Source organism: Channa argus, chromosome 19 (assembly GCF_033026475.1).
Source record: "Channa argus isolate prfri chromosome 19, Channa argus male v1.0, whole genome shotgun sequence".
Taxonomy (NCBI): Eukaryota; Metazoa; Chordata; class Actinopteri; order Anabantiformes; family Channidae; genus Channa; species Channa argus.
Genome location: NC_090215.1, coordinates 5198133 through 5328201, shown reverse-complemented (window position 1 = coordinate 5328201; position 130069 = coordinate 5198133). Strand labels below are relative to the sequence as shown.

At 41.2% G+C, this 130069-nt stretch overlaps 2 protein-coding genes across 17 annotated transcripts; one reads left to right on the top strand and one right to left on the bottom strand.

Moving 5' to 3' along the window:
* Positions 1-23450: 23450 nt before the first annotated feature.
* Positions 23451-79714, bottom strand: znf438 (zinc finger protein 438). Of its 13 annotated transcripts, XM_067487056.1 has the most exons (6): positions 68292-68418; positions 44968-45082; positions 39479-39571; positions 31793-31931; positions 26669-28440; positions 23451-26586 (listed from the first exon to the last, which is right to left on the bottom strand). In XM_067487056.1, the coding sequence occupies exons 4-6, from the start codon at positions 31913-31915 to the stop codon at positions 25998-26000; spliced, it is 2484 nt and encodes an 827-aa protein (XP_067343157.1). In that variant the 5' UTR covers positions 31916-31931; positions 39479-39571; positions 44968-45082; positions 68292-68418; the 3' UTR covers positions 23451-25997. The 13 variants fall into 13 exon arrangements, with proteins under 13 accessions (XP_067343157.1, XP_067343159.1, XP_067343158.1 ...); XM_067487058.1 differs by lacking the exons at positions 44968-45082; positions 68292-68418 and adding an exon at positions 79696-79713; XM_067487057.1 differs by lacking the exons at positions 44968-45082; positions 68292-68418 and adding an exon at positions 78935-78952.
* Positions 79715-79879: 165 nt separating this feature from the next.
* Positions 79880-129309, top strand: zeb1b (zinc finger E-box binding homeobox 1b). Of its 4 annotated transcripts, none has more exons than XM_067487051.1 (8): positions 79880-80013; positions 111766-111921; positions 120098-120259; positions 121324-121520; positions 122086-122191; positions 122647-124337; positions 125432-125612; positions 126338-129309. In XM_067487051.1, exons 1-8 carry the CDS (start codon positions 79956-79958, stop codon positions 127027-127029), a joined length of 3243 nt encoding a protein of 1080 aa, XP_067343152.1. In that variant the 5' UTR covers positions 79880-79955; the 3' UTR covers positions 127030-129309. The 4 variants fall into 4 exon arrangements, with proteins under 4 accessions (XP_067343152.1, XP_067343154.1, XP_067343150.1 ...); XM_067487053.1 differs by lacking the exon at positions 79880-80013 and adding an exon at positions 81302-81680; XM_067487049.1 differs by lacking the exon at positions 79880-80013 and adding an exon at positions 88509-88758.
* The last annotated feature ends 760 nt before the right edge of the window (positions 129310-130069 follow it).

Genomic DNA, 130069 nt, shown 5'->3' with positions numbered 1-130069 from the left:
TAGGTCAGAATTGGGGAAAAAAGTGAATATGTCCTTTACTGTTACAGAGTAATTCACATTAGAATTGAGCTTCAGGCTCCTGTGGGAATGTCATCTGCCTTAGGACCCATCAATCTACCCTATTGGTTGTTACTATTGGTCCCTGCAGCTGACACTGAACTTGATGAGTTGTCATCTAACAGAATAGGTCAACTAGTAAAGACCTCGAAGATTTTCAAGAAACAGGTGGATAACACAAACTGGAATAAATAAAAACATTAAAAAGAAGAAATAACCTTCTGTTAATTGTTATTGAACAGATTATTGCTATCATGCTAAAATTAGCCTTAAAAACAAAGGACACTCTGATGATGACGACGATGAGAATGTTATTTAGTGAACCAAAGTAACAGAATTAATGTAAGTCACAACCAGAGAAAAAGTCTTAACTGCAAAAATATGTTGATTTTAACCTCTGGTGACCAATGAATAAATGTAATTGAATGAAAATCAGTCCAGCAGCTGTTGTTTTAACTCTGAACCAAAGTGGTGGGCAAGAGTGAACACTTTTCAAACATGTTCATTAAAGCAGATTCCTTTACATTTCTGAAATAAAATAATATCCAAGCAACATTACATACATTAATTATCTGTAATGGTTTATCCTGTTCACAGTTGCAGGGGGCTGCTATAGGACGAGAGGCAGGCTACACCCTGAACAGGTCACGACAGAGTCACTACAAGCAGAACATGCAAACTAGACAGAAAAGCCACAGCCAGCCAGGATTCAAACTGGAGCTCTTCTAGCTGTGAGGCAGCAGCACTAACCACTCCACCACTGGGCTACTCTGCAACACTACATTGCCTACATGTTGTGTGTGCTAATATAACCTAACTGTATGGGTTTGAGGTCATGTGCAGGCCCACATCCCATCAGACATGAAGACTGCAAGTGTCTCTTTATGCCAGAAGAAAATAATGGCTGTAGCTTCAGCCTTGACAGCATGCCCACTGATATATAATTCATCGACTTGTTTGGAAAAGTTACATACTGGAGCTGTAACAAAGAGGCATTGCTTTCATCACCCTTTTTGGACATTCAGCCTCACCCTGGAGCCCGAACAAAACAGCGTTGCTGTTTCCCCTCTTGCTGCAGCACACTCAGAACCGGCTGACTGGGTAAGACTGGAGACCAGGTTCTTGTCTAAACGTCTGAGAGGCATAGCATGAGTGTTTGTCGTTCTGCCACAGTCTCCCTGTAGTTTGTATTGTGGGTTCAGCATGTGTTGTGGTTGCGATACAGAGACAGAACATGTTGGCATTCCCCCCCACACAGAGAAAGCCAATCGTGTGAGATCTGAGTGTTTGTCTATGTGTGAATGCTTTCTTGTGTTTACATGTGTGTGAATGCTGTAAGCTGATGTTTGCTGCTAAATGTCAGCAGCTGGCAGATCATAGATGTGAGTAAAAGGCAGTGAGCACCTCCTGGATTCAAGACCATTTTCTTGGCAGAGATACAGTTGGCGGCCAGTGACACAACCATCTGACTTCTGGAGTGTTTAGATGAGGATGAAAAACTGAAAATTTCACTATATTGTCCAGATTTTGAATGTAGCTATAAATATGTCTAGCAATAAATTCAGGAGGATTGAAGCAAGGGCAGAGGTTTGAGCTCAACACAACAAAGATGTTCTTCGTCAGCCTGCATGACCTCTCTAACCTGATATTGCATTTTTTGCAAATCAAATAATCCATAAATTAGGACATTTTCATGGGGTTTCATGGGAAATTATATAATTTCTAATCCACTCATGTTATGTTTACTCCTGTTGGCAATGAGACTGTTTGACTACAGATTACAGCAGTGATTTTACGTAGTCAGCAGGTTTTTATTTTACATCAATGTGGCTACTGAAGTTCGCTATCCGTTCTATATAATCTAAATGATAAAAAAACTTAGAAAATATAGGTTTAGCATGGGCTATATTGCTTTATGTGTGCTGTAGAGTGCAGGCACTATAGGATTTAAGGGAAGTCATCTGATAATAAATCCTCCACCATTAACACCTATACAGGTTGTTTCTCCTTATCCTCTCATACGAAACATAGAATCCATAAAATTGGAGGAAGGCAGGCGTCTGTTGAAATTGCTCCCCTTTTTGGATCAGGCAATGGATTACAATGGTGCCAAAATGGGTTTAGGCACCAAATAAATATGGTTATAGTTAGTAAAGTTATGGTTTCATTATGTGAGTCACACGACTGCAACAACAATAGCAGCAGTTTCACAGTGGACTCCTTTCCTGTGGAAAACTGTGCTTCCTGTGTTTTTTGACCCATCTGACCATCCCAACTCTCTCATGACAAGCATTTTAGGCTCTAAATACTATGTGACAGTCATAAGTTCATGACGGCCATTAGATGTCACAAAATGATGATACGTATATGTTGGTCATTGTATTTTACAGGAAAGGCTTGAAATAGGGGCTGGCAGCCCTAACTTACTGTTGTCAGCACAATCACCACCAGGTATCACCCCCTTTGTGTCTTGGAGTAAGCACATTATTTGCACATAATTTGAGCCTTCAACATATGCAGTGAAATGCTGCCACACCCAAATTGGTCGTCTTGTAGATGGAGCCTCAGGGAGGGAACACTCTGATAATCTAATGTGACTTCACTCCAAAGGTTTGCTCAAAAATTTAAAGGGATACTTTTGTCCTTTCAAAATATTCGAAGGGACACACATCTTAGCCCTTGAGATGTTTGGGTTCACAGGCAAAATAAATCATGTTCACTTACTGCAGATATGATGCATTCTGTTGTCATGTTTCCTGTTTCCTTACACAGCTTTTCAAACCTAGTATGCACAAACACACACACTCTCACAGAATTTGACCTCTCCTTTTCTCATCAGTGGGATCAGCCTGTTTATCATATGGTTCAATCTGAGTCATACTTGTTTGCACTGCTGGTCATGTTGGCCCGACTCAACACAGCTCCAGTCTGTTCAGTCAGTTCTCGAGCCAGGAGGTGAAAAAAATGTGTCCAGGTCAACAGTTTTTGCTCTAAAGCTTCAAACTGTTGCATTTTATTTTTCACAAAGACAAAGGTGAGAGCACAACAGCCTCGACATAATATGTTCTTTTAATAAAGTTACAAGAGGTTAAAACAATGCATTTAAAAATGAACTAAAAAATAACCTGTCATGTATATTGGTTATAAAAAGCAAAGTTTCTATTTGAAAATTGACTTGCATATCTATCTGACAGTTACTTATATCTCTCTGTACAATAATGAACCACTAAAGTTGTACTGATTCCACACAACTCAAGGCAGACACATTCCCTTTCATGGACATCACAGGCTGAACTGAATGCAGGAAAAGCGAAGACGTTCTTTTATTTTGCTTTGATTTTTATGCCACATCTTAGCAATCTAATTTTATTCATTAATTTCTCTCCAGATAAATCTGTTTCTACATTCACAGTAACTTCCTCACTGGTTGACAGTGGCTACAGAGTTCTGCTCTCAGAAGCCTTCTGTGTATTTCACACAGCCACACTGAAGGCAGCGAAATCACCAGAGGAGGAGAGCTAAAACCTGTGCGATAAAAACGTCCTCTTAATCTTAACTTGAAAGCCACGACAGAGGGGAGCCTCCCCTCGGAAAGAAAAACAGGCGGATTATTTCCATTTGAAAGAACATGCCAAATTACACAAACGTGTTTTCAGCCGCTCTTTTTTTTAAAGTGGCAACAGATGGAGGCTGGTCAGTGTTGTGAGCAGGTTGGAGTTGAAGCTCTGCTGCCGCTGTGTTTCCTGTGTCTGCTGCTGTTTATCAGCACACACAGGTAGCCCAAGAATCCATTATACAGAGCACAGATCTTATTCAAGCGTACACAAAGAGAAAATCCTGCCCAGGTGTGTGCTGTCTTTCACAGATGTTCTTTTTTTCATTTCCTGTTTTGAATACAGGCTATAGACTTAAAAGGTAGCAGCTGCTGCATAACTTATCTCTACAGGAGTTTGGAACAATGCGCAGAGAGTGATTAGACAAGCGAGGAAGGAAGTTGGACAGGTGAGTGTTTGTGTAGATAAATGAAAGCTTGAGGTTTATTTCAGCCGCTCTCCAGAGCCAATATATATATCTGTCAGAACAGATATATATATGTTTTTATTGTCTTGGTTTAGCTAATTCCGGTCCAAAGGCATATACACTAATATACTTTACATGTCCTGGCATCGTTCAACAATCACCAGGGAGGAAATAAAACCCACAATGAATTGCTGCTCCTCATGTTTAGTGTCAGACCCTCAGTCTGTAACCTGCATTAACTTGTTCACCTGTGCAGTAGGCCTCCGTTATTTTCCAAAACAAAAAAAAGATCAAAAACACATCAGTCAGTCTGGTGACATTTCTTTATTACAAAATGCTTGGTTGAGACTTTAGGAAACGATGGCCCAAGTGCTCTGAATCGCTACAATCACACCAGAGCTCAAACACGTGTGGACTTTGTGTTATTCCTGTACTTGAAATGGTTTTTCTACTACAATTCAGAGACGTGCAGTTAGGTTCAAGCTACATTTTGCAACCTTTACAAGCACTCAGGTGGGAGTGTGTCTGCCACGCCCTCTCTCTTCCTGCCCTGTAAAAGTTTTACTTTATTTTTACACTCCACTATTCTCTGCGCAGCCCTTCAGAAAGTTGAAGATATTAAATAACAGTAAATAATTAGCTACCAAACTTACTACTCAAGTGGAAATCATTGCTCTTCTGTGATTGGTCAGCCTCACTCAAACAAAATTTAGAAGTGAATATTTCTGCACTAAATGTACAGCAGCTGACGTACAAGGTACTCATCTGACCCACCGGGAGCTACTTGGGGCTTGGTGTCTTGCCCAAGAACACTTCAACACATAGCCAGGAAGAAGTGAGAGTCAAACCTATGACCCTGGAATGGCTGCCTTTTCAACTAAGCCACAGCCACCCCTCTTTATCACTACATCACTGCCAGTGTGTCACATGAGTCTGTGTCACATTTCCACATAAATATAAGTGTTATCTTTATGTGCATATTTCTATTTTAACAAATATCTGAACAATTTTAACTGGTGGCTCTAAATTGCTAGCAGGTGTGAATGTGAGTGTGAATGGTTGTCTGTCTCTCTGTGTCAGCACTGTGATGGACTAATGACCTGGGGCAGCTTCCTAGTAAGGAATGGCATCCAGTGTAAAACCTGTACTAAATTAACATGCAGGCTAAATTCTGATCTAGTGTGTCCCAACTGGATTAGCCAAAGAAAAGAACAAAAATGGGTTATTTTAGAATTTTGTCTTACAGTCAAAGCTACATCCTGGTAAAGATACAGCACGTTATTCATAAAACATTTTAGCCCTTAAGACAGCTCCTAAGATGAAAACTGTTAAGTTTTTTTAAGTTGTGAAGAAATGACAGATGCACATCCAACAATGCAGCAGTGATGGCCCAGAAAGATCCCACAAATTAGTACAGTGCTTTCACAGTCGTATATTGTGGTGCAATACATTTTATTTCCAAATTCCATTTTGCACTTTACAGGCTCACAAACGTGTTTGGACTAAGTGGGTTTCCTGGTGTTTTTGCACATCTGCATCATCACATCAGAAAATGAGGACATTTAACGTCAGCGAATGAGAAGCAGTAAAGATGATGAAATAGGATGGTTTTTAAAAATGCTTTTTTATGGGTAGGTTATAGTTTTGAGTGCTGTTGACCTTTATTCATTATAAAGAGTGTTGTTCGTAATATTTAATTTACTTTTATTGATACAAATTGAGTGGACAGTATTTAAAACACCTCAGTATAGCACAATATAATTCAACACAACTAACTGTGCCAAAAAGACTAGAAAATTAAATCAACAAATCTCCAAATAATTAGAAAAATGGGACACAATAACCTTCATGAAGGTAAAGTTTATTTCATGGATGTGGTTTTATTCACCATTAGTTTCAGATATAACACTCTGGTTTTCCTATCATTCACAAAGAACGAGTATTAGCAACAGACACCTCTTTCACCTCATTCACCTTCTGGTTTTAATTATTACACACACGCACACACACACACACGGGTCCCTCTTCTTTGCCCTCCATCGGTTCTCTTCACCAGCTCAGATCAAGAGTAGTAATCAAGAGCTGGAGGCAGACAAGAGGCCATTTACTCAGGTGAGGAGTAGAGAGATTGGGGGCCACTTCATTGGATGCAAAGCGTAGCCCAAGGGTGCCACTCAATCATCTCCAATCAGGAACCCCACCAGAGGTCTCAGAGCAACATAACACATCCATCCTTTGTTTTCTTTTTTTTTTTTTTGTTTTTTAGAAAAGTAGCATTTGCCAAGAGAGGTGGGGGAAAAAAGAAGAAGGGGAAAAAGAGGGAAGATGAGGATTGAAGTTGATCCCTTTGTGAATAAACCAGCCTCTGAATCTAATTTTGGTGAAAAGAGAGAGTCAGCACGAGGGTGGTGCTGTAAAAAGCCAGGTTCAGGCAGATGAATCAGGAACAGGAGAAGCCTTGGGTTGGTGAGATCAAAGATGGAAAGGGAAGAAGGAGAAACTGTTGAATTATTTTGGAGGTGTTTGAGGGGTATTTTCCATCTAGTGTAACATGTCTAACCTCACCGGGGCATATTCTGCCAGGTCTACAGTGCGTGTGAGCCACACTCATGTAAACGAAGAAAGATCAAACACCAAAAGGCCTTAACCTCTGATTCTCATTTGCATTTTTCTGCTGGGAGACTTTACCTTTCTCTGTGCAGTAAGTCCAATTTCCTGGATGGCAAGAAGGAAGCCTTTTTGAGACTTTTGAGCTCTCTTCTAACATGCACACTTCTAGGCTGATGTCACTGACTGTTACAATGATTACTCAAATCAAATCAGAGAAGGCTGGACACTGACATGGCATTGGCAGCATGGTGGGCTGTGTATGGTTAAATCCTGTTAAATGCGTCTCTGAACCCTGAGTGGAGGTGGTGACCCAGAACCACCATATGGCTCCGCAGCACCTATTGCCCTGGAGAGGAGCCACCCAGCCATCATGACTTCCTGTGTCTGTCTGTCTGTCTGTATGTGTGTGTGTGTGTGCATGTGAGGACAGACTGGCTGGAACAGCTGTCTCCTGAAAATTTCTCTGGGGAATGTCTGACCCAATGCCTCTCAGGTGATCTTGATTATTTTTTTTTCTTGTTCCAAAATCTGCAGGATAGAGGATTTTTTTATGTCACCTTTGAGATTGACTACTTTTTTGGTCAGTTGTATTAATGATACAACAGATTTCCAGGGCTTGGTATCAACACCCATCAAACCACTAAATATGGTTGGATTTTAGCAGTAGAAGATAACACAGCCATTCCCACTTTGGCAGATTGAATTTTCAAATTCCCTTTGATGCCACAAAATCTTTTCCCATCCTTAACACAGGCTCTCTTATGATAAGTAGGAATATTGATTGAATCTCAGCAATTGGACTAGTGGATGTAATTTGAAGGTTAGTGTTAGTGAAGTTATAGTTGTGCTGTTCATCTAAAGCAGGGCGAGTCAGCTGCTCCACACACAGAGCGGAGCTGCAGATGTCACAGCCCAGGGGAGGAGAGGAGATAGAGCCCAGCTCAGGTGAGACACTCACGTTAACAATGTCTGTTTGTTACTGTATCATTACGCACAGTTTAAACTCACTAAGTAAAAAAACAATAAAAGTTGTTTCACTAGTCAAACCGTAACAGTAATGTCAGCTCTGCTCATGGTCTATCCGCTGTCTGTACTAAGGTATGTGTTGAGTTATGGGGTTGTTAGGAAACAGTTTAGCCTTATATGTCACTTAACTTAACAACAGAGTAGTTGAACTACATCAGAGAGAGAGAAAAAAATGATCAGTGATAGTGACTGATTTCTATTTTCTTTGTTCTTCTTTATCCAGTGATTAATGTCAAGACTATTTTATATTGAGTCTATGTGACCTTGCTGTTTTCACACAGTTGCCAGTTTATTAGGAGTTTATCAGTACCATGTGTCCAGTCCTGTGTCCTGTGTTGGGTAGAAGATTAAAATGTGAAAAATGTTCCTTTACAGTAAAATAAAATGTAACTTCACAACAACAAAATTATGGCCACTGAAAATGGTGAGTGACTAGTAACTTTGGAAAACCGCTAGCCACAGTCAATGCTGAGCGAAAAAAGTTAATGTTAAGCTCTGCAGATTTCCCAGGGCCATAGGTGGTGCAAACCAGAACATCATGTTTGTGGAGGCCAAATGATTTTTAAAATCTTTTTTTAAACATGAAAACCATTGAGTAAAGACATTTCTGTTGGTTTAAAAAAAATTTAAAAAAATTTCATGGTAATTAACATTAAATCCCTGAAGTGAAAAGTGGCTAATATTGCTTTGTTTGTTTGTTCTTACATTTTTAATTCAGCATTCTAATACTAAGTGATATAAAGTCCCACTGCAAAAAAACTACACACAAAATAAAAAACATGTTGAAAAGAAACGGTGTGATGAATCGAAGGGGCCATGTGTATTTCTGTAATCCAAATGATGATCTGTGTTGTGCCTGTATTGTTCTATTAGCAGCTGTAAAATGTTTGCTGTTCCTTCTGTAATGTTGTAATGTTGTTTGAAATTTGCCACCACATGGTGTCTCTGTGGCCCGGAAAGGCAAAAAAACCCGTCCAGATTCAAACGAAACCTCCAGGCTCCTTCATCACTTTTCACAGAGCACAAGGGGTTAAACTGGATGAAAACTGTATGTACTTGTCTTCAGCTGTGACAAAATAAAAGGCAGGGGGATAGTGGGGCTTTGTTTTTGACTCTCAAGTGTGATTGGGGAATGGGATCCACTTTCCCAGCCTGTCAGACAACAGGTGCTCCTGCCAGTTGTTCTTTTGTCCCATTCCGCTTCTTGCGAACTGAATGTGGAGCCAGCACCTGTTAACATTCCTCAGCGGTTGTGAAAGAAACAGAAATGCAGCAGAAAGAAATGCTGAGCTGAAATACAGATTTCTCACACAGAAAGAAAACAACTGATATTCCACTGATTTTAAAGACAGTTCCAATGTTTCCCTCTGTACATAGACAAAATCACACTTATCAACTGCAATCGGTGGGTATTATGTTAAAATGGACGGGGGTTTTAAAGTAAAAAAAATCATGATAGCAATTTCAAGTTACCAAACCAATTGAGTTGTGCATAGCTTGACTCAATAAATCATTACTATCCCTTCAGTTAGGACAGTTTTGAAGTCAACATTTACCTGAGCTGCACTAGCACATGAAATAACTGTCCCAGCTGACCAAGAATCCCTGTTGCTCGAGTTGTTGTTCGGGGCATATTAAAAGTAGGGTGGACCCTGGGTGTTGCTCGGCTCAGCTCTGGCCACAGCTGTGTGCGGCTGTGGAAAGGCTCTGATGTCATGTATAATGGGAGTCCTCAGGGATGTGGGAATGGAGAGATGAGGGTTGAGGGATGAGTAAGGGGCTGAAACCAGATCCCTGCCCTGCGCTATGGTTTGCTTTGCCGCTCAAACTGTTAATGTGGTTAATGAAGGTTAATGTGGAGCCACCTGCTGCATGAATAGTGCACATCTGATACTGTTGCACGAACAACAAAAAGAAAACAGAAAATGAATCACAATCATCAGGTTCTTAAAACTTCTTTACATTTTACATAAAGTGAATGTTACATAGGTTGATATAAATCACGTGCGTGCTTTTGTATTAAGTATATTGCATGTGTGAGAGCAGGAAGAAGCATGAGGAAGGAAGGAAGGAGGCTGACAGTTACTGTGACTTAATACCACTTGATATTTCATGGCTGGGGGAATGTGACGCCACTCCCTGCTTTATGGAGCTGGCCTGGGTTATTTAGCTGGATGGAGTCCTGCCCAGAGGAACAGCTGAATGATGTCATGCAGCACACACACACACACATACACACACATGCATATACACATAACCATTTTCTTTATCTCTATTCAATCAAATTGTAGACTCGGACTGGAAGTGTTGTTTTAGCTTGGTGTGCAGTTTTTGGATTGTTTGTACAGAGTGGGATGTTGAGTAATTGAAAGGTGAGCATAAACAGGGGGGAGGGGTTTACAAATAAGATCCTGGAGGGGGGCTCAGGGGAGCAGATGTGTGTTTGGGGTGCAAGATGACAGACTAAGGTGGGTGTTTTCAAGGGTCCCTCTGTGTGCTGGCAAACTGACCTCACAGGGCATATGGCTGTGCAGATGCGGGTGTGTGTGAGATCGTATGGATGGTTTGTGCATGCATGATTCGTCCGCACAAATCAATGTCAGGCTTCAGTGTTAATGGATAGAATCAGGTTCTCCTCTTCTCCCTGCTGCTCCCTTTGAGAGGAGCGTCAGTTAGCATATGAGGGCCTCACTTCACTCCTCCATAAAAGAACCTAAATATGGAAACAGTGATTGGAAATTGTTTAGACAACCTGAAATAGTTTATCCTCGGGCTGCACACAGCTCACAGATCAAAGCAGAGGAAACATGAATCATAGCGATTTTCTGTAGGGAAACAAACCCTTCGCCTCTCTTCCTTTTTGACATTCACACTGGCACAAATAAGATTGTTAATGAAAACAGAGAAAAAGGCAAAGACATGAGAGAGGAAGCTTTCTCTCTTGCCTTCATTGCTAGTGACTGCTTTGTTTGATCACACTCTAGTTGACATCATGTTACCTGTGACTTCACTCCCACCAGTAAATTGTCTCCTATTAATAAAGACTGTACTGTCACCCAGAGTCAGCGAGGAAAAGTCTCCTGAGAAAGAAGCTCCTCTGAGTTCACTCTGCTTTCTCTTCTCACTCTTTCCTCCCTTTCGTTCACCCTTTTCCTTCCCTCCTCTCCATAAACACCAACTCCACAGCTCTCCTGGGACACTGCATCTATCACACATTCTGCCTCCTCTGCTCAGCGATAACTGATCCACTGTCTAAAGAGCATCACTCTCCTCCAGCCATCTCAGCTTACTCTCTCCTGGGACGGGCCAGGAGAAATAGTGCACAGTGCAGATTGAAAACTGCAGAATGACAGTTTAGTGCCCCCAGAGATGATCCTCACTGGCCGAAACATTTCATGTTCTGTCTAACAAATTACCTTAAAGCTTACTTTGTCTTTCTGCTTTCCCATTTAAGTGATTTGATTAGGATTTTGAAGTAGGCATAGCCATCTTTGAATTCTCTGTTACATAGTTCCCTTCCTAAAACCATGTAGAAATTGCAAAAAAGATGCATTAGACTTAACACTTCTGGATATTATTTGTAGAAAAAAAGAAAAAGTTTATGCAAAATTTTCAATGGCAACATTTTCATCCTCATCATTTCTATACTGCTTTTTATTTCCTCTCCATCTGTCAGCAAACAGACCAGAGCGGCTGACTCACTCAGTTTGAGGGAAGTGAAGCAGCGTTGATGTCATCTTGATGGACAGTAAACACAGCAGGCATGGCATCAGTCCTCAGACGCATCACTCTCAGTTGACAAAGGTGCAAGGTGATGTCAGCGTATGATAAAATCATTATGCAGGCACATCTTCCAGTGTGTGATGTCAGCACGCTCCTGGCATGACTGAGGACAGTGAAACTAGTTTCCCATTACCTAAAATGTGGCGAAGGTTGGAAATACATGATGTAAATATGTTGCTCATGTTTTTATCCATTACACAAGAGGAATTCTTACTGTCTTGGAAACACCTTGGAGAAACTGAAGGGCAAGAAAAACTTTTTTTTTTAGTCCTTTGACCTTTTATTAATATTAAACTAGGATAATAACAGTGTTTTTCTGTGTATTTTTCATTACCACAATTGTTCCTAAACATAAGACTGTTCTATTTATAAATTGTCTGACAGAAAACCTTTTGTTCAGAGTTTTGGGCCCATTGTACCAGCATCAAACGTACAGACAAAAGTTACAGCTAAATGACTTGGAAGTGGCCTAAAATGTCATTTATGCAGCAATTGTTCATCAATGCAATTGTTCTGACACTGGGCAAGGCCGAGCCCGAAACATTTGTGACAATGCACTTCGCTGAAAGAATTGGGAACACTTGAGCGTTCCTATTCTTCCCAATAAAATGTTTTTCACCACATTTTCAGCAACTGTTACTTTAGATGGGGATCACACCCTAGACTAACAAGTTCCTCTACGTGGAAGTTCTTTTTACTATAAAACACGATACTGTGTAAAGGTTTTTGGCATCTTAGTTGTTTAGATTAAGCAACACTAAGTATTACTAAGACTACACCTTAGTTCAAATTAGAAACAGATGCTCACACACTGATACCAAGACCCATTTCTCCCATTTATTAAAGGAATAGTTCGGGCCTTTTCTAAAATATTCATATTTTTAACAATCCCCATACAGACACTAAAACCAATAATGAATGGCCTCTACCCATATTTAGTGTCATATGTAGTGCATTCTAGGTTAGCTTGTTGGTCTCTGACAAAGATTTGCTTAGCAAAAAATATGAATAAGCCAGACACACTGCTCCACTGCGTGACATGTTTTGTTTTTTGGATGTAATGTGGATGTAATCCACTAAACTGTGCATGTGAAAGATCTCAGGTGGAATTATGGGTAATCAGATCATTTGACAACATTTTTTTTAAAAACTGGTCTAAGAATTTTGCCCTGAAGAAACATGTTATTCAGTTGAGCGTTGTACCTGCATGTGGGTTAAACAGTTTGGACAAAAAAGGACGTTTGTGGAGATGAATAAGCAATTTCAGGTTGCAGACTGACAAATGTTGAAGTTATTTTTGAAGAATCAACTAACACACTCACATTTCAAATCACAGTTAACTTATTGATGCCAACTTATTAATTAACTCAATAATGTTAGTTGGGAAATTATGATCTATTCAAGAGAGATTCTAGTTTGTATTTAGTTCCAAAAATTGGAAATACACAAGATGAAAGAATACCAATTTACAACTCACACAATCCTTACTATAGTATTTGCACAGCAAAGGCACAGCTGCATCTTCCAAGAGAGGTCAAATAAACCAAATATGGTTTCTATGTGAACAAGTAAGTGAATAAACAGTAAGCTCTGTCTTTGTATTTACTCACAAAGGGTACACCCCATAGATATGCCCTCTCTGTGATTGGCACCTCAGACCATATTGTGTGCCACTTCAAATATACCTCTACGGATGGTCCATTTCATGGTCACTTCAAAATACAAAGCATGTAGGATTTAGCATCACTTTCTGTGTCGCTCAAGTAAAAGCAGGCTGCGCTCTAACAAGCTTAATGTGGGGAAGAATTACTCTTTTGTGTCCTCACAGACAGGCTGAGCTTCACGGACACTTGGTCCTGACCCTGGGCAGGTGTGCAGACTGCCCCTCCCCCACTCCTGGGGCTCACACAGTTATTCACTTACCTACTCAAAAAAATAATCGACATTCTCATAGAGCGTCTCGTGTTCCAGTGAAACAAGAGACTGGCAACAGATCTATCAACAAAAACTCATGAGGTAATGACATACTTAACTCCCTGGTGTGTGTGCATATGTGTTCACATATGTGTGTGTTGGCACATTTACATGTGCACTCACCCATTCGCATGTGCACAAAATACAGTATGTCTCCCTAGCCACTCTGCAACTTTTCCCTCGCCTCATTTGCTTCATGGTGAAGGGACTGATTAAATATTTAAAGTATGGAGTACTTTCCCTTGGCATCAGGTGTAAGTCACCCCTGTAATCTCAGATAGCCTAGTGCATGGCACAGTAATTATAGTCAAGTTAACTGCGAAGCAGATCTACGACAGGCTCTGTTCTTTATATCTGCTTACATGCTTCTTGCCCTGTTGCCACCTTCATATACTCCTGTATAAATGTAGCCTTTTTGCATCCATTCATGCAAGACTCATGACAGCGTTTTGTTTTGAAGATAGAAGGCAGCAAAATGGTTGTGTAAACATTCCTAAAAATTGGATTTAGATAATAAGGGAAATAAATTCCTGCTGCTTTTTACATTTGCTATATTGGTACAATAAAAGAAGGTGCCTCAAGTTAAGTAGTGTCACAAAAAAAATATTTGCCTTTTTGTTATTTGTTAATTGGACAATCGTGACTCGTAAACTATCTGCAAAGTACTGAGAGAACCCAATGATGGAAATATTGAACTTAATTTTTTCATCTTCATTTTTATGTAACAGTGAGTCCCTTATTACATATTTACAGATTTGTTGGTTTTTAATAAGCCTAATAAGGCAAATGAAACAATAGAGGAGGATGAACTATGCTGTTATACTCTAGCTAATGATCCAAATAAACATAAATATAATAAATTAAATACCATTAATAAACTATTTACTGATGCCTCACCCATTAGTAACAATTTATAAACCCTTAATTATAAAGTGTTGGAGAACGATTACTTCTTACTGCATGAGACCCTTGTTAAACCATTAGACAATGAAAAAAGTTGTTGATGAGTGATGCTGATTAACTTACTTGTAACGTGACAAATAACTATTAAAATTCTACAACCCAATGCAAAAAATAGGAAAAACAACAAAGTCTACGGTTATGAAAAAGTTATTTTATAAAATGTATATCCTGTGCTGTGGAGCCCTTTGAACACCTCTTTTAATCTTTGAAAACAATACACTTCCACTTTGAAGCACAACCTAAGAGAAGAGGAACAATAGATGGCAGTGTTAGGCACCTCCACACGTCTAAGCTCTGCTGAACAGACAATTCAGAAGCTGTAAGAAAGTCACAGTGGGCGGGTGGTTGAACATCAAAGCATACAGTCACAAAGGTACAGTGAAGAGGATATATGCCTAAATGTCTGTTTTGTGCAAGGACTGAATTGTGACTTTAATCCATTTAGGTGCGTACCTCCTCCAAAAAAGATCCCTTGAATGTAAGATGAGTAATAAAGCAAAAGAAGCCACATCCATGCTTTACCTTAATCCCACACACTCTCATTTCTGTCACTAATCTGACAGATTTATACCCTTTTATTACCTAAATATGCCGCCCTCAACATGTTTCACCTCATGGAGAATCCTATTTGAAAATGTTTAAGTTGCAGGACCATTTCTTCATGCTTTCTGAGAAAATGTTATCTCACACACAACAGTTCAATAGACTTTGCTGGAAAAGGTGAAATACTACCTCAAGTAAGTGCAAAAGCCTTTTAAACTTCCATCCAATTGTTGAGCTGCAATCCTAAAAGTTTCTTGGATACAATTATTTTTCCAACATGACTTGAAATGCAGTATAAGCCAACAGTATTATCCTTCAGAGGGGCTAATATTGTAATTTTAGGAAAGATGACAGTAATAACCTGCTAATGCATCTGCCTTACTGGCTTTTTATACCCATGTGGAACAGAATAAGGGAGTGGGACAAGTTGCGGTTACTCATGTTTTGTTCATAAACCACTTTGTGCAGGCCTTTACGTTTAAATATTGCTTTATTTCCATTACAAAATGTGCCGGGTTACTCTTTTGGTCTTTGCTGTTCTTGGTCCGTGACCTGCTGTGTTAATTTGTACCATTTCCAAGGACATTTATAAAGTTTTTGGCTAGTGATGCTTTCAAATAAACAAACTCCCTTGCTGTTTCCACAGCAGGGATAGTGCAGCTCCATTATGTACTGTAATGATCAATGAGGGTTTCAATATCTGACTAAAAGCAGGGCCGTGTCATGTTGGGCTGAGCTGCGAGGCCACTATGACAAACAGCTCGTGTGGTCACATTTAAAAAAAACCTCTCTAATTTCTTATATGTGTCTGTGTGGGTGTGAGGACTGTTGCTGCAGCTGTTATCAAGAAGACTGAAGAGCAATTAATTTTAAAGAAATGAACCTGTCCAGCTTAGACACTTCGGCGATAAGCGAGTACGTTTTTGACTCCGGTTCTCCCCAGCGGGAACAATGACAAAGCTCCCCTTCTCCACTGTAGTTTCACCCTCACTCTGTGCATTGCCTCAAATACACTCTGAGGTGCTTTATCACATGTACTTCGAAAGATGATAGCAAATCTCTCAGGTTGTATTGAGTGGGCGGAGGTGAGTTTTCGTGAAACGGCTGTGTGAGAGGTGCTTGTTTTCCCACAAGTCTTCAGGGGATTCCCCTCTACTCTCTCTCTGCTGTAAACCAGCATCACCGCACTGCTGATGGACATCTCTGTTTGGCAGGTGCTCATATACTTGGCGCCTACTGTTGCCCACAGCAATGAGGCTGTCAGGGCAGAATGCCTTCCAAGAGTGCAAGGGAACATTATATTTCACATTATCTCAGAACAATAGGTCATTTCCTGCTCGCTGCAGGCCAGAGAGGCTGATCAGGGGCTGCCAAGCTCCAGGAAGGGAGCAGAGACTGCAGGAGAGGTTGGCGTCTAAAGGGGGAGGAATTGTTTGAAATTGATGAATTGTTAGGTAGGTGGTTCCAGGGTGGGTGCGAGCTGAACTAGCGTGTCTGTTGGTGTGAGCATGAGCAGCCGCAGAGAGTATTTCAGGTATTATTTAAATGTATCAATGTATCCATTTTATAGCCACCAATAGCTCAACTAATATTTAATAAATTATCATTATATTAGGTACAGAATTTCGTGGTATGCAGAAGTTGCACACTGAATTGTGTGTAAATCTCCTCTGGCACCACCATGAGCTAGATGCTTATGTTATAATGAAATAAAGTTGAACTGTAATCATTTGGGTGATGCTTCCTCCATTATCATCATCAGGTCAAAGCTCCATAACCTTATGTGAAGACCAATGCCTCTCGTGACTCATAGAACCGAACTTGCACCGCTTTGAAAATATGCCTTTCTCTAAGTTTTGTAATGAGGTTCATTCTAACCCTAACCCACTCAGAAAAGTTACATCTATTGCTGACAGAGTCACAGAACCACTGGCTTCACTGTAGACCTTTAGCTTTGTTTTACCCTGAATTGGATGGCGAGTGTTGAGTAACTTTAATCATTTGTGGAGCAGCTGAGCAGGTTTTAACACACTGTGGTTACATAAAAAACAACTGGGAGGTCAGTCAGGGTCACTGGCTCACCCTATACCCCACCCTGATCCATCCAACTATCTGGAGCAGGCGCCAAATGCTTCGCAACCTCTGGAAATACCTTTTCACTGAGTGCTCCTTCTCTCTCTCACCCCTTTCTTTAGGTTGCGTAACTGCTCTTGTGTTGTATTATTGAAACGTTTGGCTATGATTAGTGCAGCAGATGAAACGGCTAAATGCTAATGTGTGATTTCCCACGGGGCCGCCCAGCTTCATGGGCTGCAGGTGTTTGCAGGGGAGGAGGAGGGCTTTTAAAGCACATCACTGCCAATTACGCCCAGCATTGTTTGTATTTTCTCTTACTCATCGGGGCAGGTAAACACTCCTGGTTTGATTCTAAAGCATTTTCAAAGTGCCTGCGGTTGTCCAGTACTGTTGCTATTGAACCCCTCCCCCCTCCCATGCTCGTCAGGGCTGTGAGCTGTTAGAATCAGTCAGGCGTTAAATATGAGAAATGTTGGGAGCACCACAACCTCTTTTTGGCTCTGCTCTAGCAGATAACATGGTATTGATTATCTTGACGGACACAAACCTTCCCACGTATCAGCCCTAGGTCACAGATTTAATGTTTTCTCTTCTACGGACTCTGTAATACTGTACCTGAGCATCTCTTTCAGCTGCTGAGCATCACACAGGTCTAAATTGATTCTGCTCTGCATTTATTTAGAGAGATGTTTTTATAGCTCCGGCTCAAGAGGAGCACTGAAAGCTTCCAGCTGTGAGCAACCTCAGCTGCCTTCAGGATCCTACATCCAGGGCCCAAGGTGAATAACTCTCTTTTACTGTCCCATTTCACTCTGCTCATCCTCTTGTCTATCCCGCCAACTCTCCATCCTTCTTGGACTTATTGTCCTTTTTTTTCCTGCTGTGCTGAGCAGGCAGGGCTGAGTCTCTTGTCTCCCCTTCTCTTTGCCTTCACTTTAAGTTTTTTCAGCAGTACATCACCAAAGATTTATTACTTCATGCCGTTAACTCCTGAAAGCATCGGAAAAGAGGGGGAATTGTTAACGGTGGCTGACGGAGAGGCCCTCAGGGTGGCAAAGAATGAGGAGAGGGAAAGATGCATTTTGAAGTAAGGAGGAAAGAAAAGAAAGATCTGAAATAATGTGAATAATGTAAATGGGAGAAAAAAGAGAGGGATGAGTGTAATTGATTCTGACGACCCAAGTTGGATGACGGACTTCCCCAGGGGGGAGACAGTGAGCAGATCCCAGCCAAAGTCACTGTTGTAGGGGGAAGGGGACGAGACGGCAGTGGAGGTGTGGAGAATTTTTCTCTCTCTCTCTCTCTCTCGCTGTCTCTCACTCGTAATCCGACACATCCTCTTCCCGCCATGCTTTGGACAAAATGACTGATCAGATCCGGCTTTAATCTACTCAGTCTTTAGTTAACATCGTTACATATGCATGAGCTAATTAACCTATCAAATCAGTGATGGGAATTTCCCCACTTGTCTCTTTCTTGTCTTAATTGCAGGTGGGAGAGAAAAGAAAAGGTGATGGGCTCTTAAATCAAAATCTTTATTCTCTCACACACACACACACACACACAGACATGCTTGCGCACAAGTCAACCTGTATCCATTTATTAGTCCAACCCTATGGCTCCTTGGAGCTAGACTAAATAAATAAATTACCCATTTAGATGCCTGCTTACTTGCTAACCTTGTTAGCTTTTGTGCTACAGCAAACAGAATGCTCTTTGTGTGTATGTGTGTGTGTTTACGTGTATCAGGAATGATTGTAGTAATGTGTGTGTTTGCTTAGAAGGGTCCATTTGTTCACCAGCAGGCCTGATTCATTAACCTTATGTGTAAGACATATTAGTAAATGTAGGTTACTGCTCAGGCAGACGTAACTCCCCATAGGCAAAGAGTGGCATTAGCATCCAGTTATCTTGCCACATTCCCTGCAGCTAAAATGACTCCAGAAAGATGCTCTCTGTCTCGTTTGAATTCTTACAGACACCCACCCACACACACACCCACACACACACACACACACACACACATACAGGTAACAGAAATAGAAACTGATGTGAGAGTAAAGGAATGAGGACAGGACAGGAGTAAAATTGGCCCATCATGTCAGAATGAAGACAGCTTTTTTTTTGCTTTTTCCAAGCTCTTAGAGGTTCGGTCCATACTCAACAGAAGCCACACTTGATTTTTTTTACTGTAGCTCGAGATTGATTTGAATCAAATCTTTATCCAACTGATCCAAAGCCTTTACACTGAGTATATCAACGCTTGGACACTTGGAGTTATATGAGAAGAGAGGAGAGCAGTGAAACAGATGGTAGGACTCCCCCTGGGCGAACAGCGCCCACCCCGCTGAACACAGGAGATCTTGACCATCTGGACCAGAAGGCAATGAGCAGCATCCCCATAGTGGATTCCCCATCATAGGGGCACGGAAAAAGAGAGGCAGGCTCACTCGAAGCAATGTTCAGCTCCACGTGAGAATAATGTGTCCCACATAAAGGCTGTAGGGTTGAGTGGTCAGATCTGTTGCTCAGCTTGTGCAGGGATGAATAAGAGTACATGCTTGGTTGGCGGCTGACATAAAATGCATTTCTCCACCCTTTCCACCTTTTCACTGCTGACTATTTCTGACATGTCAGACACTAAATTGTCTACAAATTGCACTTTTCATAGTTGCAGGGAGATAAAAGATTTGAGCTCTCCATAGTACCATGTAAGCACTTGCTGGAATGTATGAAGTTGAAGCTAGTGGTTAAACTCACTCTTCTGGCAGAATGATTGTATCTCCCACAAATCAAAAGCAAGGTTTTGATTTGGCTCGATTAGCTGTGCAGTCATCTTTCATACTGCAGAGCATGGAACAGTTGAAATCAGAGTGGAAACGGAAGAGAGCAATATTTATTTATTTAGGTTTTGATGTGAACTAGTTGTCAAACTCTCAGCACTTAAAATCTAATCTTTAACTAAATATTTTAGTCTTAAGAGGGCTCATTTTATCATTTACCAACAAGGCAAGTGAGGACATTTATGTGAAATGAAAACGTTGATGCACTGTCACAACAAATGTGCAGTTATATCAATAGCAGAATGGAACCACAAAATAAATGGTGGAAACTTTAGCCTGATGAAAATATTGCAACTGCAGTAGTTTATGTCATGATCCCAACATAAATGATGTACTGATCTCCTAGAGTTAGTGAAGTTTATTTAGATTTATGCTAAACAAAATTTGAAAATATTTTGGAATCAGTTTGTGACAATTTAGCCTGTTTTCACCTGAGCGGATACACAATTTAAAGTCAGTGAAATGCTGTCTTTACATTATCTATTACTGAGAACTCAATATATTGGTGGTATACTAGAGTACTTTAATTCAAACGAATAGTTCACATGGTTTAACAAATACAGTACAAATTGTAGATATTGAGCTGTCACGAGTGATGCAGGGAAGACAGGAAGAGAGTTGCCTCCACCCACACCAATGAGATCAGGAGAATAAAGGAAAACATTATATTGGACCTCAAGCAACATCCATCCAATATCTAAACTGCTCATTCTGTTGAGGGGTCTTGCAATATGCTGAAGCCAATTCCAGCTGTCGTTTGGTCAGAGGCTACACCCGTCACCAGGCCTAACACCGGGGCACTTATAGAGACAGGCAACCACGGCACTTAAATTTTAAATGTAAACTTACGCAATGTAGAGTCACCAGTTATCCTACATTAACAGCATGGTTTTGGACTGTATGATGAAATTGAAAGTACAGGAATAACATCTAAAAAGATCAATGGCTTTTTGCAGGTTAGACTGGTCGCCACAGTCTAAACTGCTGTGACCCTTCCGTTTTTTTCAGGCTCGGGAGCAGCATAAACCTGGCCGTTGATGGCTGGTTGGGGCCACAGCTGGTGGGGTGCAATTTAAACCCACGACCTACTGCATCCCATCCCAATGCTCTATCACTGATCAACAGGCCCCTGTCAGGAAGAACATGTAAATTCAAACCACGTGCGAACCTGTTAAAAACATCTCAACAGGCTAGAGACCCTCTGTAGATCCCCACTGTACACTAACACTAAGCACAACAACAAGTTTGTTGATATTTCTACACCGTTTCTTTACATATGGCTTTGTGAGTCTACCTTTGCCTCCAACATGGTCTTGTCAGTCACAACACCCCTACACCAAGCCCTTAACAAAAGCAGTTCTTGGTTCTAGACCACCAAAGAGTTGGTGCTACTCTGGAACCAGTTTCCTGACCCAGAGCCAGTTCTCTGGCTTTCAAAAACCAAAGGAGGCAGTGGCTCTGAACTGGCCCTGGAACTGATTCATATATGAATGCAATCGTGACAAGACTAATGAAACCCTTCCACTGCATTTTTATTTCCATGCACTGTTATTTCTACAAACATATTCTAAGGATAAATCAGACAACACCAGACTGTATCCTATAAGAAAAAACGAAAAATATGGGAAAACTTTTGGAAAAGTCTACATCCACCCACGGGTGCCTCCTGATCATTTTCACATTCATGAAACTGACACAAGCACTTGAATATTATTGCCAATCAGTCCAGAGTATGCAGTGATGTACCTGTGCCTGCTTATCGTCCTGAGGTGTCTCATTCCCTGCTCCATTTAGAACCACAGCCCGGCTTGGATCAATGGCTTTCTCCAGCCGCCCCTCATCAATTATTCACCTGATCAGCCCTGCTGCTCATTAGATGACTAATCTGGGAGGGTGAGGAGAGACAGGACGCTTTGAAACCTGAGACCAGGCAGCAGCAGGGATGGGAGGGGCAGATCATCTCTCCAGATCCAGAGAAAGAGAGAGAGAGAAAGATAGATGGAGGGAGAGTTCATAGAATTGGAATTACCGATTTGTACATCTAAGTCCTGACATCCAGGAGGGTTGATAAATCTTTGATGAAACCATAGAATCGCTTTGAGGAATGACACCAAGATATTGCACGTGCTGACAGAAACTTCATGGATGTTAGTTTATTAAGACAGAGTGGCAACAGAGCAGTGAGAAGTGAGGAAGTAGGCGTGGAGCTCGCTTTAGTCAACAGACTGCATGTAGCACTCACATTACACACCACTAAGTTGTTCTCGAGAACATCTCCGGTCAGTGTGGGTCACATTTTTACTGTCCTATAAATCTTCCCCCAGCATTCTCCGAGTAACACCCGTGGGTTTTTCAAGTCCTGTTGCATGTTGCTTAGCAGCCTTGTCTCCACCCTGCAAACTCTCAAACAAGTGTCAAATGACAAAAGAGCAGCACGTAAAAAAATAAAAAAATACAGCTAAGCACATTTCTTATTTCTTCAAAATATCCAGTATTTTTCTTGAAAATGTCTTGAAGACCAGTGCCTCTGTTTGTCCCTCATCCTCCTCACTGAATTGAAACTTAGGTGGTGATGGTGGTGTTGAACAGGGTGCAGCTCAAAGACCTAAAGAAAGAAAGAATGAGGAGAAAGAGAACAGCCCCCAATTCCCCTTTCTTGTCGAACATGTACTGGTGGCAGGTTGGGGGGGTGGCTTTGATCCCCCCTGTACCCCCTGAGAGTCAGAGTTAGGTGGGAGTGCAGTGTGACGGTTGTGGTACATGTTAGCTATGATTAAAGGGAAATATGCATCACTGCATAGTGTTCTCCTTTTTATCTGTGCCTGCGATGTGGCGCAATGGCGACGCTAGATTGGGCCCCAATATGTACTGATGTTACAGCTGAATGTTTTCCACAGGAGCTGAAAGCAAACCTCAACTTGAGTGTCTTTCTTAGTCCTCAGACTGAAGTTTAGAAGTTGGTGTGAACCTCAGTTGTTCTGTGTCAGGGAGTTGAGGCTGTTGCTTGTTTGATTAGCAGCAGAAATCACAGTAGATTTGCCCTTTGACCTTCAATGCAGGTTGACAGCCTTCAAATCATTTATGTGGAATGCCATATGTGTTTACATCTTTGGTTTAATTATGTAATTATGTGCTGAAAAGTAATTTATCAAAAAAATACAAAAAGTTCAATTCCCATTTTTGAGAATGTCTCTTTTGTTAATTGTGATTAAATAAAATAAGAAAGTGTCCTAATAGCCTCAACCCTTCTTTGTGATTTGTGCTAATTAGTAAAAGTTTGCATTTTGTCATGCAAAACAACAATAGTAAACATAGTAAAACGTTGCCATTTAGTCCCAAATGTTGCTGAATCTGGTCCTATAGCAACAAGGCAGGGAAAAGAAATGCAGGTTAGGTTAACTGGTGACTCTCAAAGTCTCATGTGTCAGCATGAATCTTAACCCTGTGATAGACTGGTGACCTAGTCGAGGGTGCAACACACTGCTGCTGACACTAAACATTTGCTAAGCAATCTTCTTAACCTCTATCCTAATAAAACACACACGTCACAATGTCCCCAACATAGCGTGTCTTTATTCTCATAAACATTAGGTTCTTCAGGTACATAGTCACGAGCACAAACACTTTCAGTCATTTTTATTTTGGACACACAGTAGACATCAAAAGTGAGCCAAACATATTGTGTAATGTTGGATTTTTCACTTCCTGACTTGTGGTGACAGTCATGTTCATTTCTCATCTAACTGAGGAAAGAAGAGTCTGACCCTTATTTCTGTCACTTCCTGGTTTGTGTTGAAGGCTTGAAAACAAAGGACACTTCACTGATGAACACTCACACATAGCATTCAGTGAACAGTTGTACAGTATACTGCAGTTTACCCACACATCAGTGCTTGCCCTTCATTCACAGTCCTACGTTTTGTGTCAGACACATAAGGACAGCTCTGCATGGCTTCTGCTGCCAGTTCTGGCAATGATATATTCCTCTCTCATCTCCTTCCTCCACTATGACAGAACAAAGCAGCTGATTCACTAGTTGTAAATATATATACGTTTTCTCAATATATCCATATATTCTATCTATAGAATAACTTTATATAGCATATACTTTTGGTAGGGTTTTTTAAAACATTGAGGTACATTCACTTGACCCTGTAATTTTCTTTTTCTTCAAACGAAAAATAAACACAATGTTAAGAGAGCTACTTGCCATGTTGTAATGACCTCCCAACAACGACAATAACAAAAAAAAAACCAAACAAACAAACAAAAAAAACACACAAGACAAAGAGCATCCCCCAGATTAGAAGAAGCCAACAGAACAAACATCTCAGTGCTGGCTCTTTAAGGACCGAGCATAAGCATAACTATACTAAAAGACATCTGTATTAATCTAGAGTATAAAATAGCATATCTTTCTGGACTTGACAACAGTTTCGAACATCTCTTATTAAAGAGTCTGGGTGCACACAATTCCACAGGTGCGGACATGAGCTGGCAACAACAGGTAGGCAACTCGATGGTCTCCATTACGTATTCACTAAATCGACAAACAGTATTCTGTCAGTGGTTAAAAAGCATAAATGCAACACTCACTTCTACAATCACTAGAGTGAATAGACCCTTGGCATATCACAGAATACACATATAAGCATTAATCAACAAGTCAATGAGATAAAACTTGGCCTACAGAGGACCATACTGATGATAAGCCACATTACGCATGAACAGCATTATTATCATTGTCTTTTTTTTTTTTTTCTTTTTTCCAGAAGGCCACAAGGATGTAACTCGGGTGCTGGTTAGGGAACTGTTCCTTCAAGGGTCCAGATTGACAAAGGATCCTAATGCTGCCCTTATTCAGTCTGTGAAAGTTCAAGTCATAACTAATAATATAGGTGTTTCATTACAGGAGCAATATGACATAATAAAATTGTAAGGTTGTATGTTTGATTTCTTTTAACCTGTAATAATCCGAGGCCAATAGAGAAAATTTCAGCCAGTGTGACAGTAGACAGTGTGCCCTTATTATAAGATTTACATTTCTCAGTATTTTAAAGGGTCAGTCCACCCAAATGAAAAGAACATATTCTCACACTTTCTCATAGTGGTATTCAGCCTTGCAGATAAAGCTGGTTGTTTCAGGTGATGTCAAAAAGTGTCAGCTATGAGATTTCTGAATGAAATTTTGTTTGTGGAGGTCACAGCATTTAAAATGACATTTTATAAACTAAACCGTCACTGAGAGAAAAGGCTAAGGAGTCCGGCTTAAAACTAGACCTATGCTTTATCTCTCTCATTCGTCATCTCCCACACACTCTCTTACACACACACACACACACACACACACACACACACACATTTTGTTTTTCCATTTTTGATATATCCCCATTGAAATTGGAAATTGTTGTGGACAGGCTGCTACATTTAGGGTGCTCTGGGTTCAGGGGATCAGTGTCTTAACACAGACGTTGCCCGGAGGAAACGTATGGCTGCTTAACCAACTGAGCTATGGCTATTGCAATGTGTAAAAGGCAAACAAAATATAATAAGAATAGTGTTGAACATCTAAAATGTAAATTTTCATTATGTTGGAGGAAGATATTTCAGGGCACATCTTTAAAAAATAAAGCACATTAAAGCAAATTATCTGCATGGCTAGATACCACAACAGGAATTGTTTGGGTGAAATCATTTATCTGTGTTAGTAAGGTTATAAATTACCCTTATAACATTTAAATAACAAATAAAAAATAATAAAATATGTAATTTCCAACAGGATATCACATATATAATTCCAAAATCAGAACAGTGCAATCAAAGTAACATGAAAGGTAATATCGTTTACAAAACTGGATTCTCTGATCTATGGAGAATCTCTCTTATGAACTGTACCATAATTTTCACCATTTCTTTAATATTCTTTTTTATTTTGTTTGTTTTTGAACCAAATGACAAATGGGTCAATTGGTGAAGGATGAAACTAATGCTACAAGAAAAAAGAGAGGCTCTTCATCCCTGTACTGTTGATTTGTTAGGACTGAGTGTGTATGAGGAGGCACCTCAGAGAAGGGCTCCATGCACATTCAAGGACTAGGTCAGCTAGTGTGGGCTCGGAGCAGGAGTGTCTAAATCCCCATCTGCCTCACACTCTTCCTGTCCAGAGTAGGAGCTCAGGGCATCCCATAGCAGGTTAGGTTGCTCACAGTGGTGGTGACTCCTCCAGTGCTCCATAATCTCCTCTTTAGTATCCAGAACCTCGCTGCACAGCACACAGTTAAAGGCCGCACCTGTTGCAAGGACACCGAGTCCTCCACTGCTATCTGGTGATGAGATAGCCCCACTGTCCTCCCCCTCCTTGCCACGATGGTGGGACATGATGTGCCTCTTCAGCTTGGAGAAGGAGAAGAACTCCTCATCACAGCTGCCGCACTTGACCAGGTTGCGTTTTACATTCAGCTGACGCCAGTAGTGGGCAGCATGCTTTACCAGCTCATTCTCAGCCCCGCGGGCACTGTGCATGGGTTGGACATCGTGAAGTCGAACCTGGACGTCTTCGCCGTGCACATAGACTAAATGCATTTTCATATCAGCAAAAGTGGGAGTGATGGCCTGGCAGTGACCGCATTTAATCTGCAGCTCCACCGGATCTTCATGATCCTGCTCATCTGATGGCTCTGGGGAGTTGGGCCTGGTGAGGAAAAGAATGAATAATGCTAATTTATCACTTTCTTATCATGTTCATGATTTAACTCAATTATTAATAACTTTACCCTTCAATCTCATCTTCATGATGAATGATGGATGGCTCTACAGTCAGCACCACCTTGTGGACCTCTCTTAGATGGCTGAAGTACACCCCCACATATCCAAAGGCCTTCTTGCAGAACTCACAGCACAGAGACCGTCGTGGGCGTACCTCTGAATGATGAAGCTTCATGTGGGTACTCAGGCTGCCAGAGTGAGCATAGGCCTTGCGACATACCGGGCAGACGTAGGGGCGACTGTTGGTGTGACTGTTCATGTGGCTCTGGAGGTGATGCTTGAACTGGAAACAGCGGCTGCAAGTTGGGCAACGGTGCAATGGCCGGCTGCCTATGAATACTCTAGGATGGGAGGCACCTCTCAGGTGGAAGGTTAATGGGGGTGGTTGGGGAGGGCAGTCAAGGGCCTTGGATGTGGTTGTGGTAGAGAGCTGGTGACCAAGTATGAGTTCCTGTTCTTGGGCATCTGATTTAATGGCAGGCAAACTAACCAGTTGAGGAACTGTTTCCATAACCAACAGGGGCTTAGGTCGGATAGTGCGGTACTTCTTTGAAATATCAACTTCTTTTTGTTTGGAGCCTGAAATAACTGCTGGTGGTTTCTCAGGGACCCTTCTACGGAAAAATGACAGGGACCTCTTTTTTCGGGCCTCAAATGCCAAGATGTCTTCCATCGTTTTTCTCTTCCTTCCTCTTTTCTTTCCTGGTGGTTTCCCTGAAACAGGCATCAGTGTAGTCTTGGTATGGGGCTGTAGAGTAGAGTTTTGCATCTGGTTGGGATTCAAGTCTTCAGTTATCTCATGAGTCTTAGATGTAGGATCCAAGGGGCTGTTGAGTTCTATCTGGCAAGTAAAACTCTTCTTCTCTGGGGACAAACGGCTAAGCTTTGCTGCTGGGATGAGGGTTTTCTTCATTTTAGAGTAGGGCATAATGGGTAGTTTACCTTTAGGTGGGGAAGGGATAATCTGGACAGCTTTGCTAAAAATGGCTGGGGACAGGACAGTGATACTGCTTTGGGGCTGGGGTGCAGTAAGCTTTGACTGGCACAGCCTTACTGTAGTCTTACTTTCCTCTGGGGATTTGACTGGGGAGCCTTTGATAGCAGCAGCAGGATACTGAAGGTTCTGAATAAGGCCAGTTGTAGCAGGTCGTTCAGAGCCATCTGGTGCCTGCTCCAATTGAGAGCTGGGATACAGAACAGCATTGTCTGGAAGCAGAGCAGTGACCGAGATGTCAGAGGAGGCTGAATCAATCAGAATTACTTGCTCAGAAGGCTCCTCTTTGGGTACCAAAGTGTCCTTTGGAGTCTGCTTGGACTCCTGTTTTTTCTTCATAGTTGTTAATGCTCCACTCATCACAGACTTGGCCTGTGCTGTCACAGCAATCTTAGAGGCTGTTTTAACCCCGGAAGCTAGTGGTTGTGATTTAACTTTCTCTGTGGTCCCCTTGCTTCTCATCGGCTGGTATCTGGGAATGGGCAACTTGAGGTTATTGTGGATTGAGGGGGTTTGTTGATGTTGTTGCTGTGGTGTCTGAGAGGAGAGAGAAGGAGGCAGTGCCACCAAGGAGAAAGTGCCATCTTGACCTGCTATTTGCATTAGTGCATAGTTTTGGGTGGGCACAATAATGGACTTTGGGCTGGAGGCAGTGTTCGCCTCAGGAAGGGGAGAGGGAGGCTGGCAGGACAGGGCTGCAGAAGAGGGGGAGGGTACCACGGCCGGGGCCTTAGGGGCGATGCTTCTGAACTGAAGACTCTTCATCTGAAGGGCTAAACTTACTTGCTACCTACTGAAAACACAGACACAAACGAAAGATTGTGTTAATTAGCACTTTGAGACTAGCAAGCCTTTCAAAACTAAAACCCTAAAATCTTAGGTGACAGTAACTTCCAACATTACCACACTCTATGAATATGTTTCATCAAACATAATTAAGAGGAGAAACTGAGATTGCTACATTACAAAATTTATCCTCGCTGCAAAAGGCCTTACTTTTTTTTGGTGTTATTACGGCACAATCCTAGCAGGAGAGAAGCAAACATACACTGCTAAAAACATCTGCACAAGTGTGACAAGCTGTCCTAATACCTACGTCTCTCAGGACACACAAAGCAGACTTACTATCCCCCAGGCTAAGGACAGACTGCACCCTTTGATTTGGTCTCAGCATGCATCCACGGTACATGCTGGAGTTCTTTGGGGGTACCCCCCTCATTTCCTGGAAGGATCAGCCAGTGGAGCATGAAAGCTGCCCGATGGCAGGATCTTTAAAGATCAAGCGGGGCTCCCATCTCATCTCCCTCATCTACTGACCAGCACTACAACCTCACTGGAGGCCATGAGGATGCACCTGAAAAAAGCCTAGATTTTTTTAATAATCCATTCTTTGCAAATAATGTTTCATGCTTACCCAGTAGGTGTCTCACAACACGTCTGACTATTCTGCCTGTGTTGAAATAAAAAACTGCTAAACGCTATGGAGAAACTACAACCTCAGTCTGAGGTTTTAAACAAGTCTTTATTTTCTTAATTTACTGAACAGTTTCCATCCATCAATCCACCAAACCACAGGTATGACTTTAAAAACAAAGGCAAAATTCCCTTTAGTTATATCAATACTGTATCTTTATATCAAAAGGAGGCAGAGATTACAGTGGAATGCTTCAAAGGTTCTAATTGTAAACAGATTCTGAGGTTTGTATTTCACATTATGACCTGACTTTCAAAAGCAGAATTCCAACTTCACTCTGTAATACTAATCAGCATAAAATGCAACAATCTGGAAGTATTACAAAAGGAAATATTTAAAAACATAATTTCTCTACACAAGTCCATATTCATTTTCAAAGCTGCCTGGATCCTTTATGCAATCGAAAAGCATAAGAAAAGCAAAGCTGTAAAAGGGCATATTGTTTTACAGCTGGAAGTGTTTCTGTACAGAGCGAGATTATTTACACAGTGCCCCTACCGCATAACGAATGCATAAAACTGGAGATATTCCACCTCTGTGAGGATAGTTGGTTCCACTTTGACTGTGTCTTTGGCTTAAAACACAGTGGAATACAAATGTAGGATGTGAGTTCCTCTCTGGGAATTTTATGTGGCCATTGAAGGTAGAATTGGGTAGTGGTGATGCTTGACGAATAATTCTACCATGTGAAAGTTGATCGCTGGATATCAAGTGAAAAAAAAAAAAGGTGCGCATGAACAGCCAGAATAGCAGCCAGTAGGCCTGTAATCCTTTTGTCACAGATGATTCAACTTACTTCACCTGACACTAATTCACACTCATCTGTTGGTACTAAGATAGTACTGAACCAGGATGGTCAGTGTTGGTATGGTGACTGAACGTTATTACTTGGAAACATCTAAAGAAACTTGAGAGAAATATGAGACAGTATTGTACAACCAAATGTATTTTTTCATTGGAATCCTGTAAAGGTAGGAAATAAAGTAAAGTAAAGTAAAATATCAACATGTTTTTCTGATTAAATTGCAAAATTGTTCAACCAGGTGACCATGTACACACTCACTCTAACATGTTCTTAAGTTGCTGTGTTTCGAAGTATCTGTACAAACCTTACAAACACTGAAGCTACCAAAAGAAATGTGTAGCAAATCAAAGTACTAGTAGACAGGAAGAAAACAGGATGAACTAGACAACAAATATTACAATATTTTAGCAGTAGTGCCTTAGGATGAAAAACCCTTTCTACTGCACTGTAAATCAGTCCTTGTATACAAGTGCATCAAAATTACAAGGAGGAGAATCAGGGGATGACCAATGTCATAAACATCTATAGTGTCTGCTGGTGGCTTTGGAGATAAAAGTCAGTGAATCAAGAGAAATTTTAAGTGATTTTAACAAATTATTCAACCGTTGCTGATCTGAGGCTAGAGAGTGAAATGTTGTTTGGTCTGACTGAAAATAATGAGAGAATACACAAATTCTCAAAAGACCATCATCAACTGAACAGCCTAAAACAGGCCCAGAACATCTTGATTTATCTGGCTAGATTGCCAAATTCAAGATTCAAGATTGTGGTGTTTATTGTGATATGCACATGCAGAAAGCATGTTTCCCTGCACAATGAAATTCTTACAATTTGAATATGTAGTAGTACAGTTCAGTCTAGTATTGATGTCTGGGGCAGCAGTGTTTTAGTTGGTACAGCTGTCACACATTGACTGCTGGGTCGCCGCTTGGCAGCTTGATGCCCCCTGGACATATGTGAAGGTGTCCCTTGGCAAGACACTAAACTCCCAAACTGTCCGACACCAGGTGCTTAGGTTGCACAAGTTAGTGCAGTCTGAGTGCTGGTCCCAAGCCTTGCAAAACTAGGGAAGGGCAAAAAGGGCATTTGGCATAAAAACCAGTGCTGAAACAATCTGCTGGATACACAATCTGGTGTAGCAACGTCGAAAACAGAAAAAGCTGAAAGAAAAAGTCTAGCAGTCCTATGATCCTTGAGACTACCAGTTAAAATACACTAATGTAACCAGTGAGTGTCACTGGTTGTGTCAGGTTTAGCTGTTCAATATACAGAATAGGGCAGTGACAAAGTGTCTTTACTGCTGTGATCACACAATATTAATATTTAAAAAGCACGTTAGGCTATCCTTTTCTTTTCTCCCTCTGCACTTAAGTAACCAAGTTGGTCAAACAAGTTTTCATTCTCAGATAATCAGGGAAAAAAATTTACATGCATTTACGAAACATGGTTACAGGAAATCAGTTGCAGCAGATAAACTGTTTAGTCCTTCACTTCAGACTTATTTTGGAAGCCTGGCTCACAGATTTGAACTGTACTGTACAGTGACAGCTGCAGGCCAAAAGAGGAAAAAAAAGAGGCTACATCTAGTTTCCCTTATCACCTTCTCCGATTTCAGAAAGCATTTTCCCGTTTACATGATGATGTTAGGAAATCAGCTTTCCTGAAGGTGACTGTAACCTGGTTATTCAGTGCATATAAATGCAGTGACTGTGTGGCTTCATCTGGATAACCACTCATGTTAAGAGCCAGCTCTCTCTCCAGTTCAGCCACAAGGGAGAGGGCAAAGAGAAAGACAAGAGAGAAAGAGGGAGGAGAAGGGATTGGTTTGTTCACTTGTTAATGTACCACCGATAGTCAACTTGCCCCATCATGATCATTCTGGATTCTCCAGTTGTGATTCTTGTAGTATTCCATAATACGTACTGGAGAAAAGCCAGAGTTGCAACTGTCAGAGCCAGACATGTAAAGTTTCCTCTGGTCATGATGATCTAGGCATAGCTGGGAGCAAAGCAGAGACAATGTGTTCAATAGCAGTGACAACACAAAGGCTACACTATAACTCAGAGAGTTTTCACTTATTATTATTTTTTAATTCAGTGTTTAATTACATACAAAGAAATCTTAAATTTCTTTACAGAAATGCACTGCCCATATGATGAATGTTAACATTTGTTTACGTTTCTATTTCTGTTACTTCTGCTGTTTAAAGTGTAAAAGCAGTTTGAGCTGCATGTTTCAAATAAAAGGCAACACTTGAGGGAGAGGGAGAGTTGGAGAATAGAGAGTTGCCTGCACTTCATGATTTGCCTCTGTTCTTACAAGCAGCTGTGAATAGTTAGACAACTGCATTTGCCATCCAATCAGGTTATAGAGTTACAGTATCTTCATCATAATACATTTAGATTTTAAACACAGGAAAGAGTGCACATTTATTTTAATTTTTTTTTAATCTGCAAATATGTTTGTACAGTAATTGTTTAAAGATAGTTGAGCATAAACTACATTTATTCAAATTATTTATTCCATAAGACAATAAAATCTACAAAAAGTATAAAGTGTTGCTTCAGTGGCTGAAAATGCCTTCAACTGCAAATCTGTGTCTAACCTTACAACATTCTGAAATGAGACTAGCTGTGCTGGTTCAGAGGGGGAAGACCACAGGTGGTGAGAAGAGAAATGCAAGAATAGGTCACAGATGCTACTCAATTTGTGGCTGGATTTGAAACGCCAAACACTCTAATCTGACTAGGGTCAGAGGTTATGGCTGGGGTGATGCAAAAACCTGGTTTCTGGAGAGAATGTGGGAGACAAGGGAGAACGAGCAGAAAAGGGAGGGGGGGGCGGGGGTCCACAGAGACAGATTATCAGGTAAAGCCAGAGGGGTGAGAGGTGAAGATCTGCTGTTTATGCTGGAAACAGGTCAGGGGTTGAGCAGGAGGGCAGTGTGGGGACGGGCTAGGCATTCACCTGGAATGAAATGGTCCTAACACACACACACCTACACACGCACAAACTTCAGCTCATACCTGGACCTGGGTCACATGAAGAGATGTTCCAGCCAAGACAAATGGCCTTCACAGCCAAATCAAAACAACCTGCCTATTGTCAACCAGTACTGCAAAGGGTGAACGGATCATTCTAAAATGTCAAAGCATGAACAGCGGTGTGTTTTGGTTGCGTCGCCAGTGTTTTCTCTGATTCTGCTCTGTCCCACTTTGCAGTTTAAACAGTAATTGGCCAGAGTGCAGCATTTTACACCCAGTATGCAGACACTATGGTCAGGACCCAAACACAAAAAATAAAGTGAGACTATTAAAAGACAATCTCATGTGAGAACATCAGTGAGTTTGTTGACAGTACAGAGTAAGAAAGGGAGGCAGTTTTTCTTTTGGTGGTGAGTTTAACAAAATAAAATCACAAATGACTGCTTTAAGGGAAACAGAGCAGGGAGCAGTAGTGTGATGTTTGTTATCTCCCTTGTAGGTGAGAGCAAGGCTCATCTGGGAATCAAGATATATCAATCAAGATAGAGCCTGGAGGGGATCTGGAATGAAGTGTGTCAGTGTGTGTGTGTGTGAGAGGGGGGGCTAAAAACCCAGCAGAGGCCAAACTCCTCCAGGTTTTAGCTCAGATGAAAGGCCAGGATCTGGGCTAGATAAGAGGGCAGATCAAGGGGGGTCGGTGCCAGTCGGCTGTGAGAAGCCATGTCCAGCGGCCAACTTTCACCAGCGTTCTCTGTCTGTCTCTCTCTTTCACATACACATAAACAAAACGTGTGATTAGTTATTGAGAGAGAAACATAAAAAAAACCCCACAACATTTCTATATTCAAACATAAAGAACTGCTTTATGGATCTTGCACAAAAAGAAATTAGATCATACTATTTGCTTTTCTTTTGAGTCAACTTAAAAGTCATCTGTGCTCGACTGCTTCTTCCTGCATGCATGCTAACTGCTCATCTCTGCTCTCCAGCCTAAGGTGTACATGTGTGCCAAGAGTCTGAAGCAAAGGCGGTCATAAGGAAAATGAAATCAGTGTTTGCCGAAGTCCTCGTTTCCTCCCAGAGCTCTGCTGAATGGGAGGACCAAGAAGTAGACACACACAAACTATTATAACAGGTGAGTAGTAGTAACCAGCTGCTCCCTGTACATTTTCCCTGGCAACAAACACTGAAAGGTGTTACAAGACAGAACATTACAGCCCCAAATGGTATTTATTGCGTGCGTGTACACAGACACACAAATACACACACAAATACACACACACACACACACACACACACACACACACACCCATATGTCATCCACTGTCACCTGAGCAAATCAATGCAAGGGAGAAATCCATTCCAATTAGGATCCCGCTGCTCTGCCCTGCATGTGGATGCAGATTAATCGATACAGAAATCCGACTAACCTGCCGTGCCTCCTTTAGTATATGCTAAACTACATTCAGCTAGTTTCACTTTGCATCTCAGAAATAATGAAACCAATGCACATCTTTTGCATTTAAACTACTTTCTATGTTTAAATGGAATTGTTTGTATTTTTAATAACAATGACATATAAATTATGTACTGTTGGTTAAGTTAATGGGTAAGATGAAGTACTTTCAATTACTATTACCTCTTTATTTGTGAGTGTGTGTGCATGTGTGTGTAAGATTAAGTTGGGCTTTGGATTTTTGTGTGGTCTGTATGAAAAATATGTCAAAGAATAAAACTTAAATAACATGTTGTGAATAGTGTAGGCACTGTCTTTCAAAGACAGGATGCTTTAAACCCCTGACAACCAATGACTTTTGACCCGATGTAGAATGAGACTATGTGTCATCCCGAGGAAGTTGTAATGTTGTCAATCATCTCTGCTCACAGACAAACCAAATTAGCATATTAGCACACAAAAAAGACACATGCACACAGTCGTATGCACAGATGACATTGCTACCGGCTCAGAGCTGAGACATGTCAACATGAAGTGGAGGTGACAGCAGTGTGTCCGTGCGTGTTCAAGGTCTTGAGTGTTAATGCGCCCCCTCCTCAGGCAGTCAGCACTGTGTTAGCCAAGCAGACTTTGCTCAGCACTAAACCTTTACCTGACCTTTCCCTCTGCTGTGACATTTGCACCCCTCTGAATAGGTCAAACAGCCTTAAAGAGTTGTAGAAAAGAACAGCAAGGGTTGGAGGACAAAAAGAAGAAAAGAGGAGAAGGATGAAGGATGTGAGATGTCAGTGCAGAAAGGTGACAGAAGTACAAATATGTGCAGTGAATAAAATTACTACATCACTAAACCACTTGAGCTATTACCAAGTTTAGAGAATTTAAATCAGAACCAAAGGACCGTGTGCCATTCTACTGAATTCAAGTCAGTACAAACATGGCAGCAGATCTCTGGTTTTCTAAATGTGCAGTCACTGAAATCAGGAAGTCAATGAGTGACCAACAGGAACAAACATAAAATGATGACACATTGGTATGAGACAACAGAGGCATGTAACACACACACACCCCAAAAGGGTAGATGTGGAACCTAGAATGCAAAATATATGAACTTGTCTTGCTGTGCCAATGCAGAAGATAAAGATAGGTTCAACTAAGAAATAGAATAGCATGAAACAGGAAAAAAATCCAATATATTTCTTTTTTTTGACTGACTGCCGGACATTTGCATTTGCAAATTCCAAATAAACATTACATTTCCACAGTTCAATAGCAATGTAGCTCTTTCTGAAAAAATCCTGTTACATTGTGGATTATTCAGAGGAACCTACATTTCATGTACTTTAATTTAATTTTATGTGCTAATTAGATTGCAAGAGCAAAGAGATCCAATAAAGGAGTTAAGCAAGTTTTAAACCTTACACAAATGTTGTGTCTTAAAAGATAGCTTTAGTCATTTTCTAAACGAAGTTCAAAAATGCCCATACAGACAGTAAAACCAACAACAAATTGCCTCTAAGCACGAGTAAAGTCCATAAGTCTGCAGCCTGAATTAGTTTATTCGTCTGTGCCCTCCCTGAGCAGACCTTTACAGCAGTCCAAAACGTATCAAATCAGCCTGACACGCTGCACTACATGTTTCTTCAAAAAAAGGGCGTATGTGCTACGAAACCAAAAATGTGGGTCATACAGATATTTTTTTGTGGCTGGAATCTGTAAGAATGTTTTTTAACACTCCACCTGAATGATGAGCAACAATGCAACTTTCATAGAGGTGAATGGGTGTTTTGATCCAGTAACCAGTTATCATAATAGATTTATGGTCACATCACTAGTTTGTCTAAAGCACATTCCAGGTCTCACACCTTAAAATTGAGACAGCCATCAAGAGAAATGTAGAACACAGAAAATAGGACAATTTACACAGATTAGAAACTACATTAGAAATTAGTACAACATGGTACTACATAAATAAACTCTACTTAAAGAAAGATGTGCAAACCTGTGCTGCCTTCAGAGGCAAGCACAACCTGCCTCTATCCATCTCGCTCTACATTATTCTGCTCCTCCATCCTTGTTGGCAGACATTCCATCTCTACTGTAATGCCCTGGTAACATCAACAGTATACTTACAAGTAGAAAGCCTGTTCAGACACACCAACACTCCAACAGATGAGGATTTTTCTTTTCCCCACATAGGCCCTATCAATGAAATGTGATGCCACTGCAACCTCGACTGGGACACTAAGAAAACACCTGCGTTCCCGGTCCCACCATAATGATCACTCAACGCAATGGGAGAACTTTAATGGGGGCCCAGGAAGGAAGGAAGCTGCCAGCTTGCTAATTTTAGGCACTCTGCATCTCAGATGAAAAGCTAGAAAAGGCAGAGAGGAGGCGTGGTGAGGCGGGAAAGTTCTCTGTCTCTCACTTTCTCGACTTTCTGCATCATGTCTCCTAACTATCATTATCTCCTACATCTGCTATGAGAGGGAGTCTCATAGCTCTTTGATTCTCTGAATCATTTCTCCCTCTCTTCCTGTTTTCAGCCCTCCATCTCTCTCTTCCTCTTCGCAGCTTTCTCTGCATCTCCCTCCCTTTTCCTGACACTCTTTCATTCTCATCTCCCTCCCCCTTTGTAGGTACCTGAGTAAATAAACAGTGTTGTGTGGGATGCTAATTAGAGCAGGTTCAGGGCTGTGACAAGCCCAGAGACAGATAAACAGCAAGGTGGGGAGGAGAAAAGATGAGATGAGGGGGTGGGGGTGGAGGTAACCCAGCCCAAGGGCAACACAACACCCGCTTAGTGGTGAAGGACAGACAAGAGTGGTTTTGGCTTTCAATCCAACTTAGCAAGGCTTTGAAACATGGGGCGGTAGTAAGGCAGAGGACTTTAAAGAGGCTGTGAGGGGCACTAGCTGAGAAGGGAGCACATGGTCGAGCTTCATCGAGGAAGTGTGAATGTCTCACAAACTTCCTTAATGACGGCTGCTCCGAAAGACCCGGTGTGAGATCAAAAGATTATGCAGATGAACCCAACATTTCTCCTGTTGAGGTGAGCCTGCGCTTCTAAAAGCAGGTCAATGCAAGACAGCTTCTTCTTCCGTAACATAAGATGGCCTTTAAAGTAGGGGGGATAATCTGCTCAGCATGCAGGTGAGAAGATGAGGTAACATTAAGGACATGAACATAAACAAGTATCCTCGCACTTGGTGATAACTTTGTAAGTCTGAACTTTTAATGGTGTTGCCTGTAGGTACTTCTTCAAATTAATGTCTACATGAGCTACATTACATGTGACATGGCAAATGGAAGAGGCTTGGAATCATTTCAGACTTAAGCTACAAATCTGAAAACTTGAAATCTGTTTGCAGTACACTGAAAAATCTTAAAGTGGCCATAATATGGAGAACTCAACTAAAATATTTTGGAAGATTTACAATTTAAAAAAAGTGTTTATCTAATTGGCCTATGTGCATTGCTACCTTTTCAGCTCTGTGTGAAACTGTTCACCAAACTTGGCTTCGAGGGCATGTAGCAACTTAGTAGGTTTGAGTAGGGAGGTTTCAGTATGAATGACACATCTCACTGATTAACCACAATCTGTAACTCTCTCTAAGGGAAACCCCTGGAAAGTACCCTAATGGTGTTGCACTGAGCAGTCCTGAAAGTTAGCTCCAGGAACTCAAAAAGTGGGTGGAAAAGAATGAAAACAAAACCAGTGTGTGTGACAAAGGGTACCCCTTAGGTTAAGTTCATACAGTGAAGGAGTGGTACAAGTCTTTTTCTCTAAAGTCAGTGGCTAAAAAATTCTGCACCTGTAAAGAGCCCCAGGTGTGACTATGGTTTTCTGGATTATCTCTGGAAAGACACTTCTAATTACTAAGATTTTGGGGGGAGGTGAATTTGTTTTGTCAGCCTGTCTCTGTCTGTCTATCTTTGTCAAAAGTCCATAAATTCAAAAAGGTGTCTTTGTTGGCTTATTAAAACTGTAGGAAATGCTGTCTGGGAGGATCAAAGCCAGACTTGGTCAGTAATGATCACTGATGCGGCTGTTAAATTAAACAGATGTGAGTGCTGTTCATTCTAATGGGGGTTTTGCTCCACTGGGAGAAGAAGTGAAGAGAGGCAGTGGACCAGGTAGAACGAGAGAAATGATGAAATGACTCGTAGCAAGAAACTTAGAGAGAGACAAAGTTGAAAGATCATCGAAACACTGCCTTTAATGTCAATCCGAGAGGTTTCATCATTTAAAGACATCTTATGATCCCAGATTACAGACAGATTAGTGATGGTAAGTGTGGGGGGCACTGTCATCACAAGAACTTGCATAAGCTTTTAATCTTATGTTACATCCAGCGGATGGAGAGACAGAGAGGGGTGTGTGGAAGTTAGAGAGGATCATGATATATCTAAAAGATTATGGAGCACAAGGGGAAATGGAGGGAAATGCGATGGTTTGGTTAGATGAGCTATTTTTATAATGAGGTCAGTGTGAGCTGTGGGATTTCATTCTCCTGGGATACACACACACACACACACACACACACACACACACACACACAGAACTGTGGCTGCCTCTGTCCCAAGGAAGAAGATGCATAAGAGGAGGACACAGAAACACCAACAATCAAAAAGCTGATTTTAAGGATTTAAGGAAATCGATTTGTTGGAATGTTCAGTTTCTGTCACTAATGCCTAATTATTCAACAAGAAACATTTGCAGATGTTGCCCTGGTTGAACAACAAAAATATGAACCTCTGACTTGAAATGTCTCTTAACCTGCAAACCTTGCAGAAACAGTGACATAAACACTGGTTTATGTAAACATTGGTCATTTTACTCATATTTATTAAAATGCAATTTTTGGATTCTATTTTTTTTTTAAATTGGCCTTGGCCATGGTTGCCTTGTAACAGTGTAGCTTTATAAATAAAATGAATTATTATTATTATTAAGTATAATCTTCAATCAGTCGTAGAATCTGTTCAGTATGTATAATGTTCTAAGTGTTCTGTGAATGTATTTTTGCGGCTTCCCTACAAAGTTTGTAGCATCTGATTTTCCTAATTTTAAAACAAGCAATGTTTAAGTGAAATGTTTTTACCAATAATTCCTTCGTCCTAAGCTGCTCCTTTGCTCCTCCTCTTTCTGGGTGGTGCTGGGGTTCTGGTCCTGTCCTCCCCTCTCCACACTGCCCCTAAAAAAACCAAACAAACAAAACATTAAAAAACATTAAGTTAAACATTAGCCTCTAAAAAAAACCCAAAAAACCTTTGAATTCACTGACCATACATTTAACCAACCAACCATTCGACCAAACATTTAAAATACTTCATGAAAGTGGAGTTGTATTGTTATTTATTTATATTTATCATGTACTATATAGTAATATTTATTTGTTAATGTGTTTATTTGTTTATTTAATATTACTAATTTGAAACTCCATAACTTATATCAACATAAAGATATTTATTATATAGCTACTTTTGTTGTTTCTGGTCACTATTAATTTTGAAGACCTTAAAATTATTCTATACATTTCTGGAAGGATTTTGAAACAGGTGAGGGCAAGTTATGTGATGTATCTGAATCAAGGTTTAAAAACTAGCGTGCTGTAACAACAGAGAACATTGAGTAGCAACATTTTACACACACACACACACGCACTCCCCTGCTCCCTCTAAATGCCTGTCGCTTTGGCCTTCCATTAAGCCAAGCGTGTGCTCGTTTAGCCAACAGTGTCTCAGCAGTTGGGGACACAGGCTGCCCACTCAGTCAGATCCAGCCGTATTAAATAAATAAGGCGCGCTCTTCTGTGTAAATTATTCATTTAACACGCCTTATCCTCTTCCAACAACCTTGTTAGAGCAGCTCAGGAGCAGAGAGGGGGGTGGAGGGGTGGAAAAGCAGGGTAAGAAGAGGGAAAGAGGCAGACACCGTGGCTCATGTGCGACTCAGCAGAACCTGTGGTGCATCTCTAAACTCTCTGGGCGTTCAGTCATATGGGGGCTAATTCGCCCTGACACCTCCTTTGTTTAAGGCGGAAAAAAGCCGCATATACACAGCTATGCATTCACTCACTTGTGCGTGCACTTGAACACACACAGACATGCACGGACTTAGAGAGAAAGAGCACAAGAAAGGATTTTTAGTGCATATTCATAGAATAATCATTCTAGTTGTCTGGATAAATTATTGAGAAAAGGGGGACTAGGACATGCGATGCTGGAATTCAAGAGCGTATTTTTGTGCTGCCTGAACTCAAATCAGTTAACACAGCAAGTCATCCTCTCTAAACAAGCTGATTCTAATGAGCCGGGATGAGGACAGATAGAAAAATGCTCATTATGAACAAAATTACTGCTCCGGATATTAACCTTGAGGACAAATGCACAGAGCACCTAATGTTTTATACACTGTATTTATGATGCAGCAGAAAACACATTAACTTGAGGTAAATCAGAGTGTACAAGGACTAAAACTACTCTGAAGCTCTGCATTTATGCAGAAATGTTATTTATATATTAAAGACCACATTAAGTGAACAATTTATTTTCAACCTTTGTATTTGAATATTATTTATTTTCAACTTAAAATAATTACAAAATATTACAATGTTGCTTAAGTACTAAATCTTAAAAGTACAGGGTACTGTGATTGTTTCAGGTATAAAGAGAATTTTTATGCATAAACAGCCTTTCATATTTTGAGTTAAGACTATTTAGCTGGAACTCTGGCCTCCCCTGTGAACATGTATTTCAGTGAAGGGTGGTTATAAGAAAACTTTAAATTACAAAAGAGAAATTGACGTTTCTTTTCTCCATTATCACCTATTTAGGCTCATGGCCAGTTGCACTTAGGTGCACTCTGATCGAGTGTCCAAATACCCGGCAAACAGCCAGAAAACAACTGAATCTGACAGGGAATTTCAGCTGTAAATTTACAGGTAGTCCAAGGATCAAACCTTCCCCCCCTCTTTCTGAGTCCAGTGTTCAGCCCCAGAGCAGGAAGTTGTTATGTCAACTCTGACAGTACTCATTACCAGCCTCTATGCTCTGAATAGTCTTAACAGTCTTTGGCCCAGGCAGAGGCCGGCTAGACCCGACTGGTACAATGAGTCCTGTGTGTTTGTGTGTGCTCGACTGTGCTAAATGTTAATCACAAAACACTTTCATTTCTAATTCACACCCTGAGGCCGCTGTGTATTAAAGTACCACTGATAAGCAATGTACAATGATATGTACTGCTTATTCTCATTTTATCTCACAAACTCCTCCATACAAGTGCTGATGCCAAAAGCCCTCTGTTTCTTCACATACCACTGCTGTGATACAGTATTTCTATTTTTTCACTTGACTGAAATAATTTCTTTAGCCAGTTTTTCTGTCTACAGGGTTTTGGTCTTTGCAGGAAATTGATGCTGTAATACTGCATTTAGAATGGGGCAGCAGGTATCAATTATTTCAGTAATCAAATATTCAATCAATTATAAATAATTTTGCTTTATTAAAGAGCAATGGTGAATAAATAAAAAAGAAAACAAGGGTGATCTATTAAAATGAAGTGCAATGCATCCAATAAGAATGATGATCAGTACGCAGAGTAAAAATAATTACACAGATCAGCCACAACATTACCACCGGCGGTCTGATTAATATGTTGAGGACAAGGGTCAGCATGGCCACACTGCGCAGTCTATACAGCTGCATACACAGCAAGCTGTGATATACTGTGTGCAGAGGTGGTGTAAGTACACAAACTAAAACTTTCCACTACAAGTACTATTTCAAATTTTTACCAAGTAAAATTAGTAAGCAGATTGTCTCCTTTTTAGTTAAAGTAGTAAGCACTAAGTAAGCAATCCCCTAAGAAAAAAATGACAATAATATAATTACAAGCTGCTTTATGCTATTACATGTCACCACCTTCAGAATTCACACTTTGGTTGTTTTTAAAGGTAATTTAAGTTTGCTGGACAAACTGGATTTCCTCAAATGTCTCCTCCGTATTCTGGTCCACTTGCATGTTACACTCCTCAAGACTATGAAGATGGACAGCAATGTATGTAACTTTTGTACCAACTTACTTTTGTGTGGATAACTATACAAGATAATGCACCTAGCAACTGCACTGTTGATCAACTTTAATGGATTTAAAACTTTTAAACTCTTTCAGAATATATGCAGCAGTCCCACAGTCAAAAAACAAGATAACCTACTAGGTCTGAGTATGTGAGTTGAGGTTTACCTCTTTAGGGTCAGTAATCCATGCGCCGCCAAGTCATGGGTCTACCTGATTTATTGTTTTTAATTATCCAAATAGTGTTGCCAGTTTAATTTACCCATGTAATGTCACTATTCTTTCTCTTCCCTTCTTTGTCAATTTTGAAGTTTCAAGCTTAAGTGACACAAAAGGTATGCAGATAACCACCGTAGCAGCCACTGGTAAACAGATCACATAGATCACAATGTGACCACCACATGCCAACCAATAACACAGTGTAACGTACCTTCACATTTTCTTTCTTTCAATACCTAAGGCCCTCATTCAGAACTAAAAGTTGATATAAGATGATGAAAAAAAAAACCCTAAATAAAGCTTTAAATGTGAGACTGTGAAATTGAAGCAATTTCAGCTGATGATTATAGCTGAACTATGGAAAGACTCAGTCCACTATGATTTTTCATCAGTGTTACAGAGTGATGTTTCTTATGTCTCTTGCACATCACAACCAAACATACACACAGCCTCCCACCCACACACCACAAAGTTTAATTTTGTCATCACGTTAATTTGAGTCAGTGGGGTACTGGCTCACCAAGCCTCGTCACGACCCCCAGCCTCTCCTGCCCCTCCTCTCTCAGGTTAGTAAGCAATGACAATGATTACACACGTGATTAAAGCTTTCCACTTCAAACAGTGGTGTTGTTTGTACTGCGCCTGATATGGCAGATGGGATAAAAAGCAGGTAGAGCTCTGTGGTTGTGTCGGTGTGCATGCCGTGTTTGCCTGGATTGGAGGATGAATGTCATTACACACAGACTCTGTGGACATTGTGCTACAATTGCAATGACACACTAAATGCTATTCTGCATATCACAGCTGCTTCTTGCTCACACTCTTACTCCGCCTCTTCCACCTACGTACGACTATATTAACCACACTGTGTTGTGCTGTCACATGCTCTTTTACATTGGGAATGATTACAGCTGACTAAAAGGATAGTGGGGAGAATACATTTTTTTTCTTCAATGATTATTTAAGAACTCCAGTGGTTTTGAAAAAAGTGCCAAGTCTTTTAATGTGCCATCAATAGTTTATTGACTTATGCTTCATTCCATAAGTTCTACTGTGAGTCTAAAGCTAAGAAAGACCAAAGTTATTCATGTTACATTATAAACAAGCTTCTTTTTCCATATTTATTTAATCTCCAAGTAGAATGAGAAGGACAAAAGTGTGAGGTGTCCCACAGCTGCAGCACTGCAACTTAAATTAGCCTGGACCACATGAAAAGCTATCGTCTCTATTCCAGGCTGGGGCGGGAAAATTACAGCCCTGCTCTCTCTACTCTAGCATTAAACCTCAATTAGTGCACAACTACACCGATGATGTCATCACCAAGGGACCTAAGAGCCCTGGAAATAAGGGGTGCTTTGCTTTGTAGCAACAGACACACATAACCGAGTCACATCAAACTTTCAGGTCCTTACTGAGCAGCTTAAAGGCTGAGAAAAAGCTCAGCTTCAATACAAATAGAAAATGATAAGGTGATGTTCGTTTGATGTGGCCTCAACAACAACAACAACAACAAAAAGACAATCCATGGCCTGTTTTGACTGGATTTACCGGGAGTTTTAATCCCAGTTCGTGATGAGTTTTCCCAAAAGTGGAGTAGTCAGTGAGGTAGGACAAGAAAAACTTGTTTTTTGACCTCCAGTGACCTGGCTGGAGACAGAGAAGGAGGAGGAGGAGGGTAACAGGGCCTGGCTCTTGTCCAAACACAGTGTTTCTACATCCTATTCTCCTGGAAACATAGTACATTACACAAAAATTTAAAAACAATATATTAGAACTGGAACATTTTCTTCATTGTTCTGGATGATTCAAGAATTTGAATCATTATTTTTTAAATCTAGACAAAAACAAGATACACAAATAGGTCAATTTATTTAAACTATGTGCCAATATATGAAAAACGTAAAGCCTACTGAAGGCAGCTGAATAATGGACCCTGAACACTTTTAAAACATAGACGATCTACACTTTGCACTGCTGCTCAGTGCCAGCACAAAATTAGCCGTTGCTAACAGATATCTAATGCTAAAACTTAAATGTCGACACAGTGTAATATTCTTACTGTGAAGCCCACGCACAAAGACAAGTTAGAGGGAGAGGAATGCAGGCTGGGCATATGTGAGTGCTGCTTCTGTCTGTGCCTGTTCAGTCACTACTTGGTAGTGGTACTGGTTGTTGATCTGTATAATTGTTTTTTATATAGTATCATGTGTGATGGCTTTCTGAAATAAAATAAACTAAAAAGAAACAGAAAAGATGAGGGACACTGAGCATTTCCATATCAACAACTTTCCTTACCATTGTTTTGTCATCTTCGGCTGCTGCAGCCACCATTACTCAAGCTCATGTAGCAAAACTCACACGAGCAGTTCTCCCCAAGGAAACACTGACAGCTTACAGACTGGCTGGCATTCTGTAAGCAGAGGAATCGCTAATCTTAAGTTGTGACTTAAGCATTATTCTCTTCATTCAAAATCAAAATTTTAAATTAATTGAATTCCATATATCATCTAGTCCTAAATGATATGTTAATGGTTATGTTGAATTTTACACATTGAGGACAACAGCTTGGCATTAAAATCTAGCACATGTACACTGACTGGCCACTTTATTAGTTACACCTGTACAATCTAATTCAGCAGCTCTGCATTGAATACTACTTTTACAATGTTATAATTTCTCACTTGTTAAGTTGAAACAGTAAGAAAGGTCATAATTCTACTCTGGTCATAGTGGGTGGTGGATTTGTACTGGTGTGCATTTTCAGAAGAGGTGGTTCTAATGTTCTAATTCATTTTAAATAGGGTGTCCAAAACTTTAGAACCACCACTAGATAAAATGCACGACGGTACATCTCCACCACCCTTTATGACCTCAATAATAAACAGAGAGTAAAATTATGACAGGTGAACCTATTAAAGTGGCCACTGAGCATATACTGTCTATGGTTACTGCTTAGTATTAGCATTTCATGGTTTCCAGCATCCATCCACAACTGCCTAAATACAATGCTCTACAGAGGTAGTTACTTTTGAGTGAGGCCCTTTTAGGTCAAAGATTGTACAAATTCAAGTCCTGTGTCAATTCATAACTGATATGATACCAGTGTCCACACAGTGTGGATCTCATTGGAATTCTTCTAAAATGAGGTCACACGAGGCCAGGGATTGCTGTGGTGGTAAATGTCAGCAGTGAATATGGCTGATGCAGTTTAGCTAAATTTGCCATGTATCTCATAATTTGACAGAAACTCTTCATGGAGTTTGATCCATTTTCTTTCTTGCACATTTAAAATGAATCAATAAGTAGAGTGTATCAATCACCTAGATTGATATGTGGTATCGAGAAGGACAGAAATAGGAAATGTGTAATGTTCCCAAAACAGTTAATGGTGGTATGAAGTAGTAAAAAAAAAATATATATATATATATAAAAAATTATAAATAAATAAGACCCAAGTTGTAGTAAAAGTGTATTATCCTTTAACAGTGCTCTAGATTTAAAAAGCAGAAAAGCCCTGGGCCCCACACCCCTTGGTTGTGTTTTGTAATCCACAGGGTCACTGTTCCTTCATGTCATACAAAGGACAGACCAACTTAAACACAGCACAGCATGGGAACACTTGTGGGCACCACCTCGTACCTTTCTCCGCTTAGTAACGAGCCATTCCTCACGCTGCGTGAATTAAGCATCACAGCTACAAGCAACTTCTCACCAGTTGTTCAACTAAGCTGCCCAAGGACCACAAGTCCTCTTCGGTGTATCTCCACCTGAAGAGACAGATCACTCTCACATCTTCAAAGAGAAGTCAATCACACCATAGATTGTTACTACCACCCAGTGGGTTTACAAAAACTTTTACTTAGTCTCTCACAGGTGCAAGAAAAAGGGGATGGGCCCACATTTCTCAGAAAGTGGAACAGATTTTTATTTTTTTTTTGTTTTGTTTTTTTGAGCTGAGCTCCGACAAAAACTTTGAGCAGAGGTGGGGGCGGTGAGGGGGGTTGGTTGAGATCAAAAGCCTCCAAGTTCCTGGCGAGCGGACCCAATCAGCCGAGAGGGCCAAGGAGAGGAGGAGAGACAAGCTCTTCCCTTTTAAATTGATCCCACTGAGACCCTCAAGGTTCCCCTTGCAGGACTCACAGAAAAGCGATAAAAATCTGGCCCCGTGGATCTGTTGAGGAACTGGGAGGGGAGCAAGCAAAGAAGAAAGGCTGTTTCAGGGGAAGAAACTGAAAGAACAGAGATGTACTATGGGGGGAGAGGAGCTGCTGAGGCAGATCAAGGGGAGAGTAGGGAGACAAGAAGGGTGGGTTCATTCTCCGAGGGTGAACCAGGCATCGTTGTGTGCCAGTAAACACCCAGAGCAAGGGGGACAGTTGCTATCAGCTATCACACCCACGTTACACATCTGACGATGTGCTTAACCAATCAACTACGGGCATATCTTTATTCTGCTCAGGTCCTGGCAGCTAAAACACTGGATCGCTTTGCACTGGCCTGAGATCAGACTCTGGATGAGATCGGTGTCCTCATCCACATCATGTTGGGGTCTCAAAGGAACAAGCGCTATCAGAGCAACCCAGACACACCACAGACCTGCACGGTCGCCAACAGAAGCACACAAACACACGCAATCGAATGGTGTGTGGTTTGTGCAATTCCATGGTTGTATTTTTAACAGTACAATATAAAGTCATTATCAAGTTCCACAGTCATCAAAAGGAGGAACATTCAACAACAAATCCACTCATGTGCATTTAAATGTCATGACTGATGCAAGATGAAATAAAATGGACCTGAAAATCTGATTTACTCCCTAGATTAAGTGGCATTTAAAAATACATTTATTCCTTTTTACTTCCTTTTGTCACTTTCCTATGGTTTCATTGCAGGGTTGCTCCATGACATAAAAATGTCATTTCTTTCTAGCTTGTTAATGTTTGTCTTTTCAAACTGTATCTAAATTGTAAACAGCCTAGTTTTTACCACAACTGAGCTGTGACAAGAGAATGTAGGCGAAATAGCTGAAATAGATAATCTAATTCAATTAATGGGTGGAATACGGTCTTGTATAAAAAAATCCCAGTTATTTGAAACATTTTGTAATTTTTCTTACTGGTCCTCATTATAATTGAGATATTCAATTATGTTTTATATTTTCATGACAAAGAAACATTCAACATTTACAGTTTACACAGGGAGAACGTAGAAGGTCAAAGGTCCAATGCCACTTTTGGTCCTCGGTCTGTGACAGTCCTTGGCAGGTTTGTCACAACAAGGCCTTGCTGGTAAAGAATGTGAGATTTCTTCACAGCTCGAGGCTGTATATGTTCATAAGCTGAATCTCACCGTTGGGCACAGGGACTGGAAACAGCATAGCATTAATAAAAAGCAAGAGGCTTTGTTGGTGGGCGTATATTTCTTGGTACTTTCTAAGTACTTGCGGGCCGATTAAATATAGTCTGTAATTTAAACCACTATACAATATTTTTGTGTCATCCAAACCTTAATCAGATAAGAGTTTTTTTTTTTTTAAAGGCCATCAAAAAAAAAAACAATAGAGGGAAAACAATAGAACTTAAAATAAAAAAATCTACCAGGAATATGCACTTGCAATATTTGCTAGTGTCTTACCAGTGCAGACCCTTGAGCTGAGATATTGACTACGGCAGAACTAGTTTGTCTAATATTAATACCATGATTAAAAGCAAGTGTTTAGTACTATTTTCATTTCAAATGGTCATACAAAAAGGCAGGCTGAAAAGCTGCTTGTGATAGAAATGTGACAACTGTTTAACTATATAAGCCAACTTTCACCTGGAAGTGGCATAATAGTAAAACAAGAGAGCCAGGGAGAGTAGTTTAATGTTTGGCTCATTTGTTTCCCCCACACTGCTGAGCAAGTGCTGTATGAATCGGTGTGAATGTCAGAGTTTTTTGAAGAAACCGCTGCCCCTAATTCTGGCATGCGGTATTCTACATTATTCTTATGCCTTTATGTTCATTGAATGCATCACATGACTACGAACACAAAAGATGCAGAGCTCTTGAAGAAGGGCTGCAAAAGCAGTGGGATACTGTCGGTAGAGGTTATGATAGCACGTTTTTTTTATTTTATTATTTTTTTATTTTACTGTGGATATCTGGAAAAGATATAAACACATTTGCCTTCACCTAAATACAAAAGATAAGTCCAATGCAAGGTCAGTGAAAGGAGACAAAAAAAAACGTACTCCCTTTATCGAAAAAAGCATTTAGTCAAAAGATCACTTGGAAGTTGAGCAACAGGCTAATCACCAGCATTTTAAATCTGCATTATGATCCAAATAATTAGATATTGAATGGGGATGAATCGTTGTGCTTCAGATACTCTGGCTGAAACCAGCCTAACTGTTATGCATAGCCTGTGCTGACCATGAATAGCCTAAAATTTCAACCTTCATAAATAAGCAGATCTCTTTTAAATCATTAAACTAACCCAGAGGTTGGCATGCCCCTCTATCCCTATGCAAAACCTCAACCAGCCAACCTCCTCTCCATATGATAAATACCCTGAAATCACGTAACTGCTCAACATCAATATTTTGACATTTCATTCAGCTGACTCTCCAGACGGAGCCATTTATTTAATTAGCTGAATAAAAATTGGCAGGAGAGGCAAATTCAAAGTTACGTGACCAAGGCTCAGTTGCCACAGGTAACCTTTTCAAAGGGACTTGGTGTGGCAAATTGATTGCTGAGAGCGCAGACTCATCATGAGTGCTAATTTTCAAAAGTAGCGCACAGCGGAGCGGGAAAATAAGGGGGTCTATTTATAACAGAGAGAAACAGGCGAGGGGGATTAGCTTGTCATTAGAATAAAGAACCAAGAAAAAGAATCAATTTCAGGGTTTAAAAAGCTGACAAGCATAGTTCACTTATTCACTTCAGTTTCACTCCCTCTCTCTATGCCTCTGAGCTCACTTTTTGACTGAACAGCCTGTGACCTATAAGATATGGAAGTGAGTTTTTTGAAAGCTTGGATTTCAACCTTCAAGATAACTCTTTTATGTCTAAACTAGTTAGAGTCTACTCAACCAAACAACTGTTTGAATATGACATATTCGGGGTTGGTAAGGTTATTTTCTAAATTTATCAGATGACTGAAAATGTGTTACAATGTTGAGAATGTAATAAATAAAAGTATTGATTACTTCATCCCAGAAATGTAATTACATTTGATTATTTTCTGATTATTTGCCAATAAATGTTTTAAACTATCAATTAATGCTGCCCCCCAAAATTTTTTTCTACCAGCCAGTGTTAACATCTACTAATAGATGTTTTATCAGATTTTACCACTGACAGACAAGTCTTATATTGTACAGTAATATTGACATATTTTGTTTATTTGTCTTCAGAGATAAAACATTGTTGAATTTCCATCACTGAAAGATTTTCTCATCTGATGACATGGCCACCTCCCTTAGCATAGTAAGCTGCTTGAAACCAGGCATGGCAGAATATATATTTGCTTTAAAACACATGAATGCCTAGGCAACATAGTGCGCTCATGTAGCAGGTGTTGATTGTATTGCAGGTTGTGCATGTTGTTAGAAATAAAAGTTAAGTGTACCCAAGATGCAATGTCACATTTTCCTGATGGAGAACTAACAAACGATCTTGCACTGGCTTCAAATCACAACAATAATTGCAGGTTTGGGGGAATGAAACTTACTAATTTTGGCCACAACTACTTGGATCTACATACATATCATTTGCTTTGTCGTTGAGACTTTCACGGCTGAAATACAAACATTAAAGTTTTCAATGTTATACTGTCTTCTGTTAATGTGGTGGAAAAGTGAAAGTTCCCATAGAAGGAATCTTTTGTCACTCAGGGATGATTAGGCCTGGGTGTGCCCCTTTGTTACTAACCTTTAAATCCTCCGGACATATAGAAACTATGCAAAGAAGTGTGCGAACAATGGTACCACCGAAGCTACCGTTGTCTACGCATATGCATTAGTAAACAGCAAGTATACCTATGACCTCATCTTGGTTAGTTAATTTCTATGATGCAACTCAGTAGTATATCTCATTAGACCTTCAGTGTCCACAACGCATGTGCCGTTGTCTACGCATATGCATTAGTAAACAGCAAGTATACCTATGACCTCATCTTGGTTAGTTAATTTCTATGATGCAACTCAGTAGTATATCTCATTAGACCTTCAGTGTCCACAACGCATGTGAATCTGAAGGCTATAGCATATGAACCAAGCCTAGCTAGTGATGTTTGTGCCAGCTGTGGGCAGAAGCATTGTCATCATGGAAGAGTCTCCATTCAGGTGTTTTTTTCTTAATTTCTCGCTTATCTGCGGCAAATGTGCTCCTTTTCAGTAATAGCCCAATAAAGGGTTTTACATAATTATTTTCATTTTTGCCAATCCACCTGATGTCCCTCCAGGTGTCGTGGAATAGTCATTGGGAAAAAACAGGTCTCACAGGATCACTCTGGGAACTAGACCTGGAAGGAAGCATGGGGCTGATTACCAGGCAAAGAAGCAACCCAACCTGTTCTTCCTACCACCTCCTCGCCACAAAACCTCACCCCTTAACCCAAGCCATCATATGTCCGCTGTTTAACCAGGGCAAATCTTGGGGACAGGAACCACACAGGAAACTGTGTAATACGAAACCAACAGGAACTTGCGCAGGAGGGGTGGTGAGAACAAAGAACTACAAACTAAAATGTTTCCACTAACGGCATACTGCAGTTGAGGCGAGGCTTGAAGGTTGGCGGCACTGGTGCAATTCTCTTTTGGGGCCCACATAAAGAACTGAGCTGGCTGTAGGACACAGAAGTGGAGGGTTTTACTATTAACAAGGGACTGTTCAAGCAGACATTAACACTGTAATCAGGATGAAGTGAAGACAGCCTTGCAATGTCGCAGAGAGACGATGCTGCCAAGACTCTTCACAGTACTGATATAGTAATAGGAAAGCATATTTAATTAATACACTGCAGCACACAGCAATACTGGACTCTCCAATCCAATCAGCTTATAGAACATCTAATGGCATATGAGGAGGACACGTTGCGCTAATTTGTCTCATCTGTGTAGTGCTCTGACAGCCCCATTGATGCCGACATCTCTTTAACATGAGGTTAGTGGGTGTTTGGCCTCCCCTTCAGTCGTTTGTGAGCTGCAGAGCCTGGAAATGATTAGGCCTGGGAGGGCAATTAGCCTAAGCATCGCTGGGCTAAATATAGTCCAGCTTGGCCCAGCTCTTCTTCTGGGTTATATCCCCACCGCAGCCTCCATGCATTCTCAATCTGTATCACATTTGTTTTATGACTGATGCAAAGCCTGCGCTGACTCAGACAAGATAACGTAACTCAACTGTCGATCAGGTGTCTCGGGAGGGAGGAAGTGAGAGGGAAATAGTAATGGAAGGAAAAATAAAGGGATGACGTTTGAAAAGGAAGCACATGTTAACCTTGATATGCAGAAAATAGGAACTGCAGAAGCCTGTTGACTAAAGTGGACTGATTCATATTTATTTATTCTCTCACACTTTAAAAAGGTCTTCATGTCCCACTTTTCTAGAATCAAACCTTACATTTGAATTTACCCTTATTTCACAAGAAACACTGTTTCAAGGAGATTACTGCTGGGAAAACATAGTTTCCACACCCTTACACCATTGAAACGGAATGCGAAGAAAGCATGCTTTCTCATCACATGGGCAGTCCCCTCATTTCCCACCCCATGTGAGAGGAGTAAAAAAAAGAAAAGAAAAAGATTTTATCCTTAAAAACAGGAGGTTCGCCCACTTGTTCACCTGGGATGCCTCTTGGACGGCAAAGGCAAGCTAGAAGGTTATGGGAGCCTGGGAATGTTTAACATCAAGAAAGCAATCAGAACATAGCTGGAGCTCAGGGAATTAGACAGGAAACACGGAGAGTAACCCCTTCCTGCCTAAAAAGAAAGGGAGCAGGTCTCTACAAGTGTGAGAAATTTATTCACATTTGAGGGTGAAAATAAATAGTGTGAATGTAAAGAATTTTTTGGGTACAGTGGTGTGAGTTCCTCGAAAACCCCGTTCCAAACTGGTTCTACATGTTTAATGACCTGGAGCTTTTATCCTGAAGAAACTAGTTAGTGAGATTAGTGGATTGAAGAATATGGTTTGCAGTGTTTGTGGTGCGTGTAGCTTCTCATCTCTATACATCTCCCCTTAGCTCTCTGTGTTTGTGTTTAATGGCGTCTGAACTCCTCCACACTCACAGCAGAGAGGTCATAGAAGAGCAAGTGAATGACTAAATTAAATTTGACAGTTTAAAAGAACTGATAAAATCCTAACCACTCAGAATCCTAACCATCAGTGGTTAAAAGAAATGCAGGAAGTCATATTAAGTGGCATTAAGTAGTGTTAATTCCATTACTAAAGCGTGTTTCACATATGCACTCTGGACAATATTAGGAGAATTTAGCCTCAGACATTGCCTGGAGTGGCCTTTCACACATGTTACTCACAGCAGGCGATCGCCCAATTGAGAGGAGTCCCCAAGTTTGAAAATCGATTTCTGAGAGAGTTTAGCATGCACAGGAGACTCAATTTGATATAAAACTTAATCTGTGGGAGACTGTGTTTTATTTACAGCCCATCAGATCCGTGCATCTAATATAAAAAAGTTCAATCGCTCAACTACAATCGCAGTTGGGTGATAAAAACACATCAACACGCTCATTCGCTCACTTTTAATTCTCATGAAGATTTAGGACAAAGCAGTGTGCTACATGCACAAACGCACGCACATAACTCACTGCACTAAGGGGAACTAAGGGGCTCGAAGGATATAGTCCAGATAATGTCGGCAGCGTTTCACTCTGACATTTTTGTTCACACCTACAACCCCTCCTAAAAAAGTTCTGTTGTTTGATAAGGGTTACTTTTGTGTAGCATGTGGTATAATGACCCTCAAATTGTTCTGTGGCTAATACATTCTCAATGGTTAGCAAAAGAGAAGACATTTTGTTTACATTTCTTTAAATAATATAAGTGCTCCAAGTTTTCCACTTCGGCAAAGCAGTGTAGAGCCCTGAAGAAAAGGAAGTAATATGATGTGTGACTATTTACTTTCTGCTGCAAACTGAAAAGTAGCAGGTAATACTAGTAGGTAAACCAGATTATAACAAATTCTAAATGTAGACAATTCACATGAAGATATTTCAAGAAACTGAAACGAACCAGTTTCACTTCTCTACCAAGTGGCACCTTTTTGCCTCTGAGCCTGATCTCAACCTACACCAGCATTTGGAAAGTCGATGTGTGAAGAACCAGGGCTCTAATGTGATGCAAGAAAAGCACTGCAAAAAAGGTAGTGGCCTCTAAGTCAACATGGACTCTGCTTCAATTTTCCCATCACCAACTTGACCTAGTGCATTTATCAGCAGAGAATGTAGATGGAGGTGAAACAAAAGGCAAAATGTTCTGGTCCTACGCTAAGTTTAGCACAAGTGGGACAAGGTAGCTCAGGAAACAGGGCTCTGCTTTGTAACTGGACAGAGGGAGGACCTATCAACCACCAGACCCTTCTGTAAGAGGCCTATTGCTGAACTGTACTGTGGCTAGGCTTGGCAAAAAGAGTCACACACAAAAGCATTAATCACGGGAGAATCCCCATAAAAGCTTGTAAGTGTACATCCACACTAAGGGCTCAAAGAAAGTGTGCTCATTTTAAAGGAAACCACACTGAAAGATAGTGTCAGATACAAGCTGAGGTCCAAAGTTTGATATTGATCTTCTGAGTCATCATAAAGTAAATGTATATCAAATGGCTGGATGTTTTGAGTTTTTGTCTGAGAACTGTGAGAGCACAAAGGTCAATATCAGTGCGTTTACATGCACTTTAATAACTGGGTTACAGTCTGTTTCCTCTAAGTAGCTGAGTTGATTAAAATAACATACGAACAAGAAACCTGGTTTCTGTGGTTGTGGTAGGGGGCTGGGCTAAGCTGATTTCTCAGGTAGACTTCAGACCTAACGCATTTAGACTTGTTTTCCCAAAACCCAGATCACTACAAAATATACAGAAAGTGCTAAGAAAAAATATTTGACGAGCTCCTGATTTCTCATCTTTTGTGTACCTTATACAAAACTGTTACATCAAAACCTACCACATCTGAGATACACTAAATACAAGTTTTAAATCATAACTGTAATTATTTAAGTGAGAAGAGTATCCGATACCCTAATCACAAATTTACAGAAGAAATCTGGACATTAACTCGGCCACTGTGAAACTTTCATATTGTTACCTTTGACCTATTATGTGGTCAATTTACTTTTATGCTTGGGATTATTAGCTTTCTTGTTTTTATTTATTTATTTATTATTAGTAGCTTGTTTTAATTGAGCCTCTTTTGGGATTTTCTAGTAAAAGGCAGAATTCATGTTTCCCTCTATCGTAGCAAGTCGGCCATCATGCTTGCATGGTTCTCTTTATGTGACATTTGTCTTTGGTTTACATCAGATGTAAATAGAACCACTGTCTTCTAAACAGCATTACCTTTGACTCCTAAATCAATATTCTGCTGAAAGGATTGAGACCCTCCTTCACAAGTTCCTTTTTGGTGTTTTAATTTTAATTTGGACGAGTCTTTATTTTCTTCCAGGTTAGCAGTGGTTTTAACTTCATGATTCTCTCATACTTTCCCATATCTTTTATATAGTAGTCCTGAAAAGGGACCTGTTTTGAGATAAGAGAGTCCTGCAGTTTATTGGGTGTTTTGTGACATCCTGGATGAGTAACTGTCATGCTCTTTAACTAATGTTGGAAGGTCAGTCACTTCTGGGAAGGGTCACTATTGTTCCAAGTATTTTCCATTTATAGATTTGGATTGTCAATGTGGATCGGTGGGGTCCCAGAGCATTAGAAATAGCTTTGCTATGCAGAAAATAAGTGAAACATTTGCCCTGCTCGCATTATGGAAATAAATAGAGTATTTCAAGAACCGGTTCTGGGAAAAGACAGGGCATTTAAAAAGTCAACATAGTAGATGACAGCACCATCTAATTAGTGCCTAGCAGAAAAAGCCCACAAAACTTAATCCTAGCGATTAAAATAATAATAATAATAATAATAATAATAATAATAATAATAATAATTTTTAAAAAAATCTATTGTGGGTTCACTATAGGAAATTCCTTGTAAGCCCCAACATTATGGGCATACCTACAGATATCCCTGCAGCTAAAGCAGCATAATACACATGGAAAATAAACCCATTGTAAAAAGAGATCATTTAGACAGCATGCAGTGATAATAAAGCTTAAACAAAGAAGACTGAGTGCTGTGTTATATATGGTTTGTTAATCAATTTTTTCACACATGAGAAATGAACTGGCAATATACCTTGGCTTACAGACAGTGTGGCAACCAGAGAATGATTAAAGCATGTCTTTGGAGTAACATTATTGAAATAAATATGCTAGAGCTGAAATATGTATAGGAAATGCTTTAGGACCAGTGCTTCTGATGGAGCAGCAGAGGCTTCACTTCAGTGTAATGTTGCGTTGGTCTTTTTTGTGTGAATCACTGCAGGGAAGATGAAGAGGAAGGAATTGGGATGCATTAGTTTACCCCCTAATGAATAGAAGGGATTTCCTTTTGATGGCCTATTTGAATGTATAGACAAGTTAGAGTCTTTCTCAGAGCTGAGATTCGGATCTTAATTACTTCGTTAATTAGCTGTGATTCACAGGGAGAAGCCTTGCCCTATCCAAAGTCCCTCTGCATTGCTGTGGGGGCACCTCAGAAGCTCTCACATCCCCACTCCCATTTTAAAGCACCAATCCTGCACTTGTGACAGTGATTTGCAAGTGTGCCTTTGCTGAAGGTGGGCTTTTTTCCTCAAATGTCAGCAAACCCCATAGTGCTCCCGCTCTCCACTTCTACTGCCTGAGGAAAGCAGAGTGGTTCAGAGCTTTTCTTCTTTCCCCCCTCCACTCTGTTGTAGACTTATATCACATGGACGCATTCCACAGATTTATGTTTTATGGTTTTCCAATGATAGGAGGACAGCCAGTGCAACATCCTGTCAGCTGCTTTCGCCAATTGATAAATATGACTCCCTAGCTCCGGGTGCCTCAACTTGGCAAATCAATGGAACATTTAGCTAATCACAGAAGGAAGCCACAGTAGGAAGAATGAAAGGGATTGTCATAAGTAGGCGTCAAGTGAACTCGCTGGAGAGGCAGTGCACAATCTGAGAAAAGGAAGTGGTTTAGGCATGCAGGCGAGCTTGAGAGAACAGCAGGCTGGCAGAAAGGAAAGGTAAGGTCCAGCTGAAGCAGCTGCTTGCTATTAGTCCACCTCACCCCCCCTGGCAGGAAATAAGCAATCATTTAGTACTGACAGGTACATGTTAAACCACTGCTATCGCTGCTCTCAAACCAACCAAATAATGGATTACAGCAGTTTAGTATTAACCTTTAAGGCCTTCAAGTATCTTTGCCAAGTTTACTCTGTTTCATACCAGAGTATGAGCACCCATTTTCCTGAATAGGCTGAAACAAGAAGTAATCCCAGTGTCCTATATACACAAAAGTATATGTGAGATAGACTTTACTGCTGGTTCAACAGCCACGTAAGTATCAGCTAGCACAAGCAAAGATATCAGATGTACAAATCATTTCTGTGTGTTTGGTTGCTGTTGAGACAGAAAAACACAACACCAAACAAAGAAAATTCTCGACTGAAATCCTCAAACATCTGAGATACTTTTCTGCACGAGAAAAGCAATAATTTAGAGGTCTCTGTTGAGCTGCAGAGGGCTTAGCGTGTTCAACTAAATCTAGAGTATAAATGTAGACCTGCCTTAATGCACTGCCAGGTCACAGTTAGTGTGTGAAAATGGCAATACAACGCCATTGTGACTGCTTGTGGCATGTGGCACATAAACAAGGTAGCAGTATGAGAAAAAAACCTACCGTATACTTTAGTGCTACTGTGATCAGGAAAATCAAAGGTACTGTAAGGTATCTATATCAGAGTAATATAAAACTGTCGGGTGGCACCCATTAAAAAAAACACACACACAAACACAATATGATTGTACAGTAGTTCATGATAATCATCAGGCCAAGGAGTTCATCTTAATTGTATTCTCAACTTTGATTATAATTCATTCAGTCTTTCAACCATTAAAACACATATTCATGAGTAGTACTATAATCGCAAGAAAGGAAAAGTAATAAATACACTAACCAGTTCTGGCTCAATTTATTGCCAACGTGATCTTCTTGCAATTAATGAGGCAATCACAAACACTCCGAATAGCCAACAGTAGCCATTCCAGCCAAAGCATTGCTAAGCAACATACTTTCTATTCACTCCAGAGGTGGCAGGCCAACAGACTGACCTCAAAAATCAACTTCATACAAAAATTTTATGCAAACTGACAAATGTAAAACAAAGTAGGTATTAGACGTAGTTTCTCTCATATGCATGCAGATACACTATTTCGATATGAATTACTAAAGTTGGAAAACCCCAGTTATATCTCATAGCACTATAATGAAGCTAATGGGAAAATGTACCCAAAATAAAATATTTTTTGTCCTTTGGGCTTATCCTGTAAGTTCAGGGTCACCACAATGGATCATTTGTTCCTCATGCTGATTTGGCACAGTGTTTTTTGCCCCGGATGCCCTTGCTGATGCAACTCTCCCCAATTTCTAACGAGCTTGGGACCGGCACTGCACGGCTGGGAATGGCGATAGGCTGTTGGGGGTTCATTGTCTTGCCCAGAGACACTTCACCATGTGGTCGGGAATAGCGGGGCATGAACCACTCATGAGCCACTCAAAATACCATAAGATTACATCTCGCAAATATTTCTTGACAAAAATGTGTACAAGGTCTGTGGATTGCAAAGGTTGTTTTGAGCACCAAAAACCATGTATCTCGAGAAACAACTGTAAGCTTATACAGCCAAATTTTGGCAAATCACACCTAAACCAGAAACTGAATATGAACTGGGAGTATCAATGCAACCTGGATCTTAGGTGACTGGTTCTCTTCTAAGCATCTATTTAAGCAAATTTGTCAATTCAAACTGCAACCGATAAATTGAACAAACCGTAACCCTTTCAGAAACAGCATTTGTACCTTTACAATTTTATATCCAGAGAAAACATAAGCAATGACATGAGAGGTAAGGAATGTAGGCCTATAATTAGCAAAATTGTCTTCTGGGCAAAGAAGTGTCCTGTTTTAACCTTAAATAGCAATGTCCTAAAATTCCCAAACATATTTTTCTTTTCATTAGTTTGATATAAATCTTATTTAATATTAGCATCAGCACTGAGGCTGTGCCAAAGCAAAGTTAGGGCCAAATAAAATGCCAACATCGAGGCAGAAGAAAATGAGCAGTCAGCTCTGTTGTCTGTGACAGTCAGTCCCTTAAGGGCCTCTGGCTCTCGAGCCATTTCTCTTTCTACAAACAGCTCTGTGGTCCAGCCCTAGATGTCTCATTACTGTAAAACAAGCGGAGAGACGAGTGACATACAAGCCACCGGCCCACAACGCTGCCTCTCTTTCAATTAGAAAGGATTAGACTAGCCTTTATGGGCCGTCCTGTGCTGCGATATGCTACCCTGCTATGTGACTGTTGCACAGGACCACCATATGTCAGACTTAAATAAATTACAGAGGAGCTGAAAGCTTGACGATAGCAAAAAGGGAGTTATGGCTCTGCTAGAGTGAACAACAGGCTTAATAGGGGGAGGATGCTGTAGCCTCTATAAAACTTCATGCCCTATGAAAGAGCATGGGCAGAGACACAGGTATACCTTCTCTCACTGACTCTCATAAATTAGAGCTATAAGAGAAGTTGTACCCAGTGTGCATTAATCAAGTGATAAAGCCATGCCAGTGACATTTCTGCAGTGCCATTCTTTGGCTAATCCAACAGGACAGATCTCATCCCATCCCATGGTATGCTTGGTAGGAAGAGAGGCCAACCTTAACGGGACAGCAAGGCTCTCATACTACCGCCTGCATCACTCACTTTTATGGAAGTACAGCAGTGTAGGGTTTAACAACACGTTTTACTCGTCAAAGGAACTGACATTACATAACCGTAAAACGATGAGGTCCACAAATCACCTGTGGGGCTGTGACGCAGGGAAGGAGCTGGGCTTGTTGTGTGGCTTACGACACTGCCAGCAAGCACTCTTGTGTTTGTGGGTGCATAGAGAAGGGTAAATTACCAAAAAAAACAACAACATAATATTATAACATATTAGTAGTGCTATCAGATGAAAGCAGCCTATATGCAGAATGTTTCTTCACCGAATTTGAAATTTAAAATACGTCTACAACTAATCCCACTGTCTGCCGCTCACTTGGCTGCATCATTTTCCAGTGAGTTTGTGCCACAGCTGGAGCGACTCCTCTGACCAGGGGCGTCTGTGGTTGAACCCTACTAGTCCACAGGTCCGGGGAGGCAGGCAGCAAGCAGGCAGGCTCCGCTATGCCTGACATGGAGCACCCTCATAGGGGAACTACTGAGTAATGGCAGGGTAACTTGATCCAGGGTTGGGAGTAAATGGGAGCAACTCTGACACCTAAATCATAGCTGTGGGATAGAGGGAGAGAGAGAGACACACACACAAATGTGGCTGAGGAGACAGTGGGTGGGACAACGAGAGAAATGAGGCACGAGGGTTGGGAAGACAGTATATTTGGGAAACGGCCAAATGACAGAGGATGAAAGTGAACGCCCCTCTGCTGCCTTTCATGCACGTGCCGCTCCCACCGCTGGGGTGGGAGGGACCTCAGAGGAATGGCAAGGCGTGGGTTTGAGTTTCAAATTTACAAGCCTGTCTCAGACAGTATAAACACACATAGGCCCAAAATGACTTCGATTTTCCCTGATGTCTGATGCTAATTGAGAAATTTAGAGTGGTAGACATAAATAAATGTACCCCTCTACATGAAGGCAGAAACATTTAACCACAAGATAATGTGTCCTACAGGCTAACAGAATCATTTCTGCAGCTAACTTTTATTATAATTTATTTTTAGGCTTTTCATAGTCTTTTGGTACTTTGGTTTTCAGGTTTTTCCAAGTAAAACATAATTTTAAAGACTAAATGTAATTCAGTGAATCCCAGCATAGTCATTCTATAAAATCACATCCAAAGTCATGACACCCAAATTACTCTATCCATTACATCACATTGGTGGTTTCATACACCGAGGACTTCTAACTACTAAGAAAAAAACTACCCTGGGGGGGGTCTTGGATCCCAAGTTCATGAACTCAAGGCAAAATCTGTTTTTTAAGACCTTTGTAGTAGCAGAAAACTGCAGAGGGCCTTTTCATAAACCCCTTAGTTTTAGGGTTTTAAATTAATACCAAACAAATGTGGAGTCAAGGGTTATATAGGCAGCATCCCTTAATTCTGCCCCAGACATCAAAGCCATGATAAATCTAGCCATGTGAAACTGATGTATCTATCAGCGCTAATTGAATTTAAATAACTAAATATCTTTGGGATAAACATATGCTTTCATAAAAATAACCAGCAACTAATTTCAATAACTGTAAATTAATTTATTCATTAATTAATATCTTCATAATAAATAATAAAAACACTTCGATCAAAAGGTCATTAAAAATGATTTTAAGTTCACAGACTCTGTCCTGAATTTAACCTTTACCTATCGATTTTTAAAAAATTTAGCAAAGTAATCAATACCCACTGAATAGCAATGGCAGTTGTGCAGAGGTAGTTTTCACGTATCTTCCTTGCACTACCTTAAGTTTCATATTGTAACTTTATTTAAACTGAATGACAGCTGGAAAAAATACAAAGCATCTTTAACAAAAGCTTTTTTTTAGCATCCATTACACATAGTAAACATCCCCATCCATAAGAATAGACCTTCACAGAAATACGCTGCTAGAAAAAACCCAGTTGCGTCTACATTTAATTAAGGTAAAAATACCCATATACACAAATGGCAAATACAATACTAAACCTCTGACTGCAGGCCACTGTGCCATTTTTTCATGACAGTGGCAGAACACAACTTTTTTAAGGCCTATATTTACTAAGCGCATATGGGACTTTACAGGAAAATTCTCAGACAGTAAGGCTTCAGCCCTATCTGTTGTTGACTACTCAGAAAGTCTGAGGTCAACGGTCTTGCTCAAAGGCAGCTCAGAACAAGCAGGTTCTGCAGACAGACAGATTTATAAATGATGCTGTTACTAAATTTAAAGACTTACCAATGCATTGTTGAATTTTCTATTATTTAGAAAATGGCCAAAGTTACCCTTTAAAATGTATCATAAACGCATAATTATAGCAAGCAAGATGACAGAACAAAAAACTGTGCATACACGGTCAAAGATGTAGTTTACTCTCACCACCCGCTTATGATGTTACCACACAATGACAAATTTTTACCACGCACACGTGGCGAACAAAATGGTTTTGCTGGAAGTGGAACATTGCCAGGAACTATGCTAATGCTCCAAGGAGCAGTCTAATATAATAATATGCCTTAGCTGCCTGCAGCCTACAAATCCTGTAAAAGTCAGTCATCAGGCTTCACATGTAATTTTCATTAAGTTTTCTTGGAAACAAGAGTTTAGCAAAACCAACAATTTAGCAGAGAAATAAATGCTCACCAGACTATTACCTTACCACATCCTCCCTTTTCCATCCACAATATGGTCCCCATTCATTATTCAAGCTAGAGATGCACTTTCCTTGTTCTTCATCGCTCCACTCTTGACATCTTTAGAGAGCACTTAACAGTAAGGATACGTATCAGCTGTTTAAAATTCTGGTATTACTACAAAAAAATACTTCGTATAAGAAAAGACAACTTAAAGGTTTTAATCTATTAGGCCGGTTAGGTTGATGGACTACAGCTTGTTTTCTACCAAAACTTACATAAAAGAAGATTCTGTCTTAAAATGCATCACTGAATTAGCGGGTGTATTAATGTTTTACAGAAGTGCTGCACTATAATTCAGTTTTGTAGTACCTTTATTGCAAACCATAATGTAGAGAAGCCATAATTGAAAAAGTGGGCCAAGCCTTAAAGCAAAATTTAACAGCTACAAAGCATCTAACCTGCAAGATTGTTTGTGTGGAATGACTAGCGGAATGTTGGGCTGTATTACCATACCCCTAGTGTAAAATGTCAACAAGATTTGGGAACGCTCTCAGCTTTTTTGTTACTCTATTACTTAGACTGCTACTTCAAAGAGTGGCAATGAGTGACCCCTGAAGTGCAAAAATCTAGTGTGTTTGTGTGCAAAAGTGTGTTATGGTAACACGATCTTGGTTATGATTAAGCGGAAATGTTAAGACAAGCATCTCAGTTTCCTCTGCCCGTTTCCAGCCTCCTCTTCTAGCCACATGTGAAACCACACTGGAACTGCTCTCCAGCCAAAGTAAATGCAAGAGTCAATCGCCTGGCATGTGTTTACGCTGGATGCCAGCTTTAAATGCAAGGCCCTTACTCATATTCTGGTGATAAATAATCATTTTTCTTTCATAACCACTGTATGTGATGAACCTGAAAATGTAAGACATTTCCAACAGTAAAACCCCTGCTCTGTGTTTGTATGGGGAATGATAAGTTATCCCTCACACTGACTCATCTACAGGGCAGAGAGCTGCTGTGACATAAACAATAAAAGCTAAATTAAGTAGAGCCAGAATCAAAGCAAATCTATGCGTATATGACCAACTTTATAACTGGCAGACACCCCAAAATAAACTGTACAGACTGTATGGAAAACATTATATCGTGACCTCAGGTAACAGCCAAGCTGAAAGATTTTTGTACAATGTCATGTTCAGAAACAAATGGTAACAGAAATGTTTGGTCCTTTATGGAAACTACTACTCTCCTTTCGGCTTTATCCCGTGGGTTCGGGGTCGCCACAGCGGATCATTGTCCGCATGTTGATTTGGCACAGTTTTTACGCCGGATGCCCTTCCTGACGCAACCCAGGCTTGGACCGGCACTGCATCGCTGGGGAAGGGGGAATGGGCTGTTAGGGGTTCAGGGTCTTGCCCAGGGACACTTTGACATATAGCCAGGGCCGGGGATCGAACCACTCACCCTGTGGTCCGTAAGCAACTGCCTTTACCAACTGAGCTATAGCCACCCCCTTGGTCCTTTATGGAAACATACCCATTAAAAACCTAACAAGATTATGGTGCATGTAGTGTAGGTAGTATTAAAATGGTAATTCCCAGCATTTACAAAAATAAAACAAAGGCAACATTAATTAGCTACAATGCTCAGAATGAATTTTTTTCAGTATCAATTTACACAGTTAGCCAGTTATTTTCTCAATGATTCATATATACAGTGGGCTGGCAGCTGAATAGTTAAGATACATGCCATGTTACTGCAGGTTTGAGTAAAACATGAGGCCTCTGCTGCATGTTTATAATATATATATAATAAAGGCAGAAATGTCCCTTAACTCTTTAAAAACATAATCTTTCAACATCCATAAAGTATTAAAGGCCAGTGACATTATAAGGATAAAACTGCTTCAAAAGTATGATGTCAGACTAATTATTCCATCATTAAGAAATGGAGGAAACATGGCACGGGTATAAGTCTGCCTAGACCAGGCCATCTTCAAAAAAAGGAAGAAGGGGACTAGTGAGGGAGGTCACCAAGACATACATGACCCCTTTAAAGAAGTTACAGAGGTTAGTGGCCGGGATTGAAGAGACCGTATGTACATCTGTTGCCTAGATTCTCCACCAGTCAGCTAACTTGGGATCTTCAGACCATAGAACCTTTTTCCTTCAGACAAACCTTCCACCAGCAAAGATTTGACTTTTTTCTTCTTTGCCACTCTCCCATAAACTTGGACTCGTAAAGGAAAATAAATGCACTGCTGCCAGCATTATTCTGTTAATTTGACATATTGGGAGAGGTCAACAGTCCCTCTCCACAGTACCCCCTTTTATGAGATATTACTTTAATTACTGCAGCTTTGTAAATGTATGCAGATTTTATTTCCCACTCTGCACAATGTCTTTAAATAAAATCAAAATCAAAACATATTTCAACTAAAATTAGACAAAAACAGTTTGATTATGGGCAGACTACCTATACAAAATCTAGTCAGACCTGATAAACTACTTCTAAACTGGATTACACTACTGTGCACTGACCCTTTCGGCTTTTTCTGGACTTTCTGTTTATTTTAAGTTTTTTCTGAAACAACCAGTTAGAACAAACTGATTTCTCAAAGATGACAGCAACTACACTGAAACTGGAGAATATGGAATAAGAAATTAAGTGGTGGTGGTTACTGTGATAATCGAAAGCCAGTACGGAGTAAGTATAAGTGTTGAATGAGTGTTTGCTGATGTGTGTGCTGTGGCCCACTTTCCATCATCAGCACAAAATACTGCTAATACAGCACTTTAGCTACAAAAAAAAAAAAAGAAGGTGTTTCAGTGAAAACAATTTTTCTCTCTGTGGGACCTAATAATGTTGCCTTAACATTAAGTTCAACCTTTTTTGACTGATGTGACACTCTCAGAGTGTGACACACATAAAACATTATATTAGAATGACATTGAAGCCCAAGTGACTCAGAACAAAAAAATAACAATTGTGTTTGTACTGCAAATCCCCTAGTTCTGAATTTGTGTTAACTGTAGAAGTGAAGCTATTACTGAAAAGAAAACACTGTCCATTTTTCCTGCACAAAGACCTAAGACGTGGACTTGCAGACCTTTACAGCATCTTTTTTGTGAAAAAACTGGGCTGTTGTAGTGAAAATAATAACTTGTTGTATCTGGAAAGAAGAACGAGGAACACTCTCTGGAACATACTGTATACCACAGTGAGAGACATTTCCAACTCCAGTGAAATGGCTCTGAGTGGAGGGGAATTTTCTCTTTCCCCAAAATCCAGCTTGACCTCACCACAGCTGATCACAGTCCTCATTTTAACATCTTAGATGTGTTTAATCCAAATCTTCACTCTAATCTTTGGTGAAATGCCTCAGCGCCAGTGACATGTTTCAAATTGGCAACGACACTAGTAACAAAGCCAGTTCACTGAGACTAGAATAGTAGCCCAAATTCTAAATGCCACATGAAACAAAGGCCTCAAAACAAACCAACTGATGATGTACAATCTTTCCTATGGAACGGCAGGCCGGAAAAGTGTTCCATAGACTGGGTGTGCATTTCTGCAATAGGGTCAACTAACTACCAAAGCAACACACTACCTACAATGGATTGACTGATTGCAACTCATGCTAAAAAACAAAGCAGATTAATACTTGTATCAGTACTTGTACTCAGTCCAGAAAAAAATATGTATTATGAAATCCCTTTACAGGATGTAAGGTTGTGGTTGAACTGATAAATATCATAGCAAGTACAGTACACTGGCTTTGAAGTTGTATAAAAAAATGCAGATGAACCCCACCAGAAGAATCCCACCAGGTGCCTGTGAGACTGAACAACTGTAGACACACACAACGGAGAAGTGGCAGAGAGAAGGAATAATCATTTCAGTCCCGCGGAAAAACCAACAAACAAACAATTAAATTAGCAGCATGAGATTATCTTAAATATATGTTTTTTCCTTGAGGGTGCATTTCCAGTTTGTAAAAACAGATAAAAGAGGAAACACAACACATGTGAGGCGGTTAGCATAATTTGAAAATCTGTATATGTTGCAACCCTAATAGCAACGCACTGACTCAAATTCTTTGTCACCTGATGCTCATTCTGAAACCTGAACACTTTTATAGAGATACTGGTCATGTTATGTTTTTCAAATTTAAAATCTGTACACCACACTGTGAAGTCTAAATAACCTAAGTAACCTAAAGCATTAAATTCAATATATATCCCTCTTTTCCTAGATTTAGGCTATAAAGTTTTAGGTTTGTACAGTATAATTTAAAATTAGAAATCACATTTTCACTAAAAAATAACCAGATGCGAAACTTTAAGTTAATTTAAAAACTTCAAAAATTGTGGGTGCTCCATCATATAATAAACAAAACAACGCTTAGTGAGGCCAGAAATATTAACATTATGTTATAAGGATCTCTCATTGGTTGACAAAGTTCTACCATGTCACAGTTTACATACTGTTACATGTAACAGTATGTACATGTTAGTTGTCAATTATCACAGTCAAAACTAATGGCACATGGTCTTCAGTTTAAATACATGGATTTCCAAGTTATTTAATCAGTGTGATACGGGCACCTCTGTAGAATACAACCCAAAATCCGTGAAGGCTTCATGCAAAGATCAACATGAAAAGTTCCGTTTAGTTGCTGAGACTGCACAAATCACATAAGTCATGAATGGAAATTGTTTATTGTCCCTAAAAGGAAACCGGCCTGTTTGTTCACAGTCAGATTGAGCTGCTACCTACAATGATCTGATCAAACCTCTAGATGACAATCATGAATTTACACTGCAACTGCAAGAATAAAGTCAGTTTTAGGGCAAGACAGCTCACACTGTTACTGTGTTGACTTATTAATGAATACTAAAGGGCTGTGTTTGACATACATTTTGTTCTTTGGGTAACAGGTCAATTCCAAGAGAAAAAAAAACCCCAACAATGTGCAGAACAACAAATAGCATGACATAAGAGGCTTTTACATTCAAACTGTGCTGTTAGTTATGGTTTAGGATACAAGAGGCAATTTTACTAACTTTGTGTTTCTTTGTGTTCACTTCTACCAACTGTCTAATTAGGATTAGTTGCTAGCGATAAATACCAACTGAAAAAAAAAAGTTCAAAATGTACAATAAATCCACTTTATTGTACATACACTGTATAAATATAGATGCCTTGTTAGCGCCTGAAGAACAATTTTAAGTGTTTACAGCAAGATTATGTAATTTTAAATAGTCACAGTGCCCAGAGTTACAGGCTATAATGAGAGTGTTTTCTTCCCCCCTGATGTGCGCGCATCCTCGATTGTTTGTAAACGTAGCCGTCCATCTGTACACTTCTGCTCTAACTAGGCAACAGCTTCTTCATTGCATTTCACTTATGTATCATCCATTCATTAGATGTCGAACTGGCTTAATTAATCTGGGACTGATTTAAAGTATCATAAAAGGGCTACTTCTAATGTTATACAACGTACATTTGCACAGGTGCACAAGTAGCTCAGAAGTGTTTCGCAGTATAAAAATAGTGCGATCAGTCTCTGTAACTAGGGAATCGTGGACCATCGACGTATTTCTGCAATGCACAGCTGCAGGGTTAGCTACAGGCCTGCTCTAACATTAACAACACACTCACTCACTCGGTGTATGACTACTTAGGTACATTTATCTGTCCGCTGTGTGTTGCATGTGTAGTTTCGTGCAAAAGAGACACTTTGTGCAGATTGTTATTTGACTTTGAAGCTGTTATTCATACTGTAAATCCAGACCAAAGCTGGGGGCTCTTCCTGGTGTATTTAAAAGCTACGATGGTAACTGTGCAAGCGAAGCCCTGTTTGGTATCATTCTCTCAGCCTAAAAGCAGCGGGCTGGGTGGAAATGTCGGATTAACTTTAAACATGTCTCACCTGGATCCCCAGTTATGTGGAGGGAGCGCCTTCAAACTACAGACAGGCTCATTTTTTTTCGTAAATACCTGGTAAAACCGTCGATCCTCATAAATGTTTCTCTCCAGCCATTTTGAGCCAAACCGTCAGCCTGATCTGGCGGTGGGGGTGGGAATGAGGGTTAACACAACCGAATTGTCTATCAGTAACGTTTGTCGGCGTTTGGATAGCCAGACATACAGATATATTACATCCCTCTGATTCACTTGACAAAATGTGTATGAAAATACGAGGAAACAAACCCCTGCAGTTGTTCATTTCATGAAACACCCCTTTTATCCAAAAGTGGTACGGCTCGTAAAATTCTGGGGACCTACCACGCTCTGCTGTCACTACAGCCAATGAGACGAGCGTCTGTGTAGTAAACCTGTGGCAGAGCAGCTCAGTGCTGTCAGTGACAGCTGAGCCGAAAATGCACTGTGAAGGTAGTTTAGTAAATTATTACTTTAGGACACTGTAACATTATGTTAAGTGTAGTAAGTGTCATTTGTTTCTTACGCAATAATGCAAACAAGGCATGAAACCATCATGTAAGTAAAACTGGCAACAAATAAAATACGTAGCTGCAGGTTTGTGACATGCAGTCAACACTGAAATAAAAGTAACACTCCACCAGTTTCACATATCAAGGTCAGTTAGCAACTGACTGACAGGCTAACTATGATCCAGTGTTTTTATTTTGTTTTTCTTTAATAGTTTGACTCATTTTGCAGATTACAAAACAATCAATTATTTTGATTTCCACATATTCAGAACCTGACTGTCAAGTTTCTCAACTTTTTTAATGGTGCTTCTTTCTAATAGGGAGGCAGAGTATCATTAGCTTGTTTATTTGCTATATAAAGATCAACTTGATGCATGGCTGTTATTGTGCCAAGAGAGAGTTCTTTTCAAATCCTGCACCTTATAATCTTTAACATGGTAATCATACACGTACACACAAAACATACAATTTATTGGCCATATCATGATTCATTCATCCCCAAATCTTAACATATATTTGCATACCCTATATTACATATATGTTATGTTATATGTTATTATATGCTAGTACTGTCTAAAAATTTCTAAATGAAGTGAATACATCATCTACAGCACTTATCCTTTTAAGGGTAATAGGGTTCTAGATAAAGTCTAAACACAAATTATGGCAGCATTAGGAGTACTGCAGCACTGGCATGAACTTTTAACAAAGCAAAACAAAAAATGATTTTTATCCAAAAACTTCTTTGGTACTTTCTTTATGCTTTAACCAGCTGTAAGAATCATAATAATGTCTATATTAATTATTGAAGTACATTAAAGGATGAATAAGCTGTGACACAAATGTAAACCCATAAACACACACATTTAGACAGACATTTGTATTGACACCCACACACACTCTCTTTCTGCTGGTGTTTCACACTGCATTCTTTGGTGCAATGAAGCATGGTGTTGTTAGTTTTGCAATTTGAGTCACCGGGGGCTACATATGTCCTGTTCTGTCAACCAGTGTCAGGGGCCACAGTGTATAGTTTGTGGCAGGTGGTGGTGCTCTGACTGTGTTTGTTTGTGTGTGTGTAAATGTGTGGGTGTGTGTAAAAAAAAGAGGCATTCAGTTATACAGTATGCTACTTGGGATTTCTCTGTCTTTTTCTGTTTCACACATATATTGAGAGGCAGCAGCAGTGACAGAAGCCAGGAGAACAAAGACTTGTAATCAGGAACTTCAGTACAGGTGTTGTCACTGCTGCTTTTCTAAAAGGCTCTGTTTCACGCTGATAGTGCTCAGAGAGTAATATCAATATTTTTCATCTCACAAAACAGGATATGAAAGAGAGCTGCCTTTTTCTGCAACCCTTGATAAAACATGGAGGTACCACTGATGAGCATTTGTGTTTTATGACTAACACTTACTAATGCTTGGTATTGATTTGAAACATACATTTAAACATTTACAGTGCTTTTCTTCTGTACTGTATGCATTACTATGTATAAAGCTTTGGACTATGTGAACTAGGAGTCTTTTTTTAACAACAGAGAGGTCTTAACAATAGAAAAAGTAGTTGTTGCATCCCTACTTTGTGATCAATACAAGAATCTTTAGCTTGGGGCCAAATAGAATTAAGAATTGCTTTAGGATAATGACAGTATCGACCAGAGCTCAGTAAAGCGTTTCAATGTGGCAGGTTAATTCCCTTCTATGAAGGTGTACAGGGAGGCAGTCTGAGTCAGGTTTGATGGTCAGAGTAATTCTCTCCAGCGTGCTGCTGCTGTAGCACGATGCACAGCAACTTCTTTCCCTCTTGTACCACAAAGCGATTTTGAGGTGGTGCAGTATGATTTGTGACATATTCTTTGGAAACTAAGTCAAGTTTGGCAAAACCACTGTAACTGCAAGATTATGAAAGGATTGATCTTCTCCATTGGCATGTGCCTCCATATCTGGAAACCCAAAGTCCTCAGGCAAATCATGGATTACACGTCATGAATAAACAGGTCAGTATGAGTTGTATTAAGAGCAGCCTACTAAGCATTAAGGCACTCACTCTAATATAGGCTAATAACACAGTTACAGTTTGAAAAAACAGGTTAGGCAAATAATCAAAGGAAATAAGTTGTTTTTTTTTTCATGTTAAACAACACGTTCTTTTGAGGACAGATAAGATTATAAATTATGGCAAAATACAAAATACTGTAAATACAAGTTGTTGCCTCTCATCAACTTTTTTCTATGTGCCGATATATATTTTTACAGCAAGGTATTTTGAGGTAGCATTTGTTGTTGCACATCCCCTGAAAGTAATTTACCTTGCTCATTATGTGAGACGTTGAGGTGTTTTGATGTTTTGAGATGAAAATGCTTTGAGATGAAATATTCATTTTTTTTAGCTGACTTAATTATGTATGTGTCCACTGTCAAGTTGAAAACCGCTGCTCCTGTGAGGGATGTTTCAAGCGTACCTTTTGCCCCTGGCGCAGAATACATTACCTCCTTTGTAACAGGGATTGCCTGGCATACACTCATATGCAACCTTATGGAAATATTAAATGAGCAGGCTGCACACCTCAATGGACACACTGAATAAGCATGAGTGTATCTTGTTTGTGACTCATAATGTAAAGGTTGGGTTGATTGTCATTTTTGACTCATTTGTTATGTCATCCGTTGTTTTAGCTAAGACTTTGCATCCTGTATGACGATACCTGTGCTCATTGTTTATTATATATTATTTATTATGTATTTAAAATAATGTTCCAACAAGGATAAAATGAATTTGTTCTCTGGATAATGAACAGATGGCATAGATGCCTATGGTAGAATTTATACGACGTTCCTGTGTGTGTGTTCGAGTGTGGGTGGGTGTGTTTGGGGGTTGGTTGTTCAAAGGGGTCCTGTCAAAGTAATAGGTCAACCTCTAAGGAAATACTCAATATGAGAGTGAGATAAGAAATCTGATGTTACGCATGTCTCTGGAGTAAACACGAAGCTACCGCAACAAACGGATATCCCTCTCTGTCTGCAAAACCTCTTAAGCTCAGTGATGAACCCAAAATATCTTGGTTTTTTTTTAAAGCTGTACTATAACCTAAAGACTAAAGACAACAATTTGTGGTTTTTCAGGCAATAATCCTAAACTATTTCTGCAGTCTCTGCTGGTTGTCTGGACACCTCACAGTGACTGCAGGGGGCCAGTGCTCCTAGCCAGGAAATACTGTAGTTCAGCACATAACCCTACTTTAAACCAAGATAACCCTCCTCCCCTTGGCACTCACATAATATTTACAGTACAGACAGGAGAGTGTTATAGATCTTCTCATCTAACTCTCAGCAAGAAAAAATAAGAGTTATATGCCAAAATGTTGAAAGATTCCTTTAAACAACTGTTCCCAGGGCACGACGGGCAAAGATGGAAAAATATGGAAAACAAAAGAAAAATATATACAAATTACATTTTATGTTTGCTTTCTTCTTGTCAGATTTTCTGGTTCTGTTTAGTGTGTTTGTCCAACACAACCACATCTACTTGCACGTATGTTTGCCAACAGCCTGAACTCCTCCTGGCTTTGTTGCTCTTTGGATGTCTTCTCCCTTCCAAGCCATAAAGTCATAGCCCTCTTGTACTCTCCAAAGTTGTAAAACATGAAAATGAAACACCAGTCTATCTCACTTTCAGTTTTGTCCAGATGTCACATTGAGTTTTAATGTGCGATGTTCTGCATATGTTTCTAATAGGGACTTCTTGTGCATGTCTGGCGTACACCTTTGGTGTGAATACTCAAGAGGTGATCAGGGCTGAGCAGTTGGGTTACAATAGACATGTGGACATCTACTCATTTGTGAACAAACCACAGACAAGAAAAGGCCTTGGTATAAGCGTCCATACCCCTTAGTTAAGTCCAAACACAGTAACGTGCTAATGTAATCTCAACAAAGATGCACACAGTGACTGTTTTAGGGATAAACTGTTCAAATATATGTCACTGATAATGCTACAAGAATTTCATTTAAATTTCTTCCACACCTGATTACCTAATGTACCCATTGCTGGGCGAGTGTCCTCATCCTGAACACCTCATTACAAACACAAATTGAGGACTATCTCTCCGCGTTTATTTCCAAAGCCTTATTGGCTGTTATGTTATTACTGCAGTCATGCTCTGTGCTGGAATTTCATTTTGGGGCTCCCTTTTCACTCTTAAACTGCACTAGTGGCCTGTCACCCTTTCAGCACCTCTCTCTGTCTCTTGTAAAGGTGTGGGTGGCCATGGATGGACCCTGAAGTGGCCACACGGACTCTGAGCTGTGAAATTACATTAAGCTGCCAACCTAAGTCCCATGGCAATCCTCCCTTAATGAAAACTGTTTCACAGAGCAGGCTGCTTGGAGCACCGGAGACAATCTGTTTGACAACCAGAGCTTAATATGGAGAGGTTGAGTATAGGGACACCACAGTAATTGGCTGGCATTTTAGATGTTCTTTTATAGTGCTCCGCCACTATTCATGTGCAGAGAAAAGTGTTCTGATGCGCCACGAGTGTGTGTGGGAAAAGAGTAGGTGTGTGGTATTCATATTCATCCAGTTAAAACAGCAGAGGCCTATCAAAGATTGAAACATGAGCGCACGCACAAACATATACCACCCACGCACTATCCACTCATAAAGACTCACCATTGTATGTATATAACCATATGTTTTCAGATGTGTTTCCTTGTAATGGAAATGTGATGTATCTGCACGTAGGGGAATGCCACACATTAACTGTATATCAAAAGGTCACATAATAGTTATCAGAAAAAATAAATCAAAATAAAGATGCCGGCTTTAACATAAAAAAATTTGCTACCCCATTTCCCTCTTCCCAGTTATAAACAGAGGTGAATGGAACTTAGTGGTCTTTAAAGCCGCACTACTCAATAATAAGAATGGATGAAATAACTTTTGAACAGTTCAATGGGCCACAACAATCCTACAGAGAATTATTAGAAACTCAGTATTTACTTTTAGCTTTACATTAATTTTTCACTTCCTCACTAACCCACTAACTTTACTCTGGTCAACCCCATGTCCAGGAAAAGCAGGCAGATATTTTCAGCCAAGAGGCTTTGATAAATTCACTATACACTTCTTAGACAGCACCAAACAACAGACAACAAGAGGCAATTGACAATTACCTGGTAAACACACGGAAGCATTTTGCATCTAAATCAGGTGGTGGTTGATGGAGACTAAAACTGAGCTAAAAGAGGAGTGAATGTTTGATTTAAAATTACAAGGCAATGACAAACATGACTCTAAATGTTGCTTATGTTTGACTTTTTTGCTTTTTTGCAAAGGTGGAATTAAGTCAGTGCGTTGTTCTGATCTTGTGCTGACCCCCCTCCCACCCATCCCGTCCTGGTCTGGCATAAAGTGTCTTAAAGACATGGTGTTCCTATTGCTCACTATTCAGTAGAAAGTAAATGTCTTGTAAATGTAATGTCTTCAGCAGCTAACATGACACATAAAACAAAAGCCTATGCATATGTAGATCTCTTAAAGATCTTTTAAAAATGTTTGTGAAACAACCCTTTATCACTGCAGACTACACAAAACTAGCTTCCATGTCCTATTTAAATTCTGCATAGGTAGGAATTTGGTAAACTTTTAAAAAAAATAAAGCAGATGAGAGTCTGAAAAACACTTTTTAACTGCATCACTTGATGCCTTTAATAATGTCATTGTGTCCCGGCAGTACACCTCAGTTCACACATACTGTATTACTTCACTACAGGCTGGTTTCAACTATATGAGAAGATGCTTCCAAAAATAACACCTTCATAGGCCGACTTTGACGTCTATACAAGCGCACAAACGCTGTTCCAGCCACAAGGACAAATGAAGAGTAAAATTCAATGGGTGCTCCAATAAATACAGTATAAATTTAAACTGGGCTTTTCAGGGGATGGCTGTCTCCTTTTGACACTCACAAGAGGAAGGAGAAGACTGGGGCAAGCCTGAGTGGAGCCCTGAGGTTGTGTGGGTGTATTCATGTCTACGTGCATGCATGCATGAGGATACATTCATGCACACATCTTCCCTAGCCAAAACAAGTATATATCTTGGCCTGCAGCATAGACAGGCAACATTACGTTCATCCTTAGGTCAGGAGCTCTAAGCCCCATGGCCACCCACCCCTGTGGAATCATGGGAGAGGGGGAGTGTGTGTTTGTTTGTGTAACTCTGAGCTTCTCCTCCCCCGCTGTATGTCAATCCTTCCTGAGAGTTATTATCTAATCCTGATTTTTGACTCATCAAGTGAAAGAAGGATGAGAAAAAATACAATACAGTTTTTACACAGATTAATGGGGTGCATGGGGGTTCATAGTCAGCCTGCGAAGTGTCACAATATTTGTAAAGTTTGATCAAATCAGCCTGGTGATGTCGATGGGGTTATATTGGATTGAAGACTTCTTAAGATAGCATACCATAATGGTCACAAAGTTTTAAAAGACATGGATGTTAAAAAACAAATCTAAAGCCAGTGTCTGCAAGGCAAATAAACTTACAGTAAAGACATTGCAAAGCCATTCACATTCTCTGTGTGCCAGCAAAATAATTTCGGTTATGAATGGAACGAAATGGTTATTTTATAAAACGTTACATATTGCAAGTGCCTTACCCCGAACTCTTCATAACATAATCTACAAATACTCTAAAGAAAGTATCTATTATAACTTTTAGCTGTTTCAATAGTATATAATGTCTGTCACCCACACCTCTTTGTAATAGTTTGGCATCAAGACTTTAGCAGAGTTTTAAATTCTGCTTGCTTTCACTATTCAAATGAGTGTCTGAATAGTGAAAAAATCAGTAGGCAGGGTAGGAGTTCCCCCATCGATAGGTCTCTTCTTGCATTAGGCATGGAAATACCAAAGATTTAAGGTTCAAACCTGTGATATTGTTTCAGTTTTAAACAATGGCCATGACTCTTTTTTTTTTTTTTTACCTTTCAGATATCTTTGGCAAGCTGAAAACGTGATACATTAAGAAAATGTTAAGGGGAAAGAAATCTCGATAGGCATGATAAACATGAGCTGCAGAACCAGACTGAGGCTCTCTGAGGGGCAGGAGCGAAAAGATCTTAACGGCACCTGATATCAGCAGAGAAAAGGAATGCATGATCTATTAGAAGGTGACTTTACTTAATTAAATTGTGTCTGCTCTATAGCCGGGACACCTTCATGGGCAATTTATCGCTTTGGCTCTATTTTGGGGGAACATTAAAGAGCACTTTATTTTGTTTGTTCTAGAGTGGGGCAACCTTACTGGGCAGTTTTTTGAATTTGTTCTACTATAAGGGGAATTTAGAGGCAACTTTAGTGGTATTTGTTCGTCCATTTTGGGGTCCCCATTACTAGTAGTACCTTTAATAGTGTAAAAAGTATAATGTTTCATCAGCATTGCAGTGGAGCAGAAGCTAAAAGCAGCATAAAACGAAAACTTTGAGTTAAGTACAATTACCTCTACACAGTGCATAAACATTTGCATGTTGCAAACGCACTAGCAGGAGTTTTGATCCCGACAAGTAATCCAAACGCCATGTTCAACAGCAGTGCCCCTTTAATAAGTGTGAAGTATTAAATTGCTGTGGGATGTCTAAACAGTGTTTTGGTTCTGTCTGCTCACCTTTCCTGCTCACTAACATGTTTGAGGTGTGGCTCACTCTGACCAGCATGTCAGCTACTTCCTGTCTTGAGAAAAAAGCCATAGAGGAAGACGGAAGTGGAGCATACTCCGGCTTGGTGGAGGAAAATCAAGAGATTGACATCTAGTCCTCAAAACATTGTATTGTTGGGATTCAGACTCTGACGGCATGCATTCAACTCCTGTTGAATACTTTAGCTCTTATTTGTTTTAGGAGTTTCCCCAAGGGGCCGACTTGACCCCATCAGAGAGACATGAGAAAATTCTCAGCCATGCAACAGGATCCGTTTATTTGCTGCAAGCCGGATTGTTAAAAGAAAGCAGGATTTATACATCAAAAACTGGGTTCTTCTTTCAAACTCTACTCTCGCTGCTGTTTGTGCTTCATTTTGAATCTCAAATTGATTTTTTTTCTCTCCACAGTATCTGTTGCATGGTAGGCTCCACCTGAGCACTTTTTAAGTGTGTTTGTATGTGTGTGTGTATGACTTTTAGCTGCATAACAGCTTAGACTGCAGCTGAGCAGACTGCCATGCTAGTGATAGTGTTGAGTGGGGGTTGGTGGTCTGTGGAAAGGGGAGGAGGACCTCACATTTAGCTGCCGTCTCTTGGGAGAGATTAAGCAGTTTAGTCTTTGCTGTGTCTCTCTCTATCACTGCCACTGCCTCCTGCTTCTCCTCTCTATTTGGAGCAAGGCAGGGTGTACCTTTTCTGTCATCCTCCTTTTGCACTTTCTGTTCCTCTCTTCTATTCTCATTTCCTCTGCGCCTCCAATCACTTGTTTTTTTTCATCCATCCTGTTTGCTTCTGACACTCTGAGCTCTTTTGCTTTCGCCTGAGACTGTTTCTGTTTTACACTCCCTCCCTCCCTCTCCCTTTTTCCCAGCCCTCTGACCTGCAGACATTCAGCTGATTCTCTTAGCTGACAGCACAGATGGCACAGAGCTAGCGGGGCTGTGGCTGGATGTATGGGACAGAACTGCCCCCCTCATATGCAAACCAGCCCCACGTTTCTCCCACTCACCAATAGGCTGCTTTGGCTGGGCCGTCCCACTGAGCTGATCCCCTGGCCCTGCATGGAGCACCACGGAGCTCAACCACTAGTCCCATTAATCTCCTAAACGATCCTGGACCTAAGAGGATCAATACTCATTTTCAGGGAGCAGCATGATCCCTTAATGTAGTGGAGGTTGGATGCTTATCCCTCACTCTCCCCCCACTGATCCTCAGTTTCAACTCCCCATAGGAAGAGCAGTAGTGAGCCTTTCATTTAGTTAAGGCAATATCTTGGTTTTATTACTGAAAGCATTATTCAGGTGAATAACACCTAGATGCAGAAAACTTCGTGATTATAACTGCTCTGTCTTTATTAGTTCAGGAATTAGTTTTATTGTAAAGTAGCTGTTTTTACCAAATTAGATCAATGTCTTGTAATTGACTTCTCTGACCTGGCATTCATCCAAATAAAAGAGTGACCATCAGGAACCCTGTGTGTATCCAACAACATAACCAACTCTGTGTGATTCCCACTGGCTGGGGTATGAACTGGCACTTCCAGTAAAAAATACACCTAGATTAGCCAGTGAAAATAAATCACCCTGTTTTACACAACTTGACCTGAAACGCATAAAAGATGTCTCCGGGCTATTTTGTATTAGTAGTGGTTGTATAATTGTTATTCTTTGTTTTCCACAGATGCTGAAAAATGACTTCATGCTAAAAGCGGTGTGATCCAAGGAAAATGGGAAAGATTGGACTTTCCAGTGAATAACAAGAATCCTATTTTCCAGGCTCGGTGTGCAGGAACAACCACACGGTTAGCTGAGCATCTCATCATTGATCTGTGCTGATGCAGCTTGTTTCTGGGGCCTTTTTCATCAGGGAAGGCAGACAGAGAGAGAGGGAGAGAGAGAGGCTGGGCACCCTCCCCATCCCATGTCCCTCTTCAAACAGCCTGTCTGCTGGTCACCTGGTGCAAATTTGGAGATGTTGTTTATGCTAAGGCTATTACTCCATGTGTGGGCAGCCTGTCCTGAGACCTGGACTACTCTGCTGCTACTGAATTATTCAGTCCAGAGATAGGCCATCCTGTGTATACAAGCTCTCACATGTGGCTGATAAGTTGATTGTCCAGCAATAAAGAGTTTGTTACCTGTGACAGGTCTTTAAACAACAAATGTGGAAATACGTATAGATTTTGTGTCGGGGTAAATGATGAAAAAATACTGAACGTGCACTCCAAATATATCTTAGAAAGCTAGAAGAGAAAGTGATAACTTCAGCTTGCTCCTTTAATCACTGCCAGTAATAACAAAATATCACGGCTCCATTAAACAGCCTGTCTCGGCAATACAGGACATCCAACTTAAAGTAAAACTGGGTTACACAGTCTAGGTGCGACAATAAAATGAATGATGACAACATCTCACATACCAGAGGTCCAGGCACCAGAAACCTTATAGTCATCTGCTTCAAGAATAGTCACACCCTCACGGCAACTGCTGCTCCTCTGACCTATAATTGCATATCATGGGACCTCAAGCATCAGTTCATTCTGGGCAGAGTTTATAAACTTCATCTTTCCTGTCACCACAACTTTCCAGAAGAATTCACCTCAAACATGTGATTCTGGATTCTTTTTTCCTTTTTTTTCTATTTACACAGAGCCCAGTGTGATAAGTGGTGTACGTGTGTCTGTGTACTGACGTGTGATTGGACGCAGCCTGAACCTGCTGATTGTGCTGGCATGTCTGCATCCTCTTCATCATCACTGCAGTGAGCTCGGCACAGGAGAACAGCAGGGTCTTTCTTTAGGTGGAAGATTGAATCAGTGATGACAGTCTCATGACCTCTTCCTCTCTTCTCACACACACACACACACACACACACACACACACACACACACACAGTCTGTTGTGGTGCTATCCTACTGTGCTACACACACACACACACACACACACACACACGAGACACATAAACAACAAATTGAGTCAAAGTTGAACAGCAATATCTCATATTTGAGGGTCCTTATTGTATCATAATGATTACATTAACAGTGGTGTGTTTGTTTTAAAAAAAAGTACAATAGCTTACTGTAGGTAGTTTGTGATATTAAACATACTGCATATTTATAAAACTAATCGCCTAGGCCTACACCTTTCACTTATAATTATTATATGAGAGCATAGCTATACCTTTTGTTTGAAATCCTTAATGCACACTTATAGCCTGGGCAGGTACAATGTACGTGCGGTCGTCCCTCTCACTTCCAGTATATAGAGTGAGTGGTAAAGACAGCGTGGTTCGGGGAGGTGCGGGAAGGTGATGTCGTAAAACTGAGTGTCGTAAACCAGGTGCGGATAAGGGGAGGTGAAGGGGAGGGAGGAGAAGGAGGGGGAGAGGGGGTGAGAGAGGAGGTGACTCTCCGGCAGCATTTAGACACAACGAAAGGATCATGGCGGATGGCCCCAGGTGTAAGCGCAGAAAGCAGGCGAACCCAAGGAGGAACAACGGTGAGTAAAACTACTTCCGACGCGGACCTTTTCTTTCGGGGAAACCGTCTAGAGGCTATTCCGACCGCCGGTAATTTCACCGAAAAGTTTGGGAGCCCCCAAGTCCAGTTTTTAGTAAAAGAAAGTGCTGGCAAGTAGCAAGTGAGCGCTGTATTACAGCCCTATGTGGTGTACCGTTATACCTGGGTCGCGTCTCTCCCTCCGCCTAGCGGTCCGCTGCACCGAAGACCGTTATACGCACCTCACCCTCTTATCAATGGACCAGCTTTTGTCTCCACTTTAAAACCCTTTGAGCGTTTGAATACACTTTAAACCCATTTGTACAGTCTACGTTCATTGAGTTGGTTACGTTGTATCGAGTTTTTAAGCCCACCACCACACTCGGGACCTGTTTTGGTGGGCTACCTGATTCTTATTGCGGACTTCGAGATTCTAACTCGATGTCCTAACAAGTTGAGCTGAGAATAAAATGAATAAATAAGTAAATATAGCTGTACTTGAGTTAAAACGCGTGGACATTATTTGTGTTTTGAACAGAGGGAAAATAACTCTTTTGGTTGTTCTTTCTTTTTCTCACTGGCAGCAGGTAGCGATAGGACACTGTTGCTGCAGTACGAGGGCTGACAAAACGCATGTGTGCTGATTTAATACTGCCTGCTATATACTGCGAATTAGCTTCAGAATCACCACGGCATCATAATATTTTAAGGGAGAAAATGAAAGACATTCGCGCTGTTGTGTTGTGAAGCAGGTCCCCCCCCCCTTCCCCCGCAACTTAAAACTGTTTTAGTTCAGTGCGGCACACACCGTTCCCAGTATCTGTTTTAACGAAGCCATTTGATTGTAAAGTAACGGGAGAACGCTCAGTAGAAACACGGACGGGATAACGAGGTTCCGGACAACGAGGAATATCTCACGCGCTGTTTGTGTGAGCAGGGCGAGCGCAGCCCATATAAGGACAGCGGATCCTCTCCCGTCGCGCGCTGGGGATCCTGATTCTTGTAGGACCGTGGACACGAGCGACTCTTTAAACACACTCTTGTTTTTTCTTATTCGATCTGTAATTTCTTGCTTTAATACAATGTCTATACAAATGGTCAATAACAAATGCGGCATTATGTGCGTTTTATAGTTCTAGTGTGCGAAGCTCGGGGGGGGGGGGGACTTACTGTGGCGTCAGAACCGTTTTTAATAGTTAAACAGTAGCATATATGGCGCTTTTCAAGACTGGATACTTTGCTGCTAAGTGCCTCCTGCACGTATGTGCATGTACATTTGTTTGCCTTAATTTTATGGGGAATCTAAAGGACTTTTGCAAGTTGGTAATGTAATAATGCAATGTTCCGTGCTATTCTTCGGAGCTTTGACGTCGTGGGCTGCCGTGACTCCGTGAATAGACAAGTTATAGTTGGTTTTACTATTTGGAATTATTGTAATAATAAACAAGAAGGTTTTGCAGCAAGCCTGTTGTCTACCAGCCAGTCATGCTCATGTGTTGTGCCACCCAGTGTAACTTGAAGGAACTGGGTTAATACAGGAAATTTTATGTTTTTTGTGTGTCAAAACAAATCCGCACGAGGTGAAGTCGCTTTGTAAGAACGAAGGGTTTGTGCGCAGCTGAAACCAGTAATCCGTGGGAGGAGAATGCGACCAAATGGTGTTTTCTGGTGAGGGGTGGCTGTCGTGTGAATTTTCTGTGGCTACCTGATGAGTGATGTAAAGAGTGACATGTTTTTATATGCGCGCTGTTGATTTTCACATTCATTCCGTTTTTTATATGCTATATTTAACTTTGTAATGCATTCAGACCCCGATGAGACTCCAGTCCCTCTGTGCACTGCATTCACAAGGTGTGGACACACCTCAAATAACGGTCCTTAAGTGTGGATATTTTTCTGCCTTGTGTGAGAATAATAGGGAAGGATTCGTGTTTACAGCGAATACACCTCAGGACGTCTACCTGCCCTTCGTTGTTTTCTATTTAACTTAACAGGATTTAAATAAACCCTTCTGAATATTGACGGAACCTATTGGTATTTAAATCCCGATCTGTAAAGAAACAGATGTGTTTCCTGTTACTTTGCTCTATTTGCATGTACTTCAAAGGGTTGTCAAGGTGTGCTGGTGATCTGTCATATAAATCTCTTTCTCTTTAAAGTACATTTCTTGGTATTTTATGATGTTTTAGACTTGGTTTTGTTACATTTTTATAACAATATTAGCATCTTAAAATAGGCTGCTGTCCTTGTAGGAACTTACCTGTATTTGGTAAAATAAAATAAAAAAAAGCCATTGTTTTGGCCTTATACTTAAGCAAGACCTCAAGTTGTGCCCGACTTGTTGTAGTCAGTGTGTTTGCCAGATCCCTGGCTATAGCAGGGGAGCTGAGATCAAGGTGAGCCCCATTCCCTGTTGTAAAGGGAGAGGTGTTAACAGCCTGCAGGACGACAGGTGTTTGCAATCGGTGGGATACTACAGCTTTCTTTGTCACTTCTCCCCAGTCAGCTCCCCTTAGGAATAGCAGCAATGGTAATTTAACACAGCAATTGGTGAATAGAGGAATGTGCCCAGTATTAACATTCTTTGCAAAAATAAACAGGGTTGTGCTGGGACAGCTCTGTACCCATGCAGGGCTTGTGGGTCAGAGGTTTTCAGAGCAGTGTTATGCAGACAATTTAAAACAAGTGTTCATACAGTTAGCTTGGATTTGTATTTATTTGACAGTTTTAGTTGGTCATTTGTCCGATCCCCTAATCTTTCCTCTTTCCCACTCTTTCTCTCTCTTTCTCAGTGAGGGGTATTCACACTCACACTCACAGCTCAGTGAATCATGCATCAAATAAGGAAAATTAGGTTGTGGGCTTGGAACTTGGCAACAACTTATGTAATGTTGAAGAACATGTTTATTGGGTTGGTAAAACTATACTTAAACTATACTTAGTGCCCTGGCCTCACTTACACCTTCTACAAACTAATGACTAATAATGACAACCATATCCTGTAAGATTTTGGGAAAATTATAAAAAAGTTGGTTTAGTTGGTTTCATTTTGTGACACAAGCAATGTTTTGGGCTGTAGTGAAGACTAGTGAAAGAGGGTGGTGTTTGGCTTTTTAGCTCCACATGCCGCTTCAGTTTTTAAAAGACATCTGTTTACATTTAAATAGTCCACCCCTGTTGTGTGAAGAGTTTAGCAGTGGAGGAAATTTTTCATTTATCTCACTGCTTTTCACCTACTTCCTCAGCAGCTTCATTTGAAAGTGCCAAGTAAGAAGAAAATCCCCCCGCCTCCACTCTCTCCTTACGTCTTCCCTCTCACTCCTTCTTCCAGAGATTGTCCTTTATTTGGGAGGAGTTCAGACACAGTAGCCAGGGCTGCTGTTGATTGCCCCCTGACCTAGGCACCCATGCGTGCATAGAGTATGACTTCACTTTCCCCCCGTGCCATTGTGAGGCTTCCAGCATGTTCAATTGTGTTTGTGTTTAAGTCTGTTCAATGAAAGAGGAAGAGAGGAGCAGGGGGCTGTGGGAGCTGTAGATTTTTTTTCAGTCCCTCCTTCTTTCTATCCATTCCTCTCTGACCCCTCAAACTGTGGGTTCCACGTTTCCTGTGGAGTAAAAAGGGGGTTGGGAATACAGAGAGTTGGTGAGAATTGGCTGAGGTGGTAAAAGAATTTTACAACAGGTGACAACTGAGGGAATGATGCTGGCAGATGAAAAGCATGGCATAAAAGGTACCTATCTCAGAGACTTGTATTGATTTTAGTCTCAAAACTAGATCCAGTTTGTGCATCAGACATACATCAGCAAAAAGGCTGTAAAGTTTACAGAGTTTGCAACTTAATTACTTTTTCTTATTAACTATTTGGACAAATGTTTTGCGTCCAGCTACGCTTCATCCCTCAACATGTCAGTCAGGGTGGGAAAAAGCCTGTCCTCATCTGACCATTCAGCAGAGTTAAAATTATGTAACGTAAAACCACACTCCCACCTCTGTTAAGGCAGCTTAATCATTAGCTGCTTCCATGGATGCTGCACGCATTAGCCTATAAAAAGGTAAAGCAGGAGTTTTAAACCCAGAGTCAGTTTCAGTAACCCCCTTAACTGCGCTTGGATGTGCTTTATTAGGGTTTGTGTGGCTGAATGCTTAAATGAACCATTGTGTATTCAGGCTTCGGTGAGAAAGCCTGAGGAGAAAGAGCCTAGTTACCTTTGCAGTTTGCCTGCTCTACCCCATACACTTTCAGTGACAGAAGAAAAGATCCATTCAATGGGCCCGGCATGGGGAGGGAGAGCCCTTTTCACACTCGGCTTGTGGGAAAAGTCTCCTCCATACTGTGCATGCCATTTGCATATGACCCATTCTTTTCCCAAAGGTCCCTGCGAGGGAGGAATCCGTGGAACGTTTGCAGAATTCATCAAATCCCTCTCTCACGTGGCCCTGAGGCTCTCAAGGGTCTGCGTTGCACCACTCTGTGTAACATTTTTGTCTTGGAAATGTACACTTATGCCTGTGTGACGCTTACTTGCCTTAACATTAATGCAGATGCATCCCTGTGGCATTTCTGTCCCATGTATTTTAAAGTGGTAATGTGTGATAATGGGTATGCTGCTTTAAATGTCAGGGTGAAGGCTTAATTTGGCTCAGCAGGCAGGAGATTCCCCAAATCCCTAGCTTGGGCCATGAGGGGTCCATCTGCATGACAGGACAATGCAACTGGGGCCGTACGCCTCGGGGGCTCCCAAAACTGGTGATGACGCAGCAATACATGGATTGCCAACGCTGTGTCTAAAAGTTGCTATGCTGGGGGATGGGGTTAAAACATGGATGAGGCAATGGGAGCTTGAAGCGACACATCAGCTCAGTCAACTGAATAAAAACACAACTGTCACTCTGGAGCAAAAAATCTGCCCCCCCTCCCATAGAATAGTAGCCTGAGCTGCCTCTTGTCTGTGTATAGCAGTTACCAGAGCTGCTACCTTGATGTGAAACAACATGGATCAGCATCCAAGTCTGCTTGTTGGTGTTCAGAGAGTCAAGCCTCCTCTGCCCTCATGATTACTCCTAGACTCCTAAGCACTGAGTCATGAGCATACAGGTGTGTTTGCAAGATGGCTTTATGAACTCTCCAACCTATTTTTTTCTATTCCAACTTTACTGTCCCTTGTTCCTTTTTCATCTCTCAATCCTTCTCAGCCACTCCCCACAGGTGTGGGGGTGAGTGATAATATTCTCTTGTAGTGTGTATACTTGAGGGAGAGATTACCTCTAAATTGCTAGTGGAGGTAAATATTGTGTACGATGTCCCTAGCTTCGACTGTGTTTTTAATCATGTATTTGGTGAATGCTCTTCAGGCTCACAATGAGTCCCTTTGGGTCTGTCTGCAGACCCCTCCTTGTTTCCCCCATCATCACCACCGCCTCCTTCTTTTCCTTCCCACCCATCTATCCTCTCCCCTCCTTGTAGTCCTCAGTGGAGCGGTTAATGAAAAAGACCAGACTGACACAATAGGCAGAAGGCGGGTCTGGTGAGGGGCTCTTTGCCAGCTTGTGTTTGTGGCAAAAACTCATCAGGGCAAACCTCTCCTGTAGCTGTAGCTGCAGGCCACCTGACCATTTGTCATGTTTTTGTTGCCTTTTTATAACACAAATTTACAGGATGTCTAGTACTTTTAGAGTGTACTTGACCCCCTTGCAGTCCCACAGTGTTTCTGTCTACAGAGATGAAATAAGTTGATATCAGATGAGGAATAATCCTCTGTCATGTATTCTGCCTTGAACACAGCCATGTAGCTGGCTTTTTGCCAGCCCATTATGATGACCATATTGATTTTCCTCTTCATTGCACACAGAACTGATAATGGCCCTCCTGAGGGGGTACACATTCATATTCACATACTTATTCCAGTTGTCCCAAGGGTCACAGTAACTAACAAATAGAGTGGCCCTCTGTCCCTCAAGGCTGTGCATGAACTAGCTAGGCTAGACTAGCCCTGTGACAGCTCCAGCAGAAAAAAAAACCTTAGTCACCCTGTTTGTTAGTCAGAGAGAAGGCTGGCTGCTGTGATGAATGTCAACATGGATAAACATCCACACCAGATTAATGAGAGAAGAATGGCCAGTCTGAAAACAGAGGGAGGGCAGAATAGAGGGAGGAATGGAGCATCCGCATCGCCCCATTTAACCCATGAGTGTTTTGTTGAGCTCCCCATGACCCCAGTAGTGTGACCTAACGTAAGGAGGCAGCAAAGCATAATCACACTTATTAACTGTTGTAAAAAAGAAGCTACGTTACGTCTTTGTTTAAAAAATGAAAAACGACATAGGAATAATGTTTTAAATATTCAAAAGTTGACATTAACAATAAATAATGGTAATTCAGTTAACAATCACTCATTAGGTAATGAAGTACAGAACTATATTAGCTAGTTAAAGTTACAGGTTGCAACGTTTTCACATATTATACAGAGAAATATTTCTGCTTGATTAGTAAGTTTTGAAGCATTGCTATTTATTGTAATATGATAAATACTACCAGAAGGGCTGTGCAGAGTCTAGTGCGAGTGTGAAGAGTGAAGCAAAGCTTTATCAGAGCAGAGAAAGGGAGGTCTGGCCAGAGCAGGACTGAGTCCTCATATTAACGCTAGCTTAAGTTGTGCTTACTGTAGTTTAGGTAAACATCAAATTACGCAAATGAGAGTTAAACGCAATGATTTCATTTAAAGTTTCCACTTCCATCTGTTGCTAATCAACCATTGTCCAGATCCAAAGTCTGACAAACAGAGAAGCAACTGCAGACTTCACTGGAGAGCAAACACTACATGTTGTTTTTAATAGAACAGTAAAAAATGTAATTGTATTAACTATCAATGGCGAATAATGTGTTAATTATTATCATCCCTATATATAAGTATAACTTGCACTTAATTAACGCTGTATGAGTAGGGTAGTAGGCCCTAAACTGATTAAAACAAAGACAAATAAAAGCATTCTACACTCAGCGTAACTATAGTGTAGAAACACTATATTTCTTAACTTTGTTTGTCTGTTTCTGCAAGACCAGCAAGTTTCTGCAAGATTATCCTTTTTCTCCATGGCCACTGTTTGAGAAACACTTGTCACCGATGCATCTACAACAGTGGTTCATAAAAACTTTAACCCTTGGACCATCACTCCATATGTGTCTTACTTCTGCCATCTGTGTCACTGTTTTTCTTTTACTATGACCAAATTTTTTTTTTTTTTATAAGCACTTTGTTTGCGGACTTTAAGGTTATATTAACCCTTTATTAAATGTTCTATAGAGCAGAATTGGGATTAGAATTTTGTTCTTGCTCTTGCTGACCAGCCTGTAAATACAGGCTTGCTACTCTTAAACACCTGTTGCACAAAAAAAGAAGTCCTTGTAGAGTAAGGTACAAAGTGCAGTTTCTTTTTAATGTGTGATATCTTATGGAATTTAGCCAGGGTCCACCTGTCCCATTACACCTGTCGTGGCTCTGTTCATCCCAGTTCATCCAGTGTTCAGGCGTTTACAGTCAAAACACCCTGCGGCCTCCCTGAGCACGTTCCATAAATATCTGTGCATAATATGTGTAGTCGGTACCTCAGTTCCTAGTGATCGGGTTATCGTACATCTGTCGTCTTACTCATGCTGACAGGGCCCTCTCCCATTATACTGGTTCTGTATGTCTTGCCTACAAGTCAATGAAGCTTGGACTTTAATTGATCATGTTTGGAGTTGTACAACACTATTAATTAGTGCTTGCTCAAGACTTGTTTGTTTGTTTTGTCCTACTGTTCCTATCACAACAGTGATCATTAGTAGTTAGTTGCATGCCAGTACACTTACATCAAAAAAACTCACACACTATTGCTCTATCATTGGGGACATACGTCCAATTTCATTCTGTGACTCTTATTCACTCTTTCTCATAAAGTGCCTCACTCTTTGGTCCTTTGAATTCTATGTATTCTTTTCTTTTTGCTCTCTCTCTCTTTCATTCCTCTCTGTGGCAGCTGCTTTGGCTCTGATTCTCCAGCACCAGCAGGTGCTGTAGGCATGCAGCAACTCAGCTATACAGCACTCATAAATAACACCTGACAAAAGTATGAGGGAGCCAGAGCTACAGCCAGAGTGAGAGAGGGAGGCAGAGATTGAAAGTTTCCTCTGGCAGGAGAACAGGGTGTGGCTCACGGTCAAATGCTGGCCTTCTCAAGAAGGACATGTTCAGAATAGAGAGAGAAAATGTGAGGGCAGCAGAAAAAAGAGGAGGAATTTGAGCTTTTTAAAAAATATTTTTACTTGTCTGTTTTAAAGTTTTTACTCTTCCTCAATGCCAACTTTTCAATAAACCCCTTTCATGCAAATTTCTAGTAAATGGATCTTTTTAAACACAAGGCCAGCACTAAGTGACTAGTTAAGGAGGAACTTGAAATCGAAGTAAGGCAGTGTAATCTTTTCTGTAATTAGGATGTAAGAGCATGGAACAATGTTAATTGTGCTTTAAAAGCAAATGAAGAGGTCAGGAAAAAAATATGCACACTGTCATAATCATCATCAGTAATGAACCAGCACTCGGAATAAAGGAACCCATAAATCAGCACTGATCAAGGACTATTAATGAACACAGCTCAAAATCAAATCCAGGCTGCCTCTTTGTCATTCTATGTTCTTCAAATCCACCAACACCAGACACGCATCCTGTCTCATCAGAAGCTATCGATCAGCTTCTCAGGACGAAGGTTAGTTTTTCATTTTCTCTTGCCTCACCATGAACAAAACCAGGAAGTATGTGAGAGATTACGGCCCAGGATGCAACCTGAAAGCCCTTTATCTCTGTGAAAACAAGAGGCTTCCTGCGGCCCTGCTCCCATCCAGGCCACCTCCCCCTCCTTCACATACTCGGCCCCAGCACCTGTGGCAGCCTATTTAAGGCTCCTCATCAGGGGCTGCAGAGACCACAAACCAGGGCAAAAAACATAAAAGCCTGGAAAAAGAATTAGTGCTATTGCTAGAATCTAGGCCCGGCTGTTTCATGCCACACAGAATAAAGAGAAAAATAGCATCTCTTTTCAGACACATTAAAAGTGTTTGGCTCTGAAGTCTGAACCTAGGAAAGAAAGGTCTGTTTTTGTCCTGCTCTACACCTCACTGTCGAACTGAATCCTGGAAATAGGGCTGAAGAATACTGCAAATAGTGTCTCCCCAGTGACTTCCAAAACTTCCAGTGACTTCTGTCTAGCCCATACTCAGCTGAGAGTGGGCTGGGGCAAAGTGTGACACTGTGCCGTACAGATAAAACAGCCTCCTGTTTGCCTGTCATGACATTGTCATTTATTTGAGGAAGTTGTGACGTAAATTAGCTCTTTTGTCTCTTTTGTTCAGCTTTCGTTAAATGGTTACCTAATGATCCCTCCTCCTTATTAAGCGACTTTTGATAGGTAGGTATTTTTAGGTATTTTTGATAAGTAGGCAAAGACCCTTTAAAGCTTGTTGGTCATCTCAATGTTGTGTTGTTGACCCAAAACCTTAGCCTTAAAAAAACACTCCCTCTAAAACACTCCCTTACTCCTTTGAGTTCCTGCCACAGCTGGCAAGAATGGTTTGTCTTGACAGTGGCCTGCGTTGAATTTCAATGACCCCCTTCTTCCCCCTGATTTTTTTTTATGCCATCACTGCTAACTGGCTCCTATTCACTACAGTGTCCTGACTTCCCAGAGGGACCTAGATAAACAAGGGCTATTCAGTCACTGAAAAGACCACCCCCTGCCAGCCTTGGGCTCTCCTTGTTTTAGTGCCAGGCTGCAGCGCATCGCGCTTGCCACCAACGCCAACAGCAATGGGCACCATGCCACCAATTCTTCAGCCACACACAGCACACTTTTAGAAGGACGGAACATAGATTTAACTGTTATGAGTGATAAATGTCTATAGTTAAATGCAGCATATGAATGAATATTTGAAGCCTGGAGTGGTGAGAAAAAAAGAGTATGTGTGCTTTTCTGTGTGGGTGTAATGTTTCTTTATTAATGTGTACTGGATGTGAGAGAGGGAATGATTATCTTTAGGTGTGGTGTGATGTGATGTTGCAGGCCAAGCTGATTCCTGTTGTTAGAGTCCATCAGGGAGATCAGGGGTGGGGGATGCTCCCATGAGATTATCCCGTGAGAGTCACATGGTGCGGCTGAATTGCATTGAATGGCCATGTTTTCGTGTCTTTTTGAGTGTTTTAAATGTGGTTTGTGAGTGCAATTATGACCTCCACCTGAATTTTGACCCAAGTGTGAACTGTCTCTAAAGCTCTCCCTTTTTGTTTCATTTTCTGCAAGTCTGTCCAACCTTCCTTGTAATCAACAGATCTCAGAGGAAAACCACACATCTCCCTTGGGCGCCTCTCTCTCTCTGTCGCTCTCTCTCTCTCTCTCTCTCTCTCTCTCTCGCGTTCTCCTTACCAGATGTTTAAAAGCTGTTTGTTTGTTTACCCCGTGGAAGTCACTTTGATTGATGCCTACCATAAATTGTGCCTGCACGTTGATGCCACATATGGCAGAGTAAAAACATTTAAAGTGAGAATATAGAAATGGCGCAGTGACATTGCATTACTGGTTGTCCATAGCCATTGCTGATGAAATTATTACACATGTCACTGTGATCTTGGTGACTGCAGAACGTTGGTAAGCAAGAGGGACAATGTCTCCTAGACTGCAATGAACCTCCTGTTCAGCCTATCTTCATCAGTCCCCAACTGGCCAGCTAATTTAAAGCAGTGCCCTTCTAATTGAATAGCTGTCTGATAAATCTACCGAATCAGGACAGATGTTCGATGGGGTGTGGCAGTGACACAGCGTCTAGACGGGCTGAGAGGTGAACAGACGACTTCAACGTGATTCAGATCTAAAGGAATCTCATCTCTGTGCCCCATCTCTCTTTACTCTGCTGGTTGTGTCTGAAACTATGGAACAGCATATTAACCAAATAAGTCCCAGTGGGCAGAATATGTCAGGGCTATGTGGATTATTGTTGACACACAATGATTCTGAACTACATCCTCAGAAATGACATTATAGTTGATTGAAGTGTGCATTATGGTAGCAAGGTAGCAGGCTTATATTTGGGTCAGGCTTTATCTAGCCATCTCCTTAAATGGTAGAGGCCTGGTGCTGAATTCCAGGTAATAATTGTATTGCCTTGTGACAGATAACATTGATAGAAAGCGGTTTATTGTTAACGATAAGTCTGTTGCACCCAGGCACGCTCTTTCCCTTGTCCTTGGGGAGTTTATCCCTCAGGCCAGGCCAGCTGTGTTTTTATTAAAACCCAGGTTTAAATGAACCAGGTCCTCTGATCAACAAGCAGATTAACCAACTAATAAAACATACATCACAATGTATAGAGAGGCCTCCTTGGAGGCTTTGGCTATTAATATACAAATATGGAGGATTACTGTCTGCTGCTGTGGTCATGGAGAGGGGATTAGGGTCCTGGTCCAGACAGATTGGATCTAATGTGTGTGTAAGACTAAACGATTGCTGTACAACAAAGCCCTTATACACGTAAGGACTGATCTCCTCTGTCTGATTGAGAGATCATAATATTTTGATCTGTCCCATCACAGCTATGGGTCAGTGTTTACTTCAGAAGCATCTTATTATTATTTTATCCTCAATTTTACATTTTTTTATCTGTAATTCTAAATTCTTGTGCATCACAGCTACCCTTAGTTTTTCTATTATATAAAGTTTGCTTTACCAAATGAATTTGATAGCCTTTTTGACGATTGTGTATTTTCTGGAATTGGTTTTTCTTTTTCTTTCAATTCTTTATTTTTTGAGGACTAAACAAATTATACAGCTACTTTTCTGTACTTACTAGGTCAAAGTGCATGTTTCGAATACTCTATATAATGTGATAAAATATATACTTTACCTTATAAGAGACAAATTATGATAAAATAAACTGTAGAAACTAACATGATTCTATTGTGGTTTCACAGGTGTTGTAGTAAGAGAAAAAATCTCCAGAGATAAATCTATCTATCTATCTATCAGTCTTAGTTTCCTCTGTCTGAATCCCCAGTATGTCTCACTCAGGATTAAACTGTTGTCTTAAGGAAATCGTTGATGAAGACATATTAGATCTTTAAGAGAAGATGATTTAGTGTGCAGGCATATTTATAATTCTTAGTGAGCTACAATTGACTAAATTGACTGTAGCTATAATTACTAAAAAGTGCAAACATGTGTAGCATTATATCCCACAGATGTCCTAGAGATAGCAATGGGTTTGTGTCCTTTACCTGCTTTAACATGCGGCCCACACACAAACACACACCCTAGACTGTTTATCCCCAAGGGCGCTCAGCCAAAGGAGAGAGAGCCCCTTAATCATGTCCCTGTCCCACGTCCTCGTTATCAGCCACGATTAATGAGCTCTCCATTAATGAAAAAAAAAAGGAGGTGCTAACCCCTCCTGTAGGAGAGAGGGAGGAGGGGAGTTTGTGTGTGTGTGTGTTTGTGTGTGTGTGTGTGTGTGTGTGTGTGTGTGTGTGTGTGTGTGTGTGTGTGTGTGTGTGTGTGTGTGTGTGTGTGTGTGTGTGTGTGTGTATACATGTGAGAAGGGGGCTGATATTAAATGCTCCCTGGGTACAATGACATCACCTTCCAAGGTAGATATGATAGCTGTCACAGCTTGCTTTTGTTAGGGATGACAGGGTGTGTTTGCTTGCTTAATGTGTGTTTGCATGCATATCTGTGTACATAGAGCCTCACACTGTTTTGATTGTTCAAACCAAACTTTTATCTGTTTTGCCTTTGTATATCTGTCTTTATTTTTTGTCTATGTGGCTATACAGCGTGAGCAGGGCATGAGAAAGGGAGGAAGGCAAGGGATAAGGAGTGCATGGTGAGACAGTAGAAGAAGAGGAGGAGGGGGAGATGAAGAGAGCGGCAGGTGCAATGGACACCCGGCACAATCACCAGCACTCGGCAAAAACGGTGACAGGAAATCAAGGTTGTCTTGGTAACCTGGCACTATCGATTAAGCGTGGCCGTCTCCGAGCTCACATCAGAGTCCCGGTGGAAATGGGGCTGTGTTGGGTTTCATGAGAGAAGAAGAGGGAAAGGGAGGAGGGTGAGGAGCTAATGGTTGACTAAGAGCAAGAGGAAAAGAAGTAGCAGGTGAAGAGAGAAGGGCTGGACAATTTTGAGCACAGGTGATAGATCGCTCCGAAGTGTCTCAGCAACACTTGTCTCTACTCTGCCTTATTATTGTAAAATACTTCTCATCATCATGTCATGTCCATAGTTCAGGCCTTCACAGAATTCTGCAAACATTTAACATGCCCGTCTACCTCTGTCTCCTGCTGACTCCTTTGTTCACTCTTTCCTGCATCTGCCTATACTTCGGTCTAAGCAAGCACAGATCCCTGTGTTTCCAGGCCATTAGCTGAGATTGTGCAGCTTGATTTAAGGACCCTGTGGCACACATGAAGAGTCAACTTTTCCTTCTGTAAAGGGCAAGCGGATTGCTCTGTAAACCACGGCCTGTACACAGTGATTTCACCACTAAGGTGGTGATGTTGCATAAGCCCTGTGCAGAAGTAATCAATACAGACTATTGACTTGTTAGAAGCAGTATTTTTGGCTGATACTGCTCTCAGTTGGTGTATTTTAGACAAGACATGTCTCTTTCATGCTTGCATCGCCCTCTTTCTTTCGCCCTCCTGACAGAAGTTGAAATCACTCAGGCCCAGATCACTAGCAGATGTATCCTCCCTCTCTCTGTCCTTCATACACATACATACATACCCAGTGCAACATTCAGAAAAACAGAATAGAATAGGATAATTATTGTAATCAGTGGGGACCCATCCCCCTAGGGGGAGAAGTGGGCAGCCACAGGGGGCACCCCAGGGAGGTAGTAGTGAGTGTCTCACTCAAGAACACACCTGGTGTGTGGGATGGGAAGTCCTGCCAACTTATGCATCACAGCCTGATGCTCTACCCATTGACCCACCGGCTGCCTATGTGTATCTGTCTTTTTTTGTTTACTAAGAATTGTAACTTTTCTAACTTTCAAACTGTCTTTTACATAAAGTACAAACCAAACGCTTGTTAAAATTGTAAGGTGTGTTGCTTGAGGAGACTTACCACCATCTTCTTTCTGAAAAGAAAGCAGTACAAAACTCTGACTGTTTCCATCCCTCCCTCTGGCATCCTCCTACCCCCCATGGTTAGATGAACACAGAGCAGTCCTCTGTCCTGACATCATGTGGGTTTTACTGCCTGATTAACCCATAGCTATCTGCTGAGCCAGGCCCTATATTGTTTTACAAAGTGTTTCTTTTAGGGAGCATGTTCAAAGCAGTATTTTTGATGGAAACACTTCCGGGTTAGATATGAAATCTTGTAGTAGCTTCTCCCTAAACAGACAGTAAAGTCTTATCCATTTTAATGTTTAATTTTTGGTAAAATCTATAACAACCTGCTGTTAGTGTCTGTACTTATTATTGCTAGTGTAACGTCATAAAGCCACCTAAGAACATCTCTATTTTGCATCTTGCTTTCCTGATTTAACACAAACAGTGCTAACCTGCACCAAATCATGCATTGTGGGTATAAAAAAATATGTCCAAATCTATCCTAGTTAATAGATGTTCTTCATAATTTAGTGCAGCTGATCAAGAGACATATCAGCTCAGCAAACAAGTCAACGATTTTTAACTCTGAATAATTGTCACTGAAAAATCAACACTTAGTCACATAAGAAAATGAGCTACAGTCCTATTCACGGTTTACTAATAAAAAAAGAAGTTTCTTCTTCTTCTTCTAATTATCGTCAAAACCTTAGGACATTGGCTCTTTAAACCATATTACAGTGGATGATAATGTCTCCCACAATAAATATTAAACAAACAATAATTTGAGTCTAATGTATGTGTAGATACTTGCACACATTCTCTCTGTAGTCATCCGCATTTTTCAAGTATCATAATAATTAGCTAATAATAATAATAATAAAAAAAATTGGCTGAATCTGGTGAGCTAACAAAATTAATGGAATAGACATAAAAGAGTAGATTCAACCAGATTTGAAATAAACAGCTGAGAGCATAATAAAATAGAACTGAAAACAACGGAATCATATGTACCTTAGAGTGATGTCTTACAAGACTGTAGGGGCGCCTAAGATCCCCATTCTCCTCTCATCCCTCTTTATTTTCAGCTATTCTGGGCTGGACTAATGTGATGGCGGTGCTGCGTCGTCAGTGAGTCAGCGGTCGTTAGGGCGTGCAGACAGCACTCTGCCAGAGGCCACAGGAGCCAGTCAGTCTAATGATGAAGCCAGTGAAGTGGTGGGGTCCTGAGCGTGCAGGACATCCTAGAGCTCCATCCAATTAGCCTTCTCTAGCCACTTTTATGAAGACAGTGCAGGACACCTGAGTGTGGTCACAACATTTAGCCTTTTGACTGAGCAACCTGTTTCTGATTTCATGCTTGCACTACTAACAGCTTGCATATGTTGCCTATATATGTGCATTTTCTTTTGATAGTCAAATTAAAAATGCCCACATTTTTGACTCTATAAGTTGGTCAGTGCTATCTGTCATGTAACTGACTGAAAAAAAGAAAAATAGAAGGGGGGGCAGCCACAGTGCTTAGATCCAGTCATCCTCCCCTGGGAGAGGCTGACTGAACAGGAATGTAAACACAGCAGCTAAATAAACTGCTGCGTGGGGTACAGGGAGAGAGATACACACAGAAGAAGACAGAGAGGGAGGAGGGAGAAAGAGTAGTGCATTTGGAGATGTCATGATCACTCAAAATTAAATGACAGAGTACAGGGTAGATCTTAGCAGTTTGAAGTGGAATAAATCTCAGAGTAAATGGTCTGGATCAGGACAAATGCAATAAAGGGCATTTTCTCTGACCATTAGCAAGCAGCAGTTGTAATCAAAGAATTTAACCTGGGAGGGGAAATGACATCGACTGTGCAACGAGTCTTACAAGGACAGCTCAGCATTCCTCTCCCTCCCCTCATTTTAACACCTTATCTCAACCTCTCACTCTAAAATAAGATGCACTCACACCATGTGACATGGCACCACCACTTCAAATACTCCCCAGGCTTTATAAGCCTAAATGTGCAGGAGACTGCTTTCACAACGCTCTGCATTTGTTTTAGTTTTCTTTATGTGCGTGCTGGAAAAATGTGTTTAACGCGGGTATTCGTAATTTTAGGAGTAGCTGCCTATATACTCTATCCTAGCCCTATTTTGTAGTCTCAGATGTCAGTGTCAGACGTTGCATGTGTTTTTAGGGCTTGTCTTACCATTGGTGTGATTGGCTAGCTTTTGAAAATCGAAAAGCAGTCTAAAACATGAAAACTTTCAAATTTTCTTTTCTGAGATTTCTCAAATGGTTTAGTCTTTAATGCACATGGGATCCTCTTTTGACATTTCTTTCCCAGTGCAGGGAGAAACGCATCTTTCGGTCTGCATCTTCTTTAAGCGCGTTTCGACTCCACCCTCAGTTGTCATCTAATCCTTCAGGCTTGTTTTGATGTGGTGATCTGACTGTTGAGCACAGGTGCTGCCAGCTGCTGCCACATGGTCTTTTTGGTTGCTATAGTCAGGGCAGGTGGCAGCCATTACAGCTCTGTCTAAATAATAAACTGGTACCAATGTCATCTCGTGGCATCTATAGCTCACCAGTCCACAATTACAATCAATGGATGACTGTTGACCGATGAACTGATTTAGCTCAGCTACCCAGGCACTGTGTCCAATCACCACCTATCTCAACCTTCAACTATCTCCCCACTTTCTCAAAGGCACTACTTTAGATCCCTCATCCCAGCTCCCTGTTCTTTCCCCAATTGGCTTTCTTCTCTTCTGCGCCTTTCATTTTTTCCCAAGGTGGATCAAAGAAAAGAGGTTTGTGGAGGCGTATGGAACCAGACTCAACAAGCAGCTTTCTTTGATTCTTTGCCTCTTAGTTTGCTAAAGTTTACTGTGGAAAAAACACCCAACAACATCTGAATGTTATATATTTGGTACAGTAGTCACTGAAAACAAGTTAATGTATTTGGAAAAGTGTACTCTCCATACACTTTATTATAATTGAGTTAACAGTATATCTGTTCAGTCATTCCTCAAATTACTAATCCACCCTGATGTTATTCTATTTATTGTCAGTCTTCACTTTGTCTCCCCTTTACCATCACTTCTTCCCTTGCTTCCCTGCCTCCAACTCTGGGCGTTGGGCCAGAGGTGCTAAACAGCATCTTAACCTGGTGTCTCAGGCTCGACTCATCCTTTATTCATTCCCATTAAAAGAGCATGAGAGTTGTTCTCTGTCTGTAGTCACTTCTGTTTCCCCCCTCCATTAGAAAGACAAACGACTGCAGTGCAAGTGTATCTACCTAGTCTTCCATACATAACCACCATAAGGGTGGGCGTGAATAAAATATGCATGCTGGGTGCATCCTGATACCTGTGAGCCCAATTTGTGACAGACCCAAAGGTGATGCTGTATTAAGACACCAATACAATAGAGCAGTATAACTGTTGCAAAAATCTTCTCACAAGTCTATGTTTGTAATTGTTTCCTGTTTATTAAATTGGGTCTCATGCTACTTTTGAAGTATGCATAAAAGGTTTTGAGGAAATATGCAATCATCTTTAATTATATATACTGTAAAACAAAGACAGAAAGCCACCAACAGTATCATGCACACAGAATGTAGATGTTCGTACAAATGCCTCGAGCACTGTCATTAGCAGACAGTGTCCTAAGATCATCCCCAGGATAAAAGCCACACACACACGCTAACATACACAGACCATCAAAAGAAGCATTTTGCACTTTTATAACCTTGTATTTCTGTGAGGATCCTGTTTTGGAAAAAAATATGCCTAATAGTCAGGGTTAGTAGACGATGGACAGAATGAGATAATGGTTAGTGAAGTTGGTAAAAATTCTACAGCACTGACCTCACAAAAAAAAAATGAACAAGAGTGAGCATTTCTGCCGTACTGGTGAAATGTGTGGAGGGGTGGCTATGTTGTGCTTGGCAGGTCAATTGAAGATCAGTGTATACTGCGGCCTGTCATCACTCTCTCTTTCTCTCTGTACACTGAACAAGCTACAACTCAATCAATGAATGTATATGGTATAGTTGGTTGGAGACCAATGATTGATGCCTTAAAGAATTGAAAGATTTTGTGTGTGCGTGTTAATGTGTGTCATTGTCTGCATTAGAGGTGTGTGCAAAGTCTATGTTCAGCAGAGGTAGGTGAAAATTTGGGCAAGCACTTGAGCAATAATCCAGCCATTCCATTTTGGAAGAGCTTTTTTTTAAAAAGTGGAGGCATTAAAGAAAGGTTAATGAATAGCTCAGGATTTTCCTTTAATCCTCAGGTGTCACAGTGACAGAGAGGCACCAAACAGCACTGTTACAATATGTTTGGGGAGGTAAGGGTAAGGTTGTCACTGTGCCACTGTAATACTCTATATTGTAAAACATTCAATAGCAACATTGGACAATAATCGAAGTCCATATCTATGGCACTGTTAAATGCTGTACTTGCTGCATGGCTTCAGATGTAAATTAACTCTCAGTGTAACAACAGGCATCTGCACAAACATGTAGGCACATATTCACACACAGTCATGCGAACATGAGAGGCCTTAAAAACAGTTCTATCCCATCATTAATAAACACACACACAAACACACACACAGAGAGACACACACACACTCACATTTCCTACTCTGCTCACCAGCATTGTGGATAAACAGCACTAAGGTAGCTGGTGTCTGTCCATCACAGCACTGCTCAGTCTGATTTGATGGTGATCTATAATCTGTAAGGTTTTGATGCAACCATTGGGCTTATCAGCCACATTTGTTTAACAAAGCTCAGGATGCTGGTTTTAACAGGATGACAATGTTGCAAGATTAACCTTTGGTGGGGAGTGCTAGTCTTTTTTTAGTATCACTCCTGTTTTTTATTTATCCATGAAAATGTTAATGGTTTTATGCAATGTGTCTGTCTACATGAGATTCAGCAGTGACTTCTTTTAAAGTAGCAAGGTAAAATGTCATACTGTGAAAAACGAGTAATGTCTCATTAAGCCATTAATCATCCTTTCCCAAGATTTTGAATCATTTCCTTTGCTATTTGTTTAGTCTTTAGTACAGGATAGCCAGGCCGTACTGGTCATTTAAACACTAAAACATTGCTTTGTAAACATTAGCCCCCATCTCTCATTATGTCTATTGTAATCTAGTCTGTCCTAGTGAAGGTGTTCACTTTGTTTGTAAATTCACTATTTCACTGTGTGCTGGCTGGAAATGCAGCAGACTGTGGAGCTGTTGGAGGTGACATGCATGGCTCACATGGCGCCTACTGCTTTTATTGGATAATAATGGTAGGCTGCCATGGATGACTTACAGGGACGCACCCACAACGTTCGGTGTGGTGGGGTTTTATTTGAACACAAGAGGCTTGGTGCCCACGTATTGAAGGTTTTCCATATGAACCACAGCATGATGTATTTTCTGGTCTTGGGGGCTACACATACCAACACTTACACTTATGGTGTGACTTTAGCATTTGAATGATTGTGTTTGCGTCTCATGGTGAAATAATACATTTGTTGTACTCTAAGTGTTTGTGTACTGTCCATGCATTTATTTCTGGTTGTGTGTTTACTTTGTGCTTTGTGAGTCACACTGTGTGAGCCTAAAGTCCCGGCTCTTGAATACTATATTACCATCGGTGGGGTAAACTGAATTGACCTGCTATGATTAGGTGATGCTGATTATGTAAGTTCCACTGTACTGGAGACATATGTTGGGTTATTGTCATGTCTTACAGGTAGAACCTTTAATAAGGCCACTATTGAGCAGTCAGCCCTCATCAGCCCATTACAAGGTTGTGGGATGTAGCGAACCAGTTAATGAATTAACAGTATTAGATTATCAAATTACCATAGAAAGATGCCTCCATGGTGCTACTGTACTGTGCTATGCTGTGAAAGTTAATTAAGTATTTATGCTACAAAAACATATTACATAATTTACTGTAAATACATTTACACATGAACTAACAATATTTCATTCAAAATAAACACAGTAAACAGTAATGTGTAGTGTGTAGATAAACTGAGCTGTTTTTTTTTTTTGTTTCACCTGTTGGTCATCAGCTGTGTTTGTGCGAGTCATATGCTGTCTGGCGCAATTCACAGCTAGTCTACCTTCCTCTAAACATAGTCACCATCCTGTCTCCTCTGGCAGGTACTGGAAGTGTTGTGTCAGCTCTGTGATAGTCCCTTCAACTTCCTCCTACTCCTAAGATTACAGTTCCCCTTGCCTAAAGAAGCTTATATGTGAAAAGACAATCTAATCTGTCTGTGGTGGAAAAAGGGGAAGACATCAGAATGTGTTAGTTATGCAGAGATAAATTCAGGCTAATTATAAACAAGACAAATGCCTCTACCCTGACTACATGAGTGTGAGCCTGTTGTCTGCTTTCTACTTTCACCCTCCCTTACTGTGCTGATGTCCAGTTGGAGCACCTGGGAGGAAGCAGCTGTAGGTGGTGATTACAGTTCAGAGACTCCAAAATAACCTCTCCTTTTCCCTTCTGCTCTTTCTCTCTCCGTTCTTTCCTCCTCAGCCACCTTCTCACAGCCTTCTTTTCTCTGAATCACTCAATCATCCCAGTAACAAATGTAAGAAGTGCAGCATGTAAGAAGTATAAAAAGAAAAGGCAAAAAAGAGCCAAAATTGCCTCCATTCTCCTCTTTAGGTCTCACAGCTGCTGCATTAGTACATGTTCCTCTGTGTGTGTGTGTGTGCGTGCGTGCGTGCTATGTGTGCTATGTGTGTATGTAAATAAAGTGACTAACACACTCACACAGCCTGACTCATCAATATAGGAAACGGTGGGCCTAACTCACATGGATGAACACGGGATGTTAGCTGAACATTGCTGCATATGACCACCTCTCTCTCCACCCACATGTGTGTAGCTGTGTGTGCTTGTGTTTACTGTGCTAAAGCTCACATCAGTCATATGTTCAGGACTTTTCAGTGCACATGCATACTCCTGCTAAGTTAATTTAAAAAAGCTAGAGTGTTATCAGTGATCTGAACAGCTGAAGACTAGTGAACACACAGATACACGCACACACACTAATCAGGCATAACATTATGGCCACCTGTGCAATGTAACACAATCCAATACAGTGGCTCTGAACTATCTTTATTTCCTCATCCTCTCAGCTACAGAGCACATCACTACATTTCATCACGAAGGTCAGCGTGCACTGGCATGCACTGCCCAGTGGAATTCCCCCTGAACTGCAGGGAGCTTACATGGGTAAAACACACCTCTGTTCTTTGACCTTAATGTCAAAGAAACAAAAGCAAGCTCCACTTGCTCTTTGTGGTGTTCAACCCTGGTCAACCCTGATTTTTTTTCTTAAATTTGGCAGCATCATTACAACTCTACAGCTCTGATGACTTGTTATATAGAAAATAACTGATCAATAAAGCACTTGATGAGCATTGTTGTGCAAGCTAGCTCAAAGTTCACTTCACACAGATTAAAATGAACTAGTTCATGTTCATAGGTCACATTTTTAAAGTTTATTGATGTCACATAGAGAACATCATTTCCTAGGATACCTGTTTCATTGACAGGGATATGGGGATAGTTAGCACCTTCTGTGACCTATCAAAAGCTATGTTGCTTTAGAAACTCGCCTGACTTAAGCTCATGGGCCTTTCACTGAGTCCCCTAAACATCAGTCCTTCCTCATAGAAGACATCCCTACAGAAACCAAAGTTTTGTTATTTATTTATTTATTTTGGGGTTTATTCAGGGTTGCCAAAGTAGACCATTTGTCTGCATGTTGATTTGGCAGTTTTTACGTCGGATGCCCTTCCTGATGCAACCCTGCCCAATTTCTACTGGCTTTGGGACTGGCACTGCATGGCTGGGGATGGGCTGTTGGGGATTCAGTGTCCAGCCCAGTGACACTTCAACATGGGGTCAGGAAGAGCGGGGCACAAACCTCCAACTTTATGGTTGGTGGCAGCCACTCTATCAACTGAGAAACCAGAGTGTTATGTAAAAAAGTCACTGAAAAAAGTCATTGAAAACTGTGACACAGTCAGTTCTTCACCAGAAAACATTACTATGACAGTACCAGAAAGGCTGTTCTTATAGACAATCATGATCTACCCATGATCTTTATAGATCAGAGAGCTTTTACAATACCAAAGAACTATTGCCAGGTAGAGAACTTAGGTGTTTCTACTTGGGAGTACTTGACAAGAAAATTCTCCCTCCCAGAAAACATCTGGCCATTTACTGCTGAATGACTTCACATTATGGGTGACATCACACGGGATTGTCCCTGAGTCCAGTCCAACAATTTCAGTGTGCTTGGGTAATCAAGGTCCCACCCTGTTGGCTGTTGCATACTAGAAGCCCTGGTCTGGCCTCCATCATTCAGCCTCAGGGGACAGCAACCAACATCTGACCAGGAAGGAACATGACTAACTCACACTAAGGACACGACAGCTGTATGTAGCTTGCATATCATCAGAATTAACAGCTTCATTTGGTTGGCAGCTGCATGAAGTCCAACTGTTTGAGCATAATCAGTCAATTCCGCATCGGAGTCTGGTTGACTCACTTGCACAACTCAAAGTCATTTCTCCTGTGTAAAGGAGAGATGACTTTCTCCTGTGTTCTCCTGTGCACTCCTGTGGACCTCATGTTGTGCATGAAGTGATATAATAGTGTACATGAGGTCCCACATGAGGTCCCACAGCAGCCATGTTAGACTAACTGTGGGCTCATAACCACAGATGGCAAGGGTACTGAGAGAAGTGTGCCCATCGATTTCCCCAGCTTAACTGTCAATACTTGAATCTCCTTTGAATTCTGACACATTGAAGTAATGGTCTCCGGGGGTCTATGGTATCCAGACACACACCCATATACCAGCCAAGCACCGATAGCTGTAATTGCCAAAAGTTAGTATACATCAGTACATGATGACCTGCGTTTATCTGCTGCATCAGCCATTTGACTAATCAGTGCCACATTGACAGGGTGCATAAACAATGGTGTTTCTCACTCAGCCTGTGATTATTCATCTGTTGGCCCCTGTTCTATAAATCAGAGTTTGCATATTAGTCATATAAAGTGCAGTCAAAGTGAAAGCAGAATGTATTGAGCTGGTAGAGGGCCACGGTGGACTAATTGGACTTCCCTATATACAGTTTAGGTGAGGTTTTCCAAAAGTGTTCACATAAACACATGGGCCCACTCTTTCTCGCCTGGTTTAACAAGACAGGTTTCTGAGCTGTCCGTCCATCTGTAGTCCACCCTCATGGTCATTTAACAGCAAGGTAATGGTGTGAGCAGTACTGGTTGACTGCTCTTTAGCTTTAGTAGCCCTGGAGGCTGGCGTTGTTGTGTGGAGAGAGGGCTAACCCTTCCTGATCACACAGGGAAAGGCCACTTTGCCTGTGGAGAAAGGAAGGAGGGGATGTTGGTGGAGGGATGAGGTGACAAAAGAGCTTTTGTAGATACAAGTTTATGGTGTTAACCCCTTTCTCTCCCCACTTCACGTGTATAACAAGAAACCACTGTGACAACTGAGCAATAGCCTGAGGCCGTGTGTTTGATTATTCACTTTGTATGTGTCAGGGGGTTGTTCAGGACGTTTGGCCTCAGGAGTCTTGTGACAGAGCTGACATTCTGGAGAGAGAATGGTCAGCTGTTGTCAAAATGCCACAAAGAGGGGGATTTTCTACGAAATGGAATATCTCTAGCTGCACTTTTGCATGTTAGTGTCAGAATTAGTGAAACCACAGCAGGTTGTCAACATAAATCTTCGCCATGGCTTCGCTGAGGTGTGCTGACCTGCTGATTGCTATCAGCTTGAGACTGCTGTCAAATTAAACATACCGAAAAAAAACAAAAGGCACTTCTGGGTAATTTCTGTACATCCATCTGTATTTTTGTCTTTGTGCAAGTGTGTACAAGTATGTGCAACTGTGCATGTGGCTGCCTGTCCCCTCACTGAGACATCTGTTAGGTAGAGCCATAGCGTCAACACCTGACCTTTACTAAGGCACAGCCAGCCACAGAATGCACAGGCCAGTGTAAATATTGTCTATTGCCCTTCGCTCTTTTAGCTCATCTTTCTTTTCTTCTGTCACCTTCTTCTTGTCTTTTATCTTCATCTTAGTATTATTTACTTAATTTTCCTCTTTCAACTGACACCCTCATTTCAACCTTTTAGGTCTTCTTTTCCCAACCTCGATATTCCCTCTATGTTCTGTCTGTCTTTTCTTTCTCTGAGTCTCCGTGACAGTTTGTGACACTGCCTCCCTGGGGCAGACATCAGTTCAGATGAGCATCACATGTGACAGGACAGCTTTGTCTTTTTAAGCCATTAGTAGTTGTTCTCAACCCACCTTGCCATCATCCCCTTTTCGTTTACCTTTCCTGCTCTCTTTTGCGTTTGTGTTTGCACATTTCTCTGCTGCTGACTGGCAATCTTTGCATTCATCTACATAACAAACACAGTCTAGACTAGAGTGAAGAACCAATGAGTATAACTATGTGACAGTGCTGATGATGGTTGTCTTCAGTCTCCATAATGAACAGAATTTAGTTTTACTGATGTTTGTGATAAGTCTGTACACTAAGGAATACTTACAGGTAAGCAAGATTTAATGAGATTTTCCAGTTGGAGAATTGTTTGGCAGTGCACCTCCCTCCCCCTTCATGGACTAGTGTAATTCTCCCTGCTCTGTACTCCCCCACAGTAAACTGTCAAGCCTAATACAGGCAGGAATGTCCAGTCACCTGCTCCTAAAATGCAACAGCCCTGTGCTACACTAACCTAATATAGACCTGCACTACACAAGCAGGTTGGATAACACCAATATTGCTCACTGCATATATTTAAATACACGCCCCAACATGAACTAACTCTGCTGTTGGCATAATACAGACCACCATCCTACATTATTGAAACCAAGAAACATGCTATCTCACTCTTGAAAAATGAAAAAAAGACAGAAAAATTCCTTTAGATAAAATTTTGTTCAAGGATGTACAAAGTAGTATTTGCGATCCTTAAATTTAAATAAAATGTATTAAATCAATGTGTGATCCTGTGCAGTGCCAACATGCATAAAGAAAGACTGGGAGATTTTCAAGCATGTTAGACATAGCTTTGAAGTGTCAGTCGTCTGACCTGTATGTATCTATAACAGAGCTTGGGATGAGCTGTGAAATTGGATTCTGTTCTCTCACAACACATGGAACAGACTCCACAATGCAGCCTGCCTCTTGTTGATGATGAATGATTATCACAGCTCTGGATAAATTTGTCCATTGTACAGCCTTAACGCATGAGTGGACTGCTGACCCAGTGGTGTTGCTGTCATTTGGCGCTGTAATGTATAAGTATGTGGAGAAAAAGGAAGCAAGTAATGTAATGGTATTTAATGCTACTGATGTAACTGACTACATTTAAACAGACTGAATACCTTTAGGCAGTCGCTCTAATAATATCCTCACAGAGCCTCCACTCCAAATGTCAACTCTAGACACAACCTGGCAAAATCAAAGGAGAGGAAGACCATTATACTGTGTGCAGCTTTCAAAACCTATCAGTCTATAACTGCAGGTTGAATAGAGTCTGACAGCAGAGGTGACAGGGACATTTCACTTTGCCTGCAACACTCCAATAAGATTTGGCCAGCGCAACATTAGCCAGGTTTGTATTTGGTTGGTGGCCTACTATTACAGAGGTGTCGCACTTAACTTGAAACTGCCCCTAACAGAAGGGAAACAACTGTTTACCCAGGTGGGTGTTTATGCTTTCCTGAGCTGGCTAAATATTTGTGTTGCTGTTTTGATGTTGTTTTAAGTGTTCAAGTTGATTTACAGTGCAGTCATCAGTACATGGTAGACCTCATAGTTTGTAAATTATTGGTGTACGTGACTGATAAATAATCAACTGACAGACAAGGTAAAAAAACAAAAAAAAAAAACAACATGTGACAAATCAACTGTGAAAAGCAAAGAAAAAAGGAGCAGAGAAGTAAAGGAGATAGAGTGCAGAAGGAAGGTGGTTGCTGGATGCATGACTGCAGGTTCTCTGGGCTTACCAGAATCAACAGCAGATGTTTCCTCTCCTCACCTCTTTCTTTCTCTTCCCCTGCTCACCCACCTTCTATTTCAATTCTCAATCACCTGCCTGTGCTGTACATGCTTGTTTTCTGGGTTGAAATTAACTTACTAGAGACCTGCAGAGTGTGTACAAAACTGGAGCAGGCCTCCTTGCTGATGGAGAGGCAGGGGTGGTCCAGAGCTCTAGGTGTAACAGCCATTCTGTGTTTATGTGTTGGTGGGAGTTGTGCGAGGTGGCATCTGTTCTTTAGGGCTACTTTCCCTTCGGTAAATCTATTAATCAACAAAAATTGGCGTTTAGATATGCACCCACTGTCATTTGACCACCAATAAAGATTGAAAGCCTAAATGCCAAGCATGCCTCTTAAAAGCTTAATGTACAAAACACACACACTAGCAATCTCTTCATTTGCACTTAGGTGTACCAGTGTTATTACCTTGGATGGGCTCTCACCTTTAGCATAAACATGGTTTGGAAGACAAGTGTAAACTTGGTAGCCAAGGCATTGCTGTGGATTGTGTGTGTGTGTGTGTGTGTGTGTGTGTGTGAGATCACACCCTCCAGTCTCCACCAGCCCACCTGGCCTTATTTAGAAGAGCTGAGAGGAGCTAGCAGCAGCAACTCTCTGAGGACACCCGGTGTAACAGAATGTGTGTGGCTCATTACCATACACATTAGTCCCAGAGAGAAATACCACTGCGTGCCACTATGATTCGTACCTAGAACAGCTTGTGACTTCCCCTAAACCGAAATATAATCTATAACCTGGGTGCTGCTTAGGTTCAACAGCACTAAAAGCAACTAACCATGAGTAATAAAAGCACATGGCCTAACAAGAAAAGCACATAATCTGTAAGGTTCAGTACTTTTCTCTTTTGAGAAGCAATTCATCATCTCTAAGGTACAGTTAAGCCTTTTTTATTTTTCTAATACTCATTAACACCCACTGACTCCTTTTACACTTAGAAGTGTCATCGTTCAGATTAGGAGAACAATAGCCTCCATTAGCATTAGTGTTATCATGGAAAGTGCTCATCAGATGGGAGATGAGTGACCTGTGGAGGCCCATTAGATCATGTGCTAAAACCTTGATCAGCATCATTAGGAAGACAAGAGCCCATTGTATTCTAGCTCATCTGTGAAATGATTCCTATGAAGGACAATGTTCCACAGGTTGTTTAAAAATGCTTTGCCTTTGATGGAATACCCTTAACCAGTTGTCTGTGGTTGTAACACAAGTAAATGCAGAACTCCATCAGAAGGGACTAATTCTCAGGATTGCCTAGTGCTATTGTTATCTCGTGTCCATACAAGTGCTTCTGCTTTTTTGCCCCACCAGCTTCAATTAGAAAAATGAGTAAGAGTCATTTGATGTTGGGGAGTTTTGGAGCTGAATGTTGTGTATTTAAGGAGAAACATTGTTCAGAATATGACTGGTCGTAGATGTGACTAATTTGCTCTGGTGTGGTTGGCAAGAAATGCTTGGCATTAGCTGCTAGGTGGGGGTAAGCTTGTTAGTAAACAGTCTCTTGGGACCTCAAGTGCCCTCTATAGCTAATTGACTGTGTGAAGGGGTACTGTTACAAGGTATACAACTGCTCCCAGTTGTATACCTTCACTACTGAAATCAAATGGCCTTTGCCAGACCTAATGGCCTAGCACCTTAGAGGCAGACTGCAAAAAATCCCCAATTCTTTTGTTTTGTTATCGGCACTTAAGTTGACCTTCCTGACTCTGTAGGAGGAAGGCTGTTGTTTTAACAAAACCAGTGGCGTTTACCTCAGTGCTGAATGAGGCGCCTCACCTTGAGACGGCATACTTGAGGTTTTGAACGGCATGGCTTTGTTTTACTTTGATTTGAGCTGCGTTTTTGTAGAGGTTGGTTTTCCTGAGAAAATGGCATTGCAGAGCCGCAAGGGCAGACTCTGTGACGGCAGGGTCTGTACTCTTTGAGGATGCCTGTGGTAGTTTCACCACTGCCTGCCTGGCCCTGAGCTCTGAATGAGATAAGTGGCGTCCCTCAATGAGGGAGTCTGTACCAAGGCTAAATATAGAGAAAGAAGAAAAGTAGCAGTGTAGAAAAAAGTTGCTGCTGTTTATAATGAGTCAGTCTCTGTAATCACAAACATAACAACAGCAGACCTCAAAATGTGTGTCAGTCAGTTGACTGAAATTACTAGCAAGGAAAGTGCACACCCTTTGATCTGTCTCTTTAAGAGCAAAACTCAGTGAAAAGTGTTTTGGTTGGACATTCCAGACATGCCTCCTACATGATCTGGTATGGGGCTGTTGGCCTGTACTTAATATGTATAGGTTTTCAGTTCTTTACAGATGTCCCTATTGATGATAAATCAACATTAAAAACTTACTTCAGACAGTAATGTGTTTGTTCACAGGCTGTATATGTTCTCAGTGTCCCCATCTAAAGCTCAGTTATTTAACTAGTCACTCACACCTCGAGGGCCTCCAAGCACAGAGATAGCACACTCCCACAGAGGATGAGATATTGCCATTACTATCTGAAATGCTTCAATGTATGAAAGCACAAACCCAACAATCTGGTGTTGTACAAGTACAGGGCTCCTCAGTTCTGATCCAGGAGAGAATCTGTGAATCTGTGACGGGGCTTGATAGCACTTTATGTTCAGATCAGTGACAGTTTGCTAAGGTGATACTCTCCAACAGAATAACATTGGGCCTGTTTGGGGAGTAACCTACCAAGTTACTCATTCCTCTGCTGGTAATTGATACAGTTTGGCAGGTGTCATAACAGCATAACTTTGTAGACATATTTTAGTGGGGCTGACATGAACTGTCGGCTGCCATCTTTCAGTTCACTGGGAATTGTGCAAGAGGTAAAGAGTATGATAAGTGATGGTGAGAGGGGAGAAATACAAACTGCTTTGGTTTTAGTCATTTACTACACTATCCCTTGGGAAATCCAGTCATTGCCAACCACAGCTTGTATCCCCGCTATGTTGCAAAGGTGTGTAGGTGAAGTGTATATAAGGCAATGAAAGGTTTTCATATCACATTGGGTTGTTTGCTGTTATCACAGAGAGTGTCTGGGGCATGATTCAGTCCAATATGCCTTAAGTCTCTCATGTATTAACATTTTTGCCCACCCATCAATTGAGTCACTCAGCTCTGTAGAACCTAGTATGATCTATGACCAGTAGTTTTGACTTACTTCAAACCATAGCTGTGGCTAGCTATTATCATTTCCACAGGTGTTAACACACTGCAACCTATGATAGAAAGCACACATTCAAAAGTAAGTTCTTCATCTCCTCCACCTAGCTGAGCTTTCTTCCTCAGATGCGTAGGAGTTGTCCTCCTGTTGTGTGCTAGCATGCTTGCGCTAATGAGGCCAGCTGTCCAAACATTCAGCTGGTAGCCAGAAGGGACTGCAGCCTTTGTTGATGCTAGGTGTTACATCTCCTGTTGGAGCACACACTTTTGTTTCAACACTGCTAACCATTTGGCACAGTAAGACCTTCTCTGTTCATCCCTCTACACCATTCTCAATATTTAAATTTTTCTCTCAGCCCCTCTGCTTCACAGCACTCACTTAAATTGTCCTGCTCACTGTTGCTCCCTCCTGCCTACACACACCAGCACGCTGACTTACTCTTTCTTTATAGTTGATCATTTTCTCTTGACGCTCCGGCGGTGTTGCCTTTCTTATTGCTGACCTCAGCTCCACACCTGAGTAGCTCTGGCCCTAAACAGCCTTTCAGACTTGTCCTAAAGTACCTGCTATTTAAGATGAATTGTTGCACCCTGTTTGGGCTGCTGGACAGGCAATGCACCACCTTTTTCCATGACAGAATAAAGGAATAAGGAGAAAGGGGTGGTATAAGGAGCGAGACATATACACATACACACATTAGTTTCCTCAGTAATTAGTTATAATTTGTTTGCCAGGCACCCAAACTTTCTGGCTCACAGGTCTTAAGTTGTTTTATTGTTTTGCCTGTAAGGAACCTTGAACAGACTATAGTAGGTAGTGAAGATAGCAATCTTTATACAAACGATGTCATCCCCTGTCTGAGAACAACAGTGTGGAGGCAATCCCATCATTGTTAAGAAAAATATGTGGGATCATAAATAAGGTGAAGAGAGGAAAGAAGCTGAGAATGATATAACTCCTGATAAACCCCGATAGGATTTTGCAGCTGCGGCACAGTGGCACTGACCCTGCAAACGACTCACCAAATAAGAGTTCTTCAGTCTCTCCTCCTCCACCACCTTTTCATCCCTCCACCCCCACACCTCCTTCCTCCCGCCTCCCCCTCAGCCTGAACCTTGCATCCTACTGAGTCTGTGTGTATCCCAACCAGTTGTAATGACCTGCACAGTACAGAAAGAAAGGAAAAGACCTCACCAAAACAATTCTCATTGATTGAAACGGAGGACCACAGTTCTCCCGCCTCCTCCTCCCAACGAAAAAACATTAGCAGGCACTTCAGAAAGAGGTGGGCGAGTGGGGTTGGGGTGAGTGAAGATAGAGAAAAAGAACTTTTCGGGTGCTTTGTACTGGCAGTGCATATTCAGCGAGTGAATCCAGGTGGTGTGTGTATGTACAAGCACTGCGTGTAGTGTGTGTGATGTGAGATGAAGTAGCCAGAGAGGTAGTTTCAGTGCTGCAGCCTGGGCCCTCTGCTGACTGGGCTGCTCTCACTAGAGAATTGATTTGGCCTCTGAGAGGATCTGTAGCTCTCTCAGTGGAACAGAGGGATGGAGGGAGGGGTGAGAGCAATGGAAGGAGAGTGGGTGGAAGTAACACAGGTGGAATTGAGAGATGGAGGAATGGGGTGGAAATGAAAAGAAGACACAGGAACACACACTTTCAGCACACACACACACGCACAAGCAGGCAGTCAGTCAGTCAGTCAGGAGAATTTACTCCCCATAACAACCCTCTCTGTAGGCTGGCTCCTCAATACCATAACACAGCTGACCATGTTACAACGGCTCCCACGCAATGCACACACCACTACTACTGCAATGTAATCATCGCTCACATTACTTTATGTGTTTTTACAACTGTCTAAATGTGAATTTGCTCAGTTTTTTGGTGTTTGCAACACTGTCTCTTGCTCAGTGAGTGTTTTAACTCAAGAACTTGTATCTTTTTCGAGTTTTCATTTGCATACCTTTGCATTTGCTGTATTGCTTTAATAGCCCCCATTCAGTCTGTTGTTAGTGCCTGTCTTATTCTTTCCTTTGACAACCCACTTTAGTCATGAGGATCATTTAAAGTTTCTTCTAATTTACTGAAGTTGAGGAATGGTCTATTAAATAGTTTTGACAGTTTTATTTAACCTCTTTGACTCATAGCCTGTCATATTCAAACATACTAATCATGAAGCACAGGCAGTTCCTCCAATTATTTTTAAAAAGGTTTTAAAATACTAAATATTTGTAGTCTGTTCTTTTTCTTTAATAACTAATTGAGTTGCACAAACAAGCCACTCTAACCTCTGTCCCCTGGTGTTTCTTTGCACAGTGACCAACTACAATAATGTGGTGGAGGCCACCTCGGACTCAGATGATGAAGACAAGCTGCATATCGTGGAAGAGGAAGGCAGCCTGGCGGATGGGGCCGACTGTGACAGCGCTCTGCCAGATGATGATCACCCCAGGGAGCACTGCTGGGACCGAGGTGAGACCAGAAGCACATTCACAGGGCACGTTATTAGAGCCTCACATCCACACTGAATCATGCAAATATGCACCTTATCTTAACTATTTTTTGGGGATAATGGCACTTTGTTGAATACTTATCAGAAACACCTTTAGACATGTGGCAGTTTATTGGCACAGGACAAGGAATGTCTTAATGCCACTAATATAACCTTAAATTAAACTGACAAATACCTAATTTTCTTCATTTAAAGTATCAGTACAAATGACAACCTGAAATTTATATTTTTATGTTTGTCCTTTTACTATCAGTCCTGATATCATGAGTCTGACAAAGAGTGTTAAAACATTTTCTTATCTGCTCAGACAAAGCACACAAGTTAGAAAGTGCCTTTACCACTTAAAAGCATATGTGTTATGCAGCCACATTTTTGCTACGACATCAATTGTTTGTCGCCGTTTCATTTTGACCTCAGCTGACGTGATGCAGGCTAAGTTAAGAAATGTCCAGTTGACATCTGTACATGGTTAAGTACCAGGCTTTGTCTCATTGTGAAGCATAGAGTATAAGGAAACAGGTACTACATGTGGTGGATTTCCAACTATGGCAGGAAGCATGATATTAAACCAAGACAATGCCAGCAGAGGGAGAGACCTTCAAGTACAGATAATAGCCTCACATCCCAAGAGCCAATGAAGAGCTTTATGGTACGGGTGGGCATTGGACAGGCACCGTGAACTTCTTTTTACCTTCACCATGTGGAAGTGATGTCAGAGGCAGCTCTCTGCCACAGGAAAGGATGAAGTCACAGCCACTCCCCCCTGCCAAAAAAACAATTGCAGGAGCTAAAGGATGTTGGTCTTTCAACCTGTGCACAAGGCCTCCATGTTTCACTTCTGACCTAATACTACATGTGCAATTGTTTGTATATGTATGTGTGTGTCTGAGACACTTAGATTCAGTACATCATGTGCAACACAAGGCCATGTGTAACTGAGCCACAATAATAATTTTATTTTATACAGGTTTTGGCTGGATTTTTCATGCTTGGGACTGAGGGAAACTTTGATTTAGCAAGAGGTCAAGTTTGCAAACATATAGCGACCGATCAATGTCAGTTTATGGAGGGATTTTTTGACATTTCTCCCCAATAGGTTGACCTCCGTCAGTTTCACCTCCACATTGCACAGATACACTTAGACCAAAGACCCCTGCACTGTGTAGCCATTTATTCCTTAGAGTATGCTATCATGTTCATGCTCTACAGCTGTACCACCTTGCATAAAGGGAAAGTTTAAGGAAGAATAATAAAATTAGTTTGTCAAGGGCTCGTGTGTAAGAGGCTGGTTTTGAGGTTGGACATTTATTTAAGGCATTTATTTTTAAAAAGATGGATTGCAAAAGCAGAATGGAGATGAAGTAGGTCCTCCGACTCACTAGATGGGGCTGCACTCCTTTCTATGAGAGATAATACACGGATGAGTAACTGTAAATGCGGCGAGGATAAGATCTGTCTAAGGAAGTAGGCAGACACTCATAGGGCTTAGTTAAATGTATAGATGGCGTGATTAAACATCTACATAGCAGGGATAATCTCCTTAAAATAACACGGTTACGAGGATCCGCAATAATCTTATTTCTTCATGGCAATGAGCAACACTCATTATCCTAGTGAGGGGCAAGCTTCCTGCTCTCCACCCGAAGGGGAAAATCCGAGGTGGAAAGGCAGACCTTTTGACCGGGGGTATATCGTGGGGCAGGACAGAGTCGCTTGTTGGCCCACTTCTTGTAGCTTGAAACTGAACGTAGAAGGGATTGACGTGCCCTTTGCCAGGTGAGATGACAGCATTGTACCACAGGAGCAGCTGACAGAACCATGGCATCAACTTCCTGGGTGGAGAATAATGGTGGTTGAGATCCACCATATAAAAAGGAATAAAAGGGATAAGCCCAGTGACTGCAGATGGGAGGGAGTTTCTTTTGCATACTCCACCCAAACCACATTTCTTGATCACGTGGAGGGGTCTCGGACACCAAGACATAGGCTTGTCTCCAATTCCTGGTTCAGCCTATCGGATTGGCTGTTTGACTTGTGGATGAAAACCAGAAGACAAGTTGACTGAGATTCCTAGAAGACGGGAAAATTCTACCAGAACTTAGCTCTGAATTGGGGCCCTCGATCTGAGACTATGTCGCAGGGGAGGCCATGAATATGGAAGATGTGAGTGAGGAGAATGTCCGCAGTTTCAATGGAGGTGGGCAGCTTCAACAGGAGTATGAAGTGAGCCATTTTTGAGAAGCGGTTGATTACTGTGAGGATGGTGCTCATGCTATTAGAAGGGGGAAGTCCAATGATGATGTCCATACTGATGTGGGACCAAGGTCTAGTAGAGACAAGTAAGGGATGAAGAAGACCTCTGTTAAGATGTCAGGGTATCTTTGCCTGTGTGCACCGACATGCAGCAACGTACTCCTTGATGTCCTTGCCCATGGAGGGTCACCAAAACCATTCCGGGAAGCGCCAGGGCGACAGGTTAAGTTGGAGGTATGGCACCAATGGATGATTTTGGAGCGCAGATTCTCTGGAACATAAAGAAGATGATGGGGGACAAGTGGAAGCTGCCAGTGCTTGGGCAAGAGCTTTGATGACTTCTTCCTGAAGGTCAATTTTCACAGTGGCAAGACAAACAATGATTCTCCCGGTCATACATGCTGGACAAGGCATTAGCTTTTGCAATTTGTGGAGCCAGGGATGTATGAAAGGGATAACCCAAAACAGCCAAAGAAGAGGGCCCCCCAGGCCTGATGGGGGTACAAATGTTTAGCAGAGCAGAGATACTACAGATTCTTGTGGCCCGTGAGGACCATGAAGAGTTGTTTAGCTCCCTCCAACCAATGTCGCCACTCTTCCAAGGCCTACTTGACTGGCAGGAGCTCACACACACAAGTTTGTACCTTATTGTCCTCCTTAGAACACTGAGAAAGAACAGCTTCTACTCCAGTACCAGAGGCATCAACCTCCACAATGAACAGAAGATCGGAGTCTAGAAAGGTGATTATGGGGAGTGGGGAGAAGTAAGACTATTGAAGGCAGTGGCAGCTTAGGTAGACCACAAGAACTAGACCTTGGAGGATGTGAGTTGGTGGAGAGGTGCTGCTATGGATATGCATCCTTTTATGAAATGGCGGTAAAAGCTGGCGAATCCCAAAAACCTTTGAACTTGTCATTGAGAGTCAGGGGTCGGACAGCCTTTAATGGCCTGTACTTTTACTAGATCCATAGCTATCCTGCCTGGCGAGATGATGTATTCAAGAAAGGTGACAGTGGTGGCATGAATTTACATTTCTTTGCTTTGACAAATGGTTCTGGTTCTGGAAGAGGGGCTGGAGGACTGCCTTGACATGGTGGACATATTCAATCTCGGAGTGGGAGAAAATAAGTATATCATCAAGAACTACAAACACAAATTTGCATATCTGAGCAGATAGACAGATAATGTAGTGTCCTCCCTGACTTTACTGAGATGTTTCTTTTGCTGGACAGAAATGAACTCTATGACCCGATGTGCAACAGCAAAAACAAAGGCCCCGTTTGAGTCATCTGTTTGATTTGTACAAAACAGCATGAGGGCTGCAGGTGGAACTGAACCTCGTACTATGTAAGGAAGGCCCTGCAGGTTCTGGAGTCCCCTCTCAGGGTGGGAAGGAAAAGCTGTGGGTAAAGCTATGGTGGCAGCATCTGAAGCCACTGCGGGTTGGGTAATTGAAGCAGACCGATTAGTGATCGGTTTAAGCATTGCAATTATCTCCTTTAGACCTCACTCGTGCTTTAAAAGCGCTTTCTCAACATCAATGCGCCAACTAGCTGAGGAGCTGGGTCCATAATGGCCAGATTGAACTGTAAGGGGCGGGTTTTGGGTTTGGACCTAGTAAGGCACCAGACACAACTACTCAGTTTAAGAAATGTATTTATAAAAAAAAAAACCAGTTAGCAATAGCAGGATGGAGATGTAGTAGGCCCTCCGACTCATAGATGATACGGCACTCCAGTCAATGAGAGAGAATACATGGATGAGTAACTCAGCGATGATTTGTGGGATATGGAGTAAAGAATGAACAAGACTTACTAGAGTGAGTGGGGAGGAGAGTGGAGCCTGGAGGAGACGCAGGGGTTTATGGGGAAGAGTGGAGTATGGTCCTGGCATTAGGGGTAGATCCTTAAATGCAGAGAGGATGAGCTCCATATAAGGAAGTAGGCTGACACTCACATGGCTTGGTTAAATGTGTGCATGGCATGATTAAACATCTACATAGTGTGGTTAATCTCCTTAAAATAATATGGTTACAAGGATCCGTAATAATCGTAAATCTTTATGGGCAGGTAGCAGCACTCATTATCCTAGCATCATTCATATAGTCAACAACAGAGTCAATAGAGAGTGATAACTCACAGACAGAATCAGGTCATAAAACTTAACGTTGTCCAAACCATGGATAGAATGAAGTCGATGAAGGCTGGAAAGTCACGGTGAGAAAGCAGACAATATGGCAGCTCGGTAAGGGAACTGAGGAAGTATATAAACAGAAGAGTAAGAGCAGGTGAAACTGATTACTGGGAATTAGTAAAGCGGCATAAACGTGAAGGGACCAGAACAGGAAGGGTGTACAAAATAAAAGCCCGAAAGAGGAAGTAAAGTTAGCAATCCTGACATTGTAAACATTAAACACTCCAAAAGCATAACTAGTACTCTGTAACAGCTCAGTGCACTGGCTGCGCTCCACCGTTATGCTTGATCAGGCATATTTTCTTTCACTTGTACACACACAAACACACAGATGCACACACACATTCACACGTGCATTTCTTTTTCATACTCTTACTCTCTGTAGCCCATATCTCATACATCACGCAACATCTTTTTTGTCATTCTGGATATGACTGACTGAAACACAGGAAAGCCACAGTCTTTTAAACAAACACTTGCCTTATCTCTCATCCCTTCAATTCTCTCTCTGTTGGTTGCACTTCTGAAAACACAGTTGGGCAGCCTTGAAAAGTGACCACCACCCACTAATCTCATCAGTCTAGCCCATTCTGCTTAAAATTAAATCCTTGACCCGGCTTCTCCTAAGACTACCCTGCTCTAAAAGCAAACAGGTTTCCGGTGCTTTGCCACCTTTTTTAGTCATCTCACAATTTCTCTTGTTCTGCATCTTTCCTCTTGATTATATGGTATTATGGGCCCCCAGCTTGCTGTCGTTGCCGATTCCTCCTAAATGATAATGTTGTGTGGAGAAGCCTGGTGTTGCTGCAGTAAACTGCAGTGTGCTCTCCTGTAAGAACAGACTAACTAACTCCAGGGGGAAAAAAGGTAAAGAGACTGCTGACCTGGGATAGCTGTGCCCTTATATCTGAGTTGTAGAGCATGATTACATCTCAGAGAATGAGCAGGGTGGAGCTGGAGAGGTTTGATATAGTGAGTTGTCAATGCAACATAATAATAGCCAAAGGTTGGGTTTAACATAGCCTAAGGTTGCAGGATGAGCTGGTTGAATGTTGAGTGTATTTGACGGGTACTCACGCGGTACTGAATTATTCCAAGTAGCACTGAATTTGCCAGGCTCTCATACACAATGACACTTACTATTTCCTCACTGTTGGCCTAATCTAGCCTACTCTGCTCTGATGATTTTTATTAGAACTTGAGAAATTACAATTTATGGAGCAGGGATTTAGTCAACACACAGGAACACCTACATTCCTGTATGCAGTATGTCATGATGTAATGTTAAAAATGAGCCACCCTTCTGCAAAGGAAAATCTCTAGAGAGCAGGAAAGATTGTCCAGCGGAGACACACAGCACAAATATTTGATAGCACTAAGCCAAAGATAAGCAAATCATCCTAGATTAGGAAATACCTCAAAGCTATTCTCTAATTTACCTTCCTGTTGGTGGAAGATATATGTAACATCTTTACTAATGATTGTGGAATTATCCAAGCTGTTTGTGAGAACCCTTATCGGTGAGATGTCTCTCCCATACAAGATAGTATCTATGAACGGGTCTAGATGCACGACCACAGGAAACAGAGGTCGGTCAGGCCAGGAAATACATCATGGGACAGTGTATCATGTTGCATAGATGTGGCAGAAAATTATGAGAAAGGAATGAAGCAAAGACAAGATTGAGTGGTTTGGAGTTTTTTCTTCATATTGTGGTGTCATAAGATGTGAAATGAATAACTAACTAACTACCTTTTTAAGAGGGGAACTACAATATAGGGTCCTGTCACAACCTCACAGGAACTCACTTCTGGGGATTTTTAAAAAGATTTTCTACATGTGCAGTGATGCATTCACATACCTGCGTCAGCACATAAATGGCTTATGTGATGTTTCATGTCAGGGGAGCAGCTTGATAACACAGAGTCACTTCAGAGAGTCTGTGAACCCTCCTCCCTCAGCTATGTACTTAACAAAGAGCTGAGAGAGACAAGCGTACACACAGAGAGATGCAGAGAAAACAGCTTGTCATATCTTTGCACCACAGACCCCCAACTGGGACTCCAATTCTCACATATGCTCAACATTTTGTAGCCTAAAGGTTTGTGTGTTTGGATGCTACCTACAATCGGGGTTGGGAGCTAAACACTGTTGGATCAGCACTTTCCCAGATCCAGCAGAGGTTTTACATACCTTGCCGTCATAATCGTGAAAAAATATAAAACAATTAATTTAAAGTACTGGTTTGACACTATGAGAAAGATATCAGATATCACTGTGAAATGAATGCACACACACTCACACTACTACTGCTTAGTAAGCATCAGTAACACATGTCCATGGATGTTAATAATGCTGCAGAGGCCTTGTGAGAAAAGCTATGGGGTACAATCCTGACACTCCACTGTGGAATACAAATCCTGCATTCTGAGTTTCTCAGCAACTGTTTTAACTTTAACTTTTACATAAACAAATGTTCACCAGCAGCCACAACTTTTTTGTTGTTATCTCTCATTGGTTCTAGTAGGGAAGGGCTTTTGGAATCGTCTTGAATAACCATAGCAACAAATGTCTGTAGTCAAATTGTTAAGGTGCACCAGAGGAAGCCAGAGCAGGACGGAATGTCAGAGTACTGGTATTCAGTGTGCTTCTGAGTCATGAAGAACTACACCTGTTCCCATCTCAGAGGAGAACACAGCTGGCCCTAACTTTAAACAATCCTCAAAACACAATTCTCAGATCCTCACTAAACATGGGGATTGCTTACACCAATCCATAAAACATCTGCCTAAAAACACCACCACATTATCTGCAGTAGCCCAGCGTTGCTTTTAGCTGATAGCTCAGCCTTGTAATTATTCTTGGTAATGATACACATAAGCACACTAACATATCCACAAAGGAATAATACTCAGTTTAATCAGACACACTATACATGATCCGAGCATCCAATGCAGGAAGTGCTGGGTGAGCAGAGACAGAAAGACGGAAGGAAGCTTAAACTCCTAAACTCCAGCCTCAAGTTAGACTTGCCTATAGCTTGGTAGTTAGTGCTTGTTGGACTAGCTAGCTGGGATGTTGAGGAGGCCATGCTCAACTCTGATATGCAGACTTTCATTTAGTTGGATATTAAGCACAGTCCGAAAGCCAGGCCTCTTCAGAGAGCAGAACATGGTGTGTGCGTATGACCATGTGCGTGTGCCTCTTTGCCTGTGTGATATATAGCCACCACAGTACATCAGAATCAGATTTATCACCTAATTATCAGCCCCAGTCTCAACAAGTACCTTACCTAACATATTGTGAATAGAGGCTTGCCATTCACTTCTTACAAAGAGCTTGATGCTCATACAGTAACCTGTGGCCTATGATGCTAATTAGGTTTCTCATCCTTTTGTGAACAATAGCATTCAGGATGTTTATTTTTCCTAGTAGCACCACATGCCTCATTCCATGCTGGTGAACATGTCATAATCAAGAGCTTAGATTGTAAGATCCGGTTCATCCATAATGACACTCACTACAACAGTATTGGATTATCACATTTGATACATAAAGGTCAAGGTTTCATATGGATAGCCTACATCGACAAAAAAAGCATGTTAAGTCTTAAAGTAACAAGGTAATCAATAGTACGTTTTTTGCAGACATGACTGTAATCAGTGTATGTGTTTTTTTCCCAATCACAGTAAAGGAGGATTGTAGGTCAGATGGTGAGGATGAAGTGAGTACAGATGCACTGGTGGAGGAGATTCTCCAGCAACAAGACACAGCTGTTATCTACCCAGAGGCCCCAGAGGATGAGCCACAACGACAGGGCACCCCTGATGCCAGGGGCCATGATGAGAATGGTATGGGTCAGACTCAGTATTCACAGCGCATTCACACAAATGAATAAAAACGTTCTTATCAAAATTGTTTTTATGATCATCCCTTTCCACAAATACTGTTTTTTAATTGCTTTAAATGCCATTCATATATAAATCCATAGCACACATAAGTAAAGTGCAGTGTCCCCACATAGCACACTAAAGTACAAACTAAAATTCCACCTGAGAGCTCACAGTCACTGAGCTCTCACACTATTATTGCACCTACCCTGTAATTACTAGCCCCCTGGGGATGGCTCTACCTGCTCCCTGTCTCACTTCAGGTGTTAACTCCACCCCATTAATGCCACTCTCCAACATCATTACACAGACCGCTATTTGTTAAGTGCAGCACACAGGCCCCATTATGGCTTCGAGGCTTTTGGCTTTTACCTGCCACCAAAGAGTGGAAAAAGGGATTTGGGGAGGGGGAGGGGAACAGCAGCACCTGAGTAAATTTGTCACGTCTGTGCAAGGTCTAACTCACAGCTACCTGGGTGATAATGTGCGCTACATTCTCATCCTGAGGCCCTCACCTGTCCCACAGGAACTTAATACATCACCTGTTAACAAAGTAATGCTTAACTGTGTGGGAGCCAGGCAACTGAGACCCTCTGTTAAGCAGCTTGGATCAAGGCAGGCGGCTGTTGTTTACCAAGCTCACTTTTTCTTATATGTGTGGGTGTTTTTGAAGCACACAATAGGCAATCAAATGATGGAATTTCAAGCATGTGAAAGTTGTAATTGCTGGGCTTTGTGTCTGTAAGAAGTAAAAATAAAATGTAGTTTGGCATTGGCAATCTTAGTACCTTGTTTCTACATATGCATTGCAACAGATCACTAATCAGCTTTTGTCCATTTGGTTACCTGGGTGCTGTTTACCTGTGGGGGAGGATCTTTCAGTGATTGGTGAAATAGCAGAGGAGTGTTAGTCAGGCTGGCCATGTGTAACATCAAAGAGTCCTCCCTATTGACTGTGTGTTTTTAACCCCTTCCTCTGCTCCTCACTTCCTTTTTCAACTCTCTCCTTTTGTGTTTCCTACCAGGGACCCCTGATTCGTTCTCTCAGCTGCTCACCTGCCCGTACTGTGCACGTGGCTACAAGCGTTACAGCTCTCTGAAGGAACACATTAAGTACCGGCACGAGCAGACCGAAGAGAGCTTCAGCTGTTCCGAGTGCAGCTACAGCTTTGCATACCGTGCTCAACTAGAGAGGCATATGACGGTCCACAAGGGCGGACAGGTAAAGTGACTGCAACACTAGTCACTAGGGCTGGATACTGAAGAAACATATTCTTATGTTTAATGGTTTCAATATTTTATATGCTCCTATTGTTGTAAAATATAAGTGAAAATGCACCTTTTTACAAGCTTTACTTTGTTGTATATAAATACCTAATGAACGTAGATGATTTGTCAATCCTTTAGAGATGTTACCAAAGCGTTCTAATGATCTGGCAGTATATGCTCATTTTCATAACCATTTGCAAGAGTGGTTGATATTTATAGTGTTTTAATTTTTATATGTTATTACTTATATGGATCAGTCTAAACTAGACATTTTCATTTTTAAATACTCGTTCAGTGGCATACTGCTTATGTAGTGTTGTTGTAACTATGTACCGAGAGATTCTAAATTATGCAAACCAAACATGTAAGCTTTAGCAGCTCATTTTCAAACATGATAAATAAATATGAACTTTTGCCCTACATTGATTAAAGACATTGTGACGTGAAGTAGTAACAGTTCAAAGGTAGTGTTTTCATTGTACATCTCACTGAATGACCCCTCTCACCTCGTCTGACAGAGACACATCACACAGTCGGGAGGCAATCGTAAATTCAAGTGCACTGAATGTGGCAAGGCATTTAAATACAAGCATCATCTGAAGGAGCACCTACGCATCCACAGTGGTGAGTGGTCACCTCCTGTCACCATGGCAGCATTCTGTGTCTTTATGGGTGTGTACATGTGCCAGAGCTGGTCTAGTATACACATCTTTGCTGATTAATTGATGATTCTTTGTTGCCACAGATGCTTCAGTCTCTATTGCATCAATATTTATGTTTTATGTATGTTTTAGCCAGTTCCCTCTATTTGAATATCCTTCATTCTATTTCAGTCCATTGTTTGCTCTTCCTTAATGTGCTGTAATTGTGTTTCTTTTGGCATTATGGGACAACAATTAGAAAAGGGCATTTCCCTAAGGTGCCATTACATCAGCGTTTAAGCATCGTTGAAATGCATTAGAGCTTTTTCCTGCCTTCCTAGCTTTCTTATGTAGCTTCATTCACTAATGGAAATCTGTTTCTCTCTCTCCCTCCACCACTTTCTTGCTCCCTGTTATGAATGCTGTGGTTTTATTCAGGGGAAAAACCATATGAGTGCTCCAACTGCAAGAAGCGATTCTCCCACTCAGGCTCATACAGCTCCCACATCAGTAGTAAGAAGTGCATAAGCATCATCTCAGTTAACGGCAGATCACGCTTGGGGAACGCCAAAACCCAGACCCAGGCTCCATCACCAGTGCTGACCACACCGCCCTCAGTGCTCCACACCCAGATTAGAGAAAAGTTGGAGCATAGCAAACCCCTGCAGCTGCCCCTTAATAAGATCAAGACTGAGCCTATGGACTACGAGTATAAGCCAACAGTGATAACATCCCCAGCTGTCGCCACCATGAATGGTGGGGTTTTCAGTGGAGGTGCCACAGCTCCTCTGCAGGGCACAGTGCAAGCTGTGGTCCTGCCCACTGTGGGGCTAGTGTCACCCATCAGCATCAACTTGGCAGACCTGCAGAATGCTCTCAAAGTGGCAGTGGATGGTAACGTCATTCGCCAGGTGCTGGAAAACAATGCCAAAGGCCAGGGGCTTACCACAGGGTTAACCACGGGAACGCTCCACTCCCCACAGCAGCAACTCATCTCAGCCATTAGCCTGCCTATTGTGGGTCAGGACGGAAATGCAAAAATCATTATTAACTGCAGTTTGGAACCCAACCAGGGCCAGCTTACAGCGCAAAACCTGAAAAAAGAGCCTGAACCAGTTTCACCGGTTCAGACCACTGACACCTTCAAGTCCCAGAAACTCCCAGAAGACCTTACATTTAGAGGGATAAGACCCAATGAGACTAAAGAAAAAGAGGAAAAGACCACTAAGACTTGTCTCCTGTGTGATAACTGTCCTGGTGGGCTGGAAGCACTCCATGCCCTCAAACACTGCAAGAAAGATTGTCTCAGGCTGAATGGAGGAGGCCTGGATAAATCTGAATCTGCTGTTGCTGCCCTGCTCACAGAGGGAGGACTCTGCAACCAGCCCAAGAACCTCTTGTCGCTCCTCAAGGCTTATTTTGCCCTAAATGCAGAGCCCACCAAGGATGAGCTGGCCAAGATATCGGACTCAGTCAGTTTGCCAATTCATGTGGTTAAGAAGTGGTTTGACAAAATGCAGGAGGGTCAGATATCATTGGGTGCCCCAACACCCCCCTCAGAGGACGAGGACATCTATGAAGCTAACAGTGTGGTTTCTCTGGTTCCAGGGAAAGATATGGTCACTATGAGCCCTTCCGTGATCCAGGACAGCCCTACAGAAGCCACCCCAGCTGAGAGTAAAGGTGGCCATAGCTCACCAGCCTCCCCCTCACCACTAAACCTGACAGCTGGCAGTCCCATCCCAGATCATCCACCCCAGACCACCGAGGGACCCCTAGACCTGTCGCTCCCAAAGCCCGCCAGAGAGGAAGCAGACAGAGTTGTGGCTAAAGCCTGCGTTTACCCCTCTCTTTTCTCTGGGTCCACCAATGAGGATGAACCCCTAAATTTAACTTGCACAAAGAAAGACGCATCACCACTCTCAGCCATGGGCAATGTTGCACTGTACACCAACCAGCTAAGTGGCAAACCCCTCGATATTGTGACCACAATGCAATGCCTAAAGGCACTAGCTGCCAACAACAAACAGACTATTCTAATTCCCCAGCTGGCTTACACCTATACCACTACAGCAAACAGCCCTGCAGGGACAGAGATGCATGAAACCATCCACCTCAACGAAGTGAAGGTGTGAAACATTGCTCTCCCAATTTAGCAACTGTTAACATTATAGATGACATTTTGAGAATTGGATGATAAGATTGATATATCCGAATGCTAAATAATAAGCTATGACCTGCAGCCAGTTAAGCACAGCACACAAATGGTAGAAGGAAAACTGCTAGCTGGGCTTTGTCTCCAAAGGTCACAAAATTCACCTTCACAGCTTTATCATCTTAGAGGTAAGGTAGTGGTTAACAGCAGAACACAGTTTTGAATTAGAAGTCATTTTTTGTAAATCAATTTAAAACAATTGGCAGTGCGGGAAATGAACCAGTGTATATCCCAGTGCCCATTTTGAGAAGCAAAGGGACTGAAATCAAGTCTGCTTTCGTCTTTTTGAAGCGATTAGTCAAACCCTTCTCCAGGCCATTACTTCTTGTTGTCTAAACCCACTAGAACATAATAGATAGTCTGAAGGCATTGGAAATCTAATCAATAAGTCATATATAGAAATGTCAGAATTCAGCTCTTTGCAAAAATGATAGTCCTTAATAGTTCTTCATTGTGTAGATACTTAATGGGCTTATAATGATGGATGTAGATCTCACTGTATGTGAGTGATCTTCCTGTGCTGTCACCCAGAGGACATGATGCTGCACTTTACTGCAGAGCCTCTATTGATCTGCTGGAATCTGTTTAAACACCACACCTTTGCCTGCCTCATTGATTTATTGTTGTTGTATTATACTTTAGTGTTAAGTGGATTGGCATAGACCTGCCTTGTAAAAAAAGAGAACCATGTGTATATCTGTTCCTTAATAATGGCTCACATCCTCTTTCCCTGGATCAGTGGATGAGCTCTACCAGTCCAGGGACACAACAAAGTTAAAGATGTGCTCATAAGTGAACAGTATCAGGGAGAGGAAAATATTGGTAAAGAATCCAGAGAGAACTATGAGTAGAGTATGACGACAGGGCAGCATTCCATTCAAAGTGCACATACACACTCAATGGTATTCTGTTTTCTAAGTGGTGGACTGTGTTTTTGCTGAAAAAGAGACAGAAAACATCACATTGAATTACCATTGGTGCATTAACATGATTTTTCAAATTCTTCAGGAGGAGAGACAGGACACAGGCTCAGAGGGCCTGTCTACCATGGAGGAGCAGAATGACTCAGACTCTGGCCCTCCAAGGAAGAAGATGAAGAAGACGGAAAGCGGAATGTACGCCTGCGACCTGTGTGACAAGATCTTCCAGAAAAGCAGCTCACTGCTGAGACACAAATACGAACACACGGGTAAATAGAAATTCTCATTGTTTCCCAAGCCCACAGACAAACACAGCAAACCACAGATGGAGTGAATAAAGAAAAAAGCAACAACAAAAAATGCAGAAACAGAACATGTCTCACCATCACTCACTGTTGGGTCCTGGGAAAGATGAGTCAGAGAGTAAGAGAAGGGGGATTTTCGGCTATAGTGTAAAGAAGGGTGGACACCTCTATTCCAGCAGGTATTACTCAACATGCACAGAAGAGGTCTGAGAATTTCTTTCCGCCAACTCCCCACCTCTGCTCTGCCAGCTTCTTATGTGAAGCACCAAATGTTGCAACAGGCAAGCTCTGGTAGTGATTTGCATTGCTCTGGGATGATGACTCCATGGCCAATCTCAGGTCAATGCTCTGAGAGGCGTTTTAGCTTTTTTCTCTTTATTACTCTGATACCTGGCTTGTAACCACTGTTTTTAGCTCCAAATGACCTCATCCTAGGTGAAGCTAGCTGCTCTCTGCCTGGATAAAGTTTCCTTGGTGGTTTTCAAGCTCAGTTGTGATTTTGTTGTATTGTTTTGAATGTTCTCCTTGGATACATCAATGATAGATATTGTTAGGGGATTCTCGAGTTTTGGGGGGGGACTCACTGTGTGTTTATTGTTTTCCGCCAACGCCTGTGTTTTTTTACCTCACCAGAATTTCCATTTTTGATTTATATATTGACTCTTGTTTATTTTTTTCTTTCTTTGCAGGAAAGCGACCTCACGAGTGTGGCATCTGCAGCAAGGCCTTCAAACACAAACACCATTTGATTGAACACATGAGACTCCACTCGGGCGAGAAACCATACCAGTGTGACAAGTGCGGCAAGCGCTTCTCCCACTCGGGCTCGTACTCTCAGCACATGAACCACCGCTACTCCTACTGCAAGAAGGAGACACAGAACCAAGGCGGAGGCCGGGGGAGCCCAGAGGAGGATGGCGAGGCCCAGGCTGAGATGGAGACCCTGAGCCAGGTGCAGAGGCAGCACTTGGCCCCCTCCCATCTGGACTCAGATGAACGCGGGAGTAGCACCAGAGACGACGAGGAAAGCGAAGAGGAGGAGGAGGAAGGTGCAGTGTACATGGACGACATCCAGGTGGTTCAGATAGGGGATGAAGGAGGGGATGAGGAGGAGGAGGAGGAAGAGCAAGAGGAGAGGAATGAGGAGGAGATAGAGAGAGTAGTCGTGGAAGCGGAAGAGGAGGAGGAGGAGGAGGAGGAGCAGAAAACAGAGAGAGAAATGAATGCAGAGGAAGAGGACATGATGGATACAGAAGGAGAGGTGACGGAAGAGGGCGAAGCAGAGGGCAAGGACACAGAGCGGAGCAGAGGGGAAACAAAAAGGAACGTGGTTTCTGAAGAGGAGAATAAGACACCACAGGAGAGAGGAGACACTGACTGAGAGAGGAGGCAGACTCCTCCATGAGACACAATCAGATCTTTCCTCCCCGCGCAGAGGAAGAATGCAGGAGATGATGTCTGGTCACGCTGACAGTTTATTTCAGTTCACTACTGTGTAAAAATCCAGGTGTGCCTGAAAAAATACTAGTGACTTTTCCACAGGAGAACAATTTCTCATTGTTAGAAAATTTGTAAAGAAAACAATGAAGACAAACACAAATTTTAACAAACAAAAGAAATGCATTATACAGACTTTGGAAGCTAGAGCCGACATGTTTTAGGTAATGTTTTATTACTAAAACAACTTGGGTCATTTCTTTTTATCAGTGTTACTAATTTTATCACTCATATTTTAACCTTTAAAACTGTACAGTTGGGAGATATTTCTATACCTTTTTATTGCCAATGAACAAAAAAGTCAGTATTTTATTAAGTTGGAAGGAAAATAAGAAAAATCCTGTGCACTACAAGTGGCTTGGTTTACCTATGGATTGAGCAGTTGAGTTGTGTTGTCTACCCTTCAGTATTACTGCACTAAATATATCATGCCACCATGCTAGCAGATGTTAGCATTCTTTTTTTTCCTCTATTGTTTTGAGTGGATTGTGAGCCTTAAGAAGTAAAATATCAGAAGCCGGACAGGTCTTTTCAGTTCCTTTTAGATCTTGTAGACACATTATTGTCAAAGTGTCTTATCGAAATCAGTGTTTTATGGAAATAGTTTGATATTTTGGGAAATTAGTTTTTCACTCTTTTTAAGAGAATTAGAATAGATTGAGATGACCCTTGCATCTGTATGAGAAATATATGGCTACAAGCTGCATTTGCTTAGCTTGGCATGGAGACTGGAATATGGGGAAACAGCAAGGCAGCCCAAGGTAGAAATGTTGACCTGAGTTTCTAGTGATCCACACTCATGTTTTGCTGATACCAGGAATGCATGTATAAGCTGTAATGCTAAAGCAAGCGAACTATCACCTGGCTGTTGTGCCATATGTACTAGAAAAATATGAAAGTCAAGGCGTCTTCTCATCTAACTCTTACATAGAAATATAGAATATAAACATGGGTTCCCAAAATGTCACATTGTTACTTTAAACGTTGAGGGTAATCAGATCGGGGATGCAGAAAACTGTCAGACCCTTCCTATACATACCCCCCTACTTTGAGCCTTATGCAAAAACACAAACTAAAACAAAAGAAACATGCATATCAAAAGTGCCATTGAATATTGCTCTTGAAGCTTAGAAACTATGATCAGGTCTTGCCGGGTCCCAGATCAACCAATAAACCGGAACACTGTTGACTTTGGCGTGCCACCATACCTGAGAGAGTAGAACTTTAGCCTAACATATATATATGTCTCATAGATTTAGATGAGTTGCTTTCATTTTTTCTCTGAGCAACTAAATCAATTACAATATGATATGATTTCTAATTGTTAACTGTGTCCTGCCTTTTTCAGAGCTCATTCAGTGCACTTGTTGAACGCACCATAAATGCTCAGATGTCTTTTCAGGTAACAAAATGTAGGCAAATATGAATCCCAGGAGTTTAATTCAACAAAGTATTATTTTTTGTCTCTTATGTTGTTTTATGTTCTGTTTTAGTGTGTGTACTGTATGTGTTCAGCAATGACAGTATTATCCCCACCCCCAATGAAATGGGTATGTCTGGTTAGTCATAGAGAACTTTTATATTTATGTGTCTTATTTTTTATATTTCTTTGTGGTTATTTATTACACTATGTAGTGTACAATACTGTAGTTTGTATTAATACGATAATATATTTTAGTATGGGAAAAAGATTCAAATGCAAATAATACAAGCCTGGAAAATGAGACTCCGGCATACTGAAGTATGTTTTTCGAACAAACAAAATTCTGTTTTTTCTCTGGAAAAAAAGAAACTCGCACCCTGCAAGCCTAAAAATTGGAACCTGTGACCTCTCTGCATACATTCTTATATTGGTTTAGTTTTCGTTGCCCTTAATATGAAGCTACTGAACTTTTGAAAACTAATTGTATGTCTAATAGCATGAGTGTGTGCTGTTGTATTGAAGGATAATCCTTAACCACACAAACTCTCCCTTTTGCCAAGCCAAAATAATATTGACATTCTTATGTTTTATTTGTGCCAATTTGTTACTTTATGTTTTAGTGTCAAGACCGCACCACTTTTATACCCCTCCCCCTTTTAACATCTTCTTTTTTTTATAGTGATTGTTTTTCTTTTCTTTTTTTATGACTCCCCATCTCACAATAAAAAGCATCAATTACAAGCTGTTCGATTTGTTATTATATTGTAATTGAGAGTTTTAAAATCACACAATATTAGTTGTTTTTTGCATTGCAGTAAGGACCCACTCAAAAGTCTTTACCAGCTCCCTACAAAAAATTGTGTAATTCACTTTCTCTCATGTTCAGAGAAATACTCATAAATATCATTATGAAAAGAAATGCTTTGGAAGTCCACTATCAGATCTGTTTTGCATTACAGAGAACAGCGGTAAAAATTGTTAAATACTTTGCCTCTCATCATGCCTGATATGTGTCATATAGTTTCACACTTTGGATAATTCGATGATAAGGTCAATTATATGCCAAATATGAAGCTGCAACCAACAGCAGGTAGCATAGCGTATCATAAAGTTTGGAAGCATATGCATGCATTCAGAAGCAACATCACCCAGCCCAGATAGTTTGGCACAGCTGTTGGCTGCAGCTTTATTTAACTAGCATACAAATATATCACAAGCCAAACATACTGAATCAATGTGCAGACCACACGATGTGATGAGGCAAATCCCTAAAAGGATAAGGTGACAGAGGAAGAAGAAAAAGACATATGTGTCCAGTTGCTGGTATTTTTTATTTAGCTTTTAGTCATGTGTTTAGTCACAAATTTTAGTAACATGTATACTGTATATAAACAAAAGACCTACACACATCCCCCCTGTGATCAGACAGGACCCCCTTTTCAGTCCAGCCTGCCTGGTTGCAGCCCAGCCCAAGGTCAACCCTATTGATCCTGATCAGGTT

Excerpts from the sequence above, each read along its gene's own strand:
- znf438 (XM_067487058.1), bottom strand. The coding sequence starts at position 31,915 with ATGACCAGAGGAAACTTTACATGTCTGGCTCTGACAGTTGCAACTCTG. Across the intron at positions 28,441-31,792 it reads GAATGATCATGATGGGGCAA|CAAGTAAGTTTAGCCCTTCA; the intron begins GTTGACTATCGG and ends TTCAGTAGGTAG. Across the intron at positions 26,587-26,668 it reads CATGAAGATGAGATTGAAGG|GCCCAACTCCCCAGAGCCAT; the intron begins GTAAAGTTATTA and ends TTTCCTCACCAG.
- zeb1b (XM_067487049.1), top strand. The coding sequence starts at position 88,683 with ATGTTCTTCAAATCCACCAACACCAGACACGCATCCTGTCTCATCAGA. Across the intron at positions 111,922-120,097 it reads GGAGCACTGCTGGGACCGAG|TAAAGGAGGATTGTAGGTCA; the intron begins GTGAGACCAGAA and ends TCCCAATCACAG. Across the intron at positions 122,192-122,646 it reads GCACCTACGCATCCACAGTG|GGGAAAAACCATATGAGTGC; the intron begins GTGAGTGGTCAC and ends GGTTTTATTCAG.